We start from the raw sequence: 121896 nt of genomic DNA, 5'->3' as shown, positions 1-121896 counted from the left end.
TAAGGATTATATTTCAGTTATGTACAATTTGTTACAAGATAATATGGATAAACCAAATTGGGATAAATCTAAATTTAAATGGGAAAGTGATTTAGTGTTTATTTTTCCTGAAGATCATTGGACGGATATGTGTCAGGAAAATGTAATCAAATTGACTAATGTAAGATATGGAATGGTTAATTATATTTGACTCTGGAGAAACTAAAAAAATATGGATTTAGTAATTTAGACTTATATTTTAGATGTGATACATGTATTGGAACTTTTTTACATGCTGTTTGGACTTGTGTTAAAGTTCAACCATTCTGGCAAGGAATTAAAGTGGTTTTGGAAAAATTGTATAACTTTACATTACCATTAGACCCAATGATTTTTTTTGTTGGGTAATTTGATTTCATTGAGGGGGTTAGGTTGGATAAAATTCAAATTGCTTTTTTACGTTTGGTGTTATCAGTAGCGCGTAAATGTGTTGCGAGTACCTGGAAAGACAAAAGAGAGATTAATATACTAAGTTGGCATAATGAATTGAAAACTTGCATTGTTATGCAAAAAATTACCTCTAATTTACATGATAAGTTTTTTTGATAGCAAATGGTCTCCATATTTGGAATATATGCATCTAGATATACTTTGAATTGTTCTTAACATTTATAATTTTTTTGTATATAATTTATATTTTTGGCTCCCTTAAGATAGCTGGCTGAATGGGTAGGAGGGTAGGTCTGGGTTTTTTTAATATTATTTTTTTAATTGTTTTTTTGTTTTTTTTATCTTTATTTGTTTTTATATATATTTGTAAAATTAATTTTTGTTATGTTTTTTCCTATTTTTAAATAAAGTTGGAAAAAAAAAGAAAACTATAGTCAGTTTAAATTGGAAATGTCTTCTACTCACTGTCAATCAACACAGGTGCAACTCAGGGATGCTTAGCCCACTGCTCAATTCACTCAACATCCATGACTGTGTGGTGTTATGAGCCCAGCAGACCCCAAAACCCAGCAGCAATAGATATTCACCAAGACAAATGGTTACTGAAACTAAAATTGCTTTTAATTATCTTTAAACATGAAAACAGAATCACACTTTAACTTATTACTATTAACTTAATTAATCTAACTTAACTCCCTTCTAATTCTAACTACATGTGTATGTAATGTGTGTGTGTGTAAGTTTAGAGAAGTTATTTAATTCACAGTCTAATCTCATTTCTCATTCCTTCAAGTTCACTGGTTGCAGGCAATTCTTATACTGTGCTCAGAATTTAACATTTATGAATTTCACCAGGCTTTGGTGCTTGAAAGGTAAATGGTTAACACTCAGGGTGGTTCTTGTCAGTTTTCAGAGAGAGATTTGTTGTTCCTGGACACAAACTTGTCCCTTTTAATCAGCCACTTCAGTGTCTTGCTGAAGAAACTTTCCCCCTTCAGGGTTTTCCAGATGATAGCCTCTTTCTTTCAGGTCAACACAGAGTTCCAGTTTGTTTCTCTTATTTCAAGTGAAAGATTAGGCCGCCAGTCCTCTCCTCTTGTGACACAAAGGCTTTGACCAGGCTGAACTAAGCACTTGCAACCTGTCTTCCAAATGGGGTTTTTCCACAAGCTTTCCAGCTTGTCCTGTTCCAGTCCCAGCTGCTGCTGCTGACTGTATAACTGCAAAACTGAATTCTCTCTCAGAGAAAAAAGCCCATTTGACTCTCTCTGCTTGCTAAACCACATGACCCTCTTAGAATAGCAAGCTGCATTCCAGACAGCCTGTGTCTCTAAACTATTCCTCTGATCTCTTTCATCTGTTGCTTTTCAAAAAAATCTTCTGGGTACTCCTCAAAGTTTTTGCAAAGGCCCCCAGGAGCCGCCCTGTCTGTCTTGAGCAGAGCTCCAGTATTTTAAATGTGATCTGTTTTGAAGTGTTTGTATGTGACCTACACTAAAAAACCTGCCCCAATTTACCTCCCAGAAACATATCTATAATCTGTCACAGTGGCTAGGCACTATTCAAACGCCATCTATAAATTTGCTGATGACACCATGGATGTCATCACAACAACCATGTACCTTGATTGTGGACTTCAGGAAGGGGAATCACAAAAGACTAAAGTTGTGAAACTGATAGGCTTTTATTAACTATTGACTGGAACAGCTGCCAACTTCATTGACTGATAAAGGATGAGTGGAATGGGGACGTCTGCCTTTAATCCCTTCAATTTATCCAACACCCCAGTCCTTCCGTCACATTAGCCCCATGGTCTCCTATTATTTCCTGGATTATTCATATTTTCCCTAGTGAAGACCAAACTAAAGTAGTTATTTAATTGGTCTGCCATGACCTTGTTCTCCATCACCAATTCACCTGTTTCTGACTGCAAGGGACCCATATTTGTCTTTACTAGTCTCTTTCTCTTTACATATCTATAAAAACTTTTGCAGTTATTTTTTATGTTCCCTGCCAACTTTCTCTCATTATCTCTTTTGCCTTTCCTAATTAATCCCTTTGTCTTCCTCTGTAGAACTCTGAATTTCTCCCAGACCTCTGGTATTCTGTCTTTCCTGGCTAGTCTCTACGCTTCCTCTTCCTCTCCCTGATTTCCCTTGTTATCCAAGGATGTACTACCCTCCTTGAGTTATTCTTTTTCCAAACTGGGATGAACAAACACTGTGAAGGTTTCTGTAGGTTTGCAGAGAGAGATGTGTTGTTCCAGGATTTCCACAACTGAGGTACCACCATATCTTGCTGATGAAACTTTCCCCATCAGGGTTCTCTAGATGAAGACCTCTTTCTTTCAGGCTTTCAGAGAGTTCCTTTCTGTTCCTCTTATTCCAAGGAAAACATCAGACAGATAGCATTTCCAGCCATCCACCACTCCAGAGATTCAAACTGCCAGCAGCATGTCCTTTTCTCTCTCACTTGCGAAACCTCTGACCTTCTCCAGCAAACAATAAGAGTTTGTCTTCTGCTCCATCTGCTGTTTTAGGTAAACAAACCTCTCAATGACCTCTGAGTGAGCACTTTGTAGCGAGGTCAAAAGCCTTGCAAAAAGGTCCAAAACAGATAACCTGGCTCTGGTTGTTCTTCCAAGACAATAGTCTATATATTTCATGACACCATTTCAATTAGGACCTACTTTGTGAAATGTGCATAGCATTTTCCAGAGTGCCTGTAAAGTTACTGAATATGAATTCTCCAATATTTCAAATAAGATCTGTCTTAAAGTGTGTGTATGTAACCTTCTCTAATTTTACCAATTTATCTCTCAAAAATATTCCCAAATATTCCATCACAACAAGAGTCTGAAAACAAATGCCCAACGGTACAAAAACACCTTCTTCCCCTCTGCCATCAGATTCCGGAATGGACAATGAACCACAGACACTACCTCACTTTCCCTTTTTTGCACTCATTTATTTTTTTTATTGAAATTTATAGCAATATTTGTACCTGTAATGCGGCCACAAAACAATGAATGTTGTGGCATGTTCATGACAATAAACACTGATTCTGATTCAGAAGCAGTAACAACGTTAGATTTCTGGAGATTTGCATTGGTTATCTTCCATTAAAACAGGGAGATAGGTTCATCTCAATTGGTTTCTTTCCTCTTCACTCACATTTTTAAAGCAATAACCTCTTAATCTGGATATCGATATTTCTGATTAAAGGAACAAAGAATTCAACTACTAAATTGATGTTCTCCTTTTGAATTTGATACTAAAGTGACAAATCAATAAAGCAAATAGGTTACACAATCTTTAACTTATTTGAGGTACAGTTGAGACTGGGGTGAGGGTAGGGGGGTTGTTAGGTTCCTAGAAAATGGTCTGTTTCCACACTTTCCAATAACGTGATGCCAATGAGGATATTCGTTGATAAATGCACAAAATAAATTCTGTAAGAGGCCATTTTATTCTCTATCTCAAATTGATGGGGAACGATTTGTGAATTCTGTAAGGTGAATTTCCGTAACCCTAACAGCTGTAATATAGGGGTTGTGCATATTGAACATTGCTAAAAGACAAATGAAAATTTAAAGTGATTCTAAAAAATACAACGTGAAAGTAATTTGGAATTAAGGTGCTTCCTGTTTATTTGTATGTGTGATTTTCAGTTCCTAGATTGCTTACTGCTTGTCTTCAAACTTGCAATGTACCCATTACAGGAATGCGATCTGAAGGAGAGATGGAAGTTGCTGACAGGATCTTGCAAACTTTTTTAATAAATGAAAAGTAAATATTATATTTATGAAAATACATGCTATTGAATTACAATCAATAGAATGAAAATTAGAAGCAGGTTGAAAAATCATGTACAATTCAATATTTTTTAGAATGATATATGCAGATTTTTTGATGAAACAAATCATACTAAAAGCAGATATCTTGACCCATAGACATTTAGTTTGGCAAATGTATCAACATCCATTTCCAAATAAGAATTTGGCTGAAGTTAACAGAAATTGCCTAATTTTCCAGGAAATCTGCAACATTAACATGGAATTTGAAGGAAATTCCAGATTGTAATTGTGAAATTTCCAGTTAACAAATTTAAGTTTAAATTATTCAACACTTTACTGGTTGTACATGTCAGAAATAAAACTTCTCACACATGAGTCTCTTTAAAACTGATGACACGACAAGCTTTATTTACAAATCTGCAGAGTTGGACTCAACTGGCTTCTCACCAGTTAAGCCCCGATACATACAGTGCATTGATTTTTATACCCTTATTGTTTGCCCTTCCCCTTCTTATTAATACTGTTTTAATTGGTTAGTATTGCAAAAGCATTCTAAGTATAACTGCATTTTTAATTATCATGTTCGTTACGTACGCTGTGAACTCTACATACACTAAATTCTGTTTCTCACCCTTCTTATCAATCCTTTGTCTCCTGCATGTCTCTCACTATGACCATGAAAAGATAGGTTTTAAAAAAAAAACATATCCAGCTGAACCTTTTGTCCTTGGCTGCTAGTAAGCTCCCTGTCCGTTCTGGCTTCCCTTTTTATGATTAATCATCACATTTTAACTTAAGTCATTTTAACCTAAATTCTCTATATAACAATCCACCCCTTTCTCTCTTTAAAATGTGTGTAATATATATATAGATATGAATGGGGATTTTAACCTGGGGAAGAGAAACGTTTCATGATACATTAATCTCGTGCTGAAGTAAAATTCTAACGGGGTCTCCCAGTCCCCCTGGTTGCATAGCCTGTTGGACCAAGTAATTGCAGGGCTAGAGCTGTTTGATTTGTAACAATTTCAAGGACTGCTTGTAAGCGAATAATGCGATTTAACATATAAATAGGAGTACGATAACCCCAGGATCCATCTTGAGCCCATGTAGCGGGACCATAATATTGAATTATGCGTTCTGGAGGCCAATCATCTCCCCATTGTCCCAAATGTACCGTGCTAGAGCGGGGCTGACGGTGTAATGTATCAAAAACCTTCACGCCTAATTTATGACCGTGATCGTGGGGTAGGAGGAAAAATTCTGGGCGGATTATTCCTAGGAAACAAGTTCCACTCCACTGTGAGGGAAGACGAGTATAAGCTTTATTACCACATACCCAGAATAATCCATTTGGGGATACTCCATACCCCCTTTCCCAAACTCTTTTAAGAACGGGGTTTGATTGGTATGGTCCTGTGATGGTGGAACTAGTACAATTCCAAAACTGAATACTGCTATTAGACAGGGGTAAGCAATTAGTTTTAAAAACAGTGGATAAGAACCAAGTCAGGGGTTTAGGAAACCAAGTGAAAATACCAGGCGAAATGCGAATCCATACAGCCTTGCAGGGACTTTTTCCTACTGGGTATTTACCGGTTCGTGAGAGACAATAAAAACCAGAGGGGACGTTAGAGAGAGACCAAGTTTCTCTTGATCTCGTTCGGTTAGTTGTCCAAATTCGGGAAATCATGGTCAATGAATTGAGGGGCTCTCCCCACCAAGGCCATTGCTCTGACATCCGTGGACCCCCGCAGACCCAACAATTGGTTACATTAAAAGTTCCTGCAATTTTAGTTGCAAGATCTACAAAAAGGTTATCTCCCCCAACTGCATTACCGAAACTTTCATGGTTATTTGGATGGACTCGAACTAAGTCCGGCTGTCTTAAAGGGGCAGGCACTTTCGAGTGTGGAGTGGAACTTTTCATTGGAACAGTACGCTAGTGTATGCAAAACCAGAGTCCATCAGGGCATGGTGGGCCTGAGTCACCCTTCCAACCGTTAAGAGGGAAAGGAGTGGTATTAGGAATCTGTATATAATGACCCATATTATTTCCTTCTTTTTCCACACAAGGGGTATATGGATGTTGGGTGGTATTTTCTGCCCAGCATTTCTCAGGAACTGAGGTATGGGAAATGAAATTACCTTCCTTTCTTCCCCAAATGTGGTCCTGAAACAGGACCACTGTGTCTCTGCATTTCTTACATTTCACACCTGATAAAGACATAGGCAAACTAAGAAAAATCAAAGAACATAACAATAACATTGTGAATCAAGTCTTTCTGCGAAATCGCAAGGTAAGAGGTTTTTCTCCAGGAACACAAGTCCAATCTGAGTTCGTATCAGGGTCCTGAGGCGCCTCTACAGGTCCCTTAATTCTGGATGCGTGCGTCCACCCCTTCTCTCTTGTTCGTGCTGCAGCCTCTGTAGTTAAGAGAACTTGGTATGGACCTTCCCACTGGGGCTGGAGTTTTTCAGTTTTCCAGGTCTTGATGAGAATCCAGTCTCCTGGTTCCACTTTGTGTAAAGAAAAGTCTAAAGGCGGTGTTTGTGCCAATAGTCCTCTCTTTCGTAAGTCTGCAAGAGAGCGTGACAGTGCCTGTAAATAGTTCCTAACACCCCTCAACTGTACTCCAGAAGGGAAGCCCAAACATCATTTCATAAGGGGACAACCCTACATCTTTTCGTGGGGCAGTACGAATTCTCAATAAAGCCAGGGGCAGACACTTTATCCAAGGCATTTTAGTTTCCACCATTAATTTTGTCAATTGCATTTTTAGGGTTCCATTCATACGTTCAACCCTCCCTGAGCTTTGTGGATGCCAAGGGGTATGTAATTTCCAAGAGACCTGTAATGCATTACAAATCAATTGCTGGATTTTTGAAGAAAAATGTGGACCCCTGTCTGAGTCTATAGAATCTATTATACCATATCTGGGGATTATCTGCTCTAGGAGGAGGCGAGCTACTGTAGAGGCTGTAGTATTTACTGTTGGGAAGGCTTCCACCCATCGGGTAAAGTGATCTATTATCACCAACAGATATTTCCATCTTTGGACTTGAGGTAACTCTGTGAAGTCGATCTGGATACGTTGAAAAGGGCGTATGGCTAATGGTTGACCTCCCATGGTCCCTGTCCTCATTACCTTCTTATTAATTTTTGTGCATAGGTGACAATTCTGCACCTCCTGTTGGGCCAAGGTGTAGATTCCCTTACACACATATTCTCGAAGCACTGTGTCACATAAGGCTTGGGTGCTCCAGTGGCTCTGATGATGCAGGTGTTTTAAAATATTGCGAGTTATTTCTTTATTTAGAACCATTCTTCCATCTGGTGTCTTCCATGTTCCATCAGGCAGCTGGCTTGCGCCCAGCTGAGCCATGTCCTTTTCTTCCTTAGCAGTGAAAATGGGAGCCTTCTTTATGCCTTGCCTTATTGGGATTAAGGTCAGCAAACGGACTTCTTGTTGCATGGCTGCCCTTTTGGCTTCTTCATCAGCCAGTCTGTTTCCAATTGCTGTCGGGGTATCTCCCCTCTGATGGCTTGGTATGTGGACCACTGCTATTTCCTGGGGTAATGTCAAGGCTTCTAAAGTCAGAGTAATCATCTGTTCGTGTGCCACTTCCTTTCCTCTTGATGTAATTAGACCACGCTCCTTCCAGATCTTACCAAAGGTATGCACTACCCCGTATGCGTATTTGGAATCAGTGTAAATCGTTCCAATTTTCTTTGCCAGTATTCTGAGGGCTCTCTGCAAGGCATATAGTTCACAGGATTGTGCTGACCAGCTTTCGGGTAGTCTCGTGGATTCTACTACTTTCCAAGTATTTCCTTCTATTATAGCATATCCACTTCTTCTCATTCCGTCAACACATCTGGCGGAGCCGTCAATGTAGAATTCATATCCTTCTCCCAGCGGAGTATCGCAAAGGTCTTCTCGGGTCTTGGTCTGAAGATCTGTCAACTCGACACAGTCGTGCTCCACCTCTCTCTCTGTTTCACTGCCGTATAAAAACTGAGCTGGGTTGCAGCTATTAATCTTTGCAAACTGTAGATCTTCTCCGACCATTAAAATGGTTTCATACTTTAATATGCGAGAATCAGTCAGCCATCGATGGGCAGTTTGTGTTAATAAAACACTCACAGAATGGGAGGTGTACACAGTCATCTTTCCTCCAAAAGTAAGTTTACGTGCTTCCTCTACCAACAGAGCAGCAGCCGCTACTCCCTGGATACACGTCGGCCATCCGCGAGACACTGGGTCCATCATTTTGGAAAGGAAAGCCACTGGGTGTCGCTGACCGCCTTTTTCCTGTGTTAAAACTCCCACAGCTGTTCCTTGGTTATGAGTGACAAATAGCTGGAAGGGCTGTTTTAAAGAGGGCAGAGTGAGTACTGGGGCTCGTGTCAGGCGATGCTTCAAGTCCTCAAACCATCCCTCCTCCTCCTGGGTCCATTTCAATGGATATTCATTTTCATTTGTCAGCTTTTCATACATAAACTTCACCAAAGCTGAGTAGTCCTCTATCCATAACCTACAGTAACCTAAGAGTCCCAGGAATTGTCTTATTTCCTTCTTATTACGGGGTAACGGCATTCTAGTGATTCCCGCAATCCGTTCAGGGGTAATCCGTTTCTGACCTTTACTTATCTGGTGTCCCAGATATACCACAGTTCTCTCAACGAACTGTAACTTGTTCCTGGACACCCGTAGACCCTTTTTCCCCAGATAATTCAAGAGTCTAATTGTATCTCCCCTCATTTCTTGTTCCTTGGGTCCTGATAATAGTAAATCGTCCACATACTGCATTAGTTGGGAATCATCAGATTGTGGATAGTCCACCAGGATTTGTTCTAGCATTTGTCCAAACAGGTTCGGAGATTCAGTGAACCCTTGGGGCAATACAGTCCACCGAAGCAGTCTCCGTCTACCTGTCCATGGATTTTCCCATTCAAACGCAAACATATCTCTACTTTCCTCTTCTAATGGACACGTCCAGAAGGCATCCTTCAAGTCGATAACACTAAACCACTCATGGTCTGGGGGAATCCGACTCATAATAGTATAGGGATTAGGCACCACTGGGTGGCGGGTCTGAACAATAGCATTCAAACTTCTTAGATCCTGAACTAGGCGATAGGATCCATCTGACTTTTTCACTGGGAGTATAGGGGTGTTATAAGGTGACATGCATTCTCCTAATAGTCCGTCTCGTATTAGAGTCTCAATTACCGGCTGTAGCCCGTTTCTCCCTTCCAAAGAAATAGGATACTGACGTTTCCTTACCGGCTGATGACCTGGTATTAATGTGACATGTAAAGGTGGGATGTCCAGACCTCCTCGATTTCCCTCCTTATACCAGACTCTCTCGTCAATCTGCCGTTCATCCTCTTCCTTTAAAGCGCAGAGGTGGACTCGCACTTCTCCGTCCACAGGGAGAGCACCCAAACCTAGGAGAGCTTGTAAGTCCCTTCCTAGGAGGTTAAATCCAGCCGACGGTAACAACAAGAGGTTTTGTACCCCTTCTCTTTCTTCCAGTTTCACTGTTAGTTGGGGAATTATTGATACCATTCTGGGAGCCCCTTCTATCCCAGAAATTGTCAAATTACTTTTTACAGGCTCAGTTCCGATTGGCACAGTTATTACACTACTTCGTTCCGCTCCTGTGTCCACCATAAACACCACCTCTTCTCCCTTGGGACCAATTTTTAGTTTTACCAGGGGTTCCCTCTTATACTTGGTCCCTAACATTTGGAACCCCTGACACCCCTAATCTTCTTCCATAAGTTCGAGGGCACGCAATTCCCTCTTGTATCGGGGGCATTCCCTCTTAAAGTGTCCTTCCTCATTACAGTAATAGCACTTAACAAACCTCCGGGGTCTTCCCTCTCTTGGATATCTTGGATTGTTTAGAGGAAGGTTTTGTTTTCTTTCCCCTCTGGATTCGGCATTCATCTGTCGGATAGTCTGTACCATAACCTTTGTCGCCCTCTTTTGATCTTCTTCTTCTCTCTGCACATATACTTTTTGCGCCTTTTTTAACAGGTCACTTAGGGGTTTTTCGCTCCAGTCCTCCTCCTTTTCTAGTTTCTTTCTAATGTCTTGCCATGATTTGGAAACAAATTCAATTCGAATAAGCTGTTCACCCATTGGTGTACTAGGGTCCACGCCCGCATACTGTTGGACATTCTTTCTCACCCTCTCCAAAAAATCAGTAGGGGACTCGTCTTTCCCCTGGTGGTTCCCAAATGCCTTGGTGAAATTGTGACCCTTTGGCACAGCCTCCCGTATCCCTTTAATTGTCCACTCTCTATATTGTCTCATACTTGCCAATCCCTCGGGTGTTCGTTTGTCCCACCTGGGTTCATTTAAGGGATATTTTTGTTCATGGGGTCTGGGGTCCCCAGGTTGTTCATATTCCCACATGAGGAGGGCAGCCCGTCGAATCATCTGCCTCTCCTGGGGTGAGAATAATGTTCCCATTATTGCCTGCATCTCTTCCCACGTGTATGTGTTTGGTCCCAGGAATTGGTCGAGCTGTTCAGCCAGTCCTATAGGATCTTCCAATAACTTTTTCATTTCTTTCTTAAATCCCCGCACCTCTGTACTAGTTAGGGGAACATTCACATATCCCGTTCCCCCTCCCGGTCCTCCCATAGGAACTTCCCTCAGGGGATTTAGGCTTATTGAAAACTTTGATGGTCCTGGACCAGTCTGGGATCTTGTCCAGGGTCGGTTTACCGGTGGAAGTTTAGGGTCCGACTCCCTTAATTCATCCTTCTTTTCCCGGCCCCTTTCGGGGCAATCAGATTCATCACCTTTCCCCTCCGGTAATGAGCTTTCCTCGGGCGCAGTAGGCACCGGGGGAATATAAGGAGGGGGAAGGTTGTCCAGAGGTTCCCATTTCTTTTCTCCCGCTACCCTCAATTTAAAACATTTTTTTAAGGATCCTGGCCAGGGAACCCAACAAAATGCATATGCTGACTCTTCTTGATTCACCTTTGGTCTCGAATTTACATATATGTTTAATGCTTGTCTAACCCAATCCTCATCAGATCCAAATTTCGGCCACCAGACCGAGGAACCTTTAATAGGTTGTTTCGACCAAAGGAGACAATATTGGACCATCTTTTTCTTGTTTTTGTCTCGATATCTTTTACTATCCCAATTTTCAAACATTCTCCCCAAAGGGCTGTCAAGGGGAACTCCCAGGAATTGTCCTGAATTTTCAGACGAGCCCTTAGATTTTGATCCTCCCATTTTCCCACCTAGATCTGTTTATCGTTGCTGAGGACCCTCTCGTTCTGGACCCTACTCCCTTCTTCTCAGACGCCTCGTCGGAGGTACTGTCCCTCCTTCGGTTACCGCTGAGGTTTCCCTGGGGTTGACCCCTCTCTTCTCGGCACTTCGTCGGAGGTGCTGTCTCTCCTTCGGTTACCGCCGAGGTTTCCCTGGGGTCTATCCTAGAGTCCCACGACAGGGTCCTCACGCCACGACAAAAGCTCTATACCTGATCTATTACGTTAGGTTTTTTATCCAAACTGGTGTATCCCGTTACACCTGTTACCCAATCCCCACACCACAATCGTAAGTCGTCACTTACCGGTGTCTTCCCGGGGATTGAACCGTCACCCTTCTCCTCTCCGTCTTGTCGTGTCACCTTGTCCGGATACCACTCGCTCAAGCCGCCCGAAGCGACGAGCAAGGGACTAGGAGCCGCTGAACTCAGCGGGGTGCACCGCCTCCGATGTCCCTCTTCTCGCCTCCCCTCACGGCCGGAGTGTAGATCCCGGACGAGCCCCCATTTGTCAGAAATAAAACTTCTCACACATGAGTCTCTTTAAAACTGATGACACGACAAGCTTTATTTACAAGTCTGCAGAGTTGGACTCAACTGGCTTCTCACCAGTTAAGCCCCGATACATACAGTGCATTGATTTTTATACCCTTATTGTTTGCCCTTCCCCTTCTTATTAATACTGTTTTAATTGGTTAGTATTGCAAAAGCATTCTAAGTATAACTGCATTTTTAATTATCACGTTCGTTACGTACGCTGTGAACTCTACATACACTAAATTCTGTTTCTCACCCTTCTTATCAATCTTTTGTCTCCTGCATGTCTCTCACTATGACCATGAAAAGATATGTTTTTTAAAAAAAACATATCCAGCTGAACCTTTTGTCCTTGGCTGCTAGTAAGCTCCCTGTCCGTTCTGGCTTCCCTTTTTATGATTAATCATCACATTTTAACTTAAGTCATTTTAACCTAAATTCTCTATATAACAGTACATAAGTAAACAATTACAAAGCATAGAGTTACATGAACCCACCTTTAAGCCTGTTGGTGTACAACTATATAATCTGATGAGAGGTAGGAGAAGAAAGTGTGTCTAGGGTGTGATGAGCCTTTCAGCACATTGGGTGCCTTTTCTAGGTTACAACAGATGTTGGTAAGAGTGACAGAGAGGATGACTGGAGTTTCCTTCCCCTGCCCTCTCTCCCTCACATCGACGTGATCGACAGGTGCAGTGAACTGGGATTCACTGATAGTGTGTTGTGATGGCTGGCTGGTTTTCAGAACCCTTCCGAAGACTACTGTGAAACCCATAGTTATAAACTAATAAAAGCATTTGTTCTCCCTCCAGTCGTGAGAGCTTTTATTCGCGCTACAATTTTATTAGTTTATTCCCTAACGATGGAAGCGCTGCTCAAGCCTAGTTTGCTAATGATAGACCCTCAGTCCCCCTGACGCTGCCGAGGAGTTCACATACTGGCTAGACTGCTTCCAGGCCTACCTGAACGTGATGAGAGACGTCTTCCACACCAACGAACTCAGGAGGTCCGTACTTGTTTTAAGAGTAGGAATGAAAGGGTATGCAGTCATCACAGACTCCTCTACCTATGACGCTGCCATAGATGCATTGCAAGCTAGGTACCTGAAGTCGCAAAATGAAGTCCTTGCAAGAACTACGTTGCCAATGGCCAGGAGAGACCATCGATGATTTCCTGCTGGATCTGTGGACACTTGCCAGAAAGTGCAGGTACAAAGTGGCTATGAGCCATGTTCGTGAGGAAGAACAGATCCGGAACACTCTAGTGGTACAGAGTTCTGTGTTGTGTATTTGCCAACGTGCTGTGTGGTTTTGTGTTAGAAAGTGACAGTTTGCCTTTAAGAACCAAGGTGAAGGTGGACTGCTGAGAGAGTGGGAGATGGACTGGGCATGTGCAGAAAATTATCTAGAAATTTCTGGACTTGGAAGACAAACCACCACTGGGTGTGGCTGTGAAGTGGAAGGAGGCCCAAGCAGAGTCATTGTCTGGGAGGCAGTTTAGAATGTTGGGCATTTTAAAAGGGATGAACATTCTGAAGGCAGCCAGAAGGATCCATTGTTCCTCTCTACAAGCAACACAAGGAGACAACTTTGAATTTTGTGCTCTCTCTCTCTCTCTCTCAAAGATGTTTTTGCTTCATTTTACCAAACAAACTGAATTTTGTTTATGATCTTTGCTTCAGTTGAGATCGAAGTTTTGTGAGTCTGTGTTTGTTTTGTGTCTAATTTTTTCCATGGGCTGGTTGGAAATATAACTTAGACTTTAATTACATATGTTATATTTAGGCTGGGGAATTTATTAGTTTTACACTGTTATATAAATTTGCATAGTAACCAGTGGGCATTGTTATAAAAGGGGGGACTTTGAATTAAAGTTTGAAGGTGAATCTTTGTTAATAAAGTAATTGTTCATCTTTACCCCTGTGTGATATGCCTTCTTTGTAATTGCTGGTTTGATCTTGTAACACTAGGCATGGGGGAACTCTCGAGGTATGAGGCAGTGACTGCTCGAGATCGGAAAGAAGGACCTGGCTAGCCATGTTGAACTGGCCAAATCGTTGGAATAGGCCAAGCTCAAGAACAATGACCTTGAAGCCAGTGAGCTTGCTCACCCAGGTGACCCCTTCCAATGCCTACCGCTTTCTGTGCTAGGGAGTGCTTTTTCTGCAGCAAGAGCCAGCATCCCCGATCTCATTGCCCGGCTAAAGAATCAGTGTTTTCCAGCTGTGACAGGAAAGGGCATTGGGTGAGGGTTTGCCAATGAGGGGGAAGCTAGGGAAGTCCGTGGCCTACACCACTCCTGGATGCGATTCCAGCCCCAAGCCAACTACCCCAAATTCACCCAAGCCCACTTTCTGCGTTACACGCCGATGGAGGGTGGCAATGAGGAAATAGCATGAAAAGGCTTGGTGGTCATCTTTCTGTGGCTCGAATTCAAAATCGGCGCCGTCATCGTCAGAGGAGGAAGGAAGGTTGCCATCTTGCCATGCTATGACGTCGATGCCATCTTACCCACGCAGGGCAACCTAGGATGGTGGGGGCCACAAGTGAGGCATATGGAGTCTCCGGGGTCCTAGCCTTGATGGTACTAGATTAGGACAGACCACCAGCCTCAGTAACTCCATAGTGACTGTGAAGGTAAACAGACATTCCACTAAATGCCTAATTGACACGGGCTCTACTGAAAGCTTCATAGACTCATGGACTGTGCAAGAATACAACCTAAAAATGTTTCCTTTGTTACGAGCTCAGAGGACCCCAAAACCTAGCAGCAATAGATATTCACCACAACTTGATTCCTTTTAATCAGCCACTTCAGTGTCTTGGCGAAGAAACTTGCCCTATCATGATTTTCCAGATGATGATCTCTCTCTCTCTCTTTCTCTAGAGTTTTCTCCATGGGGCGAAAGCCCTGAACCTCACTTATAATTCTGACAAGTGAGTGTTCAGGACTAAACATCTGGCTATCCTTGGCTATGTGGTGGAGAATGACATCATTGGCTCTGACCCCAATACGATGCGTCCCCTGTTAGAGCTCCCCATTCCCAGGACCAAAAAGGCGTTGAGGAGATTCCTGGGGTTTTTCTCATATTACACCCAGTGGATCCCTCAATACACTGATAAGATTCACCATCTCTTAAAAGCCACTAATTTCCCCCTTTTGGGTGAACCCCAAGTGGCTTTTAACTACCTCCAGAACCACATTGCAAAAACCGCCATGCATGCGGTGGACAAGAATGTACCTTTCCAAGTGGAAAGCGACGCTTTGGCCGAAGCCCTGGCTGCTACCCTCAACCAGGTGACAGGCCAGTTGAATTTTTTTCTCGGACATTACAAGGCCATGAGCTCTGGAACCCATCTGTGGAAAAGGAGGCTCAAGCCACTTTAGAAGCCGTAAGGCAATGGAGACACTACCTGGCTAGTAGGAAATGTACACTCCTCACTGACCAGTGCTCGGTCGCACTCATGTTCAATAATGTCAAGAGGGGAAAAATCAAAAATGAGGATTGAATTCTCCACCTACAATTATAACATTGTCTATCAGCCAGGACCCTCCAAATGCCTTATCCAGAGGAAGCTGTGCCTCTCCACACACTGGCCACCTGCAATCTCTGAATAAAGATGTCTGTCATCCAGGGGTCGCCTGCATGGCTCATTTTGTCAAGGCACGCAATCTGCCCTACTCCATGGTAGATGTCAGGGAAATGACCAGGTCTTGCCAGGTGAATGTCTCAGTGTCAATTTTAAGGGACCTCTCCCCTCCATGAGCGAACACCTTCTTCCTCTCTATCGTTGATAAGTACTCCGGCTTCCTGTTCACCATTCCATGTCCAGACACATCCACTTCGTCAGTCATAAAGGCCCTAGACTCCATTTTCACCCTGTTCATAGCAACCTGGGCTCATCTTTTATGAGTGACAAGCTACGTTAGTACCTGGTACCGAGGGGCATTGCATCCAGCAGGACTACTAGCTATAACCCCCGGAGGAACGGGCAGATTGATAAGGAAAATGCCACAGTCTGAAAGGCTGTCAAACTGGCCCTGAAGTCAAGAGGCCTTCCAGACTCATGCTGGCAGGAAGTTCTTCCTATGGCGCTCCATTCCATCAGGTTGCTACTATGTACCATGACCCATGCTACTTCTCACAAGCTCCTATTCACTTCTGAAAGAAGGTCGGCATCGGGAACTACACTCCCAACCTGGCTCACCTCTCCTGGTCCAGTCCTTCTTAGGAAGCACAAGAGGAGAAGCAAGACCCACCCCCTGGCGGAAAGGGTGAAACTACTCCACGCCAATTCCACATGCACCTATGTGGAGTACCCGGATGACAGGAAGGACACCGTCTCCATCAGGGACCTGGCACCCACCGGAACAGTGTGTCTGTTGCCTCAAGTGCCCTACGAGCCATGGACCCCATTCTTGCACCCCCAGTCAGGACCTCGGAAGATCTGGTTCAAGAGGAAAGTGCATCCCTCTTCACCCTTGAGCTGGAGACTCAACCAGTCTCTCCTTCTTTATGAGGGGACCAGGAGACTCAAGAAGTCCAAGGCCCCCCAGGCCACCAGGATTCCAGACCACCGGTCTCCTTCAATCTGTAAATTTGTATTAATTTTTAACTTTTTTTCTGAACCCACGTTCTCTGTCTTCATTCACAGACCCTAAATTTTACAGGAAGGAGTGAATTCAGTTAACTGTTGTGCTGTTGGCTGGCCTCACCTCCTGGCTCCACCCCGATCTGTTCACATATAACCCCGGTTTTCCGCCTAAATCTAGAACCTTTCCGAAGACTACTGTGAGACCCAACTCATAGTTGTAAGCTAATAAAAGTGTTTGTTCTCTCTCCAGTCGTAAGAGCTTTTATTCGCGCAACAACCGGAATTGTTATCTGAAGAGGACACACAAAATCATTGAAGATCCTACCACCCCACACACAGCATCTTTCAGCCACTCTCATCGGGAATGAGATTCAGGAGTATCAGAGCCAGTGCTACAAGGCTGAGAAACAGCATCTACCCACAGACAATGAGAATGCAGAATAACAAAAGGAACTGCTCACACTTACCATTTGAGACTTTTATGAATCAATACATTTATTTATATATGTGTATATTTGTCCTGAGTATGCATTATTTGTTTGTATATATGTTATGTCTGGTTGTGTACAAGCATGTTTTGCACTGAGGACTGGAGAACGCTGTTTTGTTAGATGTACTTGGGCAATTGGGTGATAATAAACTTGAACTTGAAATGGTCCATGTAGGGGAGGGAAGTGTATGTGATGTTGTGAGCTGCATTCACAAACCTTTGCAGCTTCTGATCTTGAGCAGGGCAGCTCCCATACCACGGTGTGATGCACCCAACAAGCATACTTCTTTAGTCTTCTAAGAAAGTAGAGGGAATGGCATGCTTTCTTGAATATCATCTCAATGTGGTTGCTCTAGCTCAGGTAGGTTATTGGAGATATTGGATTTACTCTTTCCACTTCAGCTTCTTTGATGTAGATGAGGGTATGGACTCTACCTCCTTTCCTGAAGTTAATGATTAGCTCTTTCATCTTATTCTCATTGAGAGAGAATTTATTATCTTGGCACCATGCCACTAGACTTTCAATCTCTTTCTGTTATTTGATACCCACACTATGAGTATGGTGTTATCATAAAGTTTCAAGATGGAGTTGGAATTATATTTGGCTGTCCATTTGTGGGTGTAGAGAGAGTATAGTATGGAAATGAATGCACATCCTTGAGCGGGTGGCAGCATTGAGTGTGATTACAGAGGAGATGCTGCAAACCCCTCTTCATTGACTGGTCTGTTAGCCAGGAAGGCATGGTATTGCAGAGCTTGTAACTTAAAATGTCACTGTAACTGAGCAATTAAAATGTTGTTATTATATACCTTTCTATTATCTGTAATTTATTTGAATGTCAGTTGTTGTGACCGCATTTAGTTCTTAATATTGGAATATGGAAATTCTTTCCTCTATCAATGTTGCATGCTGTCTTCCCCTAGTTTGGATCAACTAGATTATCTCCACAATGCATAATGGACTCCAGCAGACACGGACAACTAAAGTACTGAATGCATTTCCACCCATGTGACTCCAAGAATGATTCATGCCATGCATAATATATTGCCTTTTCTAGGTGAAGGTAGTGATGATGTTGTAGTGCATGAAATTATATTTAAAAAGGAAGTCAGATCCTTGCATACTCTATGAAAAACTGAAAACATTTATTAATTTATTTTCTTACTGGAGTGAAGTAAAAAAGAAATAAAATTGAAATAAAATTAGAAAATATTGTAAATATTCAGCATGTCAGGCAGCATCTCTGGGAAGAGAAACAGTCAACATTACTTATGTATAAGAAATCAGTTGTTCTTTGTTTTAATTAAGTGGCCTACAGCTAATAAAACATTCACAAACCTGCCAAAACTATTGAACATTGAACTATTTATATTTCTTTGATTTTTTTCATCTGTCCTTTTACCAAAGGAGAAAAAAAAGATTCAGCCATCACCTATGTGACATTTGAGATCTGGCATCTAGTCATCAGCGATTTATCCTTCACAGGATTAATCCTTGCTTGTTAAATCATATCCTGAAGCAATGAAATGAAAAAAAAAAACTTGTTCTTGTTGTTCACTGATGAATGGAGCCATTTAGCCCTCAGCAAAGCTCTGGGCGGTGTGAGATGAGACATGCATAGGATAGGAACTTGCACAGAGCACAATAAACCTTTTTCTATTCAAAAACCAAATAATTGCTGCTCGGTTAACTGTAAGCTTTGGTTTAGAACATGGATGGCCAAGGTTTTAATTTTTAATTTAGACATACAGCATGGTAACAGGCCATTATGGCCCAAGAGTATGTACTGGGGGTGTAGGTTAATTGGGCGGTATGGACTTGTGGGCCAAAATGGCCTATTAGTGTGCTGTATTACTAAATTAAAAATTAAAAGCTTGGCCACCCCTGGTTTAGAATCTTTTGCTCCTCTATTCAACTAATACTTCATTAGTATCTTATGTGAGTACTGGACTGAAAAACTCCAGGCACATTCTAGGTCTTCTTAATTTGACTTAAAGGGGTTAACTGCATTCCAGAAGAACAAAATTTGTGGCATTACCAGTTGGAAGAAAGAAATGGCTCCAAGATATTTAAAGCTTATAGTGTAATATCACTTTGGGCAAATTACAATATCCTTCATTATCCAAATTCCACTTCTCACCAAAATTTCAATTTTCACCCAAATGAATTCAAGTCTGGTTTAAATGAAGTAAATCAATTTAGAGCTTCAATGACCACAAACATTGCTGTTACAGACTGGAAAACCTTCCTTCCTACTATGGATAGATGCTTATTGAAAAACAATTGTGTTTTTTTTTAAAAATAGTTGATTATTTTCACATAGAGTGTGTTGTTAGCTAAATAATCAAATTGCTTACACAGTACTTGTCCGGAGCAGAAAATTAGAATGAGCTATCCTAAAGCGATTGGCCTTCACAAAGGTCAGCCTGTCACCAAGAATGTGTCTAGTCAAAGGCAATCTGGCAGAAGAAGAAATCTGTCCAACCTAGCAAGATTTGATCGACATGGCCTTTAGTATTTTTGAAAATATTCATTTCTGGGATGTAGCCAAAACTGCAATTATTGCCTCTCATTAGTTACCCTGAGAGGACCGTGGTATATCTTCAAGTCAAACAGCTGAGGATCAGTGGTGCTGGATGGGAAATTTCTGTATATTGATCCAGCAATGACGAAGAAATGGTAAATTATATCTACAAACAATGATGATTCAGAACTTGGAGTGATGGCGTCAGGTCAGGATATCTGAGCATGACATCTCATGCTACCACTACTGTTTTATTGGCAAAGGAAAGAAGATGGTTTCCAAATATTCTTACTGAGATGGTGCAATAGATCTTAATATTGCAGATTATGGATACTATAGCCACAATGGTCTGGTGGTGGAGAAAATGCATGTTAATTCCAAATATTAGCTGTGAGGTGTCTTGAGAATTGGATGGATGTGGGTTAGCTTTAGCATATGAAACCCTGTAGTTACTTCTGTAGTTTGTATGGATTTTATACAATCATTTTTATTGCATTCTGGACTTGGCACAAGTAGGCACAGTCCTCAGAGAGCAAATCTGCAGGAGCCTATCCCACAAGCATAAGAATCAAAGACAAAGTTGGAAAGAGTTGGGATGTACTGCAGAAACAATTACAAAAATAACCTCAGAGGCCACATTGTTTGTACAGGATAGCTTATTGTGGAGGGCATAGAGGAATTAAGAGTCTGATACCCTAAAGGTTGCTACAGGAAAGAAGTTGTGGCTAGAGGTAGCCCTGGTGGTCAGCATACAAAACAATAAGAAATGTACAAGGCTTTATGATTGAAGTTTGAATCAGGTCAGGGTATTTGAGTACATTATGTAAACATCAATAACCCTAGCTTAGCCATCTCATATCCCCTTCATTCTTGAGATTCTTGCAACATAATTGAAATATTCTTGTGGCAGATTCCTACATTTCCTCTGTAATGGGTGTAATGGATCTGCATGAATATAAATATTTGAGTTATGATTCATACAAAGATGCCTTAGTAAAGTAAGTTGAGTTAAAATATTATACATGTATTTTAAGTAAGTTAGTTATGGGCTGGTACAGGGTCACAACACATTTACAGAGAACCATTGTACTCAGAGTAGAGAGGTCATTCTTGGAGTTGACACATCTAGAAAACAGAGCCATAATGGAACAGAAGTATTCTTAATTGAAACACAAGTACCAAGTGTGGTTCTTAAAAGCAATTAAGCCTCTTGAACAGAAATGAGGTCAGAGGTTGTTATGGATATAGAGTGTTTTTTGGAAAAGGCAAGACATTTTGCAGAAATGAAACTAAAACTGTTAAGGATTCCAGTACATGGTCATGTGATTTCCAAGAATTGGGACTGACTTCATTGATAATGTAACTGTTGCATGATTTGGAGAATTCAGACATTTGTGGATCAGTTCAGAAGTCACACACACATACCTTGGACCCTTGTGAAAGACAGGGTTGATTTGCAGTAACTGGATTAGGTGCTGTTATCGACTGCTCTTTTGAAAGTAAAGAGTGCAGCCTCATTGAGGAAGCAAACTGAAAGAAGATATGAACATTTGACCTCCTGGAAAGACAGGACTTGTATTATCCTAGTCAACGTGATACAGCATAAGTGGCTTTTAAATAAGTAAGTGTAGCTAGCTGCTACAAGCTATGGCTCTGCAGAGCCTATAGCGCAGGAGAGGTTATAGCTGTTTGTGGGTTAGGTCAGAAAGAATGACACAAACCCCAGTTGAGTGCAGTTAATACTGAGCTTTATTGGCCTCACAGCCCTGCTTTTCTTCTCAAACTGAGGGGTGCAGTCAATCCCCCCCCAGTGTTGTTTGGTGCATTTGCAATCCGTTTTCATTGATAGGCCAGTTAAGCACCTTTAGTTGTGGCCAATTGGAGGGCAGTGCCGCAGACCTCATGCAGCCTGTTTGATCGTTGCATTCGTCCTTCATTTTGTGAGGCACCCTGAGGGGGCTGTGAGGGGTTGCCAGATGACTCCCCCCTCCCCAAGAACCGGCGATCAGAATGCTGTTATTCTTGGGAGGCTGGCTTCTTTTGCGGAAGAGTGGGTGGTCAATTGACTGTGTAATGTCCCAAATGGGTTGATTTCAACCTGTAAAAATTGTAAAATTCTCCTCTCAGCCTCCGATGTCAATTACACAAATTGAACCATTGTTCCAGATGATATGGTATGGCCCCTCAAAGGATCTCTGAAATGGGGTCAGTGTGCTCCACACTTTATTAAAACTTGTGTGACGTTCTGAAAATCTTTGGGGACAAATGTGTGCTGCTGTCCATGGGCTTTGGGTGGTAAAGGGGCAAAGGTTCCTAACTGCTCACTAGGGCTTCCCTAGTGGGGTGGGGTTTCTTCAGTTCCCTTGTTAGTGGCCAGGAATTCGCCCAGGAATGTGCAAGGGGAGACACATCAACAGGCCTCTGCACCCCACCGCTGATAATGATAGTATCGCTCACCAGAGGTGTCTGTTGTCCTCATGGCTGGTTGTTCAGTTGGTCAGTCGTTGGGTCCTTACTGCCATTGCCTGCCCATGTGCTGTAGAGCTGGGATGGCATCATTCATCTCATGGAGTGCGAAGGCTGTTTCACTCTCGGCCAGCAGGGAGTCCATTTTCTCAACTACCTTTCATAGGACGCTGGAGTCATCTCCCTGAACCATCATCCGGATGTTTTGTGGCAGCCTTTCTAAGAACAGTTCCCAGAAAAGTGAGCAGGGGGCGTGGCCATCATGTAGAGTGAGCATGACACCTATTAGGTCGGATGGGGCCCTGACCCCAAACCATTCATATGCAGCAGAGGGGCTAAGTGCTTTTGCTCAGACAGCATAAAGGTGAGAGGTTAAAAGCTCTCAGATGGTGTAGTACTTGCCCTGCTGTGGTGGCTTTTTCAAAAAATCTGTGATCTTGGTGGCTGCGGCTTAGTCGAGGGTGCCCAGCACGTGGTAGTAACGGGTGTCATTGGAGGTGATCTTCTTCATGGCGAACTGTGCCTCATTTTGCTGGAACCATACTTCAGACTACGCTGCCCAGAAGCTCGGCAGCTTCAATGACAACATGTTGATTGAAGAATCTGCTTATATCACTGTGTCCAGAGTGCCGTCTGGACCATCGGGGACCACTGCAGCTAGCTGCTACAAGCTATGGCTCTATGGAGCCTATAGTGCAGGAGAGGTTATAGCTGTATGCAGATTAGCTTAGAAAGAATACGCTGTTCCCAGAAAGAATGACACGAACTCCATTTGAGTGTAGTTAACACTGAGCTTTATTGGGCTTACAGCCCTGCTTTTATTCTCAAGCTGAGGGGGTGATTGGTGCATTTGCAATCCGCTTTCCTTGATAGGCCAGTTAAGCTCCTTTAGTTGTGGCCAATTGGAGGGCAGCAATGGGGCCTCATGCAGCCTGCTGGATTGTCGCGCTGGTCCTTCATTTTGTGAAGCACCCCAAGGGGGATGCGAGGTGCTGCCACACAAGATGACTTTTCATTTGAGCCCAGAAATGGTCACTCCTGTTTGAAGAATATCCTTACGAAAGACACCTCATTAAGAGAATTGTGAGTTGAACAAGATCTGAAAATATAATGTTTTTAAGTGCTCAATAATTACTTCTGAATTGCGTTTTTAAAGGATCCTGAAGCCAACAAGATATTTGAAAATAGACTTTTAAAAGTGACTTTTTCAGACTCAAGTTTAAACTGTGATAGTTTGGACTTTAATACACATGCACATTTACACATAGTGGGGTTAAATTTAGAGTTACGGTTAGGGACAAGTAAGAAATGGTATGTTATTAATAGTTTAATAAAAACTTCAGTACAACTCCAATTATCTGAAATCATATTCTCCAAAGTCTTTATTATCAGATAAATTAGGACATTGGAAATTAATCAGAAATCCTCATTTATCCAAATTTTTTTGGAGCCAAACTGAGTGGAGACCTCAGGCTCCCAACAATGGAAGCAGTGAACCTTGGGCTCCTGGGCAGGAGCGGGACCCTTGGGCTCCTGGCTTGAGTGGGGGCCTTGGTGGGAAGTGTCGGTGAATGGCAGTGGCCAGCATTTTTTTTGGTGAGAATTAAACATTATTTTAAGGCTTAAAAAGTCTTACCTTGATGTTTGTTGGTGTTTTACACTGTTGATATTGGGCTGTTTTTAAATAATGACCAGTTCTCTGTAAAAAAAAGTTTATTGAAATAGGCCCAGTCCCGACCATTTTGGATAATTGGAGTTGTACTGTATTATTATGACATGATCATTGCCTGGGGAATTTTCCATTGCTGTTCCTTTGTTAGTATTAATAAGGGTTTATTAGTTCATAACAAGGGGGACTATTCTTCGAAGTATTTGGATGTATGACCTTCATTTATAACAGGAGGTTCATATCTCCCTTTATCTATTGACCCCAAAAGCACTGAGACACCACAGGTCACCTGAACAACCCTATTTGTGGTTGCAGATGAAGAGGCTTTGGTGGATCAGGAAGAAACCTACTCACATAATCTCTGCCTCTTTTAATGTGTCAATATACTTGACGTTAGAGAGCTGAGTAACAAGAAAGAGGAAGAGAAAACAAGAGAAAATAATTTTGATGAGAAACTTAATCCTCATAAAAGGATGTGTCACCTACATTCTACCTTGGATTTTTCTTCATTGAAGCAAATACTATCTGTCATGATGAAAGATCAAGTAAGAATTTTAATAGCCATTTGCAGTACAACTAATTTATTTAATGGTGATTAAATATATCCACAATTGTTAAAGATAATAGACAATAGACAGTAGGTGCTGGAGTAGGCCAATTGGCCCGTCGAGCCAACACTGCCATTTTTCAGATCATGGCTGATCATTCTCTGTCAGTATCCATTCCCTGCCTTATCTCCATAACCCTTAACTCCCCTGCCCACAAGAGCCTTATCTAACTTCCTGCCCCTACCATCTAACGTACCTGCCCCTACCATCCTCTGCGGCAAAGCATTCCACAGATCCACACATCTCTGTGTAAAAAAAAAAAATTCTCCCACCTCCATCCTAAAGGGTCTTCCCTGTATTCTTAAACTATGCCCTCTCGTCCTCGTCTCCCCCAACATTGGGAACATGTAATGCGATTTCACCCTGTCTAGCCCCTTGATAATCTTATATACCTCAAACCTGTCTCCCCTCATCCTTCTAAACTCCATCGCATACAAGTCCAGTCTATCTAACCTTTCAGCATATGTCAAACCTGCTATCCCAGGAACTAACCTTGTAAATCTGTGCTGCACTCCCTCTATACCGAGTATGTCCTTCCTCAAATTTGGGGACCAGAACTAGATGCAGTATTCCAGGTGAGGTTTCACCAGGGCCCTGTACAACTGTAGGGGGGCATCTCTGCTCCTATACTCCAATCCACTCTTTATGAAAGCCAACATGCCATTTGCATTTTTCACAGCTTGTTGTCAGGGAAGCAACATTTTCCTCAAATCTATCCAGGTTGGTGGTTGGTGCAGAAAAAAATTGTTTTGGAGAAGCCAGGTTTATTTTGTGGGTTCTGGATACAGAAGCTGAAAATTCCTTAGCAGCTTTTTGATTGCTCACTGCTTTACTTGTAACTCACTGATCAAGCTGATTAGGGACTGGTGCAAATGGGCAGAATGAACATAGATCTGCCCCCACCACTCGGAGCTGATATTTTTCATTTGGAGTCCACCATGGCAGTGGATCACAATTTTCATTTTTAAGGATTTACTGAAATGGCAAAGCATCTGTGCATAGAGAAACAGTCTAGTTCTGACAGAAACAGTGAGTTTGTTGTTCACTTCATAGATGCTGCCTGACCTGCTAAATGTTTCATCATTTTTGGTTTTTATTTCAGTTTTCCAGCCGTTTTACTTTTAGTGAGCAAACACTGTGCCAGCAAAGCTGCTTACTGAATCAAATAGGAAGTAGCAAAATACTTTTTTAATGGAGTCTGCAAAACAACAGTGGTCCACCAACAAAACCCAAACCATGTTTTACACTGAGTGTTAAAGTTGCCTTTACAGCTTTTACCTTATACCACTTCCTCTTTAAAAGGGAATGAATTTGTACAAATCATCAACTAGTTCTGCATAAAATTACATAATAGATTAAATATCATAGAATTACAGAACAGCTACAATACAGAATCCAACCATTTCACTTGTCATAAAATGTACTATTTGGAAACTAATGCCACCTCCTGGCACTAAATCCGTAGCCCTGTTGGTCAGTGTCTCCTATTCAAATATGTATTCAAACACTTTTAAAATGGGATTAGGTTTTCTGACTCCACTATTTCATCCAGACATGAAGTTTCAGGCACATACCATTATGAAGGTGAAATCATTTCCCCTCCTCTAACCACTAGCCTTTTTTTTATTGAAAATTTTATTTATTATTGTATCAATACAAAAAATTAAATAATATAACTATAGTGATATGTTTTCTCCTTGTATATTATTCCCGGGAGGAGTCACGTGATGGAGTAGTGGCCGGTAGGAGAATACCAGCCCTCTCCAGAAAAGAAGAAATAAAGTGAAGAAAATGCAAAGTTCAAGAAACACAAAACACAACAAATAAAAGATTAAGTTGTGGAGAAAAGAAACAAAATGGCACCTAAGAAGGAAAAAGTAAAAACAACAGGAAAAAAAGAAGAAAAGATGCTGGAAGTGAAAGGAGAGGGCCTTACCTGCACGAAGAAACAGGGAGCCGTCGTGGAGAAAAGAGCCCGCTCCCCAAGGTTGGTAACGACCATGCAGAGTCGTGACCTCCCGACCGCTGGACTGCAAAAATGGCTCTCTGAGCCAAACAGAAGCGTGCAATTGCGCAATGTGCACACTATGGAAAAAGAAAACACCTGGAGGGGGGCCTAGCTGAGGAGTGAACTAACACAGCATGACCAGCTGAGGGATGCCCGACATCAGGGCTCTCAGCTGGAAGAAGAGGAAAGTGACAGGAAAGGGAGTGATAGGAAAGAAGAACAGCAACAGGGGGCTCAACAGATGACTAGCCCAGAGGAAGAGGACCAACAGCAAGAAGCCATGCAAGAAGATGCCCAGCAAAGTGAGGCAAGCAGCTCAACAAGAAAGTCAGAAAAGACACAGATACAAGGAAGAGAAGTAGAAGACACAAACACAGGTGCAGACACAGAAGAAGAGGAAGAAGATCAAGCTTTGCACAGAGGAATAGAAGGTAAAATAGATAGACAGTATATGGATTTTTTAAAATTTCAAGAACAAATAAGAGCATTAAAAGAATGGTTGACATTAGAATTCAGTGAAATGAAAAGAAAAATGAAAAGTACAGAAGAAAAAGTGAGTAGAATAGAAATAGGGAAAAGATTAGAAAATGTGGAAGAATGAGAAACAGCTGTAGAAATGGAAATAAATGACTTAAGAAGAAAATTGGAAGAAAGTGACAAAAAAGTTTAAGAATCACAAGAGTTGTTAGCTCAGAAGATTAATATAATGGAAAACTATAGTAGGCGAAACAAATTAAAGATTGTGGGCCTAAAGGAAGATGAAGAAGGCACAAATATGAAAGAATTTATAAAAGAATGGATCCCAAAGGTCCTGGGAATGCCAGAAATACAGGAAGGAATGGAAATAGAAAGGGCACACAGAACACTAGACCCGAAACCACAGTCACAACAAAAACCAAGATCCGTTTTAGTAAAATTCTGAGATACGCGACAAGAGAAAATATACTGAGAGGGCAAGGAATAAAATTAGAGAGGACAAAAAACAATTGGAATACAAGGGTCAAAAAATATTTTTTTTCTCAGACACAAGTTTTGTACTCCGAAAGAAGAGAAAGGAGCTTAACACAGCAACATCGATCCTATGGAAAAAAAAGCTATGAATTTATGTTACGATATCCAGCTGTGCTTAAAATATTTATCCCGGGGGAGCAAAACAGACTGTTCTTGGATCCGAAGCATGAGAATTTGCACAATGCCTGCAGGACAGAAGGAGAGATGAAGAGATGTAACAAGAACGAAGAACGACGACAAACTGCATATAAAGATGTAAAAATAATGTATAAATAAGAACTAAAGAAGGGAAAGAAAAGGGAATAAAGGAAGTAAGGGGGAAAAAATGGTGAGCTTTGTTATATGTGAAGATAAAAGTCTTTTCTGGAGGGGTTTGGGTGGGAGAGAATAACAGTCACTGCAAAATCAGTTGACGCTTGTGAGTGGGTTCGCAATCCAAATGGAGAGGGGAGTTGTGGTTGCCTGGCAAGGGACAAGGGCCAACTCAGAGAAGGGGGGGACATTTGGGGTTAAGGGAATTTTAGATGTGGGAGTGGTTGAAGTATTTTATGTTTTAAAAGTGTTATCATACATTGAGTTCAAAAAGGGAAAACTGAGACATGAAAATGGGGAAAAGGGGAAAGGTGGTGGTGAGGAAGCAGAAATAAGGTGTAAACAGAATATGAGACAGCCATGTTAAAATATATGACTATTAATATTAATGGAATACATAACCAAATTAAATGAAAACGGCTATTAAATTTCCTGAAAAAAGAAAAAATAGACATAGCATTTGTGCAGGAAATGCATCTAACTGAAGTGGAACATAATAAATTAAGGAGAGACTGAGTAGGGCATGTAGCGGCAGCATCATATAATTCAAAAGCCGGAGGAGTAGCTATATTAATCAATAAAAATGTACCAATCAAAATAGAGGAGTAAATAATAGATCCAGCAGGGTGGTATGCAATGATAAAGTGTCAGATATATTCAGAATTCTGGAATTTGATCAATATAAATGCACCTAATGAAGAGGATCAAAAGTTTATGTAAGATTTTTTTTTTGAAGATTGTAGATACACAGGGGAAAATATTGATAGGAGGGGATTTTAACCTTAATTTGAACCCAATGTAGGATAAATCTGGACAAAAGACTAGCAAAAAGAATAAAGTGGCCAAATTTATGGTTAAATCAATGCAGGAAATGAAACTTATGGATGGATGGAGGAGGTAGCACCCAAGGGAGAAGGAATACTCATATTATTCGAGTAGGCATAAAACATACTCAAGGATTGATATGTTTTTGTTGTTGGCCCATATTCAAGGGAGAATTTAGGAAAACTGAATATAAAGCTAGATTGCTATCTGATCACTCACCCCTGTTATTTGCAATAGAACTGGAGGAAATCCCACCAAGAATATATAGATGGAGATTAAACACCATGCTACTTTAAAGACAGGAATTTAGAGAATTTATTGAATTCTAAATTAAAATGTACTTTGAAATAAATACGGAATCAGTGAAAGACAAATTTATATTATGGGATGCAATGAAAGCCTTCATTAGAGGGCAGATAATAAGTTATGTAACTAAGATGAAAAAGGACTACAATCGGAAAATAGAACAGTTGGAAAGGAAGATAGTAAGTACAGAAAAAGAAGTAGCAACAAGGGAAGAGAATTGGCGGACAAAAAAATAAAATACGAAATATTTCAAACGTATAAGGTGGAGAAGAACATAATGAAAATAAAGCAAAAGTATTATGAGCTTGGAGAAAAAACACACAAAATATTAGCCTGGCAACTTAAAACAGAACAAGTTAAAAGAACTGTATTGGCATCAAGGAAAAAGGACAAACAAATTACATATAATCCAATGGAGATTAATGAGAACTTTATGGAATTTTATGAACAATTATACCAAACTGAGAATGAGGGAAAGGAGACAAAACAGAAGAGTTTTTAGCTAAAATTGAACTTCCAAAATTGCAATAAGAGGAGCAAAACAAGCTGATAAAACCATTTGAAATAGAGGAAATACAAGATATATTAAAAAAGCTGCCAAACAATAAAACACCTGGAGAGGATGGATTCCCAATAGAATTCTATAAAACATTTAAAGAGTTATTAATTCCTCCTCTCCTGGAAGTAATGAACCAGATAGAAGAAACACAAAACTTGCCAGATTCATGTAAGACAGCAATAATTACAGTAATACCAAAGACGGGAAAGGATCCACTAACATCAGCATCATATAGACCAATATCTCTACTTTATTCAGTTTATAAGATTATAGCAAAATTATTAGCAAACAGATTGTCTGACTGTGTACCCAAATTAGTAAAACAAGATCAAACTGGATTTATTAAGAAAAGACGAACAGCAGATAATGCCTGTAAATTTATTAATTTAATTCATGCAGTTCAAGGAAATAAGATGCCAACAGTGGCTATTCATTTAGACGCAGAAAAAGCCTTTGACAGGGTAGAATGGAATTATTTATTCAAAGTATTACAGAAGTTCAACCTACCAGAAAAATACATTAGTTAGATTAAAGCATTGTATAATGGACCATTGACTAAGGTGACAGTAAATGGATATGTATCAAACCAATTTAAATTAAGTAGGTCAACTATGCAGGGATGTCCACTATCTCCCTCACTGTCTGCTTTAGCAAGAGAAGCATTGGCAGAACTGATAAGAACAGAAAATAAAATAAAAGGGATAAAAATAAAGAAGGAGTATAAAATTAGTTTATTTGCAGATGACATCATAGTATACTTAACAGAACCAGAAATATCAATAAAAGAACTACATAAGAAATTGAAAGAATATGGAGAAATATCGGGGTACAAGATCATAGCAAATAAAAGTGAAGTGATTATTTCAATCATTACCAATTCCCTTAATAGAGAAATTCTTCAATGAACTAAAAAGAATAATAAGGAAATTCTTATGGAAAGGGAGGAAACAGAGGATAGCATTAGATAAATTATCAGAGTGGAACAAACAAGGTAGTTTGCAGTTACCAAACTTTAAAAATTATTATAGAGCAGCACAATTAAGGTATTTATCAGATTTTTATCAGACAAGGGAAAAACCAGATTCGACCAAGATAGAGCTAGATAAAATAGGGGAGAAGGTACCAGAACATATACTTTATAAGTGGGATGAAAAGCTGGTGCAATATAAAAGCTCACCAGTACTGCATCATTTACTCAATATATGGAAGAAGATTCACTTAGAAAGGAAAAAAAACAAATTACCAACTACCAAAATTATTATTGACACAAAATCAGCTAATCCCTTTTTGAATAGATAATCTTTCCTTTAGAGAATGGGAGAGAAAAGGAATTAAAAGAATAGAAAATTGTTTTTTGGGAAATAATTTATTAACATTTGAACAAATGAGGTACAAATATGGAATAACTCATGGTACAATGTTTGCATATCATCAACTGAAAGTCTACTTAAAGGATAAATTGGGAAACAGACTGAGATTACCAGAAGGAAGCAGCATTGAATATATGATTACAGAAACAATGATAATAAAAAGATTTATAACAAACATGTACATCAAGCTGCAAGAGAAAGAAAATGATGAAATAAGCCATAAACCCAAACAAAAGTGGGAAAAAGATCTAAACATAAAGATAAAAAATGAAATATGGGAAAATTTATGCTCTGGAACCATGAAGAATATAATAAACACAAAGTTACACATGATACAGTATAATTGGTTACATAGGTTATATATCATGCCCCAAAAGTTAAATAAATGGGATCCAACATTATCAGATAGATGTTTTCTCTGTAGAAGGAAATAGGAACAACAGTACATGCAATTTGGGCATGTGAGAAAGTGAAAAAGTTTTGGGAAGATCTAAATCAAGTATTAAATAAAACCACAAAAAGCAACATACCAAAAAATCCAGAGATCTTTCTTCTAAGTAATATAAGAAGTAAAGAATTAGGCCTCAAACTGGATGAAGCGCAAAAAAGATTTATTATGATAGCCTTAGCTGTAGCAACTTGGAAATCAGAAGAAAGCCTGAGAGTACATGGAAATGAATAAATGTATTCCATTGGAAAAAATAACATATAATTGAAAAAATAAAGTCACATTATTTGAACAAATTTGGGAACCGTACATGGAACATAGCAGAGAGGGCTTGTCTCGGACCTCCACCCCCTAAAATGATAAAATGATAAGAAGACAAAATGACTTGATCCAATGTGTAAAAGTAGATGACACAATTTTCTTCTTTATTTTCATTGTGTGATGACATTGTTTAATGGTTTTATTGTATTGTATATGTTGAACGTTTAATGGGTTTGGAGGTGGGTGGGAAGGGGGGAGGGAAGGTAGGGGGGAGGGAAGGTAAGGGGGGAAAAAAGGGGAGAAAATGCCACTGTGTATATTTAAGAGGGAAATGTTTGTATGTATTTTGATTGATATTATTCACAGTGTGCGGCTGCACCATTTCATCAGATGCAAGGATCGACAATGAGATAGACAACAGACTCGCCAAGGCAAATAGCGCCTTTGGAAGACTACACAAAAGAGTCTGGAAAAACAACCAACTGAAAAACCTCACAAATTAAGCGTATACAGAGCCGTTGTCATACCCACACTCCTGTTCGGCTCCGAATCGTGGGTCCTCTACCGGCATCACCTACGGCTCCTAGAACGCTTCCACCAGCGTTGTTTCCGCTCCATCCTCAACATCCATTGGAGCGCTTTCATCCCTAACATCGAAGTACTCGAGATGGCAGAGGTCGACAGCATCGAGTCCACGCTGCTGAAGATCCAGCTGCGCTGGGTGGGTCACGTCTCCAGAATGGAGGACCATCGCCTTCCCAAGATCGTGTTATATGGCGAGCTCTCCACTGGCCACCGTGACAGAGGTGCACCAAAGAAAAGGTTCAAGGACTGCCTAAAGAAATCTCTTGGTGCCTGCCACATTGACCACCGCCAGTGGGCTGATATCGCCTCAAACTGTGCATCTTGGCGCCTCACAGTTCGGTGGGCAGCAACCTCCTTTGAAGAAGACTGCAGAGCCCACCTCACTGACAAAAGGCAAAGGAGGAAAAACCCAACACCCAACCCCAACCAACCAATTTTCCCCTGCAACCGCTGCAACCATGTTTGCCTGTCCCACATTGGACTTGTCAGCCACAAACGAGCCTGCAGTTGACGTGGACCTTTACCCCCTCCATAAATCTTCGTCCGCGAAACCAAGCCAAAGAAGAATTCACAGTGTGAAAAATTTTAAAAATATATATTATTCCCTACCTGTCCTGTTGTATGTATGATGCTGGCCCACTCACTAATGTCTCATCTCCTATGTCTCCACCCCTTATGACCTGTCCATAAAGGTCAACCTCCCTCTTCCCTTCCAGCATTCCTGTAACTAGATCTGGGACAGCCAAAGTCTCGTGTTTATTAAAGCCTTGCTTTCGACTTTGTGCATATTGATAGAGCCTATCAATTTAATAAACACGAACGTCTCTCCAGTAATGGAGAAACTGCTGTGCCCTAAATGCTTAGAAGTGGACCCTCAGTTATCAGGGGCCTCCAAGTACTATGAACAGTGGATCAGCTGCTTCAACAATTTCCGAGAGGCCGCCTCCGATCTTGTGGACTCTGATGACAAAAAGCTGAGTCAGTCAGAGAGCCTTCCAGGCAATAAAAGGCTGCACTACGTATGTGGAGAAGATGGCTGAACTCTGTACTCTCTACAAACCCAAGCTCAATGAGGTATACTCATGCTACCTCCTCGCAGCCTGGTGAGTTGTTAGAAGAGTTGTTAGAAGAGTTCCTTGGTGCCATGTTCGTGCTGGTGAGAGACTGTTGGGGTATCTCCACGACCCTGTACCAGTAGCCCATGTTTTCCTTTACTAGAAAGTCGGCGAACGGGACCTCAATGCCCCCCTGGCTGGCAACTCTGGGCCCGGTCCTTCTCCAAAAGCATGTAAGGGGTCATAAGACAGACTCGCTGGTCGAAGAGGTACAACTTTTACATGCCAACCCCCAGTATGCTTAGGTGCTGTATCTTCATGGTCATGAGGACACAGTCCCTCTCTGGGATCTGGCACGGGCCAGAGAACCCAAAACCACCCACCCACCCCCGACCATCCCACCTTTTACATTGCCCCCCAAAGGGATTCATCGCCAGGGACCAAGACATCCAGGACACACCTTCCAGAACATACCCCAGTGGCACCGACACTGGCCCCCACACACAATTTTTCTTTTACAACCCCTGCACACACCGTCCTGCCCCCAAACATACAGCCGGTGGCTCCACCTCTAGACACTTGATCGGCAACAGAGCAAGCCCACGCTGGTCCCACAAAAGGAGGAAAATGCCAGTGTGACTAAAGCTCTAGGAATGAGGTGATTCAAAGACAAAAGGGGGAGGGTTCTGTTTTTTTAAAGAGGGGGTGAATGTAGTGATATATTTTCTCCTGTATATTATTCTCTAGCTGTGCTGCTGTATGTACGAGGCTCGCCCGCCCACTAGTGTCTCATCTCCTAAGTCTTTGCCCCTTATGACTTGCCATAAAGGTTGACCTCCCTACTCCCTTCCGGCATTCCTGTACCTGGATCCAGGCCAGCCAAAGTCTTGTGTTTATTAAAGCCTATCAATAACATTAATAATTTAGACTAACATAATGATAAAATAAAAAGGAATTTTAAATTTTTCTCCCCAACCCCCCTCCCTCCCAAAAGAAAGAAAAAAATGGAAAATGAAAGAATACCTATTGCTACATCAATAATATTGTTAGCATATACATATTCATTGATTGTTGTTATAATCTCTAATTGAGAGAGAAGGGTAAGGTGGAAGAGGTGGATGGAAATTTATTCATAAAATCCATATATGGTTTTCAAATATTATAAAAATTTTCAATTTGATTCCTTAAATTATATTTTTTTTCTCAAGGTATACAATTTTGCATTTCACTATGCCATCTACTTAATAATATTACATTTTCAGTTTTCCATGTATTTGCTATACATTTCTTCGCAGTCGCTATAACTATACTTAAACATTTCGCTTGACATTTATCCAATTTCAACTTTACATCCTTTTCATATATATTCCCAAGTAAACATATTCTTGGATCCTTTTGTATCTTTATCTTCATAATTTGTCCTAATAAAACATTCAAATCACTCCAAAACCTTTCCACTTTTTCACAAGACCATACCGCATGTAAAAAATGTCCCTATTTCTTTTGAAAATCAAAAAAAAATCTTATTGGAATAATTAGAGTTAAGCCCATTTAATTTTCGTGGAGTATAATATAATTGATGGAAAAAATTATATTGGACTATTTGGTACATGGTATTCGTAATACTTTCTTGTTATAGTTTTAACTACATTTCCTCTTAAATGTATATGTTTCAATCTTTCTCCCATCACATTTTTGATTTATATAAATCTTTTTTCCTTGTAGTTTCTTGTAACTTTATATACATATTAGTAATAAATTTCTTGACCATAAATGTATCTGTTACTATATCTTCAAATTGACTTTGTTTTGGAAGCCTTAAATCTGTTCCCAATTTATTTTTTAGATACAATTTTAACTGATAGTATGCAAATATTTGTCTATCATATTTATTTTTTAATTGTTCAAAAGTTAAAAGAATGATCCTAAGAAATAATCTTTTATCCTCTGTATATCTTTACTATACCAATTATCAAATAAAGAATTATTCAAATTAAAATTAAGAAGTTGATTGTTTCTAAGCCCTCTCTCCATACGAATTCCATTCCATATTTTAAATATATGTTTTAAAATAATATCTCTCAAGACCCTTTAAACAACTCACTATTCCATCTATATAAAATTTGTTCTAGGGTAGATTCTCCAATGTTATTCATTTCAATCTGAACCCAAGCTGTTTTTTCACTCCTTTGACAACAGGAGGACAAGAATCTCAATTGAACTGCTTTAAAATAATTCTAAAAATTTGGTAATCTTAGTCCACCCCGATCGAATTTCCACATTAATTTTTCTAGACTTACTCTTGACATTTTACTCTTGACATCCAAATAAATTCTCGTATTATTTTATTCAAACTTCAAAAAATTGATTCAGGTACATGAATGGATAACAATTGAAATATATAGAGTATTCTCAGAAAAATATTCATTTTAATACAATTCACCCATCCTATTAGCATTATTGGTAAATCTTTCCATCTTTTCAAGTCTTCAATTTTTTTAAATAATGGTAAATAATTTAACTTATACAAATTATTTATATTTTTATTCCTAAATATTTGATTGTATAATTTTGCTATTTAAATTTCATCAATCTCTTACACTGAGAATAGTCTATATCTACCATAGGCATCACTTCACTTTTATTAGCATTAACTTTATAACCTGATACTAATCCATACTCTTTTAATCTGTCATTCAATTTATTTAATGATATTTCTGGTCTCATTAAATATACTATAACATCATCTGCAAATAGGCTAATTTTATGTTCCTTCAAATCCCTTAATTTCTCTATCAGTTCTAATTATTTCTGCTAATGGTTTAATTGCTATTGCAACTAGAAAGGACGATAATGGGTAACCTTATCTAGAATACCTTTCTTACAAAAAAGACATTGATACTTGTTTATTCATAATCACTTTTGCTTTTGGCTGGTCATATAATGCCTTTATCAAATTTATCAAAGTATTTGGGATTCCAAAAGCATTAAGTGTTTCAAATAAAAAAATCCCATTCCAACCTGTCAAATGCTTTCTCTGCATCTAGTACAACTGCCACTGCTGGGATCTTTCTATTTTGCACTATATTTATCAAATTTAAAAAATTAATGATATTGTTTTCTGCTCTTCTATTTTTAATAAAATAAGTTTGATCCATATTTATTAATTTTGGTAAAAATTCAACTAACCTATTAGCTAATAATTTGATATGATTTTATAATCTGTATTCAATAGTGATATAGGTATATATGAAGAAGGTTGTAAAAACAATCTTTCCCTTTCTTTGCTGTTTCAAATGATTATGGCAAATCATGTACCCCTTTCATTTGGTCTAATACCTCCATTAATACAGGAGGTAAATTGGATAAAGGCATTAATAACTCCATAAACTCTTTATAAATCTCTGGTGGAAAACCATCCTCACCCAGTGATTTATTATTCTGTAAAGACATTAAAGTTTCATAAACTTCTATTTCAGAAAAATTATTAGACAATCATAGCTTTTCAACATCTTTTAACACAAGGAATTTAACTTGCCTCAAATACTCTTTTATTTTGTTGTTATATTTCAAAGATTCTGAATGATAAAGTTTAACATAAAATTCCTTTTAAAATTATCATTTATTTCCTGTGGTTTATGTAATTTGACCTGTAGATTTTCTAATTGCAATTATTGTTCTAGAAATTTGTTCTGTTTTTAATTGACATGCTAAGACTTTGTGCACCCTTTCACCCAAATCATAGTATTTTTGTCACAATTGCATTATATCTTTCCATTCTTTAAGTCTGTATTGTATTAAATCTTAATTTATTAGACTCTAACAGTTCCCTCTTCTTATCATCTTTTTGCACTTGTATTTCCTTCTCCAATTTCATTATTTCTTTATCTATCTGGTCTACATCTTTCATGTATTCTTTCTTTACTTTTGAAGTATAATTTATTATTTGACCTCTTTTAAATATGGCTCATAGAATCCCATATTGTAAACTTACTTGTTACTCAATCTTTAATGGTTTCAAGAAATTTTTTTTATATGCTGTCTCATATAATCACAAAATTCTTTTTTCTTCAATGAGGTTGTATTTAACCTCCATCTATAGGCTATCTTTTGGTCTTCTTCCAATAAAATGGAGAATATTAAAGGTGAATGATCCGATAAAACTCATGCTTGATATTCTGCCCATTGTTGAAATTGTGTAGAAATTAGAAACATATATATTCATGAATATGTTTTGTATCAAAATTAATAAAAGGAATAATCCCTTTCATTTGGATGAATTCTTCTCCAAATATCCCCTAGATCCATATCTTTCATTAAATCAACTACTATTTTTGCCACTTTATTTTTTGTCATTTTATCTCCTGATCTATCTACTTTAGGGTCTAAATCAAAATTAAAATCTCCCCCTAATATAACTTTTCCCTTGACATTTGATAATTGCATAAAAAATGTCTTGTATAAGTTCACCATCATCAATATTTGGTGCATACACATTCATTGAGGTCCATTGTTCAGAGTAAATCTGACAATTTACCATAACGTATCTTCCAGCTACATCTATACTAGTATCTAATATTTTTACTGGTGATTTTTTTATTTATCAATATTGCTGTACCTCTGGCCTTAGAATTAAATGATGATGCTATTACAGTTCCTACCCAGTCTCTTTTTAATTTTTCATGTTCCTTTTCAGTCAAATGTATTCACTTCCATTGTCAATTGCACCAAAGATTGTTGAAAAGTATCCATATATTTCTGTTGTAAATATATGTCTCTTTCATTTTCTCCTTTTTTTAGTCAAAACTCTCTGTTCTACGTACATTTCTTCTTCTTCCTGATCGCTGGAGCTGGAGGCTTCTTGAGCTTTTTAAAAAATTGCCTCTTTTTTTTCTGTGCTCTGCGTATGCCCGACTCATGCACAGAATCACTCCTTCTCCTATGGCAGACAGCCATTGTCAGGGGAGACCCTGCACAGCAATGACCAAGGTCTCCCAAGCTCCGAGCTTATCCACATGGATAAGGTAGGCCTCTCTTCTTTATCTGCTTCCTTTTCTTGTTCAAGTTATTGAAAGATATTGTTTTAACCTCCTTAGGTGGCATTTTGAGTTGTTTGATAGACCCTCCAACAACTTTTCTTTCTATTTTCTTTTAATCACCAGCTTTTTCAACTCTTTTTTGAAACTTTTTGGAGAAAGAAGGGATTCCAAGTCTAACTCCGTGGCACGCCCCCCCAACCCCACCACTTCTAGTCTTTTTATATACTTCTTCAACTCTATAGTTCCTAGTTTCTGATGCCACCATTGAAGACATACTTCTTATTTATGTTACCTAATCGCTTGAAGTCAACAGCTCTTTTAAATAGTTGAATGCATCATTTGTTTTTGTGTTCCAGCACCATTTCTGATCTTTTTTTAATAACTGGTTCAGTAGGTTGCACAGCATGGATAAGTTTGGGATGTGTTTCCAATAATAGTTTACAATCCAAGAGTGATTGTAATTTGGCCTGTTTGATGGGCAGGTTGTTTTGCGGACGGCTTCGGTACCTGCCATATCCATTCGGTCTCCTTCACTATTAATTGTAACCCATAAAAATGTTACTGAGGGTACCATAAATACACATTTATGTTGGCGTAGCGGGACGTCCACTTGTAGTCAGGTTAAGACTTTTTCTAGGTTTGATAGACCTCTGAGTCATCCCACCCTGTAATAATGACATCATCCAGGTAGCGTCCCACATTTATACCATGCAGCAATTTGTCTATAACTGCTTGAAATATTGCAGGAGCTGCTGATATTCCAAAGGGAATTTGAGCATATGTGAAAAACCCCAAGTGAGTATTGATTGCTATGTTCTTTTTTGATGCCTCATCCAATTCGATTTGCTGATAAACCTGTGACAAATCCAGTTTTGTGAACTTTTCCTGCCTTTTAGGGATTGGACTAACTCCCTTGCTCCTTGCATGGGATTTTCAAGTATTGGCAGAGCTTGATTAATGGTGACTTTGTAATTACCACAAATCTGAATATTGCCATTGGATTTTTGGACTGGCACGATGGGAGCTGCCCAATCACTATATTGAAGTTTTTCAATGAATCCTTTATTTCCTAATCTGTTGAGTTCTGATTCAATCTTTCTTTTTATTGCAAAAGCTGCTGTCCTTAGCTTATGGAACTTGGGTTTGGCTCCCGGTTTCAATTTTAACTTGGCCTGGTCTCCTTTGATTTTCCCCAGGCCTTTCTGAAAACCACTTGACATTTTTTCAGCAGATGTTTCAGCTTTGAATTTGGTTCATTCTCTGTATATATCTTCAGTACTGAGCTGATTTCAATCCAATCCAATTTCCAACAGTTTCTTCTGAACAATGCATGTCCGTTTGTGTCAGAAATGACAAGGGATAAATCTTTTGCAATCTTTCCTTTATATTTGACATCTACTTTACATTTACCAAGCTCTTTGACTTTCTTCCCAGTGACAGTTTTCAACACCATGATGGACTGATATATATATATATATATATATATATATATATGGTAAAGTTAAAGTCAGGTAATAGATGTGCTTTTGCATTTTTTTGGCATTAGAGTCACAGATGGTCCGGTGTCCAACTCCATCTGAGGAGGTTCATTGTTGATATTATTCTCAACATAAATTTCAAATTTCTTATCCCCCACACTGCAGATATGCATTGCTTTATCCTCCTTGAGTCATTAAATTTACCACTGGGGATTTCATCCTTTTCTTCCATCTTTTTCACTTTGGATGGCTGTTTGTTGCATCTTGGTTTCTGTTTTTTTAAATCTTTTGGCTTATTTTATTTTCTCATTGGACATCTGGACTTGATCACGTAGATGACATTTGACCTCTTCGAAGTAACAGTTATCAGGCTGTCGTTGTTATTCCCGCAATAGAAACATCCTTAATTTTGTCACTACCTAATGGCTCTCCTTGTATGATATCCATATTTTGGCAGGCCATTTCGATACTCAATGCTGTAGCATACGCAGATTTAAAGACTAAATCTTTCTCACTTAGAAATCGTTCTTGGGTGTTGCACTCAGCCAAACCCATGTCCAATCTGTCTCTTAATGCTTCATTCAAGAACTCTCCAAACTCAAAACTTTCTGACAGTCTACGTAATTTAGCCAAATATTCACTTATGGGTTCACCTGCCTTTTGCTTTCTAGGATAAAATTTATATGGTCTGCAATTATTACTGGTTTGGGGAATAAGTATTCCTGTAGCGGCTCACCGGAGACTTAATTGAACCAGCTCTGGAGGTTCCAAGTGTCATCATGAGGTTACAAAGCGATTACGTCATTTGTAACATGTGGGGTTTTAAAAAGCTGCAGGTAAATGTTTGAGTAAATGACTTTTACTGAACTTTGATGCACTCTGTCTGATCATTTTCTCCTTCTTCATTTCACACTGTGACACAGTTGCTACATTCCCCTATTACTGTGCACAACTCCTCATAAGACCTAGCACTTGGTCTTGCAAGTTCCAAAAAAAGGACTTCATCAGTTTAAATATCTTGCTTCCCACTTCACTTAAAAACAGTGCTTGTTTCCTTTTTAAATGCAGTGTACCCATTATATTGTGGGCAAGACAGTACATATGAAATCTTTCAATGTAGTCATACCAGTCCTTGTACTCTCCAAAATGGCCTTCCACCATTTTGAGTCATTTTTCCTGCTTTCATTTTTCTTTGTTCTCTGTGCTTGAGCTTATGGGGTTCACTGCTGTGGTGGACTTGCATTTCCTCTTTAAATCTTCTCTCTTTAGACTTCAGTATTCCTTTTAAAATAGTTAAAAAATCAATTTAACTATCTCGGTATTACCATTACTAAGAAATTTAATAATTTGTTTATAGAAAGCCTTCTTACGTTAATGAATCATGCCAAGAAGTCCTTGGCACAGTGGTCCCTGTCATGATAATGAATATGTATGAGATGTACCAGAAGTCACGTGGTATGAGAGAGATAAGAACACCAGCAAGAGAACAAAGGAAACGGGAGAATAAAAGCCACTGGGAAGTTTACCTGATAAAACTAGTGTTTAATGTTTCATTAACTTCACATTTTGTGCCACAAATGTGACATTGGCGACGAGGATGAAAGAAGCTTGAAGAAAATTAAAGACTAAACAAGATTACAGAGGATTACAGACAACTTCAAGGTGATAAGAATTTTCTCTGTGACTCAGTACTTTTGGGGCTGGAATATTTCCTCATGGCTGGTGCAGACGGTAACTTTCTAACACATAGTGGAATTGCTCATTTTGACCCGACTGGTGATGCAAGCACTGTAAGTGTGAAGTGGAAAGCATGGCTGGAAGAATTTGAATCCTACGCCGACAGTCGTGGCCTATTTCTAGATACCGGTACAGTTGAACAAAAAGTGCAGAGGAGGGCGTTACTTCTTTTCACTGTGGGACCCTCAGTTCGGGAAACATTTAAGACACTTTTAAATACTGGAAGAAAGGATGAGTACCGGAAAGCGGTAGATGCATTAAATGCACACTATGTAGTGACACCGAATGCTACATTTCAACGCCATTTGTTTCAGAGAACGAGACAAGAAGATGGCCAGACAATTGCTCAGTACGTGACGAGACTACGCCAGCTAGCTGTTGGATGCAATTACATGCCAGCTGATTTGGACAACCAATTATTGGATCAAGTTGTACAGCACTGCAGATCAGATAAACTCAGAAGACGTCTACTGGAAAGAGGGAGTGAGTTGGAACTCACTGATGCTTTAACCATTGCTGCTGCATTAGAGGCTGTTGAAGGGCAATTTCATACCATGACCCTGAAAGACAACTCAAGCCAGCAAATTAAGAGGCTCTCACATCGCCATAATCAGCCAAGATATTCGTCGACACAGGACGTGGAGTGTTATCGATGTGGAAACCGAGGTCACTTTGGAAAAGACCCATATTGCCCGGCCAAAGGCAAAGTTTGCAGAAAGTGTGGAGGTAAGGACCACTTTGCAAAGAAGTGCAAAAGCAAGTCCAATGCAGACCATAAGAGGAAGAGTACAACTTCCAAAGGCAAAGCCTGGGGGAAAGGAAAGTATCCTGGAAAGAAAGATACCATTCGCCAGATAGACGGTGACGATGATGATACCCAGGAGGAACAGAGTTGTTACCAATTTACGTTGAATGAAGTACATCATGAGAAGGTCCCAGTGATCATTGGTGGAGTGACAGTGCAGGTCATTGTAGACTCAGGCAGTGACAGTAATGTGATTGATCGACATTTATGGGAGAAGTTGAAGAGGAAAAAGATCATCTGTACCTCAAAGAAGTGTTCCAAGAAACTGTATCCATACACAGCAACCAAAGTCATAGCGAATGCCAGCCCAGTTGGTTTAGGAGCCGTGTTGGTCCAGATGCATGATGGAGGACCAAGAATCATTGCCTATGCCAGCAGATCGTTATCAGATGTGGAAAGAAGATACTCTCAGACAGAGAAAGAAGCACTCGGACTTGTATGGGCCTGTGAGAGGTTCCATGGATATTTATACAGCATTGAATTTGAACTCATCAGAGATCATAAGCCATTAGAGGTGATCTATGCACCTAGATCCAAACCATGTGCCAGAATAGAGAGATGGGTACTCAGACTACAACCCTACAAATATAAAGTAATCCACATTGCAGGGAAAGCAAACATTGCTGATCCGCTGTCCAGATTGGTGAAGGATGGATGTCCACAATCCAAGTCAGAATTGGGAACAGAAACAGAGAGCTTTGTACGCTTCGTAGCTATTCAGGCGACACCAAAAGCTGTGACTACGAAGGAAGTCGAGTGAGAATCCGAACGTGATCCAGAACTCATGGAAGTAAGAGAATGCATACAGAATGGACAATGGGACAAGTGTACTCACAAGGCTTACATTCCCATTAGAGACGAACTTTGTTGCATCGGACAGTGTGTATTGAGAGGTTGCAGATTGGTGATTCCGCAAAGATTGAGACCGAAGATCGCATCCTTAGTGCATGAAGGACACCTAGGTATTGTTGGTACCAAGCAAAACCTCAGGACCAAGGTATGGTGGCCAGGTTGTGATAAAGACGCAGAGAGATTTGTTAAAACTTGTCACGGATGTCAAATCACAAGTAGGAGTAATCCGCCAGAACCAATCCGGAGTACGCTACTCCCGACAGGACCATGGATCGACGTAGCTGTTGATTTTCTTGGACCTTTACTGACGGGTGAATCAATTATGGTAGTGATAGATTACTACAGCAGATACTATGAGTACGTGGTGTTGAAGTCCACAACCACTGAAAAAACAATACAAGCGTTAGCAGAGATATTCGCAAGATATGGATTACCTGTTACATTATACTCTGACAATGGTCCACAATTCATTTCAGAGACATTTGCGGAATACATGAGGACCACAGGTATCCACCATCATAAAGTAACTCCGAAATGGCCGCAAGCCAATGGAGAAGTAGAGAGACAAAATCAGTCCATTGAAAAACGATTGAGGATTGCACACGCAGAAGGACAAAATTGGCGAGAAGCATTGCTATCTTATGTGGCTGTCTATCGAGCAACGCCTCATGCAACCACTGGAAAAAGTCCTGCAGAAGCATTTTTTGGGAGAAAAATCCGCACAAAAATGCCAGAAGTAAAGGAAATCCGAGACGACCAGGAGATGAGGGACCACGATGCTGAAAAGAAAGGTGCAGCAAAGCTGTACACAGATTCGAAACGTGGAGCCAAGTACTCAGACATCATGCCAGGAGATAATGTTCTAGAGAGGCATGAAACTGGTGGTAAGCTAGACACACCTTATTACCATCAACCCTATACTGTCGTATCCAGAAGTGGCAGTATGATGACAGTCAAGTCTCCGACTGGAGTCCTGTATAAGAGAAATGTATCAAGTGTAAAAAGGTACCAGTCCAGAGATACATCGAGCGAAGAGGTTGAAAGGCCAATACGAAATGCTGAAACTGAGAGACCTGATGATGTTCCAGAGGCAGTTACCAGCACTCCTGATGAAGTGACTAGAGCGCCAGAAACACTCGAAGCTGTGGCGAGCAGTATTTCCGACGCTGAGAGTGAACAACCGAGAAGCGACGACAATATCGCAGGCAGGCCGAAACGAAACCGGAAAGTGCCCAAATGATACGAAGACTTTGTGCCATAGTTTAATAAGAACTTTGGGACAGTATTTAATCTTATATCATAAAGTGCATGTATGAGTGCTGTAGGAAGTAAATTTTATGTAGTGGAGTTATAATATTACCATTAGTTACGATGTTTGTATGTTTCCAAGGGATAATGAAAAGTGAAGGTAAAGTTTATTTCTGATTAAAGGAGGGATGTCATGATAATGAATATGTATGAGATGTACCGGAAGTCACGTGGTATGAGAGAGATAAGAACACCAGCAAGAGAACAAAGGAAACGGGAGAATAAAAGCCACTGGGAAGTTTACCTGATAAAACTAGTGTTTAATGTTTCATTAACTTCACATTTCATTTCATTATCAAAATGAATATCCTTCCTAAATTTTTATATATTTTTCAAGCTGTACTTGTTTTTGTTCCCAAATCTTTTTTAAAATTTATTGGACTCTCTCATTTCTTCTTTTATATGGAAAAATAAGCACCCCATCATTAAAAAGTTTTCATTTAATATATTAAAAAGAATGGAAGCTTGGTATTACCAAACTTTAGGTTTTATTACTGGCTAATATTTTGTGGATTCATCATAAGGAACATACACGTGCTTCAAGATGGATTAATTTAGAAATTAAATATACTAAAAAGTATTTTTTTTCTTTCATACTTGGAGCACCTTTACCTTTATCGGCTTCCAAATTAACCAATAATTTTGTTGTCAGACATACATTGAGAATTTGGTTTCAATTCAGGAAACATTTCAGATACTATAATTTTTTATTAATTAGTCCTATTTTAAGTAATTCCTTCTCTTTACCTTTGGCTCAAGATATCAGCTACCATCAATGGTCAAATTTAGGTTGTGGTCAGTGTGCTGTGCAGCGAGCAAAAGAAAAACCACACAGAAGCTGTGAGTGAGCTGAACCAACCAACTGACTCTACTGGAACTTTTCGAGAGCTTATCAGCAGGACCCCACATTAACCTTTTCTGCCCCCTCCCCTCCCGCCCCCCAACCACCAGGGCCATTGTGACATCAGCCCAGTGCAAGCCTGCACCTCTGTGACCCGGTTCACTTACAAGGTATCCTATCTTTTTTAGATTTTTTTTATTGACCAAAACTTGCTTCTTTTGAACAATTACCCACCAAATTTATAATACCTAAACATCACTATTTTCATTATTTACAGGTTAGGGGCTTCTTAAATTCTTTAATTCTTGAGGGTCTCTCAAGATCTGGAACCTAATTAGATAGGGACAATTCATCATTTAAAACCTGATCACAAATGGCTGCCATCAGTCCTTTATGAACTACTTTTAAGATCTCGGGATAGTTAACTGGACAGAATTTAAAAAACTATGGGAACAAGATTTTCAGCAGTTAATTCCTGAAACTACATGGGAATTTTGAAGTGAGTGCCTTCCTCCTCCCTTTGTGCTAGACATTTATTATTACAAATTCAGGTAGTATACCAGACACATTTTTCCAAAGTTCAATTGGCTAAATTCTATTCTAATCTCTCTTCTAAATGTGATGAATGTACAACTGAAGACGGTCCATTGTATTATATATTCTGGTTATGTCCTTTGGGAAGGGGTATTTTGTACATTGTCTTTAGTTCTTAATATTACTTTGTCTCCAAATTATTTTCTTGCTATGTTTGGAATAAGTGGGCCAATGGTTCTGATATTGAGTGCTTCACAATCCCATGTAGTTGCCCTCACCTCCCTTATCACTAGAATGGCCATATTAATGAGATGGAAAGGTGATGTCCCGCCCAGTCACACTCATATTTTCTGATATGATAACATGTTTGACTATGGAAAAAATTAGATGCTCCACTACTGAAATTAATTTTAATTTTGTTTCCTTATGGTGATCATTTCTTAATTATTTTCAAAATTTGTAAGGTTAGCTTACTTGCCATTTTTTTGACTCCTTTCATTATCTTCTCTTTTTTTATTATTACATAGTGGACGGTTTATGCTTAGACAGTAGCCTCCAAAGGGAGCAGGTTGACAATTAGTATAGTGGCTTTTATTTCTTTTCATTGTAACATACATCTTAACACCATTTTTATTATTATATGTGATTTGTTAATACTTTATTATTATGTACGATGAAACCAATAAAAATATTGAAAGGGATACATAATTCCTTGAAGGTGGTGTCACCGGTAGATAGGGTTGTAAAGACAGCTTTTGGCATATTTGCCTTAATAAATTAAACTATTGAGTATTGGAGTTGGGATTTTATGGTAAAGTTGTATAAGACATTAGTAAGGCCATATTTGGTGTATTGTGTCCACCTAACCACAGGAAAGATATCAATAAGATTGAAAGAGTGCCGAGAAGATTTACTAGGGTGTTTCCAGGGACTTCAGGAACTGAGTTACAGAGGAAGGTTAAATAGGTTAGGACTTTATTCCCTGGAGCACTGAAGAATGAGGGGAGATTTGATAGAGGTATTTAAAACTATGAGGGGTATAGATAGCATACACATAAGTAGACTTTTTCCAGTGAGGTTAGGTGAGATACAAACTAGAGGACATGAGTTAAAGGTGAAAGGGGAAAAGTTCGGGGGGAGCATAATGGGGAACTTCTTCACAAAAGGAGTGGAGGGAGTGTGGAACAAGTTGCCAGCTGAATTGGTGAATGCAGTCTCCATTTTGAAAATTAAGAAAAAATTTAGACAGGAACATAGATGGGAAGGGTATGGAGGGCTATGAACTGGGTTCAGGTCACTGGGACTTGGCAGAATAATAGTCAGGCATAGAGTTCAAAGGCCAAAAGGCCTGTTTTCTGTGCTGTAATGTTCAATGGTTCTATGGTTCTAAAAGGTTTATCCCAATTTAAAACATTTTTTCATGCTGTAACTTTGTGTTTTTCTATGCTAAATTTAACTGAATATGGATGACTATCACAACATGCACTCTCACTGATATCCCTTCCATCTGCATAACTTTATTCTCCAGAGGAAAATCTGGATTTATTTCCATCCACTATTGTCATGCTTTCTACATACTAGTGGGAAAAGATCTCTTGATTCCATTTAGAAATTCTCTGTCCTCTGTATCTTTCATAGTGATGGCATCTCAGTTAATGGCAGGTTAATCGAATTTTCCTACAATTATTTCCCAACTAGAAAATATTCTGAACTCCATATGGAGAAAATGTTAAAAAGGGCAGAAAGTATCTCCCATCCTTCTTTCTGTTAAATATCTCACTGCATAGAAACAAAATATTTAATGTATTTACTTATTTAACCTTAAAGCTTGTTTCAGTGAAATTCCTTATCCACAGTCAAGGGACACTGCATTCAATGGCATTCAATATCGTGCTAAAGCAGAGTCTAGAGATTTATATTCACAGGTGCCACACATTCTGAGACAAGTGATAGAAACTCTGGTTAACTAGTTATAGCTGGATCTGGCTTCCTTATTGACTGTGAGACTAGCTGCTTGCTTAACATTGCAAATGGAAATCACGTTTAAGAAAATCTAATAGTAACACTAAATTTAACTGAATTTGGATTCCCCAACATGTTATTGTTTTCCTCATGTTTAACAAGCCCTACTTGCATCTAATATCACAAATATCACAAATAAAATTACTCTTCTGTCCAAATCCCAGATTCTTGATGATGCTCTCAGTAGGCACTACCCTAAGATATATATGTGAAAGCACAATTATCAATGATTACAAATTCAGTCAATCTATGGGCCTTCTTAAGCTCTCAGATACCCCAAAGCAGAATTGCCTTTGTCCACTCTGAATCTCCTTAATTCTGACAGGTTATAGGACACAGATTGTGTGTTGTCCAATTGATTTGGGTCCCCAGTTTTTCTTAGCTCAATTTCTAATCAGTAATGACTGCCTCAAATCCATGCTCCTCCAGAACATCATGATTACAAACTCCATTTTCCGTCATGAGCAAGATTTTGGTGGCTTTAAAGTGGCAGATTTTTCAGACTATTGGATGCTGTTCTGAATTATTAGCAATTTTAATTCAATATTTTTTGATGTTGCACAATAATAAAATTCTAGTGAGTCCAGTAAGTTTCAAGGTAGTAGGTGTGCTAAAAACATAGAAATCAAGACCAATGAGTGCACAGCTATCAGTTACCCAGATTCTGGACCACTGGAATTTCTGAAAAAGTAAATATTGGAACACAGGAGTTTTATGATACCATTTTGTAATATATTCACACAGAGGTAAACACACAGTTTATTCAAAATGGAGGCTACAGATTCCAAGTCCTCACAATCAGACCTCAGTGGAGGCTCCACTCCCATCTACAAGGTAGAGCTAGAGGATGGAGGTATTACAAGTTATTACACTGTTGACCGCCATGATCTGCTTGACTTCTGTTGCCCATCTTCACTACATGATTCTTGTACTTCCATAATCCATTCACAACGCTATCTTGACATTCCTCCACAATCTGGCGGTTGGAGCACAGTCACAGTGCCTTCCACCAGAACTCAAGTCTCCTGACTTTGTACTTTATTCCTTCTCCTCTAGGCATTCTTCCGATTTGAGCTGCACCAAGCTTAGCGATGTCTTCAACCATTGACCTATCAGCAACTTAAATGAAGAATAGACTGGTGGGGTGGAGGGTGGTCCTGCACATATGCAGAAATAATATATATTGAGGCAAGTAAAAGAAGGAGAATTATCTCTCTTTTACTGAAGCTCACAAAGTTTCAATTAAACAGCAGTCTGTGCACATCAATGTACCAAGTTATATAATGTGGTACATTATATATTACAATACTTTCTTACAACCTAATAAGAAAGCAGATGTAAGTAATACTCCTTCCATCTCATTCATTCCTTTCAATTGCCTATGTGCTCTGGCCTCATCCATACTGCCTTACAGACCTTGTGTTGAATATGATTTGTGCAGATATCGTTACATGAACAGTATTCACTTAGGCTTAAAGTGGTGAGCGCATGCAGTTTAATGAACTGGAATGAAATGCACTTTGTATTCAAGATTCAAAATTCAATTTATTACCATAGTAATAAAACAGTGTTATATTACATGAAATTTCTTTTTGCCTGCTGCAAGGTAGACAAATTTGCCTCCAGCAGGAATTACCTACGCGTCTTATAGTTGGACTTACAGTCAGAGAGAGAGAAGCAAAAGAGAGTCCCCCCAGAGTCTCTGAGTATCTGTAGATGTGCCTCCAGTGCTTCCACAGCCCCTGCAGCCACACAGAGTCCAGTCCAAATCATTGACAATCCAAGTTCCAGATCCAAACCTCCGACATGGTCAGGGACCCTCCAGTGCCCTCGGCACCTCCTCGCATCCCGGTTCCAATACCTGGCACACCTCCAGCCAGTTTGAACCATTCTCCAGCAGTCCGCAGCCTGGCACAAGTCTCCCAACTGCAGCCCACAGCTTCCACTGGTTCCCAAGGCCAACTCTCCAACATGTTGTTATTTGTAATAGAGTTGGAGAGCCAATTCCCCAACACATTATTGTTTTCCTCATGTTTAACAAGCCCTACTTGCATCTAAATCATTGCATACTACCATCCTAAATTTCCGCACTCAAGGTTCTTATTCAAAGCTTTATTTTTTAATTGCCCAGCTATCCTGTAAATGTGTCACAACATCTCTTGAATCCAGAGAACAGATTTATTCTTGAACTTTTAATTTAATAGGCAATCATATTTTAAAGCACCTCATCCAATTGCTTCCATTAAATTTTTTTACTTCCCTAGGTTCCAATGTTTAAATAAAAGCCTGCATAAATAATTATTGTTGAATACAAGGAGCTAAAATGAAGTGCGAACAGATGGTTCTCATCAGGTCTTAGCAAATTGAATTGAGGCATCAAAAAGTGTTAACAGTAATCAGTGCATATAAAGGTACAGTATATCAGCTCAGATAAGAATTCAGATTTCAAAATAGTAATGGTTCATTTTCTAACGCTACTTCTTCTGACGACTGTGACATTCAAATCACATTCAAATTCATTATTCATTGCATGTTATAGTTCTATTCTCTAGGGAATACGTATTGAAACCTTTGAATACTTTCTCAGAGGTAAGGAAAATCCTTTTGACATACGCACGATAACATGCCATTTTGGCCCGTGCCCTCCAATTACACCCAATTAGTTTACAACCACCAGTATATTTTGAACGGTGGGAGAAAAACCGGAGGAAACCCACACAGACATGGGGAGAACGCACAAAATCCTTACAGACAGCATGGGATGTAATGGCGCTGTAATGGCATTGCGCTAACCGCTACACTAACTGTGCTGCCCCAAACCTTGATAAAGTTTCTTCACATTGTCCCAAAGTGTGCTTGAAATGTACACACTGTTGTAATTTAGGAAACTTGCATAGCAAGGTTCTTCAATTAGCAAAATGACAGTCGCAAAATAATCTGTTTTTGTAATGTTGGTTGATGTATAAATATAGGCTAGGACATCTTCTCAAACTAGGTTTGTGCCATTCTTTACATCTATTTAAGTATAATCTTTAGTTTAACATCTGATTTCAAATACTTCACACTGCCCCATAGTAACACTCCAAAGAGCAGCCTAGATTTTTGTGCCTTGAATTTCCAAAATAAAATTTGAACCCAGAATATTTTTGTCCAGAAGAGGATAAAACAAAATCAGCTGAGCCACGGATAGGAATTATGGTTATAGTAAAAGAAATACATGGGGCAAATCCTTAATGCTCGTGGCCCTAGCAAAACTCTCCCCCAAATCAAGACAGTTGAAGTGGATTATGTCAGAGTTCTCTTATTATTGGTATCACTTGCCCCACTGTAGGCACAAAGTAAATGAAATAAAGAGGATGCTGATCCTGTTCCTTCTGTGCACATTACAGTAATTATTCTAGATCCAATTAACTGGACGGAATGTCAACAAATAGCTTGGCCTTTCCATGGGAAGCCATCAGAAATTTGGCTGCTACTGCAATAGAAACTGTATGTGGTTCACAGAAATTGAGAAGATTCTGCCTCTGTATGTTTACCAATAAGCCTGTATATAAAAAAAGGGATAATTCACCATTTAGTTAGTTGACTCACATCAAGTTAGTTCCCCCTGAATTGAGCATGGTCCATGCTTGAGCAGCATTTTTTGGGTGGCTTCATGGAGACAATATTATGTGTGGGGTGAAGGGACATTTGTACTGATTTTGTGACCTTCCTGCACATTTCATTGGTACTTGTCCTGCTCCAGGCACAAATGTTTCATTCCCTTTCCTAGGAGAATTCCCCAGGCAATGCAAAGGGCTTTGAGCCCAGACCACTGTTCCTTCTAAGCTGTACCCACGTGCATGCGTACACACGTTTTGCAACTAGCGCGCATAATGTGCGCTCAAAATGCTATAAGCTCAGATAATAAAATCTTAACTGAATACATTACTTCATGGAATGCAATCATACTTGTATTGTGTTAAAACATGCTATTGAGAGATAGGTTGTGCCAAAATGATCTTGAAACGAATTCAAGCTTATATTTGCACAAGCATTCGGTGCACACATAAATTTGTCACAGGAAAAAAAATGTGCACAATGTAAGATTTTTGCACACACTGATTACTAAAAATTAGAGGAAATATTGCCCAGACCACTTAGTTCTCCTTCTGTTTCTTTTTGTTGTCTGTTACAGGGTGCAAATTAAAGTTTCAGCATCCATTCATTCTTTCAGTTCCTAAAACTGTTGGAATTATAAATAAATAACCAGGCTTCATGTGTTTAACGGTTCCCAGGTATGTGCACCAATCATTCTAGGGGAGCACTTTTAATTAAAAACTGGAAAATGCTTGGTGTCTTCTGTAATTAATAAGCCGCTAATGAAATCATACTGAGTAATAACATTCCTGAAAGCCTGTTTGAATTATTTTATTAGCATGCCATTAATTACAGAGGAAAATAAACATTGTCCATTTTAATGTTAATAGCAGAATTCAAGGATGTATAATTTCATAAGTTCTCCAAAGAAACTTCAGCATGATTTACTTTTCAATCTAAATTTATTTTATTTTTACTGTTGAAAATATTTAGTTAGTTGGAAGTGTTCAATGGGAAGAAAAAAGTATTTCAAGTGCATGACCTTTTAAGAAACCAGGAACAAACAGGAGAAAGAAGTGCTTAGAAAACCTGAAGGCAAGAAAGAAAAGATCTGTGATGGATTGAAAAGAGGGGGAGTTAAAAGATGAAACAATTAGTGGGGCAGATAAAAGGTGTGATGCTTCTTTTATTACAATAAAGAAACTTGGATTCTTTTTAAAACAACTAGATTTATTAACTAAGGAACCAGCACTAAGGACAGAACACGCACATGCAGACCTCACAGGAAGCCATCCATCTTGAATCTACTAAAGATCAAAGATGCAACATTTCCCAGATACTACACACGCTGTCTCTGATTCCTGCTAGTGGTAGTGCTCTATCACTACAAAAGGTAGATCTGGAGGGGATGAAAATGGAAATATTCAACAATTTCAGATAAAGATTAACCTCAGGGGCCTCTACTATAGAAAGGTATGGATCTGATCCTTTACATTTCAACTGAGTGTCAATGGAAGAAATTTAGGAGATCAAGGCCAAAGAAGAAATGGTTGGTGAATGAAAGTTAAAGATAAATCAGATGCTTGACAGAAAAGAGTTAGTCATGTATTCTATATTTGGTCTCTACTTCAGAAAAGACCACATTGTGAGTTCCCAATTCAGTACTAAATTGATAAAAGTACAAGTAAATCACTGTATCACATCGAAAGAGTGTTTATGGCTCTAGTGGAATGAGAAAAGGTAAACAGAACAATGATGCTCTGTGACCTGCTGAGTTTCTCCAGCACTTTCTTGGATACATTTCTTGTTTTACGTTAGACTCCCACTTCATTCCAATATTTAGTTGAAACTCAATACGTAACTGAAAAACAACACAGAAACACCAGATTCCTCTGCTGACCTTCTAAAATATGTCTTTCTCATCTACTGGGGGATATTATAAATTCCCCCTGTTCAAATGACTGCTCACTTGACTCACAGCTAAAAACAACCAGCTGAACTCCATTATTATCACACTCACTCCACTTGCAGGAGCTTCGTGAATCTCACAATAGGGATACCCAAAATCTGGAGCAAATTACAATCTGCTGAAGAAAATCAGCAGGTCGAGCAGTATCAGTGGAAGAAATAGTTTTGATGAAGGGTTCTGGCCCAAAGTGTTGCCCGTTCCTTTTCTCCTATTGATAATGCTTAACCTTCCAGCATTTTTTTTTTTAATCATAATGAGGCTGTTCAAAATTAGATTTTGGCATCTTTATCATTCTCACAGTGCTCTCCAGCATTCAGACAACATTTCTTGCACTAGTCTGTTCCGCACAGCATAATTTATGATATGAGTACAGCCAAGAGAATGGAAGTGGGGGCCAGCAGCCAAGACAGTTGGAGTATCAGAAGAAAGACACCCCAGAGAACATGCAGCATTAAGAAAATAAGTTTGAGAAGTTATACAGACTTCAGCAACACAAGCCTCATGCCAAGCTGCTCAGAAGATGACATCTATCTGGACATGTTATGAGGTAGGGTTTGACTGTGAAAAAATTGTCAAACCCCAGAACGTCCATCCATACTCCTCTTTAAATCACTCAACATTTGCAGCATTGTTTAAGTCAATAATAGCCCAATGGGCATAGTCTTTGTGGAGTATACACTGTTCTGTGCTCTGTGTATAAGTGGCTGGCCTGCCCACTGATGACTTGATCCCCTGTAACCCCTCCCCTCGTGACCTGGCCATAACAGTCGACCTCCCTGCCCCCTTCCATTCATTCAAGCATGTGGAGTTACACATGAAATCCAATGTGAATTAAAGCCTTTCAAGTTCCTCACTCAACCTTTGGAGTCATTTATAATGCGTATCAGTCTTGTAAATTGATCAGATCAAACTTAGACCTTTGTTATGCAGACAAATGATTTCTACAAAGATTCCTAGCTTCAAATTTTAAATAAGGGGGGATAAAGGGATAAGGTGGATAGTTGCTTAGTAAATGTTCAGCCAAGATCTTACCAAATGGCACAACTAGATCAAGGCTCCAAATGATCCAGTCTTGCTTTGAACATTGTGTAAATGGACATAGACTTTCTCTCTTACAAACCCCAAGCAAAGCTCACAGTACTGTCTCAGCTAGCCATTGTAACAAGGGTTTACTTAGTACATGTTCAAGTTTATTATCATCTGACTGGACACATACAACCAGATGAAACAAAATTTCTCTGAATGATAATACACCAATACACCACATATGATCACACACACACACACACACACACACACACACACACACACACACACACACACACACACACACACACACACACACACACACACACACACACACACACACAAAGATATAAATACAAACTCAATATATTTAAATATTTTGGAACAGTTTACTCATTTCATTAATGAGAGATCCAAAGTTACAGGATACCATTCAAACAAATACTTCACTGAACAAATCAATTAAATAAACCATCATTTGAAGAACTTACAAAAAATGTTATTCTAGGTTGGCCACAGACTGCAATCACTTTTCTAGTCTTACACCTGCTGAATTACAATTAATGTCAGAGACAAAATACCTTCAGAAAAGCAGCTCCTCCTCTTTAAATATGCTGCTGGCCCTCATCAAAGGCTCACTTAAGAATACTTGAAGTACATTTAAAATTTTAAAGGTCAGAACAAAACAAACTGAAGGACATTTAACAGACTTCAATCGATGAAGATATGAGCACATGAGTATCATTTCACTTGATCAAGAAATACATTCAGTTCCCGATAGTCTATGATGGGGAATTAATATCTTTGCGGGAAGTTTCACTAGTGCTGTTACGGGGGTTTAAACTAGATTTGCAGGGGGAGGGGAACCAGAGTGTTAGAGCAAATAGAGGAATGGAAGAGGAAAAGATTAAATAAAAATTGCTTGTTACATGAGAAGTCAACGGGTTGTACGTGGTAGAAATCCATTACAAAGCAAGGAGTATTGTAGGAAAAGACAAACAAACTTAGAATGTGGATTGGTACATGAAATTATGACATTGTGGCCATTAGTGAAACTTGATTGCAGGAGGGGCAGGACTGACAGCTCAATGTTCCAGGCTTCCGTTACTTCAGACGTGATAGAACTGGGGGGATGAAAGGGGAGAAGTGGCATTTCTTATCAGGTAAAATATCACAGCTGTGATCACAGCTGGTTTGTGAGGACAAACCAGAGGGATTGTCTACTGAGGCTATATAGGTGGAGATGAGGAATGGTAAAGGTATGACAACACATATTGACTGGGACTCCCATACTGAAAAAGGGCTGGATGCAAATGTGTTCAGGAAAGTTTCCTAAATCAATATATAGAGATACCAACTAGAAAGAATGCAATACTGGATCTCCTATTAAGGAATGAGACAGGACAGGTGACAGAAGTATGTGTATGGGAACATTTTGGGACTAGTGATCTTAATATTATTACTTTCAAGTTGATTATGTTGAAGAATAGGTCTGGCCTTGGGCTGAGATTCTAAATTGAAAGGCCAATTTTGAGAAAATGAGAAAGAAACTAGAAAACATGGATGGGATAAGTTGTTTTCAGGTAAGGATGTGCAAGGTAAGTGAAAGACCATCAAAGGTGAAGTCTTGAGAGTGCAGTGTATGTTCCTGTCTGGATTAAAGGCAAGGTTAGCAGGCACAGGGAACCTTGGTTTTTGAGGGATATTGGGAATCTGGTTCAGAAGAAGATACAAGTGTACAGCAGGTATAAGCAACATGGAGCAAATGAGGCACTTGAGGAGTATAAAAAATGCAAGATAAACTTCAAGAAAGAAATCAGGAAGGCTAAAAGAAGACATGAGATTGGTTTTGCAGACAAAATTAAGGTATATTAAGAACTAAGGGATAGTAAGGGGAAAAATTGGACCTTGAAGACCAGAGTGGTCAGCTTGGTATGGAGCCAAAAGAGATGGGGAGATTTTTTTAAATTTATTTTGAAAATTTTAAATCAATATAAAGTCAAAACGAAGAATAATCAAAAAGAAAATATATTAATATCAATAATATTAACAAAACACAAATATCGATCCACATATCAATATTAAAGAGAGAAAATAGAGTCAACATGTGATTCAATTATTATAAAGAAAAAAATTACATTAATACTACAAATATGCAAATTCAATGTCAATGTTGAACCAAAGGGAGAAAAAGATAATAAAGAGAAAGAAGAACAAAATAAGAGGAACCCTCCCACCCCCAAAAAAAAACAAGAAGAAAGGAAGAAAAAGTAAGAAAAGGGAAAGAATAAGAAGAAAAGATTAGTTTCACCAAGGATAAACCCCACTCTTATCAAGAGGCAAATGATCCTGTCCTTGGTCCTGCGAGCACTGGGGGAAGAGACAGGAGGCAGGAATCGTTAAAGATTTACCCCGATGTACCTTAAGTATGATTTCCATATTCTTAAAAATACATCATATCTGCTTTTGAGATTATAGGTGATCTTCCACAGAATGGGGGAGATTTTAATTTTTTTTGCATTAGTATTCACTCAAGAAATAAGCACAGAGTTGAGGGAAGTAAGGAAAAGAAGCAATTAAATCATGGAAGCTATACAAATACATGATTCCATGAAAGTGGAGTAAAGAGAGCTTTTGGCATATTGGCCTTCATAAATAAAACTATTGAGTATTGGAGTTGGGATCTTATGGTAATGTTGTATAAGACATTAGTGAGACCATATTTGGAGCATTGTGTGCACCTAACCACAGGAAAGGTATCAATAAGATAGAAAGAGTGCAGAGAAGATTTACTAGGATGTTGCCTAGACTTTAGGAACTGAGTTACCGGGAAAGGTTAAACAGATTCTGACTTCATTCCCTGGAGTGTAGAAGAATGAGGGGAGATTTGATAGAGCTATTTTAAATTATGAGGGGGATAGGCAGAGTAAATACAGATAGGCTTTTCCCACTGAGGGTAGGTGAGATGCAAAGCAGAGGACATGGGTTAAGGGTGAAAGGGGAAAAGTTTAGGGGGACATAATGGGGAACTTCTTTTCACATAAAAAGTGCTAGGATTGTGGAATGAGCTTCCAGCTTAAGTGTTGAATGCAGGCCCATTTTTAACATTTAAGAAGAATTTGAACAGTTACGTGGATGGGAGAGGTATGGAGGGCTGTGGACAGTGCAGATCAGTGGGACTAGGCAGAAAAATAGTTCGGCACAGTCAAGAAGAGCAGAAGGGGCCTATTTCTGTGCTGTAATGTTCTATGGCTCGATAGTCCCATTTGAAATTGCAGGCTAACTATGAGGATCAACTGGCATATCATTCTGTACAAATCATACTTAGATCACACGTTGAGAGCCACTCTCAGGTCCTGCTGCTGCCATTGAGTCTCTGTCATAGAAAAATCATCTTGGAACCATTTGACAATGTGCTTCAATTAGATGGATCTTTCTTTGCCCTTCTGAGATTCCTCTCCCAGCAAGCCCTTTAAAGTGGTAGGCAGTTCTTCAGCAGCAGGTGTCTCTGAAAGCAGGGACTGACCTTCTGATGCTTGTCATCTGACAGTGTAATCACCACTCAGAGATCTTCCTTTTCTTCAAAGGCACACAGTTTTAGTGGCAGGTGATCAAACTTACGAGTGCACTCTTAACCATTGCTGCAGTTATGGGTGAGCACTACCTCTTCTACAAACATACAATCATGTCTTTTTCTTTGGCTTGGCTTCGCGGATGAAGATTTATGGAGGGGTACGTCCACGTCTGCTGCAGGCTCATTGGTGACTGACAAGTCCAATGCAGGTCAGGCAGGCACGGTTGCAGCGGTTGCAAGGGAAAATTGGTTGGTTGGGGTTGGGTGTGGGGTTTTTCCTCCTTTGTCTTTTGCCAGTGAGGTGGGCTCTGTGGTCTTCTTCTAAGGAGGTTGCTGTCCGCCGAACTGAGAGGCGCCAAGATGCATGGTTGGAGGCAATAACAGCCCACTGGCAGTGGTCAATGTGGGAGGCACCAAGAGATTTCTTTAAACAATCCTTGCACCTCCTCTTTGGTGCACCTCTGTCTCGGTGGCCAGTGGAGAGCTCGCCATATAACACGATCTTGGGAAGGCGATGGTCCTCCATTCTGGAGACGTGACCCACCCATCGCAGTTGGATCTTCAGCAGCGTGGATTCGATGCTTGCGGACTCTGCCAGCTCGAGTACTTCGATGTTGGTGATGAAGTCACTCCAATGAATGTTGAGGATGGAGCGGAGACAGCGCTGATGGAAGCATTCTAGGAGCCCTAGGTGATGCCGGTAGAGGACCCATGAGTCGGAGCCAAACAGGAGCATGGGTATGACAATGGCTCTAAACATGCTGATCTTTGTGCGTTTCTTCAGGTGGTTGTTTTTCCAGACTCTTTTGTGTAGTCTTCCAAAGGCACTATTTGCTTTGGCGAGTCTGTTGTCTATCTCGTTGTCGATCCTTGCATCAGATGAAATGGTGCAGCCGATGTAGGTAAACTGGTTGACCGTTTTGAGTTCTATGTGCCCAATGGAGATGTGGGGGGTGGCTGGTAGTCATGGTGGGGAGCTGGCTGATGGAGGACCTCAGTTTTCTTCAGGCTGACTTCCAGGCCAAACATTTTGGCAGTTTCCACAAAACAGGACGTCATGCGCTGTAGACAATTATGTCTACAAGTCCACAATTATCACAAAAAATACATCTCATTATTTAAATTTGTTTGAATGATTTATATATTAAAAGCGTATAGCATACCTGCTTCTGTCCCTTCAGTGAACTGACAAGGCAGTCTGAGATTGAGGCCTAATCATCATTTGCAGCAAGTTCCATCTCTCTGGATGTCTTTTGGGTGTTGAGAGTCAGCCTGACTAGCTTCCAGCAACTGTGATCTTCAACTAAACATGTGTGGGCCATAAATGATGCAGATTTCTCTTTCAGAAGGAGCCATTAATGATATCATGCTCTTGAGATTTTACCTGAGCAGGTTCCAGCCATAAGGCTGGGCACTGAGTACACGTGACAAGTAGATCCCCTTTAATGTTCACTTCTCAAAATGGTAAACATTGTGGCTTTCTCTCCCCAGCCCAATGATAACCTACCCCAATACCCAAACTTTGAGATCCTCATTCGCCCACTTTCCTTGACTGATGCAGCAACCTCCCAAAACCCCTCCTGACGACATTCAAATTAGTCCCACATAATACCAGTGTTTTCACCATGCTCTGCAATGGAGCAATATGTATAGGAAAGATCTTTAGGTACATTAGGCCTCAGGCTTAAACCTATAGGCCTTGTGCAGATTGGAATTTTTCAGAGGGTACCTCTGAAAAAGTCCATTTAAAGATCCACTGATCCCAATGCTGAGGAAATTCTCTGAAATGTACCAGGTGGTTCCCACCCTCACCACCCTTGCCCACTCAACCTGATTCAGATTAGGATGGCTAGACCGGTGTGTTGTAATGCAGTGATAGTTCCATGCAACCTATAGGCCTCAGGCAATGCCCACAGAGGTCTTGCCCAACATTACCCCTATGGCTTTGACAGGTCACAACTCTCAAGTCTTTTGTAACTTTTTTTAAATTACTCTAATAGCTTTCTGTTTAAAAACTCTTTAGATAGAACAACTAATTTTAAAAAAATCAACTTGATTTTTAATTTTAAAAAAAAATTTAGAGCTAGAGTACAATAACTGGTCCTTAAGGCCCATGAGGAGCTCAGATTGTCCAAGTACACTCATGTGACCAATTAACCTTCTAATCCTGTATGTCTCTGGAATGTAGTAGGAAACCAGAGCACCCAGAGGAAACCCATGCCAACATAAGAAGAACCTACATACTCCATACAGATAGCACCGGATTCGAACCCTGGTCACTGGCAGTGTAATAGCATTGAGCTAACCACTACACTAACCATGCCATCCATGAAAATGATCAAAAGCAAACAATAACAGTAAAAATAAGGAAAACTAAATTGATACATGTCCGTAATCCTGTTCAGACAAACGTCATCACATCAGTCAAGCCTCACCAGAAGTCGAAGGAGCAGATGCGAAGTGCATCCAGCACCTCCCTCAAGCCCATCAGTGCTCTGCTGCTGCTGTCCAAGAGCCAGAGGATATTTGGACAAACATGCGCATACGTTCAAATCATGCTGGGCTGAGGATTGCAGAGAGTTGGCAGTTCTCTACAGAATCAATAGTACGCTTGATGTAGGCCAATGCATCTTATTCATTGATCCAGCTTTCAGAATTCCCACAAGCTGATCAAAGTCCCTGTGATAGTACAGATTCTATCTCCGATGTGTATATATATAGATTGTAGTGTAGGATGATTATGATTGGCTGAGAGCATAGCCACGCCTACTGCCAGGTCTTAAAGGGTTGTTCCCAGCCAGACCTGATCATTCTGGACTGGTTGACCTACATGTGATACGCTCCAGTCTTCTAGTTAAATAAAAGACTTGGTTTGGATCAACAAGCCTTTGATTCTTTTGACACGCTCTACAGTCCAGAGATAACAAAAGAGATAACATTAGCATCATAAACCAGTTCTGGTCTGGCTAGGCAGTGTGATTCCTACTTGACATCCCACTAATGGGCCAACTGAGAGGCTGGATGGACATTGCTAATTTAATGACTGGCATGAGAATTTACCAATCCCTGCATTAAGGCAAACATAAGCATATTTTAGTCTTGAAGAGAGAAGCAACTGACAGACTGAATAATCCTCGAGGAAGTCCTCGAGCGACTGAAAAGCCTTCTGATAGGAGCTGTGACAGTATTATGCATACAGCCTGAGTTATCCATTTGCCCAATCTGATTTTGCTTTTAAGATTGTTGACTTTGAGCCAATAAAAATCACTAGTGGAGGGCTCCTGAATTAAGACTCTTGATATAAATTCTCCCCTTTTTTCAGATTGCATTCATGGGTTTGGAATAATTAACCCTGGTCAGAATTTAAAATTAAATGTAGTATCAGAGATCGGAAGACAATGCTCCTTTGTCTCTCAATATTTTAAATTCAAGTGACATATAATTAACCTTACAACATCTATTTTTGAGAATTATCAATCAACAGAGAGTTAGAATCAGGTCCATAAATGTATATCAAAGCTCTCCTCAAAACTGCTTCACTGGAAGATTACATGATTACAAAAATTATTAATAATGGTAGCTTTAATACCAGCAATGTCCATTTTAAAATATTCTTAATAATGTCAACTAATTATTAAAGTCAATGCAATACATGAGACAGAGCCTGAATATCATTAGAAATTCTTTGCAATAAGAAATCTAACACTATCACAATTGCCTGGAATCATTCTCAGCTGGAATTACTTTTGCAACAGGTACAATTTAAATTCTGGCAGCTCCAGTGGCCCAAAGGTTTTACCCCAAGAGTCTGGTATAACCAGTGGCCAGTAAAATGTAAACCTGTCAGATTTCCTTAAATTAAAATGAGAAAACTAATGAAAACAGATCTCCATAGGGCCTCTCTTTAGGAACCCACCAAAGCTGGGACAGAGGATGCCTGAACACCACCAAAGTCAATAAGCAAAGGCTTTAGTAAATGATTAACTAATAATGGAGCATTAAACAAGAACTTACTGGTTTGAAGTTTGATGATTATTATTTGAGTAATGCGAGTGGTGAGATAATATGAGATCCCATCTTCACATGTGCAGCCAATCTTTGAATCTTGATAAAGACGACTACTGCTATAATTCTGTCGAAAGAACATTTTATTGTGAGGTATACATGCAACACTAGAAACTACTTTAACAATGTTCAAAGTAATTACGGGAGGGTGAGAAGGGCATATTATCTCACCACTCCCATTATTGAAATAATAATCATCAAACTTCGAACTGGTAAGTTCTCGATTAATGCTCCATTATTTTTTGTAATGCTCTTTGGTTCACTAATATGAAATTTCAAAGCTCAGTGGTCTCTTTTTCACATGGTCCGAAAGACCATAGACTTCCCATATGTGGAACAATTCAATCAGTAGCCAGAAAAATGACTGCAGTGAAATTCTGCCCCTCTGACCTCAAAGATTTATTGTAAAACCTGTTAAATGTTCTTTCATTTGACCATCCCACCTGACGGATGAGATCCCAAATGGGACCTTCCACTCTACTCGCAGTAGACATTGCTTCTTGGTTTGAGTGAGCCCCAAACCAAGTGGTATCCACTCCAGCCAACCTCATGGTCCTCTTTAGCCATCTGGCCAAGGTCTGAGAGGATGCCCGCTGATGTGGTTTCCTGTAACATACAAACAAGAATCTCTCTTCTCCTCTGATATCATGAGTACATTCAATATATTGTCTCAGATACCGCACCACACATAATCTTTCATCCTCTTGATAAGCGTACAATTTGAACTTCGTTTTCACACTACCAGGTTTAATATGTTTCAACAAAATCATTTTCCCAAATGATAAAAAAGTGTAAAAAAAGTTAAAGTCTGTATTTTTTGGGCTGAAATTATGGCTACAAGCATGTGCAATGTCCTTAATAAGCCAAGTAAATCCAAAGTGTACTCTGGCGACAAATGTCGCATCAAATCCAACACAACTTTAACATCCCAGATAGCATGATAACATGGCATAGGCGGACGTAAGTGAAATACTCCCCTCATGAATCTTAAAATCAGGGGATGATTCCCAACAGAGTGTTCGGTGTCTCGTAGAGTCAGGAAGGTCGCCAGAGCACTCTCAGCTGTATTAATAGCACTATAACTGGCTACGTGAATGTAAAACAAATCAGTGTGGAAATGCAACACATCTGAAACTGAAACATAATTAACATTTAAACTCTCATTTAAACAAAACAGTTGCCATTTGTTAACATAAGTGGTGTATTGCTTTTGAGTTGACTTTCTCCATGAAGCACAAATAATGTCCACCATTTTCGGCTGCAATCCTTTTACACCAAACTTTTCATGCCAATCCTGCAACATAAGAGATCGAGATGAGTGAGAGGATGGGGAAGGAGAGATACTGGTTGACCTAGCAGTTCCTTGATCCTTCTTGACAGTAAAGGCCGTTCTAGCAACATCCAATTCAGCATTGGGAACTAGGACTGGGAAGGCCAATTTGGCACCACCAGGAGTACAGTGGCTCTGTCCTCCTGAACTTTGTGCAGGCATTTAGGTACTAATGAGAAGGGGGGGAAAAGCATAGAAATTCAGTTTTGCCCCATCAATCGTAAAGGTGTCTATGGCTTCTGCCTGGGGGTCTGGCAACCAGGATACCTATCTCAGTTCTTGGGCATTTAAACTAGATGAAAACGGATCAATTTCTGGCAACCAAAAATTCTGTACTATCAGATTAAAACTCTTTTCCCCCCACATCCATTCCATTCTATCATTGAACTTTCTAGACATCAAATCTGCCTGATAGTTCAGATGCCCTGGCAAGTACGCAGCTGTAATCCAAATATTCATTTCGATACACTAACGTCACATCTGTATCACGAGCCAGTTACATGATGGGGATTTCAAACCTCCCATTTTATTCAGTAATGCTATTGCTGAGGTGCTGTCTAACCTCATCAACACGTGTATACCCCTTTTCTCTGCACAGAATGACTTCAGTGCCAACTGAGCTGCCAACATTTCTAGAAAGTTAATGCCAGATGCTGATACCAGTCTAATCTCTTGAATAGTCCATCTGCCACCAGCAGAAGTAGTTAAATCTGTGGAACACCATCCTTCACCACTAGCATCTGATTGGATTTCCATATCAAACTTTCTAATCTCTATCAGGCATAAACCTCTGATACATTTGTCGTCCAGCATGCATTTTCTGTTCTAGCCTCTTGCAATAAGCTCATAGGTCTATCAAAATGACCCCTGGTGGTCTTTAAAGCTTGTACTTTATCTCTTTCCTGGAATCTATATTTTAGCAGACCGTACTGAATGGCCAGAAAATCAGCCATCAATTCCCCAATTACTTTACTCCTTTATGTATAAAGGGTCGTGATTCTGCAATCAAAGCACTACCAGCCTGTAGTATTTCCACCTTTTTTATCTTCTGGCAGGGTTATTTTCATAGATTCTATATTTAAGAGGAACCCGAGGAATTTCATTTCTCTAGTTGGGCTGTGGACTGATTTTTCTGGTGTATAATAAATCCCAGTTCCTGCAGCAGCGTCGTAGTGGTGTTCACTGCTCTCTGTCTTTCGCCCATGGACCTGCCAATCACGATGGTGTCATCCAAGTAACCCATCACCATATGTCCCTCCTTTCTGAGCCAGGAGAAAACCGGTTTCAGAAATTTTGTAAATATTCTGGGTGCCGAAATAAGTCTGTTAGTTAGTGCCTTATATTGCCAAAATTCACCTTTCCAAATAAACTTCAGGTACTTTCTAGAGAGCGGGAGTATAGATAATGAATAATAAGCATCTTGTAAATCGACGGATGGCATAAAATAGCCCTTATGTAATAATGATATAATGGAGTGAATGTTGGTGTAAGACATACTCATTTAGTTCAGATAAATCTAAGATCACTCTCGTTTCCCTGCTTCTCTTAGTTCTCGTGAACATGTTTGAGACGAGCTCATTCCCTTCCTGGCAGCAGCGTTCTATTACATTTTTGCATTTTAAAGCCATAATCTCTTTATGTGTAGCTTCCATGAGCTGAGGGCTGCATATATAATTGTATAAGCCCTTACTCCTAGACGGAGGGAATTTCTGTGGGTCAAACTCAATTTCACACCCAGAAACTCTATGCCATACATTAGCATCAGTAGTAAGATTACACCATTGGCTAAAGAACATTGTTAATCGACTATCCACAATCTTATCATCATAATTAGAAAATCCACTCAGCTGTCTATAGGTGATGTGCAGCCAACCACTACAAAGAACACACACACACACACACACACACACACACACACACACACACACACACACACACACACACACACACACACACACACACACACACACACAGAGAGTGTGGCAGGTTAAGCTCACTCCTTTAATAGGGCTGGAAAGGCTGCTTTTATACTGCTCAAGTTCCCGCCATTTTTGCTGATTGACTGAGTCATCCATATGAATAACAATAGAGGGCGGGAACATCCATGCATATGAATGCCCTTATTCGCCAGTCTGTTTCTGCTGAGTTAGCTGGGCAGCTTGACCAATGCCATTTTAGGGCTGTTGGTCTGATGCTGCCCCAGTTTCTACCCCCCCGGTTCATTTTCCTGGGAGTTGCTTTAGCAATCTCTGTCCGTGTCTGCAGCCGCGTGATGTGCCGGCCTGATCTCCGCAATTGCGGGCCGCCACAGGTGCTCATTTTATCGCCATGCTTGGCCAGCATGGTTGTGCTATCTGGCTCGATCTCTGCAAAGAGCTTTGGGTGGGAAAATTCTGCTACCACTGTCTCCACAGAGGGCGTTTCCCTAACAATTGCCTGCGTGGTGGTGCCACCTGAGAGGAATATCCTCTCTTAAAGTCCCCCACAAACCTGCAATAGGAATGAAACATAGCAGTTGCTCTTGCCTGTACTCTCAAACCTCTAACCACTCCAGCCGCTGCCTTCTGCTGCTCATTCAGGTCCTTCACCTATTTACTCAGATGATCACCAAAGAGAAATTTAGTAACAGGATTAGTAGGTTTACATAAATGAGCATACTGAACATTTAGATCAGGCTTTATCAGCTCCTTCCAGAAGGCATTCAGTTTGTAATTGGCACAGGAGAGCAACCCCAACGCATTTTGTTGTGTCTCTGTTATATCTGACAACAGTGTCTGGACAAACACAGTGATACCTTTAACCAGAGAGCCCTGTAATCTTTGAAGCTTCATGTCCTTGGCTTTTGTGGGGACGTTCAAATTGTCCCAAATTACAGGGATTACTTTTGGTACATCCAGCAGAGGGCAATTGGCTGGGCAGGGGTATTTTTTAATTGAATCCTCTATCACTGTCTCTTTGCAGACATTAGATACAAGATAAGATATTGACCCCGCAATTTCTTCATCGAGGAGTTACCCAATGCCCCTTGAAACTGCAAATTTTGCTGCGAGGGATGGAACTTTTCTCTCATCCCGACCAATGGGAATAGTGTATTGGGTGTTAGTGGACTCGATTTCTACATCTGGCCCCTCAGGCTCTACCTTGTCCCATTCGTATTGGAAGTAAGATTCCTCCCCCTGTCCAGCAGACAAGTCAAACAGATGAATTGGCTGCACATGCGCAGATGGGATCTCATATTAGCGAACCAACGAGCGTTACGAAAAATAACATTAAAGTTCTCTCTTCTATTTACCATCTCACACATAAATGAAATAAAAATAACAACAGGTCATACACCAAGATGCAAATATAATAAAGAAACTGTCATGTTACTGGTCAGGTTCCAGTTCTGCATTTTCTAACATTGAACATGACAACATTCTGGTCATTGTATTTTCAAAATGCTTTAAGAGAAGAAATTAGACAATCCAAATCAAAGTAAGCAGGTCAAGCATTCTCTACAGGCTGTTATATATTATTCATTCTACAGCTTGGCCAGATTCTCGAGAATGGATGTTTGTCCCAGTGCCTGAGTCACAAAGGGCTCTGAAGGAATGAAGGAAGCTGTCAGCCCAGAGTCTATTTCCAGTGTCTTTAAAATAATAAAGCAAACCACAAGTTGTTTTCCTTTTCAAGTACAAGTTAAACTTTCTTAAAACCTTAATTCAAATGGGATTCACTCTAATAAACATAATAAAAATGTTAAAATTTATGTAATTATTTTTTTCTTAAAATAGTGAAATTCCTGGTAGGGTGGTCACATTTAATTTGGCAGTGAAGTGTGTGGATTAGTTGGCTGCTGTTACTTAGTTTGTAGGGACATCTGAAGCTCCATAACAACTAAATTCCGATCCATCTTTCCACAGTGGCTGTTCTAAAATGTGTTCCCAAAGCAGGAACTAAGTGGTCTATTGGCATATGGTGAAACCTCCATTAGAGAGCCAAATATGGGATGTCTGTTTCAGAACAGCTGCTGTGGAATTCTGCACTACACAGCTGATTCCCTGTAACAGCTGGGAGTCCTCTGTAATCCATACAGAAAACACGAAAACTGCTCGGAACAAATATTTATGAAGGCAAAAATATTGGCAAGATTAAAAAAGAAGTTAATCAATAATTTAAACCTTTAATAACCATTTTGTCATCAAGGGCCCAAGCGTCAATTTTTATTGAAATTGGATTGAACAAAAATAGATAATTTTGTTTTTTTTCATGTAAAATGTGAGGTGAAATATGATATTGAACATTTTAATTTATTTCCATCATTTTTGCTTTTTCTTGTTTACTTACACTAGCATTCTGCAACTATCCTGGTGATAAGAGGACTGAGCCAAACTCCCACACAATATCCAATAACATTGTTCGATGAGTCTGCCAGGGTAGTCTATGAGTCATTGAGTAAGACCTACAAGACTTGATTATTATAGATTAGGCTATGCTGTTAGTTCTAATGTGGCACTGTGATCACATTGAATGTATGGCAGGGAAAGAAAGCTTTTGGCCCTCTGCTCCCTGGACCTCTGCCCTCTGCATCATCCTCCCACTGACAAGATTATCCAGATGGCATTAACATATATTTCTATAGTTTCTGCCATCCAACTCTCCATTCTCCCTCCCTTCCCTTTTCCTTTTGTCTTCTTAGACCTCTCGATTCACTGAGCCATCCCTCCACTCCCTTCTTGCTACTGTATCCATCCTCCCTCATCCACCTATTACATCTTGCCTTTGAGTCCATGCTCCTCCTCCTACCCGTCCTCTCTACCATTTTGTTTGGGTGCCTGCCAATATTTTCCATACTTTGTTGAAGGGACCAAGCCCAAAATGTTGGTTATGTATCTTTGCTATATATTCTGTTTGATCTGCTGAGTTTCTTCAGCATTGTGTTTTTACTAAACTTCCAGAGTGATGTTGTATTTTGGACTCCATGGTCTATAACCTGTGCTTATCCCTTTCACCAATCTGGCTGCTAAACACAATCTCCAAATAAATGTAGTGCATATCTCCGAACTAGTGACAGATCAGTTAGCAATATCCTTTAATCTTTACCAACTTTGGCTTTTTCCTTTGATCAAGAAAGTTGATGGCCACCTAGATAAGAATAAAAACGATAACAAAGGTAGGATGGAGATTAGGGTAGAAGGTAGAAAAGAGAATGTATGTGAAATGCATATATTTTAATGCAAGAAGCATAGTGAACAAGGTAGACAAGCTTAGAGCATGGACAGATACTTCGGGTCACGATATTGTGGCAATTAATGAGACCTGGCTACAAGAGGGGCAGGACTGGCAATTTAACATTCCAGGATACATTTGTTTTAGATGTGATAGATCAGGGGGTAAAAAAGGGGGAGGAGTTGCTCTGCTTGTTAAGGAGGACATTACTGCCGTGAGGTGGCAGGATGGTCTGGAGGGATCGTGCAGTGAGGCTGTTTGGGTGGAATTGAGGGGTGAAGGAGACATGAGGGTGCTAATAGGGGTGTATTACAGTCAAGAAAACTAGAGGAACAAATGTGTAGAGAGATAACGTATATGTGTGAGAATCATAAGGTAGTGATCAAGGGAGATTTTAACTTCCCTCACATTGATTGGGATACCCATACAGTTAGAGGGCTAGATTGGCTAGAGTTCGTTAAATGTGTTCAAGATTGTTTTCTGAATCAATTAGTAGAAGAACCGACTCGGGACAGTGTAATACTGGATCTCCTGTTAGGGAACGAGCTAGGTCAGGTATCAGACATTAATGTTGGAGATCCAATTGGGTCTAATGATCATAATTCTGTTAGTTTTAAGGTAGTTTTAGGGAAGAGCAAAGAGGGGCCTAAAGTTGAGGTTCTGGATTGGAGAAGAGCAAATTTCGAAGGAATAAGAAGGGATTTGGGGAGTATTGAGTGGGACAGGATATTTTCAGGTGAGAGTGTAAATGAGAAATGGAGGATATTCAAAAAAGAAATTTTGAGGTTACAGAGAAGTTATGTCCCAGTGAGTATCAAAGGAAAGGCTGGAAGTCATAGGGAGGCTTGGTTTTCAAGGAATATTGGAAATTTGGTTAGGAGAAAAAGGGAGGTGTACAAGAGGTATAAAGAACAGAGAGCTGACAATTTGAAGGAGGACTACAAGGAATGTAGAAGGAATCTTAAGAAAGAAATTAGAAAGGCCAAAAAAAGGCACGAAGAGGATTTGGCAGACAGAGTAAAAATAAATCCAAAGGGTTTCTATAAGTACATTAAAAGTAAAAGATTAGTGAGGGATAAAATTGGACCCCTTGTAGATAGTGAGGGTAGGCTGAGTGAGAAATCAGAGGAAATGGGGGAAATTTTGAATGATTTCTTTGCCTCGGTATTCACTAGGGAAAAAAATATTGAACCAGTTGAGGTAAAGAAAAATATTGGGGAGGTAATGAAGCATATAAGGATAACCGAGGAGGTAGTGATGGCTGTGTTGAAAAAGATAAAGGTGGATAAATCTCCGGGACTGGACAAAATATTCCCAAGGACACTCAGGGAGGCTAGTGGACAGATAGTGGGGCCATTAACAGAGATATTTAGGATGTCACTGGCCACGGGGGTAGTGCCAAAGGATTGGAGGGTGGCGCATGTGGTTCCGCTGTTTAAGAAAGGGTCTAAATGTAAACCTGGGAATTATAGGCCCGTGAGTCTGACGTCTGTGGTGGGCAAGTTGATGGAAAGTGTTCTGAGGGATGGTATTTACAAATATTTGGAGATACAGGGATTGCTAGGGAGTAATCAGCATGGTTTTGTTAGGGGTAGATCATGCTTGACAAACCTGATTGAGTTTTTCGAGGGAGTTACAAAAAAGGTTGATGAAGGGAAAGCTGTGGATGTTGTCTATTTAGACTTTAGTAAAGCTTTTGACAAAGTTCCCCACAGGAGGTTAGGAAAAAAGGTGGAGGCATTAGGTATAAATGAGGAGGTAGTGAAATGGATTCAGCAATGGTTGGATGGGAGGTGTCAGAGAGTAGTGGTAGAAAATTGTTTGTCCAATTGGAGGCCGGTGACTAGTGGAGTTCCTCAGGGATCGGTCCTCGGTCCACTATTGTTTGTTATATATATTAACGATCTGGAAGTAGGGGTGGAGAATTGGATAAGCAAGTTTGCGGATGATACAAAGATTGGTGGTGTTGTGGATAGTGAGGAAGATTACCGTAGATTAAAAAGTGATTTAGGAAGGCTGGAGGTGTGGGCTGAGAAAAGGCTGATGGAATTTAATACAGATAAGTGTGAGGTGTTACATTTTGGAAGGGCAAATCTAAATAGGTCATATGGATTAAATGGTAGGCTATTGAGATGTGCAGAGCAACAAAGGGATTTAGGAGTTGTGGTAAATAGTACCCTCAAGGCTGATACTCAGGTGTGGTGTGGTGAAGAAGGCATTTGGAATGTTGGCCTTCATAAATCGGAGTATTGAATTCAAGAGTAGAGAGGTTAGGATGAAATTGTACAAGGCATTGGTGAGGCCAAATTTGGAGTACTGTGTACAGTTTTGGTCACAAAATTATAGGAAAGATATAAACAAAATAGAGAGAGTGCAGAGAAGGTTCACGAGAATGTTGACAGGATTTCAAGGTTTGAGTTACAGGGAAAGGTTGTGCAGACTGGGGCTTTTTTCTCTGGAGCGTAGAAGATTGAGAGGGGACTTGATAGAGATGTTTAAAATTTTAAAATGGACAGAGTAAACGTGGATAGGCTTTTTCAATTAAGAGTGGGGGAGATTCAAACTAGAGGGCATGGTTTAAGATAGAATGGGGAAAATTATAAGGGGAACATGAGGGGAAATTTCTTTACGCAAAGGGTGGTGGGGATGTGGAATGAGCTTCTGACAGACGTGGTCGAGGCGGGATCATTGGTTACATTTAAGGAAAGACTGGATCGTTACATGGAGAGGAGGGGACTAGAGGGGTATGGACCGGGTGCTGGTCAGTGGGACTAGGAGGGTGGGGATTTGTTACGGCATGGACTAGTAGGGCCGAACTGGCCTTTTCTGTGCTGTAAGTGGTTATATGGTTATATGGTTATATGGTTAAAGTTTCAATTCTGAAATTGAAGAGGCAGTGGATGTGTTTCTGGCAAGTAAAAAGGGATATGAAAGTGTGCAGCTTCTGTGTCAGATGACTGAGGATTGAGGGGAAAGTGGGAGAGAGACAGAGGGAGAGCAATGCAGGGGTAAAGCATTCAGGTATGTTTGTGCATCTCAGTGCCACTCTGACACCATCAAGGAAATAGTGTATCAGTCTGGGCTGAAAATATATCGAACCATAACATATCATCAAGTGTGAGTTGTGGGCTTGAGTTTGCTGATGGAGTTTGAGAGTGGATACTAACAAGCAGCGATTGATGATAATTGAAAAATGGAACAATTCAGTATCAAAACAGTCCTTCCACCCATCATGTCTGCACTGATTATGATGCCAATATAAACTGATTCCCATTTGCCTGCCCATGGTCCAGAACCCTCTGTAATTGTGTCTTTTCCAATATGTCTTAAGCATTGCTGTCCAATCTACTTCTACCATCTCCCTGATCAGGGTGTTCCAGGCACCTATCTCTCTCAGTCTAAAAGACTTCTGCTGAACAAATCTTTTAAACATCCACCCTCTCACCTTAAAACTGCTTATTAGTATTCAACATGAGTATCCTGGGAAGAAGACTTTATTTACCCTATATATGTCTCTCATATTTTTATATTCTTCAATGAGGTTGCCTCTTTTTTTCCAATGCAACGGAGAAAACAATCCAAGTTTGTCCAATCTCTCAAATTCTAGTCAAGGCAACATCCTGCACATCCAGCACATCCTCTGAAGCTTCCATTTCCTTTGTATCAGTGTGGCCAGTAGAGTACTGCATACAATGCTATAAATATGACCTCATCAAAGTTTTAGAAAGCTGCAAAGTAATTTCCCAAATTATACTCAATGCCCTAACTGAAAAATGCAAGTATGCCAAATCCTATTCTTGCCTCCCAATCTACTTGTATTGCCACATTCAGGGAGTGATGGACTTGCAACCAAAAACTCCACTGTATGTTAAGGGTCCTGCCATTTCCTGTATACTTTCCTCTTGTATTTGAGTGTCCAAAATAAATCACTTAACACTCATCTAGATTAAACTCCCTCTGCCATTTCTCCATCCAAATTTCCAACTGATCTAAGTCCTGCAGTGATGAGATTGACTTAAGGTGACAGAAACAATAATATATTAATCCATTGTGTTTCATTACTCTTGGTGCAGTGTGCTAATGACCACTGTGGTCAGGAAGCCGCAGGAGACCCAAAGTTCACTTTTCCATGGATTGCAGAAACAGCCAATGGTGAGTTCCTGGGTACAATTGGCATGGTTCTAATTTATATATTGGAGGCCTATGTGCAAGGTGAACAATTCACGCTAAATTAGGCCTTCACAGGCCACGCGAGTTGTACTTCTCTGCTGGTCAAAGACAATCAGTCTGAGCAGGTCTCAATATGTGGAACACATTGCTCTTGAGCCTTCAGCTCCCAAACCCATATCTTCCTTCCCATAGTTGATAGTCTAGCACTCACAACTGTCTAAATCATGGACCCAGACACGAGCAATCTTAGCAGATGTGTGCTAATCTTCATCATCATTCCCCCACATCCACCCTCAAAGCATAGGTCTTGCTACGCACAACCAAACATAGGACTCCCCATAGTGAGTAGATCTAGCACTCTGATTCTCCTTCCATCCCCAGTGTTGTCCCAACAACCATCCCAATCCTCAGACCTCTTTCCTAATATTGGAACCATCCACCTCCCTGGACACCCAGCCTAGTTTTATGACATCACTTTTCCTTCTGGTCCTCCACAAAGACTCAAATTATAACGTGATGACTGAGGCTCAAGTACCATGAAGTTTTGCAAACATGTATTTATTGGTCCACTGTGAACCATGCAAGGCTCAGATGAAATGCTAGGGCATATTCTTTCATAAACCAGCAGGAAAATCAGAGCCTTTATCATTTTGTAAAGCTTAGAGAGGAAGTTAGAATCCTTGAGGTTAATGTGGAGATATAAAACTGTTAAACTGAGAGGAACTAAAGTCAAGCCCAGACATACACAATGAGCTAATAATATTGAGGAGGAAATAAGGTACTTTAACTGAAAGGAGAAGAAATTATGGAGCAAAGTTTTCAGTCCCACCTGAACAAAATTTTTTGGAGAAACCTTGTTGGATATGGAAAATGAAGGCTTGTATAGCGGCAGCCGAGGGGTGGGACTTAATGCTGGAATCACTCCTGTGATTCTGGCTGAGCATGCATTCCGGGGGTCCGTGCTAAGATGGTGCTGGACCCCCTTCATCTCAGGGACAAAGTCAGCAGACTGGGAAATGCGTCAGGAGTGTCATGATGTCACTTCTGGTTTCGGGACAGCCAAACTGGAAGTGACATAAAAGTTGCCTTTAAAACTGATTAAAGCAGTTTTTTGCTGACCCCAACTTGTGTCAGATGTTTTGCTTGTAGCTCTGCCCTTAAAGCATCACATTGGTGACCCCGACAGTTCAGACATCTCTGAACCCTACACAATGGCAGATGAACCAGCTTTGAGTGCTATTGCCATTAAGTTGCCAGCATTCTGGCCACACAGACCACATGTGATTCATCCAGGTGGAGGCACAATTCCACCTCCACAATATGACCAGTGAAGCTACAAAGTTTTGGCACATCATCACATCACTAGACGAGGAGTCGGCCACTAAAGTCGAATTGTTCCTGAGTGACCCTCCGATAGAAGGTCAGCATGAGGCGTTCAAGACCCACCTTCTATGAATTTTCTCCATGACTGAACTGGAAAGAGGGATATGCCTCCTCAACCTAGATAAACTCGGGGACAGGTCGCCCTCTGAGCTAATGACTGAAATGTTAGCACTAGCCGACGGACACTCCAAGTGCCTGATGTTCAAAGCTGCTTTTTTACAGTGCCTCCCCCACGATATTGCCTTGTTCCTGTCCGATGTGAATTTTTCTGACCCTCATGCGGTAGCAGCCGAGGCAGACAGACTATACTGGGTTCCCAAGACCTCGGTCCCGACAGTCCAACAGGTAGCTGCAACCAACAGAGCAACTGCCTCATTCACCTCGGCAATCGCCCACAACCCCAGACAAGCGGGGGGATCCAAAGGCCAGCAACGAGATGAGTGGTGTTTCTATGACAGAAGGTGGGGCCAGAATGCCAGCCGTTGTGTCCCATCGTGTACCTACTCGGCCGACAACCAGGGAAATGGCACCGCCAGATATCAGTAATGGCCGCAGTGGTTGGCGAACATACAGGCCTCTTCTGCACTGTCGACTGGATCTCCGGACAAAGATTTTTGATTTACACGGGAGCCAAATGCAGTATCCTGCCACCAAATGCCTTTGAACGGGGAGCATGGGCCAAGCAATTGAACCTACATTTGGCAAACAGAACGCATATACCCAGCTACGGCACCAGGTCAGGTCATTTGTTACTGGGAGACTCAGCTTACCGGTGGGAATTCACTATTGCAGCCTTGGGCCAACTGATCCTAGTGGTAGGTTTCCTGAGGGCCAATAATCTACTGGTTGATGTTTATGGCCACCAGTTAATACAAGCCTCCACTTTCCAGACATGCCCACTCTCTCCTAGTACGTGGCCAGACCTGTGCATACAAACCCTAGTTACAGACAAATTTGCTAAAGTCCTAACTGAATTTCCCAAAATTCTCACTCTGGATTTTCATTTGAACACCCTGCCACACAACGTTCAACATTATGTGATGACCAAAGGACCGCCCATCCATGCCAAGGTGAGGAGACTTCTCCAACCATCTACAACAGTGTAAAGACAAATTTAAAACCATGGAGGAACTGGGCATTATCAACAGCTCCTGATTGTCTCCCTTACATATGGTCCCTAAAACAAGTGGGGGTTGGCATCCATGTAGCAACTATGGGAGGTTGAACAGTGCGACAGTACCAGTTTGCTACCCGATTCTGCACATTCAGGATTTTACGGGAAATGGCTCTTTTCCAAAGTAGACCTCGTGAAAGGCTACCACCAAATCCCTGTACACCCAGATGATGTGCAAAAATGGCCATTGTAACCTGTTACGAGTCCAGAGGACCCCAAAACCCAGCAGCAATAGAAATTCACCAAGACAAATGGTTATTTAAACAAAAGTAGCTTTTAATCATCTTGAAACATGAAAACAGGATCAAACATTAACTTATTACTATTAACTTAACTTAACCCCCTTCTAATTCTAAGTGCACATGTATGTAATGTGTATATGCCACAGTCTAATCTCACTTCTCACTCCTCCAAGTTCACTGGTATCAGGCAATTCTTACACTGTGCACAGAATTTAACATTTATGAACTTTCACCAGGCACTTGTGCCTGTAAATGGTTACTGCTCAGGAAGGTTCTTTTTGGTTTCAGAGCGATTTGGTGCTTGTTGGACACACACAAAAATTGATTTCCTCCAATCAGCCACTTCAGTGTCTTGCCAAAGAAACTTGCCTCATCATGGGTTTTCCAAATGATAACCTCTTCTTCCAGATCACCACAGAGTTCCTCTTGTTTCCTTATTTCAGGAGAAACATTCTAGCCAACCATTTCCTCTTGTAAGGACTACAAGGGTTTTGAACTTAGAACTCACAACCCATCTTTTTTTTCTCTCTCTGTCTCTTTGTAAAGACCAACAACCACTTGCAAAGCTCCAAACATTTATCAGCACCTGGTCCGCTTATTTTCTCCTGCTTTTAAAATTCCTTCCAAAGCAGTTCCATTGACTTTTGCAAAACCACTGGTATCTCAATGCCTCACTTTCAGCAAAGCTCTTGTATTTTAAATAAGATGTGAAGTGTAAGTATCTGTTTGTGAAGTTACCTACACTAAACCCCCACAATCTATCTCTTTTTAAGACATATTTATATATAATCTAATATACCGCATCACAATCCCCATCTGGACTTTTTGAATTCCTAACCAAATTCCATTTGGTTTGAAAAATGTGACACAAACGTTCCAACTTCAAATGGATACATTATCTAGAGACCTCCCCTTCATTTTCATCTACATGGACAATCCTAGTGGCCAGCACTACAGAAGAAGAGTCCAGACAGCATCTCAGACTCTTATTCAGGAAGATCCGGGATTCTGTCTTACCATCAACTCGGCCAAGTGTGAATTCGGTAAGGATACTATTGACTTTCTCAGACACAGAGTCACATCTGCCAGAGCAGCACCATTGCCAAATAAAGTAGCAGCCATCCGGAACTTCCTAAGGCCTTCCACCATGAATGGTTTGCAAGAGTTTTTGGGCATGGTGAACTTCTACCATCGTTTTGATCCCATGGCTGCCAAGATATTATGCCCACTTTTCCTCTTCTTGACAGGCAAACAAAAGCTGTTGACTTGGATGCTCAAGGCAAAGACAGCATTCCGGGAAGCTAAGGAGGCACTAGCTAAGGCAACCATGTTAACACACCCACACATGAATGCCCCGTTGGCACTGATATCGGATGCCTCCAACAAAGCTGTAGGAGCAGTCCTGGAACAGCAAGTCAATAGCCACTGGTAGCCACTCACTTTGTTCAGTTTCCATCTACAGCCCTGTAAAACTGATTAAAGTAGTTTTTTGCTGACCACAACTTGAGACTCTTGCTTTGCTTGTAGCGCCTTCGACTGGAAACTGTTGGCACTTTATCTGTCCGTGAAACATTTCCGCCATTTCCTAGAGGGATGGCAGTTCATTGCATTTACTGACCATAAGCCCCTCATTTTTGCCCCATTGAAAATCTTGGACCCATGGATAGCAAGACAACAGTGACATCTTTTCAGAATTCACCTCCGACATTCAACATGTGTCGGGGAAAGGCAATGTCATTGCTGACCCTGGGTGATGCTGGGGATATGGACCGTCCAAAAGAGGACTTGCAAGCTTTGTCAACTGAGCTGGTTTATAGCACACTCCTGTTTGTGCCAGCTGACATTCCACCATCGCCCGCCAGTACCAACTCCACAGCATCGGATGAGCTTCTGCGCTTGCGCCAGCGACTAGGGGTGTTGGCCCCAATTCCAGCCACAAGACATGGCTCAGCACTCATGCACGTACCCATGGTCCTTAAGTCAGTGGACTTTGTGTTTTTTCACTGCCCGACACAGGGAACATAGCTGCAGCATCCCTACATCGGTCTATACAAAGTGCTGAAAAACAACAGATCCGCTCTGCTCTTGGGCATTGAGACAAACGTTAACTCGGTAAGGATACTATTGACTTTCTCAGCTGAGGGGCGGGACTTCATGCTCGAATCACTCCCGTGTTTCTGGCCGATCATGCATTCTGGGGGTCCATGCTAAGATGGCGCTGGACCCCCTTCATCTCGGGGACGAAGTCAGCAGACTGGGGAATGCGTCGGGAGAGTTGTGACGCCACTTTCGGTTTTGGGATGGCTGAACCAGAAGTGACATAAGTTGCCTGTAAAACTGATTAAAGCAGATTTTTGCTGACCACAACTTGAGTCCGATGTTTTGCTTGTAGCTCTGCCCTTAGGCTGCCACAGCTTGGATATATAACCCAGTTTATGAAAGTGAGCACATTTCAAAAAACTATCATTCGTAGGAAAGGAATCTGGCACATGCCAAGGTCATGAATGACACCTTATGAACATAAATCTTTATTTTTAAAAGGCTTTTAACAGCTTATTATGGAATTCATGGTGAACTCTCAATAAAGCACAAGATTTATAACTCTAGTACAATTTCACATTTCAGATTTTTCATACCTTGTAACAATGACTATATCATTATAAAAATTCCTTAGTTTTTCTTAGTTTACTGTCAAAGCATTCACATGTCAGTCATGCTATGGGCAGATTTCTCAGCTGTTATCAAGAGGTTAAGTGAAAGAAAAAGATATTTCCCTGAAAAGGGAACAGTAAAATCCCAACCCCAATTAACTGTACTGTCCCAATCAACAAGACCTCACACTGGTGTCATCACCACTACCACGGGCATGCAAATCAAGACCAGATGATGATTTCCTTCTTGGACATTTTGTTCTTCAGTCATTGAATTCTCAATCATGCACTTTTTTAGCACATTTGTCCTACACATAAGACAAGTCTTAGGAGTGGAAATAGGCTATTCAGCCCATCGAGTTTGATCCATCATTTAGTCGTGAGCTGATCCATTTTCCCACTCAGCCCAATGCCTGGTCTTCTCTCCGTAACCTTTGATGTCCTGGATAATCAAGAACCTATCAATCTCTGTCTTAAATATACCTAATGATTTGGCCTCCATAACTGCCTGTGGCAACAAATTCCAGAAATTTACCATCGTCTCCTCTGCATCTCTGTTCTAAGTGGACGATCTTCAATCTTAAAGTTGTGCCATCTTGTCTCCCACCATGGAAAACACCTTTCTACATCTATTCTGTCCATGCCTTTCAACATTCAAAATGTTTCATTGAGATCCCCTCCCCTCCCCACTCTATTCTCCTAAATTCCAATGAGTATGGGCCAAGAACTGTTGGAAATTCTCTGGAAATAGATATTTAGCCTTTTGGGTTTAATCTCATCTTCCCTACCTGTGATGCCCATGGTCCCAGTGAAACAAATTTTCTACTCATCCTGAGAATCATACAGTGCATCCTTCAATTTGCAACCTTGTTGGAAAGGAGCAATCAAGAGAATACTGAGCCAAGATTGGGTCCTGCTACAAACCACAGGGAATGATAATCTGCATCTGTGCAGTTATCTTTAAAAAAGCACAAAAAATACTCAGTGCCCACCATTTAAATTCTAAGAAGGCTGAGTCTCAAAGCTGGATTGTAGAAAATCCATTTGTGGCTCTTTTCAGGCAATAAGAGTTTGATTTTGAATGGGCTTTACCCTGCTTGCTTCAATTTTCAGATGAAATTCCATCCCTGGTGAAAATGAACCCAGAACTAATTCAAGAAGTGATGTAATTTCCCTGTTTAATTTTGTGTATATATCAATGACACTAACATGTAACAGGAATTTTATTTAAATAACATAATAAATTGGATCAAAACACCTTGACATGACCTGTGTTACGAATACATTGTACATCAGGGAGTTTGTCACCCTGAAAGTTGTGAATCTTGTGTGATTTTAAAGCATCACTGAAATGTTGTTTTTAGCTTTAATACGCCACTTAGTAATTTCTCTGAACTTTAATATTAAAAGTACCTGCCAGCTGGAGCACAGCAGGTGTCCATGGCCCCTCGCTTATCCTCAGTCCAATCCATCTGATCTGTGCATTGCTACATGCATAAAATAAGAAAGGAATGACACAACTTTTGGAATTAGGGCAGGGATCAGTTGTGCCAAGGCTGGGGTTCCCCCTGTAAAAGAGGGCAAACAATGCAAGATATATTCCAAATAATTAAAAATGCTGGAAATACTCCAGGCCATGCTGAATCTGTGCATCTGTAGGAAGAGAAATAGAGAACCGGTCACTCTAACACTAGCCCCCATTAACAACGTCTGCACCAAATCAGAATCTCAAGGCACACACCACCACTTTCACACCCACCCTGTGGCATTTTTTGCCATTATTGAAAGCTCGAATACATAATAGGCTAATTTTGCAATGGTGATATCAACTCATCTGCCCATTATGCATATTTACAATTTTCATGTAAAAACACAAAATACTGGAGAAACGCAGCTGGTCAAAAAGTGTCCTTTATATAGCAAAGGTAAAAATATATAACTGACGTTCTGGTTCAAGCCTGAAATGTTGGTTTTGTATTTTTACTGTTATGAGCCCAGAGGACCCATAAACACAGCAGCAATAGAAATTCACCAAGACAAATGGTTACCTAAACAAAAGTTGCTTTTAATTATCTTTAAACATGAAAACAGAATCACACTTTAATTTATCACTATTGTCTTAACAAACCTAGCTTAACCCCCTTCTAATTCTAAGTGCATGTGTATGTAATGTGTGTGTAAGTTCAGAAAAGTTCTTTGGTTCACAGTCCAATCTCACTTCACATTCCTCCAAGTTCACAGGTTGGAGGCAATTCTTATACCGTGCACAGAATTTAACATTTATAAAGTTCACCAGGCTTTGGTGCTTGAAACGTAAATGGTTACTGCTCAGGATGGTTCTTGTCAGTTTTCACAGAGAGATTTGTTGCTCTAGGACATCCACAACTCATTAACTTCCAACAGTTCAGTGTCTTGCTGATGAAACTTGCCCATTCAGGGTTCTCCAGATGATCACCTCTTTCTTTCAGGTCACCACAGAGTTCCTTTTTGATTCATTTATTCCAAGTGAAACATTAGACAGCCAGTCCTCTCCTCTTGCATAAACTACAAGGGCTTTGACCAGGCTGAACGAAGAACTCACAACACATCTTCCAAATAGGGTTTTCCACAAGCTTGCCAGCTTGTCCTGTTCCAGTCCCAGCTGCTGTTGCTGGCTATAACACTGGAGAACTGATTTTTTTCTTTCTCTCTCTCTTTCTCTCTCTCTCTCTCTCTCTCTCTCTCTATCTCTCTCTCTCTCTCTCTCTCTCTCTCTCTCTCACACACACACACACACACACACACACACACACACACACACACACATACACACAAATAGACACACACACACGTGCGCGCACGCGCGCACACACACACACAAAGCTTGTTTGACTCTCTCGACTTGCTAAACCACATGACCCTCTTAGAACAGCTCCAGACAATCTGTGGCTCTGACAAGATCTTTCATCTGTTGCCTTTTTGTAAACAATAATCCATTAGTGAAGTCTTTTTGGCACTCTCCAAAGCTCTTGCAAAGGCCGTGGGGCCGATATGTCTAGCATTAGCTGAGTTCCAGTATTTGAAATAAGATCTGTTTTAAAGTGTTTGTATGTGACCTACTCTAACAAACCTTTCCCAATTTATCTTCCAAAATTATATCTATATACTCTGTCACATTACCTTTGCTATATGAAGGATACTGCTTGACCTGCTGAATTTCTCCAGCATTTTGTGTTTTTACTTCTATCAGGAAGTGATTCATTTGATTTGCATTTGCAAAAATGCTTTTGATATACTTTCTTCATTCTTGTCAAAAAAACAAACAATTCCAGGCTTTTTAAAAATCTTTTACTTGATTTTGGAAGTGACATGTTAATTGCCTTTCTCTCATTAGAAGAGAATGCATTGTCTATCCATTAAGCTAAAAGAATAAAAGACCTGCTCAGTATCAGTGACTTTTTTTTAACAACCAAGGCAAGGTGTGAGAGTCAAAATTCCAGACAGCCATTCCCTAAATGCCTGAAAATCCTTTGCTTAATTAAAATGTCACAATCATTTCATATCAACAAAATATAATCAAACAGACTTTAAAAAGAGGTACAATCTGCATCTAGTCTCCCAGATATAAAGGTGACCAGGATAAAAACATTAACCAACCTTGATAGTTACAGAAAGTAGATGAGACATAAGCTAAATCTGAGAGTCAAAATACAACAGGCACAGAAAGTTTGCAAGTTTCAACATGTTGCAGGATTTTGAATAAATTCATTTATTGTCGTTTGAGAGTATAAAATGGCAACTCTGAAAATAAAAATATATAGCCTACGACTCATATTTTTATTTCCAAATGACGTTGAAACATCTTTCCTAGTTCATTAGAGCTTGGAAAAAAAAGAACTACATTTTCAAAACTCTCTCTCATTTCATCATTTCATACTATGTACCAATTGCCTTTCATTTACCTCGCCTCAGGGTATTCATGTGGAGATGCATCACCTAAAACATAATTTGGCAATTAAATATGCCCATGTGGAGTTTGTGTGAAAGAAATATATCTGTGCATCTAATGCAGGTAGCCAATGCTTTAGGAAAATGAATCATTCCCTTTAAACCAACAGCAACTTTTTGTGTTATTGGGCTTGAGGCATTGGCTGTCAGCAATGTTTAAAGAGAATCCCTTATGATCTACTTATTAATTAATTGCAACGTTTGTTGATTCTGTACTGATTCAGAGAGCTCCCTGGTGAATGTTTCGGGTATTCAGAAATATTTTGATGGAGAATTTTATTTGCAGTCTTTCAATTCCCAAGATGATATTTTGCATTCACAAACATGGAAATAGAAGAAAAGGGACTTTGAAAGAAAATTATAATCCAATTATTTTAAATTCAGATAAAATTTTAAAATTTTCTCTGTATAATTTCTTAAAACCAATGTATGGAGGCATAATATTTGACTTATAGCAGTTAATTGACACTGGAAAGCAAAAAGGAGCTACACATGAGGGATTGAAACAAGATGAGAGCCTATGGTATTATTGGGAAGGTACCAACATAGATAGAAGATGGGCTGACTGGCAGAAGACAAAGAGTGGAAATAAAGGGGTTTTATTCTGGCTAGTGGCTGGATCACTAGAGTTCTTCAGGGGTCAGGGTTGAGTCTGTTATTTTTCATAGTGTATGTTAATGATCTGAATGATGGCATTTATGGCTTTGTGGCCAATTTTGCAGATGGTACAAAGATGGGTGGAGGGGCCTATACTGTTGAGGAAACAGGGACTCAGCAGTGGGGTTTGTAGAAGTTGGTAAAATGAGGAAAGAAGTGGCATCACTGGTAGTTTATTGTGTTACATCACTGACCAACACCAATAGAAATTCACCAAGACAGTGTTAATTTTAAAACAATATATTTATTACTAACTATTAATAATAAAACAGCAAAACTAAATTAAACCCCAACTATGCGCGAGTATGTATGTGTGTAATATGTGTGGCCACCGCCAGTGGGCTGATATCGCCTCCAACCGTGCATCTTGGCGGCTCACAGTTCGGCGGGCAGCAACCTCCTTTGAAGAAGACCGCAGACCCCACCTCACTGACAAAAGACAAAGGAGGAAAAACCCAACACCCAACCCCAACCAACCAATTTCCCTTGCAACCGCTGCAACCGTGCCTGCCTGTCCCGCATCGAACTTGTCAGTCACCAACGAGCCTGCAGCAGACGTGGACATACCCCTCCATAAATCTTCGTCTGCGAAGCCAAGCCAAAGAAAGAAAGAAAGAATACCCAAACCATTATAGCTTGATCACAATTCTAGAAAGTCAATTCAAAGTTGTTCAGTCTTAGAAATCTTGTGTTGAAATTCAGACTTTTAAACTGTTGTACAGATAGTAATCACAAAGGAGGTGAGAGAGAGAGAGAGAGAGAGAGAGAGAGAGAGAGACTGTGTGATCAGACAGCCAAAAAACTTACAAATCCTTATTGAGTTTCTTCCAGAGAAATGTCCTTTCATATGAATGATTGTCACAACTCCCCTCTTCCTTGCGTTGGGAAAATGAAATGTGACTTCCACAATGCTTTCAAAACCCAAGCATAGCTCAAATGAAATGACCATCAGAATGATCAGGAATGGTCCTGTTTCCTTTGCCCAGATAAGGGCCAATCAAAATGACCATAACAATGATCACGGTGGTTCAATCTTTCCCCTGACAAGGAGAAACAGCAGAAATGTCTATTTCACACAAAGTCACTTCACTTCTGTCTGTTCATCAAAATGGCTTGCTGATCAATACTGAAAACTGAAAAAAAATCCACACAAATACTGGAGAAACTCAGCAGGTCAAACAGTAGCTTTATGTAGCAAAGGTAAAGATACATCACCAATGTTTCGGCTTGAGCCCTTCATCAAGGTGTGGGGGAACATGAAAGATGTCCGAACAAAAGGGGGAAGGGGGGTGGTGAGGGTGGGAGATGATAGGTTGGGGGGGCAGGGAGGACCGCAGGAAAGGGGAGGAGTCTAGGCTAGGTGGAGAGAGAAAGGAAATGGGAAAAGGAATAATTAGTTAAGGTGGGGTGGGGGGGAAGGCAAGCTGATTAGTGGAATGCAGGGAATTCAGTGTTCATGCCCTGAGATTGGAGAGTGCCCAGACAAAAAATGAGGTGTTCTTCCTCCAATCTGTGGGTGGTCGGGGTGGGAATAGTGTGAAAGGCCATGGACAGACATGTGAATTTGAGAGTATGACTCAGAATTGAAATGGTTGGCTATGGGGAGTTTGCTTTTCTTGCGGATGGAGGGGAGGTGCTGGGTGAAGCAAACTCCTAATCTGCGACTAGCCTCTCTGATGTTGAGAAGGCCACGGAGGGTGCACCGGATACAGTAAATGAGTTTTTTGGAGGTACAGGTCAAGTGTTGCTTCACCTGAAAGGTCCATTTGGAATCTTGGACCGTAGTGAGAGAAGAGGTGTGGGTGCAGGTATTACATCTCCTACGACCACAGTGGAAGGTGCTGGGGGGAGGCAATGGGTGGGGAGAGAAGAGTGCACAAGGGAGTCACGGAGGGAGTGGTCACTACAAAAGGCTGAGTGGGGAGGAGAAGGAAAAATGTGTCTGGTGATGGGGTCTTGTAGTAAGGACTGGAAATTCTGGTGGATAATGTGTTGGATGTGGAGGCTGTTGGGGTGGTAGGTGAAGACAAGGAGGATTCTGTGCTTATTGTTTTGAGGGGCAGGAGGGTCTAGGCCAGATGAGCAGGGAATGGAGGAGATGCAGGTGAGGGCAAAATTAATAGTGGTAGAGGGGAAGCCACATTTATGGAAGGCAGATATTTCAGAGGCTCTGAATTGGAAGACCTCATCTTGGGAGCAGATGCGGCAGAGATGGAGAAACTGAGAGAAGGGGATGAAGTCCTTGCAGGCAACAGGATGTGAGGACATGTAGTCTAGGTAGTTGTGGGAGTTAGAGGGTTTGTAATGAAGAGTTTGTTTCCTGAGATGGAGACAGAGGGATCCAGAAAAGGGAGAGTGTGATCAGAGAGGGACCAGGTGAGTTTTAGGTCAGGGTGGATATTGGCCATGAAATTGATGAAATTGACGAGCAGAGGTAGTGCACAGTCATTTTTTTACCCACTGAAGTAATGTTTCAATGGCTTCCAATCACAAGTCTACTCCATCATCAAAACTTGACTTTCTGCTACAGAACTCTTATCTGAGAGTCCCTCAGCTCATCTGGAGCTTAATACTTCAGCAAACCCATTGTTTAATTTAGACATAACTATTCCTGTGTGATCTCATTTTCTATCCTCCATGAAGTTGAGCAAGTCGAAAACTTCAAAATTCACACAAATTGCATTCACTCATCATCATCATCTCAGTTTGTGTACTCGTCTTTTTCAAAATTTTCCCCTGCATCACCTTTCCATATCTTTGCATCTTCTACTAATATCACAACATTTCAAAAGCCCTGAATTCTTCATTTTGATCATATTCTGCATTGTAATTAAAATTGATGATCATTTTCTCCTCTGTCTATGTGGTGCGCTATTGGACAGAAGCAAACACACAAAACATAAAGTCTGTTCAACAGGCTTTATTCGACATAAACTTCCACAGAGCTAGCTGTGAGGAGTGCTGTTGCAAGCTCTGAGAGTGTCTTTAAAGGGTCGGCTCTGGCTTATATCCCAGAGGGTGATTGACAGCCCACTGTGTGGGGCTTGGTCCATTCAGGTCGGCTGATCGACAGCCAACCAAGTGTTGTCTTGTCTCCGTGCTCTTCTGCATGTACAGAGGTTGCTCCCTGCAGTAGGCCAGTGGTGTACCCCCACCATCTATAGACACATTAGTTGAAAGCTCTGCAATATCTCCCTGGATCTTATTGGCACTCTCTTCTTCATAGCAATTCTTAAAGCCCATCTAAAACTAACTTAAATATTTGTTTGATGATACGGAGTGAAAAACCTATCAACTTTTCACTGCATCCATGATCGATAAACATAATATATTATAATTGTCATTGAAGTAGAAAAAATTAAACAACAAAAGTATTTACTTAGGATTTTCTTTGTTAATATTCATGTAACAAGATGGAAGGTACCTTGAGAAAGAATGTGAAGTGGTGCTATGGCGGCACTACAACTCCCAGAAGGCGTCGAGCCGGCCATGTGGCGTCAGTGAGTGATGACATCAGCGTGTGTCAAGCGCGTGATTCTGTCTTTTAAAAGGTTGCGCATGTGATGAAGAATAATTCTGTTTGATTCACTCTAAAAACACCTTGTGTGATTATTTCATCATGTCCACTGTGATTCCAGTGGCTACAATTGGTGACCCTGACAAGCCAAAAAGGTATTTTTGGACAAACATGGACTCTGCAGCCTTTGCCATGAAGCTTCCACCTTTCTGAACAGCTGAGCCTGAACTGTGGTTCCAACAGGCTGAAGCACAATTTCACCTTCACAAAATCGAATTGGACACCACTTGTTATTACGATCTGGACCAGGCCATTGCTAAGAAGGTCGGTGACTTCCTACAGGATCTACCACATACCAGGAAATATGAAGCTTTAAAAGCACTTTTATTATGTGTATATGGTATGTCCTGTAGGGAAAAGGCAGCCAAACTATTACATTTCGATGGGTTGGAAGTCCGCTCCCCTTCAGAACTAATGGATGAAATGTTGTTCCTGGCAGCTGGCGAAAGTCCCAATATGTTATTCAAGCAGCTCTTTTTAGAGTGAATGCCAGATGATATTAGGCTCCTGTTATCCAAGTGTTCATTTGAAGACCCAAGGGCTGTAGTGGCAGAGGCAGACGTTCTATGGCTGGTTAAAAAGCACAGCAAGGAAAGACAAGTCTGCACAACCAACCCCTCTGATATTGACTCCGTGTCACACTCTAGTGGTCTGAGCACATCACTCCCTGAAAGCAGGAAATGCCCCAAGACAAACAAGCACCCCATGGACACCTTGTCTTGGTGTTATTACCACAGGAGTTGGGGAGTAAATGCCCACAAGTGCCTTCCATCCTGCTTGTTTGTGGGAAAAGCCCGGGCCAAACCCCAATAAGGGCTGCAGTGGTTGGCGAGAAACCTTCAAGCCTATTTTATGTATGGGACCAGTTATCCCAGCAAAAATTTCTGGTAGACATAGGTTCAGAAGTTAGTGTATTTCCACCCACTGGTTTTGACACACACCATCCTACCCCAAACCTGCAACTATGAGCAGTTAACAGTTCCAACGTTCTGATCTTTGGCACCAGGAAGATGAATGTCAAGTTTGAGAATCATCTCTACACTTGGCCATTTATTATAGCAACAGTATCCCAACCTTTGCTTAGTGCAGATTTTCTTCAGGCTCGTTCATTCCTCGTCGACTTAAAAGGGTGTCGGCTAATAGATGGGACTACTTTTCAGACTGTTCCTCTCGCAGACGCCTATACCCCTGCTCTGTGCCTTCAAACATTAAGTATGCCAATAGATTAATTCTCCAAGCTGTTGGAAGATTTCCCTGAGATTACTACTCCTCAGTTTTCAGCCTCCACTGCAAAGCACTGTGTTACTCTTAGCATTTGTACCAAGGGCCCTCCTATCTATGCTAAACCGTGCCGCTTGCCCCCAGAGAAGTTGTGCTTAGTTAAGGAAGAGTTTGCCAAGATGGAGGAACTAGGCATAATTTGTAGATCTGACTGTCCCTGGGCATCTACATTACCTATGGTCCCAAAACACAATGGATCTTGGCAATCTTGTGGAGATTACAGGTGGCTTAATGATGCCACCATCCCAGATCATTATCCAATACCTCATTTTCAGGACTTAACAGCTAATTTGCATGGAGCAAAGATCTTTTCCAAAATTGATTTGGTGTGTGGCTATCACCAAGTATCAGTAGAGCCAGAAGACATTCCAAAATCAGCAATAATTACCTAGTTTGAGTTGTTTGAATTTTCACGAATGACATTTGAATTAAAGAATGCCACTCAATCATTTCAACGGGTGATGGATGCTTTAGCATGTGGTATGACCAATGTCTTCCTTTACCTCGACGACATTTTAGTGGCCAGTGGGACTAAGGAAGAACGTTTGGAACATCTTTGTACACTTTTTATTCATTTTCAAAAGTTTGGACTGACCATCAATCTGGATAAATGTGCTTTTGGACAGATTGATTTCTTGGGGGATAGGATTACTCAGGAAGGTGTGACTCTGCTGCCATCCAAAGTTGAGGCCATTACCAAATACTCAAGACCTGCTATGGTTAAAAGGCTGCAGAAATTCTTGGGAATAGTACATTTTTACCATTGGTTTCTTCCAGGAGCAGCTCATATCATGAAGCCTCTTTTCGATTTACTGTCCGGAAATGCTAGAAGCATCCATTGGACTGAAGAGGAAAACAATGCCTTCTTGAAGATGAGAGATTTTCCGACTCATGCCACTGTGCTCAGCTACCCAGTTTTAAATTCAGTCACTGCCCTTTCTACAGACGCATCCAGTATGGTTGTAGGAGGTGCACTTCATCACTATGTTAACGGGCAATGGAAACCATTAGTATTCTTCAGCCGCCATCTTCATGAAGCTGAGAAGAAATACAGTGCTTTTAATAAGGAGCTTTTGGCCATTTACTTGTCTATTTGACATTTCCTTTAATTTTTGGAGGCCAGAGATTTTACTATGTACACCAACCAAAATCGCTTAATATTTGCATTTTCCAAGGTCACATAACCCTGGCCAGCTCGACAACAATGGCAATTATCATTCATTACAGAATTCTCCACAAAAAGACAATGTAGTAGCTGATGCACTTTCTCATTCTGCTTCTTTTGAGGTTTCATCTGTAGATCAGGATATTGACTACACAGCTTTGGCCGCGGCCCAAGAAAATGACCATGAGATGAATGCTTATCAGACTGCAATCACAAACCTTCAATTGAGTTTGGAGTTCATGGCAAACTACTCCTCTGCGATACATCAACCAGGAAACTCATGCCCAGTAGTTCCAGCATCATGGAAATGTTGAGTATTTAACTCAGTATATGGTCTCTCACATCCATCGGTTAGATCGACAATTCGTATGGTTTGGACAGATTTGTGTGGAACGGTCTTAAAAAAGACAAATAGTGATGTCCTGCATTGCCTGCCAGAAAGCAAAAGTTCAGCAGCCCTTCCCAGCAGTTACTCGGCATTTTGCTCATGTCCACATGGGCATCGTTGGTCTGCTTCCTGTTTCAAGGTGATACATTTTCTTTTTACAGTAATAGACAGGTTTACGCAGTGGTCCGAGGTCGTGCCTATGGTAGATGCTACTGCAGACACTAGTGCTCAGGTGTTCCTCAGTTCCTGGGTGTCTTGATTTGGTTTACCGGCAGATGTTACTCCGGATAGAGGACCACAATTTACTTCCTCGCTATGGACAGCCTTGTCTCGCTTGCTCTGTACAACAATTCATGATATGAATACCAATCATCTCCAGACCAATGGAATGGTGGAAAGATTTCATCAACATTTCAAGTCAACTTTCATGGCTCGGTTAGAGGGCCCGAACTGGGCAGATGAGCTCCCCTAGGTATTACTGATGATTAGAACCACTCCAAAGCTTCATCTGCGGAGCTCATGTGCGGCTCATCATTGGTGGTCCCAGGGGAGTTCATCCCCTACCATTGCACCTCCAGTGATGATCCCAAGGAACCATTGAGCAGGCTAAGGGAGACCGTAGGAAAACACTCTTCTTTTGTGCTTAATACCTCAAAAACTGCGAATATGTCTTGGTCCGAAGGGGATCACATGGTTAACCTTTACAGACACCCAATGAAAGACCTTATAGGATACTCAGACAAATAGGTTGACCTGTATTTGACATTGGAGAGAAGCCACAGTCTTTCACTATTGACAGGCTTAAACCCCAGATCATGTGACGTCTTTCCTCACTGCAGAAACCAACAACCTAAAAGACAGACAAACCTTTCTGCTGGTTCTAAAATGGGTGGGATGGGGATGGGGTATGTGTAGTGGCGCTATGGTGGCACTACAACTCCTAGGAGGCATCGAACCAGCCATGTGATATCAGCGCGTGTCAAGTGTGTGATTCTGGCTTTTAAAAGGTTGCATGGGTGATGAAGCGTAAATCCGTTTGATTCACTCTTGAAACGCTTTGTGTGGTTGTTTCGTCATGTCCACAGCAATTCCAGTGGCCACAAATGCACAATTTCGCATTTAGTAACTGCCAGTTAACAGTCAATTTATTGAAAGCAATAACAATACTTTAAAAAACGCTTCCTTCATGAACTGAAGAAGATTCAGCCAGCATTCAAGTCAAGTCATCTTTATTTATCATTCTTACCATGCTCAGACAGTAAAGGTGAGATAGCATTTCTCCAGGACCACGGAGTATATTTACATATATCTTTCTTTCTTTGGCTTGGCTTTGCGGACGAAGATTTATGGAGGGGTAACGTCCACGTCAGCTGCAGGCTCGTTTGGGACTGACAAGTCCGATGCGGGACAGGCAGACACGGTTGCAGCGGTTGCAAGGGAAAATTGGTTGGTTGGTGTTGGGTTTTTCCTCCTTTGTCTTTTGTCAGTGAGGTGGACTCTGTGGTCTTCTTCAAAGGAGGTTGCTGCCCGCCGAACTGTGAGGCGCTAAGATGCACGGTTTGAGGTCCTCTACCGGCATCAGCTACGGCTCCTAGAATGCTTCCACCAGCGTTGTCTCCGCTTCATCCTCAACATTCATTGGAGCGACTTCATCTCCAACATCGAAGTACTCGAGATGGCAGAGGCCGACAGCATCGAATCCACGCTGCTGAAGATCAAACTGTGCTGGGTAGGTCACGACTCCAGAATGGAGGACCATCGCCTTCCCAAGATCGTGTTATATGGTGAGCTCTTCACTGGCCACAAATTTGCATATATATAAGTTAGTTAAACACATAAAAATTATATATTAAGATATACATTGTAAGAGTCCCTGATACCAAGATACACTATGCATATATGTTCCGGGAATTCAAGAGTCTGATGGCCTAGGGGCCATCTAGACATAAGGATTCTAGTGCTGCAATATCTCCTACCAGATGGCAGAAGGGTGAACTGTTTACATGAGGAATTTGTGGAGTCTTTCACGATGCTTATTGCCTTTCACCTGTATTGAGTGTTGTAGATGTCGCTCATGATAGGAAGAAAACCCCCAATGGTCTTTCCTGCTGGCTTCACTATCCTCTGCAGAGTCTTGCAGTCTGAGGAGGTACAGCTACCAAACCAGGCGGTGATGCATTTGCACAGGATGCTCTCAATACATCCTTTATAGAATGTACTGAGGATGGGGATGAGAGATGAACTTTCCTCAGCTTTTGCAGGAAGTAGAGGCACTGCAGGGCTTTTTTGGGTATGGAACTGGTATTAAGGGACCAGGTGAGGTTCTCCACAAAGTGCACCCAAGGAACTTGATGCTCTTGACAACCTCAACAGTGGAGCCATCAATGCTCAGTGAAGCGAGGTCCTCCTGGGCCCTCCTGAAGTTGACAACCATCTCTTTTGGTTTTTTTAAATGTTCAGATACAAATTGTTGACTCTGCACCAGTCTGTTAGTGACTGCACCTCCTCTCTGTACACTGACTCATCATTTTTACTAACCAGGCCCACCACGGTCATTTTGTCAGCAAACTTGATGATGTGATTTGAGCTGCGTTTAGCTGCACATTTATGAATGAACAACAGTGGACTAAGTAAACAGCCCTGAGAGCCCCCCATGCTCAGTGTGATTGTCTTGTAGGTGGACACTCTGATCTGATTGCCTGAGGTTTCCCCAACAGAAAGTCAAGAATCTAATTGCAGAAGGTGGTATTTAGACCCAGTAGGTTCAATTTCCTTATCAGGTACTGAGGTATGTTTGAGTTGAATGCCAAAGTGAAGTCAATAAACAGCAGTCGAACATATGACTCCTTGTTTTTCAGCTTGGTGAGGGCTAGATGGAGGGCTGTGCAATGGGATCATCTGTGGAGCGGTTGGGTCTGAATCCAAACTGCAGGGGTTCTAGTGTTGGGGGCAGATGGAGCTTGATGTGCCTCATGACGAGCCTCTCAATGAATTTCATGATAATAGACACGAGTGTGACAGGGCGGTAGTCATTGAGGCAGGGCACTGATGACTTCTTCGGCATGGCAACAATAGTGGGAGCTTTGAGGCACGTTGGGGCCATGGCACTTCTCAGGGAGAAGTTAAAGATGTCAGTAAGAACATCTGCTCGCTGAGCTGCAGATCCCCTTAACACTCTGCCAGGCACGTTATCAGGCCCAGCACCTTTCCATGGGTTGACCTTGCCTAGCTCACCCCTCACGTCAGTCACTGCAAAACACAGCGCCTGATCGTTTGGAGGAAGGGTGGTCTTCTTTGCCGCAGCATCGTTTATCACCTCAAGTTATTCAGTTCATCCGGGAGGGAGGCATTGTGATAGTACAGATTCTATCACCAATGTGTATATGTACATATGTACGGATGGAAGTGTAGGATGACTGTGATTGGCTGAGAGTGTACTGGCAGTTCTTAAAGGATTGCTCCTAGCCAGACCAGGTCATTCTGGACTGGTCGACCTACTTGTGATGTGCTCCAGTCTTTTAGTTAATAAAAGCCTTGGTTTAGATCAACAAGTCTTTGGTTCTTTTGATGCACATTACAGGCATCACCAGCACAGATGTGGTCTCAGGGTTCATATTAATCTAAGTATCGCACCAACATTAACTTAATTTGCATTATCTTCATTTAAAATGTCAAATCGCACAATTTTTCATCCAAAACAAGTTTTTAAAAATTGAGGATGTCAGATAAACTAAACATTAAAACAAAAGGTTGTGGAAATTCTCACAGGATAGGACATATCTGTGGAGAACAGGGTTAATGTTTCTGATGAATACTTCTCGAAATGAAACATTAACTGAAAGGTTTTTTCCACAGATGGTTTCCTAAATGCTGAGCTTTGTTTTCATCTAATTTTTGATGCTTTGGTGGAGGAGCTTTACCTTCTCAATAGTAGATTCAAGAACCAGAAACTATCACACTCAACCTAAATGTTTTTTTTCACTTCTAGTGATAAAGACAACAATTTAATTCACTTCAAAAAATCAAATTTCCTTATTTTCCTCACCGTACATTATTTGCACAGCCACTTTGCTCTTCACATTACTACGCATGGCTACTGACAAATCTTCTAGATGTTAACTGCATCAACAAAAACATTTCTGAAAGTTTCAAAGGTGCTTTATTTGACTTTTTGTGACATTTACCTTTCAGAAGTTAAATAGAAAAGGAACAATTTACAGTCCATTGGGTTCAGCCATTTTTACTCCCTGCCTGGAGAGGTAAGTTAAGCATGTTGAGAGTGGAATCATTTCCACTGCAGTTACCATAAGTGATGCATGGCACCAGTAACAATGGGCCAACTGTCAGAACCAATGCATGTTGTCATTATGGCCTGAATTTGTTGTGTTCTGCCATAAGAAAAAGCTCATAGAAAGAGCTGCCAAGTGAACAATTCTTGCACAGATGTATCAGTACCAATCTTTCTAGATGAGCTATACGGAATTTTTCTCTATCATTTGCGATCTGCTCTTGGATCATGAACAAGTTTACACAGGAACCTTACACAGGAACTGTGAACTCATTCATTTCAATTGATATTTTATGGTTGTTTTGGAAATAAAGGCAAGTTATATCTTTTAAATCTCTGTTTCTATGGTTTTCATGTGGAAATATTTTCTAAACAAGTTTCAAATGTTTTCAATTTTTTTATATTTTAACATAAACTTTTAATTAATTTAATTTTCACTATTTTTGAATGCTTCTGAGTGTCTAGGATGTTAGGAAGTATTGATCAATCTTGTCATTTTTGCCAAATGAAAGAGCTGGGAGCAGAGCTTTGCTATCTGTCAAAGGCACCCTCAACTGTTTGATAGGCAGGGTTTGTTCTGGCCCACCCACATGACCCAGTGAAGTCATTTGAGAAACTAATGCTGCTCAAGACCTCGCTGCCTGATTCCTGAATGCTCTCTGCCAACAAGTTCTTCAGTTAAGTGTGGGAGAACAGCATGCCACAATGGCAAGCTTGGGGAGTCAGCTATGCAGCAGAAGCAATAGTGGTTGAAAAGGATTTGACCGAGCTTTGTTTGGAAGATCTTAACAAATGCAGTTTTCCAGCATTTCAAACTTGCAAAATGGAAATTCCCGAACAGTTTTCAGCAGAATCAGAAATCCTTAAGCAAGTAACTTAGATTTTGAAATAGTTTCCAAACTCCAGATCTTAAAACTACTTTTTTCCCAATCTTTATTTGATAAAACTATTGAAAGTAACTTAGAAATAAAACATTAAATGCACAAAATTCTTGAAAGAAAACACAGTGACTCCAGATTCAGACAGCGACTGTTCCTCTTCAACGTGAAAATCAGGGGTTGTTTAACACTAGAATTCTCTTTTTGTTTAGTAGTTTAAGCTGATTGCTTCATCACCACATCATAAAATGTTACAATCCTCTCAGCAAATTATTTGGTGATATAAGAAGTTTGGAAGCCAATCAAATACCTTATTACCCTATAGGAACACAGCCACCTAATGGGTATATCATAATGAAATCTTTTAGTCTCACACACACACACACACACACACACACACACACACACACACACACACACACACACACACACACACACACACACACACACACACACACACACACACACACACACACACACACACAAAACATTTTATGGTCTAGATTAGATTCTACATCATCGACTATACCTATCCTCATTGATTTACGAAGGAAGACCCTGGAGGTGAATTAACGAAAGTATCTACAGTCGATACAAAAAGTGACAAAGTTACTACCTGAGGTCATTTTCCCCATTATTAACGTTTAAACTAGAAAATTACTCTGGTGCCGTGGACATGCATTCCAACATGCTCGTTTATTCATTTTGGCTGTATTATTAAAGCCTATACAAATTGAGAATTGCCCATTAGCACAATGTGAGAAATTGTGGATAAATGCTTATCACTTTGGATGGCAAGGTGCTGCAGCAGTTTGGGCTGGTGCCTCTCACTCGAGGAACCCAGCTTTATGTCTGTTACGTGGACTTTGTTTGTTTTCCTTGTGACCACGTTGGGTTCCACAGATGCTCCAGTTTCCTCCCAGATATGCTTGTAGATAACCAGTAAATGGTTACTCTGAGAGTAGATAAGTGGCAGAATGAATTTGAGGGAGAGTAAGTTATAGCGGTATTGAATATGGGGAAGGAGATGGGGGAGGAGACTGAGAGCCTGTATGAGCAATGGACCGAATGACCTCAGTTTGTAACAAACAAGTTGTTATTCAAAATGTCAAATTAAAGATGCTGGATTTGAAAAGTATTTTTATTTCAGATTTTCAGACAGATCCAGCAGCCAGCCCAAATTGCAACAATTAATTTACCACTAACATTATCATCTGAGGTGAATATCTCATTGATTTCCCAACCATCTCAACATTTATGTTAGCCTGACTGCAAGAGGCAGGGTCTAGATCAGAGTCTCAGGGAATGTTACAGAGGAGGAAGTATTTGTGATATACAAGTGTGGGCCAGAATCCCAACTCTCTGTGTCTATTCAGTTCAGTTTAGAGCAGGGGTTCTCAACCTTTTTCTTTCCACGTCTTTCAGTAATCCCTATACCATTGGTGCTCTGTGATTAGTAAGGGATTGTTTAAGGTGGTATGTGAGTGGGAAGGGAAGGTTGAGACTCATTGCTCTAGACCCAATTGTTTGCTAAAATATTGTCATTGGTCCATTTCCTTTGGAGTTATGAAACCGTGCACATAACAAGTCAATTAGGTACAATTAAAACAGTGGTTTTCAATCCTTTCACATACCACTTTAAGCAATCCCTTACTAATCACAGAGCACCTAATGGCATAGGGAATACTTAAAGTGGTATGTGAGTGGATAGAAAAAGGTTGAGAATCACTGGAAGGGATTAAGTGGGGGAAAGCAGAGTGCAGTATCTGTGGATGGTAGAATGACTTGAATTCAAACAAAATTGAAAAGCAAACAGAAAGTTGAAGTCCAGACTCTTGATATAAAGCTAGAGCTCAGCATTTATAGGGAAGCTGACCCATTATCTTCAAATGTTGATATGTGGATAAAGAGTTAGAATGAATACAAAAATGAGAGTTTATTGTCATTACACAAGTAAAATATATTGATGCAACGAAAGACCTACTTGCTGCAGCTTTCCAGTTGCGTAAAACACATAAATATAATTAACACATTAGACACTATGAACAGAGGAAAAAAAAGGATGATAAATGTAAAAGGAAAATAAAATAAATAATAATAATAAATATTCACAGTTGGCCAGTACTGCAGAGAGATCTTTGATGGTGTTATGGTTCAATTGATATGGCGAGGATTAACAGCTGATAGCTATTGGAAAACAACTGTTCTCAAATGTAGAGATGACATGGCCAGGTCGAAAGGGATGGAGTAGGAAAAATAATCTATTTGTGGAAATGTTCTGTCTCTAGGCATATAGATTGAATGAAACTTAATGATAACAGTTCCATTGTGCTGCGAAAAGGACCAATGCTATCATGTACCATGTCAACTGTGCAAAGGCTGTAAAGAAGTCAAAAAGAGAATGTACCACAGTCATCAAGAATGTCATTTGTCCAGGAAAGGCTCAACGAGGTAAAAGAGGAATGAGACAAGATTTTATTCAATGGCAGAGAAGTGCAAGACTCCAAATAGACTCTACCTGTTTCTTGTTTTTGTACAACTTCTATGATCCTGATTGTCTGATTTCACCAATAATGATTTTCCTTAATTGAAACATCGGTACTTAATGATGCTCTAGAAAAGCCATACATTCTCATATTATAATATATTATTATGCACTCCATGTAATTCTTGGAACATACGTAGTAAAAAAGCTCTAATAGGCTGAAACAAAGATAATTGGAAAAATATCTTAGAACAGGTAAGATCATTAGAATCCTGACTGATTAATACCATTTCAGGGGTGAGAATTGCAACTGAAATGAAGAACATACTTTTCAAAACTATTTTTAACAGCCTGTGATTATTAATTTTGCAATTAATAATTGGAGGATTATAATCATGTGATTATGTGGCAAAATATATTACATATTTAAATGAGACTAAAATAACTGACACTCTGAGATCGAATATTGCATCCTGGTAACATTAATGTAATCATGAAACCAAACCTCAGAATATTGATTAAAATTTGTCATAACGTGTATTTATATGGAAATAAACAGAAAGTGTCTCAGTGCATTGGTATTCTGCAAATGCTTTTGTTCAGTACACAAATAAACGTATCAAACAACTTTTGACTAGATTCCAGTTGCCTTTTCTATCTTGTTGGTTTGGGTATTGCTTGTGTAAAGATATGATGCATGCATGTTTTTTACAGTTTTAAGACAGTTAATGATGTGTGAAGGGGCAGAAAATGGATGAATCTATTTTCATTTTATTTATAAAATAAAATAATCTTCTTGTCATGCACGATGCTTTCAATGTCGATGTTTTTCACAAATACGAAAACCCCTCGATCTCTGTATTTTGTAGTTTCTGTTGAATAGTGTCATGTGACAGCAAAATCATTAATATTTTCATTTGTCGACTTTAAAGCTCAATTTCATTATTGAATAATGAAACAGTTATAGCAATAATTAGAGTAATAAGATGATGTTATTTTATATGCATTTGTGGAAAGGGTAAATACTTGTTTTTTTTATAGTTGCACTTATGACAACAAAGCAAGTTATTTGGGTTTTATTGTTTACATTGACAATTATTGAGTAATATTAATCACAATATCAATTATTATCACTTTAACTGGAAAAATGTTATGTTGTGTCAGAAATTGCCAAAATTACTCACCTAAAAAAAAACATAAAATACTTTTATAATCGAACACTACAGCAACAGCATCAGGCCATCTATGCCAACCTATTATTCTGCCTGGTCCCAATGGACCTGCACCTGGACCCAATGAACCTGCACCTGGACCATTTCCATCCAATCCATGTGCCTGTCCAATTTTTTTTTAAATGTCAAAATTGAACCTGCATTCACCAATTCAGCTGGCATTCCATACTCCCACCTCTCTTTGCATGAAGAAGTTTCCCCTAATGATCCCTTTAATCTTTAATCTTTTCCTCTTTCACCTTAACCCACGTCCTCTGGTTTTTATCTCAATGGAAAAAAAGCCTGCTTGCATTTACTCTATGTGTACCTTTCATAATTTTGTATACTTCCATAATAGTGCGTTATTATATCTTCAGATGATGGAAGCAATCTATTTTTTTTAAACTGACCCAGTTGCAGGAGCATTTGAATTATTTGAGTTTTATATCCTTTATTTCTATAAACGCTTACCACAGACTTGCTGTACTGCACCATAAAAGTGAAGATTTTCTAATAATGGGTGATAGTCTTTCATGACTAATGTGCCTGATAGTCTAGTTCCTGAAACGCTCGTCACTGCTCCATTAGAATGAGTGACATTTGATTCTATGAGCCAGTCACAATAGAGCCACCTTACTGCTGCGCTGCCAACATGTAGATGGCAATGTCAGCAGTGGTGAATGACATTCAGAAATATGCTATTTCCTGTCTTAAATTGTGTTTAATCTTTCATCCTAAACTGCACACATATGTGGCTTTAAGTAGGCTATCACAACAAGTACCCCGTAATGCTATAGCACGTGGAGAATGACAGAAGGTAAATTGCTTGTCAGGAAGCCTGTATTTCAATTCGAACCATATTCCTTCAGCTCTGCAAACATCTTCCAATGAAACCTCTTTTGAACAGCTGCTTTCATTGCTAACTATTTTTGATTTAAATGTCAATAAAGCTCCAAGCCCTTTCAGGTTTTTGGCAGGGTTTTGTACAGACTGTACTTGTTTCTCTATGCTTGCTGGCAGGTTGAGTTCTATTTACCTAATCCTAGGAGCATGCCCTGTAATAATTATCATCTCAAGAGACTATTTACAGTGATAGAAAATGCTGATCAGGACAATAGGATGCTGAATTTCATTTCTGGATTACCGTGACAGGTGACTGCTGGAGTAAATACAAATCCCTCTGGAGGATTCAAGCAGTTTGTAGCAGACCAACAGCTGTGAAAATGTTATCTTCTGAAGCTCATAAAAAGCCAGAATGTCTAAAATGCCGAGGTATTTAGCTTGCACTTAAACAAAAGAAGGTATGTTTCCCTTTTTCGATTAACCAGAGCAAGTTCAGCAAACCATCAATTGCTTGATGAAGCTTGAAGGTGTTCAACCCTGCCGATTAATTTTTCTTCTTGAACCTGAATTTACAAACAATAACCATCAGAAACAGTGTGGAAATGGCAGGTTAGACTGAATAGATATTAAAAAAAAGATAGGGTGACATTTTAGGACCAATATTTTTTCCAGAAATTGATGCAGACTTACAGTAGAATTTTGCTACCGTCACATCAACTTAACTGGAGATTATAATCTCTGCAGAGTAAAACTAATTGCTGCATGATCCTTAGTTTATATTAAACATTACAGAGGCAGATTTAAACTTTGTTCCAGCAGTAGAATACAAGTTTATAATACAGATAAAGACCCAAAGAGATTAATTGGTCACATCTCATCTGGAATGAAGTGTTCAATCTTGGGGAAACCTGACAGGACCTGCAACAAGACATAGAGGACACAGAGGACAAGAGATGTAGTTATTTGAAGAGACTGGAGAAATTACTATAATTCTTCTTAAACTTGTGAAGTTCAAGGAAAGATTCAACAGAGATGTTTAAAATCCTGACAACTTTTGATTCAATAACCAAGTGGCGAGAAGCACATCAGGTTGAACATAATTGGGAAAAGAACCAAAAAGGAGATGGGTTTTTAGTGTCATATTTTTATTGACAGCAGGTTATTATGATATGAATGTCTGAAATAATGATGTAAGCTGTTTTAGTAGTAACTTGCTGATGAGAATTGTAATTTATATATTTTTTTAATTTTAGAAATACACCCCATGAACCGGTACACCCAAATACACCAATTAACCTACAAACCCATATATTTTTGGAGGATGGGAGGAAAGCAGAGCACCCGGGGAAACCCATGTGATCACAGGGAAAAAAATAAACTTTCTTCAGAGATGTAGGGAGAGAGTAGGTAAATGAGATGAATTAAATAACTCTTACAGACACAATAAACCTAGTGACCTCATCCTGTAGTGATCCCATGTATCAACAATTGATCCCAAGAATATTGTTGTATAAATCCTCACTAATTTATTTAAATATGTAGCTTTTTCAGTTTATTATTTTTGGACATATAAGGCACAGCGCCATCTGGCGTACACACAGGTGAGGAACATTGCTGTTTACATGGAAAGAGTGCAACATTTTTCTAAGAGTTCCCACATCAAAATGTTTGACTAATCTTGCCTATCTGGTATGCAAGTGTAGGAAAAGAAAGAAGCAAATGTTTCCAGTTTTTAACATGAATTCCCTTTGCTCAGCTGCAATCAGATTTTGATAATGCAATGTTGGGTAGCCTGTGTAAATTCAGCAGGTAGCTGGTCTTACCCAGACACCATTGTCAACCCAAGAACTAGACTATAAATTAGGATAAAGCATTGCCTTAGTCATATCAGTAATAATATGTGAAGAATATAGCACCTTTGCTCATCCAGAACAAATACATAATTTTATTGATTGCTGAGGGAATAAAGACTTGAGCCTGTTGCATGTAATATTGGATAATGTGTTGGGTAAGCACTTTTTCTGTAGGGCTGTGCATTCAGAAAGTACTCAACATATTGGATAAACATGTTTCGTTAAAAAAAAAATTGCCCCTCAAGCCCCTATAAATTTTTCCTTCCGCTCCTTGGGGAGAAGAGTTTTCACCTTATCTATGCTGCTCTTGATTTGATTTGTATCTATATGGTTCTCCTTCATCCTCCTACACGCCAGGTAAAAATGTCAGCCTATCCAGTCTCTCCTGGTTATTCGACTCAAAGAACTGAGCTCTCCCTAAATGGACATACATCCATTCCTAAAGACTGCTTTACTCTATCTGATATTTTTAGAGAAAGAATACAGAATCAAAGAATTATAAAATATATCCCGGTTATCCAAGATGATTTCAATATGATCTACTTTTGCAATTCATCTGAGGGGAAGATCGTGAACTTTAAGTACAGACAATACTTTGGACCACCACATATTGTTTTGCCATCTACAATATCCTTAATGACCTTAATTGAAAAAGTGCTTTACTCTCTGATCAATTTTGTTGAAGGCCAATGTTTTCTGAAAAGTAAGGATTGGTAGATATTTCTTTGTTTGTCAACAGAAGCAGTCATGGCCAAGAGTGAGCACACTGGTAGATATGAGAAAACCTAGCTTACTGGCTGAAGATAGAAAAAAAAACAATTCTTTTGTCTAACCACAAGAACAGTTGTTAAATAATATTTCTTTGCTTTACTTCAATAACTAAGTATCCCCATTGTTCATGATGTTGAAATAAACTAATGAGAAACCATCACTAAACACAAAGTCCACCAACCACTGATAAGCCCTGTGTGAAGATGGATTCTTATTCCTTTTTATTTCCATAATCCTAAAGATACAGAAAGGCATAAAACAATAATATGTTTTTGTAGAGCTCGTCGAAAGAACCAAAGACTTGTTGATCCAAACCAAGGCTTTTATTAGCAAAAGACAGGTGCTCTTCACAGGTGGCCGACCAGTCCAGAATGATCCGACCTGGCTAGGGACACAACCCTTTAAGGCCCAGACAGTAGGCGTGGCTTAGCTCTCACCCAATCGCTGTAAGCACAGTATAGATACTGTAACTATATACACTATATACATTGGTGATAGATCTGTACTATCACAGTTTTCTTTTCTGTTTCATACTCTCAATTTGATGACCAATGTAAACATACCCTAGCTGAGTTAGCAAAAAAGCAAAATGATGGCACTGCTGGAGCAGCTGCAAGACAGTGCTGCCGCTGGTGTGGTCCAGGGAGAGTGGGCAGCGGAGACACAGCACACCTCTACAGGGTTCTTTTGGCCGGTCCTAATGCCAGCAGTTCTGTACAGGCATTAAATGGCCTGTTAAAGGAGCCAACAGTGTTTCCCCCCACCTCAAAATACTGCAACCTCTTGTTTTCCCTTTCTGAAGGCAACAATCAGCTTCTTGGTTTTGGTGACATTTAGGGCAACGTTGTTGTTGGTGCACCATTAGGCCAAGTTTTCAATCTCCTTCCTGTATACTGACTCGTCAACTTTCTTTATACAACCAACTGCTGTGGTATAGTCGGCAAATTTGTAGATGGTGTTATTGTTGTACTGAGCCACACAGTCGTAGGTGTAAAGTTAGTAGAGCAGTGGACTAAGAACACAGCCCTGTGGTGCTCCAGTACTGATGGAGATTATGGTTCTTACCATTTCCCACTGATTGTGGTGTGGAGGTGAGGAAATTCATGATGCAATTAAGGGTGTTGAGTCCCAGGTCTTGTACTGAACTGTAGCTAATAAAAAGCATCCTGATGAATTCATCTTTGCTGTCCAGGTGTTTCAGGGCTTTGGGTAAAACCAGTGAGATAGCATCCACTGTAGAACTGTTTCTACAATAGGCAAACTGGAACATATCCATGTCACCACTCAGTCAGGAGCTGATATGCTTCAACGCCAGCCGTTCAAAACACTTCATCACTTGATGTTGGTTCTACTGGTCGATAGTTATTAAAGCAGGTTACTACACTCTTCTTGGGCACTAGTACGATTGATGCCCATTTGAAACAAGTGGGTACCACGCCCTGCCAGAGTGAGATGTTGCAGATATCCATGAATTCATTGGTAAATTAGTCAGAACAGATTTTTAATAATCGACCAGGTACACCGTCTGGACTGGATGCTTTCCTTGGATTCACTCTCCTAATGGAAGCACGCACATCATCCTCATATTCAGACAGGATGGGATCATCAGGACGTGGGGGTGTGGAGGATGGTTGAGCGACCACACATCTGTGGAGGGTGATTCTTCACTGATACTGTGGTCAAATCGGCCGTAGAAGGCATTGAATTCCTCTGAGAGTGAAGCTTTGCTGTCTGCTACAGCACCGGATTTGGTTTTATAGCAGGATATGCCATTTAGGCCCTTCCACAGCTGCTGGGTGTCCTTTGTTGTTTACCCTAATGTCTTCTGGAATCTCCACTTTACCTGAACTCAAGTGACGATTATGTTAGCTACCCCATACAGAGTGCAAGTAGTGAAAAAAAGTTTGATTACATGCATACTGCATTATAACCATCTGTATATGTCTCCTGAAAATTTTATCATTTTTAAAATAATTTAGTATCAATACCAAACTTGCTCACTCTTCATCCGTTAAGAGGGTCATGCAAGATGAATATTGAAAATAAACATACTGATTTTAAACAGGAATGTTTTTTTAATTTAATTTAGACATACAGAATAGTAACAGCCCCTTCTGTTATAAGCTCACATTTTATTTAGTAACACAGGCTGAAAATTCTTCATGACAAAACCTTTTTACAGCTAAACCATCCACAACTTGCGCTGTCAGATAGCATGGCACCATCAGGTTCAAATTATGGACAAAGTTAATGTTTTGGGAGAACAAAAGAACAATGGTTGTTATTTTAGGACACGAAGAGAGTTGCAGGGAAGACCAGATGGGACATTTATAGGTCATATGATTATGACTTATGTTTTTGGGAAATTGAAACAGAAAACAGATTACAGTATTGATCAAGCAAGTCATGTGATTGAGATGTTAGAAGAAGCAAGGTTGATTTAATAAGTAACTAGAGATCTGTAAGACAGAAATGAAGTAACTTTGTGTGAGATGAACACTTCTGTTGTTTCTCCTTGTCAGGAGAAAACAGTGACTTACTGTGACCATTATAATGGACATTTTTGATTTACCTATATTTGGGTAAAGAAAACAGGATCATTCCTGTATTTGGATCATGACCATTCTGATAGTCATTTCCTATAGCCCTTGCCTGGGTTTGTGGAAGCATCGTGAAACTCACTGTGCAAGGAAGAGAGGAGTTATGACCATCATTCTTATGAAAGAAAATTTTTCTGGAAGCAATTGAACAACGATTCATGAGTTTTGAGAAGTATGATGACTCAGTGTCTCACCTACTTCATAATTACTTTTGGACATTAGTTTAAAAGTTCTGAGTTTCAACGCAGGATTTCTAAGACTGAACTTTGAAATGACTTTTCCGAATTGTGCCAAAGCTGTAATGGTTTGGGTAATTTACACACAGACATACACATTTGCACTTGATTGGGGTTAAGTTTAGATTTAAGCAAGTTGTTATATATTAATAGTTATTAATAAATATATTGTTTTTAAAAATAACTGTCTTGATGAATTTCTATTGTTACTGGCCTATCATGTAACACTTCCAGCCCATGAGCCCATGCCACACAAATACCCCAATTAATGTACAACTCCCCTACATTTTGAAGGGTGGGAGGAAACGAAAGAAAACCATGCGCACATGGGGAGAATGTGCAAACTTCTTACATCAGTGCCAGGTTTGAATCTGGGATACTGGTTCTGTAACAGTGTTTCACTAACCGTTACGCAAACTGTACCGCCCCAAAGTCTGTAGATGCTGGGATTGTAGTGCAATACACAAAAGTGCTGGAGAAACACAGCAGGTCCACTCATCTGCTGAGTTTCTCCAACACATTTATAAATATATTGGTACATGTTTCATAACATTCATCCACTTAAAATAGATGATTAGAACTGCAGTGCCTCATAGAACTATCCCTGTGAAATAATTTATGATTTACATGCAGTGTTTGGCATAGCTAAGTGAAAACAAAGAAAGCATCACTAAACAAAAAGGTGAAAAAGATCGATATTTGATCACTTTGTCTTCAGTGTGTTGAATAGACAGACACCCTGCAAGTTCTAATTAAATATGAGGCTTCATCTGCCTGGGGACCCAACAGTTCTGAACACAGACTGGGCCATGTCCATCCCAAGAGGAGGCAATGCTGCAGAGGGACACTTTTTCATGGGCTACCTGCTTCAGTTCATCTAAGTAACAATGATAGCCATATGTGAAGCTGCAGGAAAACAGATGCTGTTTTTCCATTTGTGAAATCAAGTTGTTGGAAATTCGTCAGGTTTTCAATTGCTGAATGTATAACACAAAAACCAGGAGAATGGGGACGAATATCTGTCATGAATTTTATTTGCCAGTTTATAGGTTGCTTGCACTGCTGGTGTCAATTTAATTTTTGAAAGAAAAGCTTATGCTTATTGCAGGAAGCTTGAATCTTAATGAAGAACATTAATTTCCTTGCATGTGTGCCTGTGGTCACATTACTGTTGATTACTGGCCATTTTCCTTTATGCTTCCAAGAAAGCCTCCTCTGGTTAGAGACAAATAACAATGTTTATAGTGTTTCTGTTCACCAATCAGCATAAATTATGTACATCCATCAGTGTGGTTTTAAATTAAAACTTCTTTTGACAAACAAGTACATCTATTTTGATTCCAGTGAGTGGATCAGGATTATTCGATGGAATGCCTATTCATATTTCAGATGTGAATATGGATGGTTTTACCATAAAAGCATCTTAGAACCTTGTATGGTATTGTGATCAACAGGTACCATGCTTAACAAAACCCAAAAAAACTTGATATGACTTATTGGTTCAATTCAATTTCATTCAGACCATACCTCCATCCATGGTTATTTTCAGTGGCTAATAATGCCCATTTCATGTACTGAACTGATATCAATGATGGAATTAGAAATACAGCCTGTCTCCAGCTCATGGTAAACCCATTCAAAACCTAATTCCATTATTCCAACTCCTAATGCAGGGTCACAACTCAAAGCCTTGACCATCCTGTTGCCTCCACACTTGTTGATTGAACTGTCGAGTTCTTCCAACAGTTTATTTTTGGCTCCAGATTTCTGCATTTGCAGCCCGATTTTTCTTCTCCCTGACATGATCCATCTGTTCAGGTTCTGTCAAATGTTTCAAGTCTTGTCGGCTTCTACTTTCACCCATTCCGGTGAATGTTGCTCATTCCATATGGGAATGATGTTGTTAGAACCTGTTCAACCTGATAAGAAGATCGTGATTTTTCTCAAAATGGTCCTGAATTTTCATCATAACTATTGATTCCTTTATAGGCCAAAAAAAGTCAAATTTCTAGTAATCTGAAACAGAAATACTCATCAGGACAGATACTATCAGTGAAGACAGAAACAGAAGATAATGTTTCATTTCAAAGAACTTTTTAAATCAAAACTGGATTTTATTCATGATAAATTATTTCCAATGGGAAAATTGTTCAGGCTTTATTCACACCCTTGCTTTCATATCCATACAGTCCCGTCACTGTACATTGTTCCATTCAATTCTATTTACATCATTACCACCACTGTGGAACCTTCTCACTTCTCTCCCCTCTGTTGTTTGAGTGTCTTCCCCTCAGTCTCAGCCCCTCAATGCTCAGTAATGGGAGGACTCTAGACTGTGATCCTTTACTACAGTGCACTCACACTGGCTGTGCCAAGCCTCAGCACGTACTCCTGCAGCCTGGAACGTGTCAGTCAGCAGCATTCTCTTATTGACATCTCCATGTGCATAAAGATGAACAGATTTCAGGCACACCGAAGCGTTTTTTTCACCGAGTTGATGGTCTTCCAGCAGTTCTGGATATCTGACTTTATGTGCATCCCCAGGAACAGCCCATAGATCAGAGTCCTCTGTCATGCTGCTGCTGGAGTTGAACTGTGACAAGAACCCTTGCATCCTTCCCCACATACTCTTAGTGAATCTGCATTCAGCAGAGGTGGTGACAGTCTCCACTCCACTGCAGTCATCCTGGGGACAATGTGCATGGTTGGTGAAGTTCTGGATATAAAGATAGGATCTGACTGGAAGCCAGACCACCAGCCAGACCAAGTCCTGGTGCTTGTTTGTGGGCAATGGTGATGAGTCGTTCTGCCAGAAGACCTGGACGGTCTGCTCTGGGAACAACCCCACTGGGTCCATAGAGTCCTCATCTCCTCAGTGTATGCAGAACATTCTGTGCTTACCACTGCCAGATTAAATTGCAGTCAAAGGTGTTGGTCTGTAAAAACTTTTCCATGGAGGGCAGGTGGTGTGGCAAAGTCCAACTGACTGGGACATTGCATGGCAATGCAGCCAAGCCCATCCTTCACAACACCTGGGACATATAGAACCTCAGCACATAGCAGCACTTGTACTTTTGTTCCATTTACAGACTGCTGTAGCCAAAAATGGATTCCAAAGACCTATCAATGTTCCTGGGGGAAAAAAGCTCTCCATTGCTGCCCTGCTAATGAAGACAGATGTGTGGTCCCTCAAACTGCCCTTCCTAAAATCTTCAATAAATTCCTTTGTCTTGCTGAAGTTCTTTAACCATACAATCAGATTATTGATTTCCATCCTGAATTCTGACTCATTATTTCCAATTATTTAATCAACAATGCTGGTGTTGTCAGCAAATTTATGGATTCCACTGGACTAACATTGGCTACATAATCATGAATGTACAGGAAACAGAGCAGTGGACTGTTGTCAGCAAATTTATGGATTCCACTGGACTAACGTTGGCTACATAGTCATGAATGTACAGGAAACAGAGCAGTGGACTAAACATAGCCCTGAGGTACCTTACTTCTGTGTTGAGGGCCAATGAGGACAAGGTAATATTGCCAATCTATAGTGATCGGGGTCTGTCAATGAAGTCAAGGGTCCAATTGCAAAGGGAAAATTAGGGTCCCATTGTCTACCATCATCCATTTTGATTCCAAATTGTGGGAACCATTTCTGTTCAGAGGTAACTATTCTTTGGAAGTGCTGTGCATGAAATATATTTTTTCCTGTTACACTAAAACTATAACTATCATGTAAGTAAAGAATCAATAAATAAATAAAGGAATAGGAAAAAGCCTAGACAGGGAATTGAACACTGCTCAATTTCATGATGATTTATTTGCCAATTTTTACAGATAAGGACCCAATTTTTTTTTAAAAAAGCATTTAGTCACTCACCATTTACTTGAATTACAAACCTATCAACTTCCACAATTACCTTAATGACACCTCTTAACACCCTGTTCCCTATTCCATTCCCCATACTCCTCCATCTCCATTGTATCTGCTCCCAGGAGGTCTTCCATTCCAGATTACCTGAGGCATACTCCTTCTTCAAAAAATCTATGGCTTCCCCTCTACCATCATCAACTTAATCCTTCCCCATGCCTCCTCCATTTCCTACACATCTGCCTTGCCCCCCTCTGCCCCTAGAAGCAACAAGGACAGGGTTTCCCCTTCTCCTCAGCTACCACCCTACCAGCTTCCCCATCCAACATATTATCCCCTGCAATTTCTTTCACCTACAACATAATCCCACCACCAGACATATGTTCCCCTCTCTCTGCCTTTCACAGGGACTGCTCCCTCCATGACTCCCTTGTGCACTCATCCCTTTCCACTTGGAATCTACCACTGTGACCACAGGAAGTGCTATATTTGTGCCTCCACATCCTCCTTCACCCCCATTTGGGCCCCAAACCAGTAAATCTGCAGTGGTCATCTACTTGAAATGGTGCTCTCATTGTGGCCTTCTCTACATTGGACTGACTGGACACAGACTGGGAGATCATTTTGTTGAGCACTTTCACTCTGTCTGCAACAATGGCAGGGATCTCCCATTGGCCACTCATCTCAATTCCGCAACCCAATCCTGCGCTGACGTGTCTGTCCATGGCCTCATGCACTGCCAAACTGAGGCTACCCATAAATTGGAAGAACAACACCTAATATTCTGTCTGGACACTTTCCAACAGAATTGCATAATATTGGATTATCTAGTTTCCATGAGGTCACTCCCCTGATATCCTCTCTTCCCCATCCCTCTGGCACCTTTCCCCCAGCACGCCACCTCATTCCCTTACCATTCAGAGAATTATTCCCTCCTCCATCACCTCAGCTTTTTTCTCTTGTGCCCTGCCACCCATCTCCTCCTATGACGACTTGCCTGTGGGCCTCTGCTCCTTGCCCATCATTTTATTCAGGTGCCTGTCTGTTTTTTGCTTCTACCTTGATGAAGGGCTCAGGCCCAAAAGGTTGGTTATATGTCATTATCATTGCTACATAAAGAACTCTGTGTGACTTCCTGAGTTTCTCCAGCATTTTTGTGTAAACTACAATCACAACATCTGCAGATTCTCTTGTTTAACTAGAGATAGCTATTTTGAAGATTCCGCAGGATCAACAATATGAGAAACTCTAAATCCAGTCAATATTAAAATATTTTGACAAATACACAAATTGACTGCAATCATGGAAATGATCAATTCCTGGATAACAAGTCCCATGGTTTTCATGGGGTAAATATAAAACTAAGTATTATACTGGCTATGAGGAATAACATTAACCTTCAATGCAATACATAGCAGTTAAAGCCAAGTAGTGACATAGAAACACAAACTACCTTTAATATAGCAAAATATCCAAGGCAAACCAAATGAGTATTATCAAATAAAATGTTGACAGCATGCTACAAGAAATATTAGGGCAAATGTCCAAAAATGAAATGAAACACCAATGTTTAAAATATACTTTCAACAAGCAAGAAGAGGTAACAAATTGAAAAGGTTAAAATAGGAATTCCAGAGCTAAGGCCTGAGATACTCTACAGCAGAGAAACCAAATCTTCCCCCATCTAGTCCATGCCAAACTATTTATTCTGCCTGGTTCCATCAACCTAAACCCTGGCTATACCCTTCCAATCCTTGTAACTATCCAATCTTCTCTTAAATGTTGAAATCGAATGCTCATCCACCAGTTCCATCAGCAGCTCATTCCACAATCTCACTGCCCTCTGAGTAAAGATCAAGATTCAAGATTCAATTTATTGTCATGTAATTAAAAACAGTGTCCTATTACATGAAATTGCTTTTGCCTGCTGTAAGGCAGACAGATTCACCATTGGCAGAAATTGTCTGAAGCACTTCTTACAGTTAAAGAAAGAGAAGCAAAAGAGAGTCCCCCCCCCCCCCCCCCCCCACCCCAAGAGTCACCATATATCCGTGGATTCACCTCCAGTGCTTTCACGGCCTCCACAGCCACACAGAGTCCAGTCCAAATCATCAGCGATCCGAGTTCCAGATCTGAACCTCTGATATGATTAGGAACCCTTCAGTGCCCTCAGCACCTTCTCGCATCCAGGTTCCAATACCTGGTGTCCTTTCAGTCAGTTTCAAGCCAATCTCCAGCAGTCTGCAGACTGGTGCAAGTACCCTGACTGCAGTCTCCAGCAGCCCACAGCCTCTGTGGGTTCCTCGTCTCAAGTCACTGGCAGCCCGCCGCCTGTGTGTTTCCTTCGGCCACAGAACCCCTCACAGGTCTGTCGCCATGGTCACCATCCTGTGGGACATCTCCTCTGCTTCTCCTTCTCCAACGGGGAGGGGAATGGTCTTCCAGTTTCCTGCTGCCCTGTGCCAGTCTCCTGCTCCCCTGAAGTCTGCAACCCCCTATGGCTGCTGCCGATCATCTTGGGCGTAGACCCTCCAGTCGTGAGATTTTAAATAAAACCACTGTTGGCATTTCAACTTTCAGCCTCAATTCATATCTTACCATCCTTGTTTCACCCAAACTCAATGGAAAAAAAGCAGTTTTTATTTACTCTATCAATGCCCACTGGGTACAAGGATACACTGTGTATTGAAAGGATAGGCAGGTAAGGAGAGGGGGTCGAGTGGCTCTGTTGTTAAGGAACAACATTAAATCATTAGAAAGAGGTGACATCGGATCAGAAGATTATAGAATCTTTGTGGGTTGAATTAAGAAATGGCAAGGGTAAAAGGTCCCTGTTGACAATTATATACAACCTCCATACCATAGCCAGGATGTGGATAACAAAGTACAATAGCTAATAGAAAAGGCCTTTCAGAAGGGCTATGCTATGGTAGACATGGGGAATTTTAGCATGCATGTAGATTGGGAATATCAGGTTGGGATTAGATCTCCAGAGAGAAAATTTGTAGAATGCGTAGGAGATGTTTTTTTAGAGCAGCTTGTTGATGAGCTCACTCGGGGATCAGCTGTGCTGGATTGGCTGATCAGAGAGCTTAGGGGGCAGTTCATGCTTGAGTTCAATTTAAGATTTAACAAGGAGAAACTAAAGTCAGATGAGTCAGTATTTCAGTGGATTAAAGAGAATTACGGAGACATGAGCAGATTGGAAAGGGGCACTAGTAGTGAGGAGGGCAGAGCAGAAATGGATGGAGTTTCTGCAGGAAATGGGGAAATATACATAGCAAAAGAATGGAAATATTCAAATGAAAATTGTCACAACTGTGGCAGAAAAGGAAAGTCAAAGCCAAGTTAAAATCAAAAGAGAGAGCTTACCAGGAAGAAAAAATTAGTGGGATGATAGATAATTGGAAGTTTTTCAAAATGTGCAGAAGACAACTAATTCATAAGGAGAGAAAAGATAAAGTTTGGAATTAGGCTCTCAAATAATGTCAAAGAGGATGCAAAAAGCTTCTTCAAGTATATAAAGGGTAAAAGAGAGGTGAGAGTAGATATAGGACCACTAGAAAATGATGTTAGAAAATAATAATGGTAGACAAGAATATGGCAAAGGATCTAAATTAATATTTTGGATCAGTCTTCACTCTGGAAGATATTAGGAGTGTGCCAGATGTCCAAGGGTATCAAGCAAGAGAAGTAAGTGCAGTTACTATTTCAAGGGAGAAGATTATCAGAAAGATGAATGGTCAAAGGGTAGACAAGTCTCCCTGGACTCTTAGGTTCCAATGGAATGCACTGTTAGGTTCTAAAAGAAGTAGCTGTAGAGATTGAGGAGGCATTAGTAATGTTCTTTCAGAATCAATAAATTCTGCATGGTCTCATAAGACTGGAAAATCACAAATATCACCTCACTATTCAAGAAGGCATAGAGGCAGCAGAAAGGAAACATAGAAGATAGGAGCAGGAGTAGGTCATTCGACCCTTCGAGCCTGCTCCGCCATTCAACGAGATCATGGCTGATCTTAAAGTTCAGTACCCCGTCCCCGCCTTCTCTCCACAACCTTTAATACCTTTATACTGAAGAAATATATCTAATTCCCTCTTAAATATATTTAATGAACCTGCCTCTACTGCCCTCTGTGGCAATGAATTCCACAGATTCACCACCCTCTGGTAATTATAGATTGGTTAGCCTGGCATCAATGGTTGAGAAGATATTGGAGTCGATGTCAAGGATGAGGTTATGGATTACTTGGAGGCACATGACAAGAAACAGCATGGTTTTCTGAAGGGAAAATCTTGCTTGACAACTTATTGGCGTTCTTTGAAGAAGTGACATGCAGGTGAGATTAAAAAAAAGATGCAGTAGATGTTGTATATTTGGATTTTCAGAGGCCTATGAAAATATGACACACATGAAGCAACTTGAAGAAATGTGGTGATATGACTGTGTGCACTGGCTGGACTGCCCTCCGGGTGTCTCCCTGCCTTGGTTCCTCCCTTAGTCCTGCCCATGTGCCCCTCTCCTTCCCGCTCATTTCCTAGCCTGGACCCGGGCCAGCAGTCTCTAGTTCAATAAAGCATATCGTTCCCCTCAGTCTTTCTGTCTGCGTCATTATTGGGGCTACCGATAGCACCCAACAATTTATTGAACTAGATTTTGGAACTCTCTGGTTATGGAGAAATTGCTGTGCCCTGAATGGCTGGAAGTAGACCCCCAAGCCTTGGGTGCATCGGTGCTCTTTGAACAGTGGGTAAACTGCTTTAACAACTTCCTCGACCCCCATGTAGAGGGGGTCGACTTGGATGAAAAGAAACTAAAGATCCTTCAAGCACGAGAGGCCCTATTTGGCCATTCAAGGCAGCACAACCTACACCGAGGCGATGGCTGAGTTGCGGGCACTATATAAGCCAAAAGTGAACGAGGTTTACTCCCGTTACCTGCTGGCATCCCAGAAACAACAGCCTGGTGAATCCACTGAAGAGTTCGTCCAGTCCCTGGTTACACTGGGAAAAGACTGTTTGGGGTATCCCACGGGCACAATATTGGTGACCCAGTGTGTGGAAGAGCTGATCAGAGATGCCTGTGTATCGGGGTTGAGGTCGGATTACATCCAGTAAAGACTCCTCGAGGAGGACCCGCTCCCACTCAAAAGGGCTATCGCCTTGATCAGAACTCTGGACTCGGCCCAGCGCCATGCGGTGTTGATCACGAGCAGAAGCAGGCTATCTGCATATGTTCCATCATGAGGGCCATCGGCCTGGGACTCAGCGTCGGGCATTAGCAACCTGACCGCGGCTGCAATAATGCCGTCTGCATCATTGAAATGCAACTTTTGTGGACAGGCTAGGCATGCAAGGCGCCTCTGCCCCGCAAAAGGAGCGATGTGCTCGGGCTGCGGGAAGAAGGGCCATTACCAAAAGGTCTGCTGGTCACAACCGCAGTCCGGAAGCAGTGTGGCATGCATTCCTGAAGAGCTTCCGGCGTTGACTGCGTGGTCGGTTAGGGGAGTGCCATCTTACCCGTTATTGCTCCCAACCTCGGCACCACTTCTGACCACCACAACTCCACTTCCGGCTTCTTCTTCATCCGATGCTGCGTGGTCAACATGGAGGTTGCCATCTTGGGCGGGTCTCCCCACCGATGATGATGATGAAGAAATGCCAGTTCTAGCTTCAGTGACACTAAACCAAGCCAGTCCTCACCAGATCTCGAACTCAATGATGCAGATCGAGGTAAATGGGCATAAAATGAACTGCCTTTTCGATAGCGGCAGTACGGAAAGCTTCATACACCCTGATGTGGTCCAGAGACTCTCCTTCCTGGTCCGACCCATGACCGGGATGGTATCAATGGCAGCAAGGAACCAACAGACGAGTATCCAGGGGTATTGTGTAGCGTCGCTGACGGTGGCGGGGGGGAATGTTATAATGACTTTGTGTTGCTAATCATGCCTTGCCTCTGTGCACCGATCCTCCTGGGCCTTGACTTTCAGAGTCAGTTCAGGAGTGTGACGATGGTGTTTGGAGGCTCCCAACCACTGCTGACCATCCACAACCCTCAGCGTTCGGATATCCATCCCTGACCGGATGCCCAGCCCCCAGTACCATCCTGTGGTCCCAGCACACAATCTTCGGCACCATCCTGTGGTCTCACCATCTTACATGTGCCACCTCCATCGCTGTTCGCAAACGTCACCCTGGATTGCAAACCGATCGCCACCAAGAGTACTGAAGATATGCAATTTATCCGGGCTGAGGTTAAGTGACTCCTGGCGGAGTGGATCATAGCCCCTAGCACCAGTCCCTGGAGAGCGCAGGTCCTCCTGGTCAGAGGGGCAGGCAAGCCCCAGATGGTAATTAATTACAGTCAGACCATCAATCGTTTCACCCAGTTGGATGCGTACCACTCCCCTGTATAGCCAGCTTGGTTAATAAGGTCGCCAAGTACAGAATTTTTTTGACCATTGACCTTAAGTCGGCTTACCACTAACTTTTCCTCTGTTTAAGCGATCGAATCTATACTGGATTCGAAGCTGACAGAAAACTCTTCCACCCTGCAGGTACCCTTTGTTACTAACAGTGTTTCTGTCTTTCAGTGAGTAATGAACCGGATGGTGGAGGAACACGGGCTGACGGCAACATTCCCCTACCTTGACAATGTCACCATCTGCAGCCATGACCAGCAGGACCACAATGTAAATCTCACAAAGTTCTTGCATACGGACAGGTCCCTCAACTTGACGTACAACAAGAACAAATGCGTGTTCAACACAGAGCACCTGACCTCCTTGGATGCATCATGGCACATGGTGTCATTGCCCCTGACCCTGACTGCATGCATCCACTTATGGAGCTTCCTGTCCCAAATACCCTGAAGGCGCTAAAAAGGTGCCTGGGGTTGTTCTTGTATTATGCATAATGGGTGCCCAACTTCACCGATAAGGCCCACCCCCTAATTTGGTCAACCACCTTCCCATTATTGGCAGAAGCCCAGGCTGCTTTTAATCAAATTCAAGGAGGCATCGCTAAGGCCATGATGCATGCCATGGATGAATCCATCCCCTTTCTGGTGGAAAGCAATGCCTCCAATTTTGCACTGGCCGCCACATTAAACCAGGCAGGCAGGCTGGTAGCATTTTTTTCCCACACCATTCATGGTCCCAAACTCCGGCACTCCTCCGTCGAGAAGGAGGCACAAGCAATCGTTGAGGTGGTGCGCTGGTAAGAAATTTACCCTGTTGACTGACCAGAGGGCAGTGCCAAACAACGGGGTAAGATCAAGAATGACAAGATTCTGAGGTGGAGAATTGAATTATCCACCTACAACTATGACATCTTGTACCGGCCGGGTAAGCTCAATAATCCCCTGGACACCCTATCCTGAAGGACGTGCGCCAGCATGCATCTTGACCATCTCCAGATTCTGCATGATAATCTGTGCCATCCTGGAGTCACGAGGTTGTATCATTTTGTCAAGACACGAAACCTCCCATACTCCGTAGAGGGTATCCAGTCCACGACCATATGCTGCCAAATCTGCGCCGAGTGTAAGCCCCAGTTCTACCGGCCAGAAAAGGCACACCTCATCAAGGCCATTCACCCTTTCAAATGACTCAACATCGATTTCAAGGGCCCCTTCCTGACCACAAACAGGAACGCCTACTTCCTGACGTTGGTGGATGAATTTTCCAGGTTAACCTTTGCAATTCCCTGCCCGGATATGACCTCGGCTAGGGTCATCAAGGCTCTGAGCAGCATCTTCACTCTTTTCCGGTACCCCGACTATATTCATAGTGACCAGAGGACCTCATTCATGAGTGAGGATCTGTGACAGTTCTTTCTTGCCAGAGGCATAACCACCAGCAGGACCACCAGCTATAATCTCAGAGGTAATGGCCAGGTGGAAAGGGAGAACGGCACCATCTGGATGATGGTGTTCCTGGCGCTTAGGTCCAAAAATTTGCAAGTGTCCCATTGGCAGGACATCTTGCCCGAAGCTCTCCATGCCATCCGGTCATTACTGTGCACCACTACTAACACCACCTCACGTGAACGCCTATTTGCTTTCCCTAGGAGGTCGGCGAATGGTTCCTCCATCCCTCCCTGGCTGACAAGCCCAGGGCCGGTTCACCTTCGGAAGCATGTCAGAATCCATAAGATAGATCCACTGGTTGAAGCAGTGAACCTCATACATGCAAACCCTCAATACACATTTGTGAGATACCCAGACGGCCACGAGGATACTGTGCCCATGCGAGACCTGGCAAGGGCCGGAGACCCTGTGACTGCCTAGCTGGCTGCTGACCATGCCACGGACCCAATGGTGGGCATCAGAGCACAACCCTGGAGTCTGAGCAGCCTGCCTTGCTGCTGGACGTCCAGGCATCTACCTCCCATGTGGCTGCAGAGGACCACCCAGCACTCCAGGAATCCACTGCCAGCACCCCAACCCTGACAGTTCCTGCAGCGGATGCTCCCCCATCAGCCCCCTCTCCGGAGGAGCGCATTACAGACACACCAGTTCCCTGGCAGTCCGTCAGACAGAGGAGGCTGTCTGTGTGGCTCAACCTCTAGCCGGTGGGGGCATCTGCTTCTCCCACCCCCCTTGTATAATAATTGTTATTACTGCTGTTATTGTTATTATTGTTACTGTATTACCCACGGTGTTGCTGTTGTTTTTCCGGTGGGTTCCATTTTTTTAAAGAGGTGGTGATATGATTGTGTGCACTGGCTGGCCCACCCTCTGGGTGTCTCCCTGCCTTGGCTCCTCCTTTAGTCCTGCCCATGTGACCCTGGGCCATAAAGGTCGAGTCCCTTCTCCTTCCCGCTCATTTTCTAGCCTGGACCCGGGCCAGCAGTCTCTAGTTCAATAAAGCGTATCGTTCCCCTCAGTCTTTCTGTCTGCGTCACTATTGGGGCTACCGATAGCGCCCAAAAAGTAAGTGCCCATTTTATAACTGGAAACGTACCAGCATGAGTAGAGCATTGGCTGATTGGAAGGATGCAGAGATTCAGAATTCAGGGGTCACATTCTGGTTGGCAGCCAGTTGCTAGTGATTTCCACAGAGGTTGGTGTTGGGGCCACTTCTTTTTATGTTGTATATCAATGTTTTAGTTTATGGAATGAATGGCTTTGTGGCCAAATTGGTAGATGATATGAAGGTAGGTAGTGGAGCAGGTAATGTTGAGGAAACAGGGAGGCTGCAGTAGGACTTAGACAGATTAGGAGAATGGGCAGAGAAGTGGCCAAATGAAATACAATACCAATTTGTGTAGAGAAATCATGCAGAATACCTGAAGGTAAACTTGCATTTTGAGTCGGTGGTGAGGAAGGCAAAGCAATGGTGGCATTCATTTCAAGAGGAATGGATAATAAGAGCACGGATATGATGTGATGTTTTATAAGGCACTTGTGATACCTATTAATCCCTCTCTTAAATCCACCTAATGACCTGATTGAATGTTTTGAAGAGGTGACTAAGAATGTGGATGAGGGTAGCGCAGTGGATGTTGTCTATATGGACTTCAGTAAGGCCTTCGATAAGGTACCACATGGAAGGTTAGTTAGGAAGGTGCAGTCTTTAGGTATAAATTTTGAGATAGTCAAATGGATTGAACATTGGCTGAAAGGGAGAGGCCAGAGAGTGGTAGTGGATAATTGTCTGTCAGGTTGGAGGCCGGTGACCAGTGGTGTGCCTCAAGGATCTGTATTGGGCCCATTGTTGTTCGTTATATACATTAATGATCTAGATGATGGGGTGGTGAATTGGATTAGTAAATATGCAGACGATACTAAGATAGGTGGAATAGTGGATAATGAAGAAGGTTTTCAAGGATTGCAGAGGGATTTGGGCTGCTTAGAAAAGTGGGCTGAAAAATGGCAGATGGAATTTAATGCTGATAAGTGTGAGGTGCTTCATTTTGGTAAGAAGAATCAGAACAGGACATACGTGGTAAATGGGAGAGCATTGATGAATACACAAGAGCAGAAAGATTTAGGAGTAATGGTACATCGTTCCCTAAATGTAGAAACTCACATGAATAGGGTGGTGAAGAAGGCTTTTAGTATGCTGGCCTTTATCAATCATTGCATGGAATATAGGAGTTGGGAGGTGATGTTGAGATTGTATAAGATGTTGGTGCGGCCTAATTTGGAGTTCTGTGTGCAGTTCTGGTCGCCTAATTATAGGAAGGATATAAACAGAGTGGAGAGAGTGCAGAGAAGGTTTACCAGAATGTTACCTGGGTTTAAGCATCTAGAGTATAGGGAGAGATTGGACAGATTAGGTCTTTATTCTTTGGAGCGTAGAAGGTTGAGAGGGGATTTGATAGAAGTATTTAAGATTATGAAAGGGATAGACAGAGTGGATGTGGATAGACTATTTCTGTTAAGAGGAGGAAAGATTAAAACAAGAGGACATGAGTTAAGAATTAAGGGGCAGAGGTTTAGAGGTAACATGAGGGGAAACTTCTTTACTCAGAGAGTGGTAGTCATGTGGAATGAGCTTCCGGGAGAAATAGTGGCGGCGGAGTCAATTGTATTATTTAAGAAAAGGTTGGACAGGTATATGGATGAGAAGAAGATGGAGGGTTATGGGCATTGTGCAGGGAGGTGGGACTAGAGAGGGGTGTTTGGTTCGGTGCGGACTAGAAGGGCCTAATGGCCTGTAATTGTTATGTTATGTTATGTTATGTCAATTGGAGTATTTTGAGCAATTTTGGGCTCTCCAATGAAGAATGGACATTAGAGTGCATTCAGATGATGTCCACAAGGATGATTCAGAGAATGAAAGGGCTATCATATGAGTAAAGTTTGACAGCTCTTAGCCTTTACTCTTTGGAATTAAGGAGAGCAAGGGGGGGGATCTCATTAAAACATTTCATATGTTGAAAGGCATGGACAGAGTTGATGTAGAAAGGTTGTTTCACATGTTGGGAGTGTCTAGGACAAGAGGGCACAAATTCAGGACAGAAAGCTGTCCACTTAGAAGAGAGATGCAAAGGAATTTCTTTAAACAGAGGGTGGTGAATCTATGGATTGCCATAAGAGATTGTGGAGGCCAAGTCATTAGGTGGATTTAAGAGAGGGATTAATAGGCCCTTGATTAACCAGGGCATCAAAGATTATGGGGAGAATTTGGGCAGTGGGGCAGAATGGGATCATTGATCAGCTCATGATTGAATGGTGGAGCAGACTTGATGTGCTACATATCCTATTTCTGTTCATATGTTTTTTGGTATGGTGGTCTTATAATTTTTATACCTCTATCAAATTTCTTCTCATTCTGACACTCCAGGGAATAAAATACTGACCTATTAAACCTTTCCTTATAATTGAAGTCCTGGAAAAATCCTTGTAAATTTTCTCTGCTGTCTTTCAATCTTTCCTGAAGGTAGGTGATCAAAACTGCACATAATAGTTAACTTTGTCTTCATCGATGCATTCCAAATCCTATACTCAATACTTTGATTCATGAAGACTAATGTGCCAACAGCTCTCTTTACAACCCTACCTACCTTTGACAGCACTTGAAAGGAATTATGTATTTGTAATCCCACATTCCTCTATTCTGCCACACTTTAAGAAGGGATGTGTTTACCACACTACCCCTACCCTGATTTGTTCTCTAAAATTACTTGTGCATAAGTCACCCGATAATAACATTACAGTGGCACAGGTAATAAACCAAGAAATATCGGAGGCATGCAAGGACAGCACAGCAGTTATTGTTGGGGACTTTAACACGCTCATGGGTGGGGTGAATCAGGTTTTGGAGGCAGTGCAGAGGAGGTTCACCAGGTTGATTCCAGGGATGAAGTGATTGGCCTGTGAGGTCAGATTGAGTCATCTGGGGTAACCATTTAAAAAAAATATTTTATTTTGAGAATTTTCAATCAATATGCAGTCAAAACAAAGAATAATCAAAAAGAAAAACATCCATATCAATAATATTAACATAATACAAATATTGAGCTGCATGTCGATACTGAAGAAAATGAGAAAAAAGAAGTTACATGTGATTCAACTATTATGAAGAAAGAAAAATTACACTAATATTACAAAAATGCAAATTCCATGTCCACATTGAACCAAAGGGAGAAAAAGATAATAAAGAGAAAGAAGAACAAAATAAGAGGAACCCTCCCACCCAACCCCCAAGAAACAAGAAGAAAGAGAAAGAATAAGAAAAAGAAAAGATTGGCCTTACCTTGGATAAACCCCACTCTTATCCAGGGACAAATGGCCTGACTTATCGAGGGTTCTCGGTGCTGCGAGCACCAAGCGAAGAGACAGAAGGGGAGAATCATTAAAGATTTACCCCACTGTACCTTTAGTATGATTTCCATATTATCGTACCTGTTTCTGAGGTTATAGGTGATCTTCTCCAGGGGAACACAAATATGCATTTCTATCTTCCATTGTGCCAAACCCTAGTTGGGAAACAAATTTCTAAGTAACTGCTATGCATTTCCTGCACAATGCTAAAGTGAGCTTAAGAAAGTTTAATTAACATTTCAACAGCTCATTTTAGGTCTTGCATCTTCTTAATTCCCTGATAAAAATAATTCAGGTGCCTGAAGTTATTGAATTCTAATAATTCTTTTCCAGGAGATTGCCCAAATCTTCCAGGAAAGGCCTCACTTAGGGCATGTCCAAGAAAGTACCCATTTCTTGACCACATTGAAAACATTGGTCTGATATTTCCGATTTGAATTTATGTAACTTGTGGAGTAAGGTATAGCTGATGCAACAAGTTAAATTGCACCAGCCGATACCTTACATTAATCATGTTAATCATGAAGTCCTGACACAAGTTGGACCAGCAAAATGGATCAACTTCCATACCCAAATCTGATTCCCACCTTTCTCTTGAGTTATCAAGCCCTTGTTTAGGGTTCCCACCTGAAGTAAGGAATACATTTTGAAAAAAGTTTTTTTTTGTGCTCCCCTTTTGAACCAGAGTCTCTATTTCGCTACACTGTGATAAGGTTAGTGGCAGGACCTAACTTGTCCCTTAAACAAGGTCTTAACTGAAGATAGCAGAAAAAATATGTATTTAAAACTCCATATTTATTTCTAATTTGCTCAAATGTCATAAATTGTCCTTGTTCATAACAATCCTCAATACTCTGAGACCAAGTGTCCAGGATTTTATTATCACTCATTGATGGAATTAACATATTTTAAATCAGGGGTGGTTTAGGTGAAAGACCTTGTCACCAATTTGATCTTTAAATCTTTAATAGGGAGCTTCTCTAGGGCCAGATAATAATTTAGAATTCCATTTATATACAAGGTTTTTTGCTATCCTCTCACCAACCTTATGTAACTCCAATTTTACCCATGAAGACTTGTCTCCTCCATCAAAGAGGAAAGTGACAAACTTCATTTGGGTTGCCCAAAAATATGTCTGGGGCAACCTTGAGGAGGACTTCATAGAATGCATATGTGATGGCATTCTTAAACAACATGTTACTGAACCTATAAGAGAACATGTTATCTTGGATTTGGTCCTGTGCAATGAGACAGGTAAAATTAGTGATCCTGTAGTTAGGGACCCTCTTAGAAAAAGTGATCACAGTATAATTGAGTTTATCATACAAATGGAAGATACAATAGTTCAATCTAAAATAAGTGTGCCATAAGGGAAACT

At 40.7% G+C, this 121896-nt stretch overlaps 4 long non-coding RNA genes across 6 annotated transcripts; 3 read left to right on the top strand and 1 right to left on the bottom strand.

Annotated features, from left to right (window-relative positions):
* Positions 1-4601: 4601 nt before the first annotated feature.
* LOC138755423 (uncharacterized) lies at positions 4602-13524 on the bottom strand. The gene is made up of 2 exons (XR_011352273.1): positions 11834-13524; positions 4602-6805 (listed from the first exon to the last, which is right to left on the bottom strand). It is a non-coding gene; the product is annotated as an uncharacterized lncRNA (long non-coding RNA).
* Positions 13525-13608: 84 nt separating this feature from the next.
* LOC138755427 (uncharacterized) lies at positions 13609-18488 on the top strand. The gene is made up of 3 exons (XR_011352278.1): positions 13609-13761; positions 14034-14178; positions 16910-18488. It is a non-coding gene; the product is annotated as an uncharacterized lncRNA (long non-coding RNA).
* Positions 18489-45088: 26600 nt separating this feature from the next.
* LOC138755428 (uncharacterized) lies at positions 45089-96961 on the top strand. Its single transcript, XR_011352279.1, has 4 exons — positions 45089-45387; positions 72601-72679; positions 93394-93461; positions 96657-96961. It is a non-coding gene; the product is annotated as an uncharacterized lncRNA (long non-coding RNA).
* LOC138755425 (uncharacterized) lies at positions 45398-52853 on the top strand. 3 transcript variants are annotated; one of them, XR_011352277.1, is made up of 3 exons: positions 45400-45716; positions 50038-50184; positions 52346-52853. It is a non-coding gene; the product is annotated as an uncharacterized lncRNA (long non-coding RNA). The 3 variants fall into 3 exon arrangements; XR_011352276.1 differs by lacking the exon at positions 50038-50184 and adding an exon at positions 48830-48961; XR_011352275.1 differs by lacking the exons at positions 50038-50184; positions 52346-52853 and adding an exon at positions 48830-48999 and having other exon boundaries at positions 45398-45716.
* Positions 96962-121896: the final 24935 nt, after the last annotated feature.

This window comes from Narcine bancroftii, chromosome 2 (genome assembly GCF_036971445.1).
Source record: "Narcine bancroftii isolate sNarBan1 chromosome 2, sNarBan1.hap1, whole genome shotgun sequence".
Classification (NCBI taxonomy): Eukaryota; Metazoa; Chordata; class Chondrichthyes; order Torpediniformes; family Narcinidae; genus Narcine; species Narcine bancroftii.
The sequence above is the reverse complement of the archived record's forward strand: the minus strand, read 5'-3'. Positions and strand labels throughout refer to the sequence as shown.